We start from the raw sequence: 131,029 nt of genomic DNA on the forward strand, positions 1-131,029 counted from the left end.
TTACTGCCCTCATTTTTCTATCAGTCAGAAAATTTTTCATCCATGATAGAAGCTTACCTGTCACCCCTCCAATATTTTCCAGTTTCCAGAACAACCTCTTATGTGGAACTCTGTCAAAAGCCTTTTTTAGGTCCAGATAGATGCAGTCAACCCAACCATCTCTTTCCTGTAATATCTCTGTGGCTCGATCATAGAAACTGAGTAAATTCGATACACAGGATCTTCCAGATCGAAAACCATACTGTCTGTCTGATATTATATCATTTCTCTCTAGGTGTTCTACCCATTTAGTTTTGATTAGTTTTTCCAATACTTTTACTATTACACTTGTCAATGATACAGGTCTATAATTGAGGGGGTCTTCCCTGCTGTGACTTTTGTAGATTGGAACTATGTTAGCCTGTTTCCACACGTCTGCTACGATTCCTGTACACAGGGATGCCTGAAAGATCAGGTGAAGTGGAATGCTGAGCTCAGATGCACGTTCTCTCAGAACCCATGGTGAAACGCCATCTGGGCCAGCTGCTTTGTTCTTACCGACCTCCTTGAGCATTTTTTCCACTTCGTCTCTAGACACCTCTATGTGCTCTATGTTGTTCTCTGGAATTCTTATTGTATCTGGTTCCCTAAAGATTTCATTTTGTACAAACACACTTTGGAACTTTTCGTTTAGTGTTTCACACATTTCCTTTTCATTTTCCGTGAATCTATTTCCCATTTTCAACCTCTGAATATTATCCTTTACCTGCAATTTGTTGTTTATGAATTTATAGAATAGACCTGGTTCTGTTTTACATTTGTCTGCAATCCCTTTTTCAAAATTTCTTTCTGCCTCTCTCCTCACTGCCGTGTAGTTGTTTCTCGCATCTTTGTATCGCTGGTATGTTTGGGGGTTCGGCCTCTTCCTATACTGATTCCATTTTTGTGTCTTTTGGTCTCTAGCCCTCTCGCAATTTCTATTGAACCAATCCTGTTTCCTAGTTCTGCATCTCTGTTTTGGTATAAATTTTTTTGTGCCTTTATCATATATTTCACAAAACTTGACATACATCTCATTCACTTCCTTGCCTAGCATCAAGTCTGTCCAATTATACTCACAAAAATTTTTTTTAAGGTCACCATAATGTCCTCTCCTGAAGTCTGGTTTTTCAACTGCTTCAACCTCCTTATTTTCTTCCAGCTTATAACGCATTGCATACTTTATTCCCAAAAAGACATGGTCACTTTTACCCAAGGGAGGAAGGTACTGATTGTCAAATATCTCTTCCTCCTTCCTGGTAAATATCAAATCTAGCATGGAGGGAACGTCCCCTTCCCTCATCCTCGTAGCTTGTTTAACATGTTGATACAAGAATGTTTCCAGGATGAGGTCTACAAATTTACAGGTCCAAAAATCTTCTGTTTTAGCTTCATATGCTTCCCAGTGTCACGTGGGGGTGGGCGGTCCGGGGCTCTGCTAACACTCGGCTGCTAGGGGCTCAAAGGCCCAAATACTCAGCCCCTCCGACTCCCTGGATTCACCGGAGTCTCCTTGGTCACACAAGAGAGGACCAACAATGCCCACCTCCGCAGGTCTTTGCTTCCACCACAAAGGGGTGCCACTGATTCACCCTGGAAGCCCTTCAGTCAAACACGGGGAAACTGCTGTTAACAGTTCCGGCCTAGACCCGTGGGGGAGTGAAGGAAGACTCAGGCTTACCTATAACCATAACCTCCCTGAGTCTTGCCTGCCAGACAAAAAAAGGTTGCAAGAACTCCTTTCCCGCCTGTCTTCTCTATCTTCCTCTTAGCAAGGTCGCCAGCTGGGTTATTATATCTGCACCCCAGCAATGCAGTTCAGTGGGTGTATTATATATTGTTTGTAGCCAGAAATGTATGCTCATAGAGAAATACCATAAATGGAGGCACACTCAAACACAGTAATAAAATGTGTGTGGATTTACTGATGCAAATTACATGAACACACACACACAATCACAAGTAATACATGAATATGGAATATGGATAATGAGTCTGGAGATCGTCAGCCTCTTCTTCCACGACCTCCAACACTCCTTCAACTGGGCAGGAAGATAGGAGTCTCACACTCTCACAGGAGGGCCTCTTCACCACGTCGGCGCCTCTTCTTCACTGTCCTGCCATCCACACACTGTCCTCTCTGACAGTCCTGGACTCAAGTTGCCTTGCAGCCTACTCTACTATTAAAGTAATATAGTCTTGCTGCCACATACACAAGCAAATATTGTGGCCTAACTAGCCTACTCATACAAGGGGTAATGGGAGGGAAAATGATCTACCTTACACTCCTGGCTCACGACGCCTGTCCCTCGATGGTGTGAGGTTCCCACGCTTCCTTGGGTCGATCCTTGACGATCCAGGACGTTCCACAGGTCCTCAGGTGTCGTGAAGCCTTCGCATCGTCGCCGTTCCAATCCCTGAGATTCAGCTGCCCCAATCCTGGTTCATCGATGGGCGCTGAGCTAATCACTATTTTTCCCCACACTCGCCTCTCCCACAGGGCGTTGCTCCGTGTCCTAGGCACAGTGTCGTCCTTCCAAGATTCTCAGTGGATGTGACCCCAGTCACAGCTAGGCCTGCCCGCCCACTTTCCAGACCTCAACGTCCAGCCAGCGGCGCCGCCCAGCGTCGTCGCCGACTATTTTCCAAGTTTGGCACTGCTCTGCTCACTGAACTTGGTTCCTCTTTTGCTTCCCAGAAGCGCAGGGTCTCCAATAACTATGACGGGCTGCGATGGCCAGCTCAATCCACTGAACAAGGCTTGCAGAGCCTCCAATCCTTGAGAGCAGACCGAGGGGCGTCCTGTCGCTTCCAAGGTCAGAACAACTCTGACGTTGGCGCCGCCCGGGGCACTCGGTGACGTCATGGCGGGCCCTGATTTGTCGCCCGCGACCTACGTCGGCCAATCCGCGATCGGCAATGTCCCTTCCAAAAGGTCATATCTGCCGTAGGGGATACTGTTTCATTTTATATCAGGGCGCCAATTTCTCCTTATTTACAACTTATAATGTAACCTCCTTCCATTAACTGGCAGCCGGTCTGGTCGCCACATATATCAATAGATTCCCTGAACCTCAGAGAATCAGTAGGGAGAGCTGATATGACTCTTTAAGCCGGCAAACGAAAGAAATAGGAGAGGGCACCGTAACATACCCCTCCCCTTAAAATAAAGAGTCATATCGGAAGAGCAGCACTCAAGAGGGCAACCTATACTCTTGCTCCCTCCGTTCCTGAAGTGTCACTCCTCCAGTTGGCGATGTGGCTCGTTCCACCTTGCCAGTCACTTGTCTCATTATATCTCCACCTCGCATAGGACCGGGTGTGATGGGTGTTCCCTGAACACCTACAAGAAATCCTCTCTCCGTGGCTACGAGTGTACTCCCACGGCTCGTTACCACTGTAAGATTCAGTGCATGCAGCGCCTCCACCGCGTCGTGCACTCCGAGATAGTCTTGCACTTCCACTGCGTCCTACAGGTACTCCATGTTTCCTCTCATAATCTCCTCTCCGCCAATCTTCTCTCTTCTCGGTTCCTCTTCTCCCATAGGTGCGTTGTCTCCTCACAGTGGCACTTGTAACCTGTACTCCATCCAGCAGCTTCCTCTCTTCCACACTAGGCTTTTGCGATGGTCCAATGCCCCTCTGGTTAGGCTGGCGCCTACCCTGGGTGTACCTATTCCCTGCTTTCTTCGTATTGCCTTTCCTATACCACTCGCTCCTTCGTTCCCGACGAACATCTTCACTCCTCCACGAGATTCTCTTCCCTGCAGACGTCTTCTTCGGTTCGTGGTTGGGCTCATCCACCTCCATGTGGCTCACCTCACCACGGTGGTTCATCTTGCACCTACCACTATTCATCTGGCCGGCATAAGGTGCACTGCGTCGTGGCTCCTCCACTCTGCCCCTCACTGCCGTTCGCTCATCCACTGAGCTTACTTTATTTACAGTTTCTGTATGGAGGGAGTGCGGTCTGCAGCCTCTTCACCGCCCCAGGCGTTTGTACAGCTGCTCCTCGCCACTCCTCCACACGCATCATCAGGCTTAGTCGGAGGTCCCCGTCGGGGTTTTCCACAACCTCCGACGACCTCTCTGCACTCTCGCCCTCGTTGTCGTCGTCTCTGGCGACGTTTTCCCTGGCGAAGTCGGCTTCCTCACCACCATCTGGAACGACCGATACCTCACCTGGCAGGGTTGTACCGCTGCTTGCAACATAGGCACTCCTGGCCCAATCGGGTTGTATCCTACCTCCTCCGAGGTCATTACCCAGCACCATCTGTACATGCTCTAGGGGTAACTTAGGGGCTACAGCTACTATAGCTTTCTCGACTCCGCAGTCGGCAATCAGCTGTACTTCGTGAAGTGGCAACCTGTATTCCTCCCCCACACTGCGTATCCTCACCACTCCCACAGGTGAATCATTAAATTCCTTGGGGAGAATACTCCTGGTCACCATACTTATGTCAGCACCCGTATCTCGAAGCACGGCAACCTCCACTGGGTCTGACTTTCCAAACTTCACGTTGGCCTCGAAAACGAAGGGATGTTCACCCAACTTCATTTCCCAACCATTCACGTTGGGTCCACTATAATATGGGGTGTGAACAAACACTCTCTCCTCTTCCAACATTAATCCTACATTCCTTTGGTGCTCCTCACACTCGCGGGCATAATGTCCTCTCACACCACAGTTGTAGCATCGGCCACCTCCCCTTGGCGGCCACTCGCCAGTCACTCTGGCGGTACCACTTGCAGACGTCCCCTGGGTCCTCCTTGGACTCCCTGTCGTCGTATCCGGGACTGCAGCACTTGCTCCCGAGTTAGGTCCACTGCTCACAGCTTGGGGCTTCCTCCCCGCGTCCCTTGAGCTCTTGAACCACGTTACTTCATCGGGCACACTACTCTTGGGAGAGTCCCCACCCGTCCTCGCTCCTCCTGAACTCCTAAGGTTCCCTCCCGACCTGGGGTAAGGCGAGTGTCTGGGCGGCCCCTCCCTCCTGATATGTAGTGCCTCCTCCAGCATGTCGGCTCGGTCCGCTGCAGCCTTCAGGTCCTTAATACCTGCTTCTCTCAACCTTACTCGCAACTCAGGATGGAGCACCGACATGAACTTCTCCATCACTATCAGTCGTTTGATATCATCCACCGACTCCGCTTCCTCCGCCTTCAACCATCGTAGGAATTTCCGTTCCATATCCCTGGCGGTCTCGGCGTAAGTCTTTCCCGACGCTCTTGTACACTCTCTGAACCGCTTCCGGTACATCTCCGGAGTCAGCCGGAATGAGTGGAGAACCGCATTCTTAATCGCGTCATAACTAGTACACTCCTCTAGATCCAGCATGTTATAGGCTTCCCGGGCCTCACCAGTCAACCTGCCCTGGACCAGAGCAGCCCAATCATCTTCCGGCCACTCCTTCAGAGTTGCTATCCGTTCAAAGTGTTCGAAGAACGCCTCAGCTTCTTGTGGTTCGAACGTAGGTAAGTCACGTTCCCTTACCTTGAGGTCATCCCGCCGTGCAGGTAGTGAGGGCAGACCACGTTCAACGCGACGCAATTCGACTTCTTTCTTTGCCATTATCTCCTCCAGTCGCAGTTGTCTCTCTCCTTCTTCCCGCTGCAGCCGAGCTTCTCGCTCCTCTCGCTGCAGCTCAGCCGCACGTTCCTCTCGCTGCAGCTCAGCCGCACGTTCCTCTCGCTGCATTTGCGCTTCTCTCTCCTCTCGTCGCAGCTGGGCTTCCAGTTGCAGGCTCCTCTTACTACAGCTGGACCTTCCACTGCTCCCATGTTCACTGTGAATTCTCTCCACACTGGTAGGCGCTTGGGGAGGCCCTAGTCGGGACGGTTCACCTTGCGACGGCTCTCCTCGGGACGGCTCCTCTTGAGATGGCTCCTCTCCCGTCGCTTCCTCTCGAGCTGTGAGCTGTGCCATGATCTCTATCCTTCGCTCCGCTACCTTAGTCGTCCTCAACCTGATCCCAAAGTGGTTTGCCACTTGTTGGAGCTGGGCCTTGGTACACTCTTCCAAAATTCTCTCGTCCCTTGTGTCAATAAATTTCTTTACTTTGTCTTCCTCCATCTCTATATCATCAAGCATACACGACAGCACAGACAAGTTAGTAGGCACTAATTTCACCGTTTCAGTCCCTTAGCTGGTTGAGTAACAGTACCACCGAATTCACTGGCCACACTGTATTAGTACCCTGGCAACACTTGTCTTGAAATTTGGTCCACACTGTAGCTTGATCCACGCTTCCTGGCGAAGTTCCCAGATCTTGGCTACTGGGGTTCGAATCCTGGCGAGGTCGCCAGTTCTCTTGTCACGTGGGGGTGGGCGGTCCGGGGCTCTGCTAACACTCGGCTGCTAGGGGCTCAAAGGCCCAAATACTCAGCCCCTCCGACTCCCTGGATTCACCGGAGTCTCCTTGGTCACACAAGAGAGGACCAACAATGCCCACCTCTGCAGGTCTTTGCTTCCACCACAAAGGGGTGCCACTGATTCACCCTGGAAGCCCTTCAGTCAAACACGGGGAAACTGCTGTTAACAGTTCCGGCCTAGACCCGTGGGGGAGTGAAGGAAGACTCAGGCTTACCTATAACCATAACCTCCCTGAGTCTTGCCTGCCAGACAAAAAAAGGTTGCAAGAACTCCTTTCCCGCCTGTCTTCTCTATCTTCCTCTTAGCAAGGTCGCCAGCTGGGTTATTATATCTGCACCCCAGCAATGCAGTTCAGTGGGTGTATTATATATTGTTTGTAGCCAGAAATGTATGCTCATAGAGAAATACCATAAATGGAGGCACACTCAAACACAGTAATAAAATGTGTGTGGATTTACTGATGCAAATTACATGAACACACACACACAATCACAAGTAATACATGAATATGGAATATGGATAATGAGTCTGGAGATCGTCAGCCTCTTCTTCCACGACCTCCAACACTCCTTCAACTGGGCAGGAAGATAGGAGTCTCACACTCTCACAGGAGGGCCTCTTCACCACGTCGGTGCCTCTTCTTCACTGTCCTGCCATCCACACACACTGTCCTCTCTGACAGTCCTGGACTCAAGTTGCCTTGCAGCCTACTCTACTATTAAAGTAATATAGTCTTGCTGCCACATACACAAGCAAATATTGTGGCCTAACTAGCCTACTCATACAAGGGGTAATGGGAGGGAAAATGATCTGTCTTACACTCCTGGCTCACGACGCCTGTCCCTCGATGGTGTGAGGTTCCCACGCTTCCTTGGGTCGATCCTTGACGATCCAGGACGTTCCACAGGTCCTCAGGTGTCGTGAAGCCTTCGCATCGTCGCCGTTCCAATCCCTGAGATTCAGCTGCCCCAATCCTGGTTCATCGATGGGCGCTGAGCTAATCACTATTTTTCCCCACACTCGCCTCTCCCACAGGGCGTTGCTCCGTGTCCTAGGCACGGTGTCGTCCTTCCAAGATTCTCAGTGGATGTGACCCCAGTCACAGCTAGGCCTGCCCGCCCACTTTCCAGACCTCAACGTCCAGCCAGCGGCGCCGCCCAGCGTCGTCGCCGACTATTTTCCAAGTTTGGCACTTCTCTGCTCACTGAACTTGGTTCCTCTTTTGCTTCCCAGAAGCGCAGGGTCTCCAATAACTATGACGGGCTGCGATGGCCAGCTCAATCCACTGAACAAGGCTTGCAGAGCCTCCAATCCTTGAGAGCAGACCGAGGGGCGTCCTGTCGCTTCCAAGGTCAGAACAACTCTGACGTTGGCGCCGCCCGGGGCACTTGGTGACGTCATGACGGGCCCTGATTTGTCGCCCGCGACCTACGTCGGCCAATCCGCGATCGGCAATGTCCCTTCCAAAAGGTCATATCTGCCGTAGGGGATACTGTTTCATTTTATATCAGGGCGCCAATTTCTCCTTATTTACAACTTATAATGTAACCTCCTTCCATTAACTGGCAGCCGGTCTGGTCGCCACATATATCAATAGATTCCCTGAACCTCAGAGAATCAGTAGGGAGAGCTGATATGACTCTTTAAGCCGGCAAACGAAAGAAATAGGAGAGGGCACCGTAACACCAGTCTATGGATTTCAAGTTGAAGTCACCGACTATCAACAGTCGTGATCTATCGTTATCCGCTCTCGCTATAATCTCTCTCATTATTGTTATAAGACCTTCACGTTTACTATCTAGCTCCTCCTTTGACCATGTGCTGCTTGGCGGTGGACTATATGCATTTATTATCATTAGTTTATCATCCTCATGGCAGATCTCTAGTGCTATTATGTCAACTTCTTGTGGATTGGCAGTCATTATTTCGTTCACCTTTAGGTGTTCTTTTACCAGCACAGCAACGCCACCGCCTTTCCTAATTTTTCTGTCCCGTCTCCAAATTGAGTAGCCCCTTGGGAATATGACCTCATTTAAAATTACATCTTCAAGTTTTGTCTCCGTGAGTGCAACAATGTCTGGTGTCTGCAGCTGTATTACATCACTTAACTCCAGTACCTTCGATCTCATACAAAAAAGGAGAAACAAAACTACATCTGAAAGGTTAGAAAAAGGATAATATAATCAACACATACATAAAACACAATAAACTACATCTGGAAGGTTAGGTTAAAGGGTTGGGAAACAAGAACATATGATAATCAACATAATGAATACACTAAGATTACAAGAGGATAGGTAATGGGGTAAACCTAACAATAGGAACAGGAACAATTATAACAAACATAATAAATATAACTTATGAGCAACTTGATGAACTTTAACAAATAACCCTTGATCTGCAAAAAAATGACCATTTGAGAAATTAACCCTTGAAATGAGTAAATGCCCATATATAACAAAAATCCTTTGAAATGCTTAAATATCCAATCTTTAACAAATAGCACTTGAAATGCATAAGTGACAATTTGAGAAGTTAACTATTGAAACGAACAAATGAATATGAGACAATGATTGACGAAACACAAAAGACAAGCAGGAATAATTATGTAAGTTAGGTCATGTTGGTCATGTTAGGTCATTAGGTCATACTTGGCCCTCTCCTCTTTCTCATCTACATTAATGACCTTCCAAATGCCTCCCAACACCTCAAACCAATTCTATTTGCTGACGACACAACCTTCATTTACTCCAGTCCTGATCCCCTTGCTCTAAATGCCACAGTAAATACTGAGCTAAATAAAGTCCATCTGTGGCTAACTGCCAACAAACTCACCCTTAACATTGACAAAACCTTTTATATTCTGTTTGGCAATAAATCCTCTAATCAAATAAATCTCAAAATAAACAATACCCAAATTTGTAACAAATTAGATGGCAAATTCCTTGGCATTCTCATTGACCACAAGCTTAATTTCCAGGGACACATTCTAAACATATCAAAAAAAGTTTCAAAAACTGTGGGCATTCTTTCTAAGATCAGATATTATGTACCACGCCCTGCCCTGGTGACTCTCTATTACTCCCTTATCTATCCATATCTCAACTATGGTATTTGTGCTTGGGGCTCTACTACCCAAAATCACTTACGTCCTCTAATTACTCAACACAAAGCTGCTATTAGGACAATATCCAATTCTGGCCCCAGACATCACTCGGTACCCCTACTTAAATCTCTGAATATGTTAGACATTAAGTCACTGCACATTCTCTCATGTGTATTATACATATATAAAACGCTAAACTATAATGCCAATCCTGATCTCAAAAGCTTCATAGAAGGTTGTATCAGAACCCATGAGCATCACACCAGAAATAAATACAGTTTTGATATTCCTAGAGTACGACTTAATCAAACTAGAAATGCTCTACAAATCAAGGGGCCCAGAATGTGGAATGACCTTCCCAACCATGTTAAAGACTGTACCTCTCTCAACCAGTTTAAGTTAAAAGCGAAGCTATACCTAATAAATTCCCTGTAACCTACCTTACCCTTCTATTGTCAACCAATGTCTGTTTTTTTCTTTAAAGAGCGCTGTTTGTCGACATAATTGTATTTGTGCTGCTTTTTCATCTATGTTTTCATTTCTTGTTTTCATTCTACTCATTATGCTCAATTAGTATTAAGCTTGTCATTTAAGTTTATCATGCCCGAAACGCTTTGCGTAATAGTGGCTTTAGGCATTGTATGTACTAGCTATACCTATAAGTTAAACAATCCTTGTAAATATTTATTGTATGTATGTACCTTACCTAAATAAAATTGTATTGTATTGTATTGTATTGTATGTCTGGTTGGACTAGATAAGTTAGGATACATCAGTTTGGGAATGTAAGGTCAAGTTGGTAATTTACTTTAAGTTAGGTTAGGTTAGGATAGGTAAGATAAGTTACATAAGTTAGGTTAAGCAGGTTAAGTTAGGTAAGGTAAGGTAAGTTAGGTTAATCAGGATAAGTTTGGTTAAGTTTGGTAAGTTAGGTAAGGAAACGTAAGTTAGGTTAGGTTAGTTTAGGTAAGTTAGGATTGGTTAGGTAAGTTAGGTTAGGTTAGGTTAGGTTAGGTAAGTTAGGTTAGGATATGCAAGTTAAGTTAGGATAGGTATGTTAGGTTAGGTAAATTAGGCTAAGTTAAGTAAGGTTAGGATATTTTAGGCTAAGTTAGGTTAGGTAAGTTAGGTTAAGCAGGTTAAGTTAGGTTAGGTAAGTTAGGTTAAGTAGGTTAAATTAGGTAAGTTAAGTTCGGTTAGGTTAGGTTATTTAAGTTAGGTTAGGTAAGTTAGGTAGGGTAAGGAAAGTTAAGTTAGGATAGGTAAAGTTAGGTTTAGGAACGTTACGTTAGGTAAGTAACATTGGGTGGGGAGGATAGGTTAGGTACGTTTATGCAGTGTAGTTCAGAGAACAGTTTTAAGGTAAAGTGACTAAGAAAATATATTTTAACAGAAGTGCAGGTTTGGTATGAAAAGGTGAACTACAGTAGTTACATTTTGGAGAGAAATTTTATGATTGAAGATGTCTTAAAAAATAACTTGATGGAAGAAGGAGAGTTTCTTTGATGAATGAAGGTGTCTTAGAGAACAACTTTGATGAACGAAGGTGACTTAGAGATCACCTTTGATGACTCTGAGAATAACTTTGATCAACGAAGATGTTTTGGAAAGTTTCTCTAATGAACGAAGGTGGCTTAGAGATTAACTTTTATGATTTAGAGAACATCTTTGATGTCTTAGAGAACAACATTGATGTCTTAGAGAACAACTTTGATGAACAAAGATGTCTTAGAAAGCTTCTCTGATGAACGAAAAGTTACTTAGAAAATAACTTTGATGACTGTATTTAACTTTTTTGATGGCTCTGAGGACAGTTTTGTTGAACGAGGATGTCTCAGAAGGCTTCTTTGAATAACGAAGGTGACTCTGAGAATGATTTTGATGTCTTAGAGAATAACTTTGATGACTTAGAGAATTACTATGTTGAACGAAGATGTTTGGAAAGTTTCTCTGATGAACGAAGGCGACTCTGAGAATACCTTTGATGACTCTAAGATTAACTTTGATGACTTTGAGAACGAGTTTGATGACTGAGATTAATTTTTTTAATGTTTCTTGGAATACCTTTGGTGACTCTGAGAAAATCTTTGATGACTATGAGAATGACTTCTGAGAACATGAGTAGTATTTTGAATGCGTCGTTGATGTATTGAAGAGTAACTTTGATGTCTCGAAGATATCTTACAGAACAACTTTGATGACCGAGATTAACTTTTGAGTACTTTTTGATGACTTCGAGAATAATTTGGTAGCTCTGAGAATAACTTTTATGTCTTAGATAATAACTTTAGATGCCTCTGAGAATAACTTTAATGAACAAAGAGGTCTTAGAAAGTTTCTCTGATAAATGAAAGGTTACTTAGAGAATAACATTTGATGACTGAGATTAACTTTTGATTACTCTGAGAATAACTTTGAGGATGTGAGTAAATTTTTGGAGTGTTTGATAGTGTCGTTGATATCTCGAAGAGTGTCCTTGACTATATTTCTTACTTAACAACGCATAATTTTAGTTAGGAACAATGATGAATAAAACTATTTTAGCGATGTGAAAAGGTTACTTTAGTTAAGAACAGTGTTGGAAAGAGGCTAAACTTGACTATTTTCAGTTGAGAGAAGTGATATTTCAGTAAAGAAATGACAGGGAAATATGCTGAAAGTAACTATTTTTTAGTTGACTGACGAATACTTTTAGTTAAAACAAAAAGACAAAAACATGTTGAACATGACTTTTCTGTTGATTGGCGGATAATTTAGATAAGAAATGACAATGAAACATGATGAACACGGTTATTTTCTGTTGACTATGGAATAAGTTTAGTTAAGAAATGATGAAAGTGATTATTTATTAGTTGATTGACGATGGATAAAAAGCTAGTTATGAACAGTGTTGGAAAGTTTCCTTTGACAATTTTTAGCTAAGAGAAAGGTTGTTTTGTTAAGAACAGTGTTGAACGAGATTAATCATGACTATTTTCTGTTGATTTACAATTAATTTTTAGTTAAGAAGTTACAAGAAAAGTTTGTCTTTGTAAATTTGGTACTGAATAAAGGGTAGATTTGTTTAAGAACAGGGTTGGTAGAACTATTAAGTTGACTACGAGAATTAATTTGACATAGTTTTGTAAATAAAACTGGGTGACTAAATTTGTTGAGGGAACTGTATTGCCGATGATAATATTTGACAAAGAACTAGTTAGTGAATGGAAGAAACAAATTGGTTTAAAGAAACAAAGAACATAAAAAATTGAGACTAAGTAAGGGAATGAACACAGTGAACATATGGGGAACACAGAAAACATGTAAGAAAAGTTGATGAACACAGTGAACATGCAGGGAATATGAACTTACAGAGAATATGATGACATGATAAGGAACATAAGGAATACAAAGAATGAACACTGAAAATGTGAAGAACAAGCTAAGAACATTGAGAACATGAATATTGAGTGTAAAAGTTGTACAGAGAACATATGATGTACATGAAAACATAACAAAGAACATAGTGAACATACGGGGAAAATGGTAGAAAACAGAGAAAAATTGAGAAAAAACAGGTGAAAAAATATGAACTGAATGGGCTGTGAACATTTGAAGCATATGGAGTGAACACGGAAAACATGGAAAAGAATGTGAAGAACACAGCTGAATATAGAGAAAATATGCAAATACAGTAGGATTATTGAAGGTTTGGATACGTTGGGGATGAGAAGGTCAGGGTAAGGCGAGATTTTTGACCGTGTGATTATTGCTTACTTGGATAAACAAAAGGTATTGAAGGTAAGGTGTTATATGACCATGTGAATATTACATAGCTGAGTACAAAAAGGGTATTAAAGGAAATGATGTTTACTTTGATAGACTGGAGAGAGGCTTGATCTGAAATAATTTGATGAACATTGAACTAAGTGAAGAACATGAGTTGGAACTCGATAATTTCAGTTTGATTTCTTTGCAGGGAGTCTGAAAATGTAGTTGGGTGTTTAAATCTCTGGGGGATTTGGACTGATAGTAATGAATTTACAGGAGTGAACTTGGACAGACGACAAGAGCTAGAGTTTTATAATTGTTTAAATCATATTTACTATGTCTGAAATACAAAGGGTAAAAATTTCAGGGAAATTGATGGGTTATTTACAAAGATACGAGAGAGAACTAAGGTGGGGGACAAGAGCTGGAGCTCGTTAACTGTTTTGATCTTATTTACGGTGTCTAAAATACAGAGGGTAAAAATTTCAGGGGAATTGATTTGAAATTAACAAAGACTTGAGGGGGAAGTAGGGTGGGGGACGAGAGCTGGAGCTCAGTAACTGACTTAATCTTATTTACTACGTCTGAAATATGACTGTTTAAAATTTCAGGGGGATTGGACTGCTAGTAGCGAAAATGTGGTCTTTGTCAAATTTGGGTCTTCAATTGGACTCTGATTAATTTCGATCATGAACTGGACTCTGAATATTTTTGGCACAAAGAGGACTCTGGCGAATTTCGGTATAAACTGGACTCTGATGAAAATTGGGTAGAAAATGGACTCTCAAATTTTGTAGATTACAGGACTCTGAATATTTTTGGCCACAAACTGGACTCTGACGAATTTCTGTTGTTAATTGGACTCTGATTATTTTTGGGTATAAAATGGACTCTGACGAATTTTGCTCACAAAGTGGACTCTTAATTTTCAGGGTAAAACTTGACTCTGATTATTTCAGGCATAAACAGAACTCTGATGAAATTTGAGCTTTAAATTGTCTCTGATTAATTTTGCTAACAAAGTGGACTCTGAAGAATTTGAGCTTAAACTAATTTTCTGTCTTAAATGCTTGTAAACTAAATGTTATGGCTAAGATGTCTGTTTTCCTTAACAAAACGTCTAAGACAATATTCTCTGAAAATGGTCTTTTTACAAAATTCGGTCATAAACATATAAATAAACTTCAATGATTATTTGAAACTCTGAAATATTTTCATAAAACTGAACTCTGAAAAAAAATTGAATTTCCCCCTTAAGAACGGTTAACAAACTTCAATGAAATTATTCTCAGAAAATGGTCTTTGAAAAATCAGCAGTTTTGAAAACTGGTAAAATATGTCCGTAGAGTTTATCTAAAAAAAACCTGGGTAATAAACACGATATTTCTAAATTTTTTCTATACGATTTTCCTACTTATTTTCCTCATAAGAACGCTTAACAAACTTCTAAAATCTCAGAAATTATTTTCCTCATAAGAATTCCTTAATTCCAAATCACTGACTGCCCAAATTCACCTGAAAAACCCTGGGTAATAAACACGGATTTCTAAATTTACCTGAAAACCTTGGGTAATAAACACGAATTTCCCCAGCGACAAAAATTCCTCTGTACGCCGCCATCCCTACTACTAACGCGTAATATATTGTAACAACATAACACATTAAAGGATATTGCTTTGCGTCTGAGTAGGACAAGTTTTGAAATGTGAGTTTTGAAATTATGAAAGAAATTTAGAACAATACATACAAGTATGGTACTAGAAAAGGTTATAAATATATACATATATAAAATTAACATTTTATTCTAAATTACATACTCTGATATTACCTAAACAAAACATTTGTAACATAATTTACTTTAACAATCCAAAACTGATGTTATAAAAACAATAATAATGAAGTACATTATCATGTTCAACATATAATTTATTACTTTATTCCCAGGTGTGTAAAGGCAATATTTCTCTTGATGAAGTCTTCCTTAAAGTTTCTCTTGATGTCCTCGATGATGGCAGTGTTATTCTGAAAAAATATATGCTTTTTATTATCGAGCTTTTTTGTATATCCTTTTTGCAGTTTTGAGAAATAATTATAATGTTAATTGTTATAAAATTACTCAAAAACTTCATCAGATTCAGAGTTTAACAAAGATTTATTTTTAACTAAGCTATGTAAATCTTGATTAGTCTTTTCCAGGTGCTAAAAGAAATTCCAGAATCAATCTTTTTAAACACCACTGGTCCTCCTGTATGTAATCAGATGTGATGTGGCTGCAAAATGTGTATTAATGCTATGTAAACTTAAATTTTTCAGAGAAAAAAGTAGAGTTAAATTCTAGATATCTTCAAGCCTTCTCCAAACTCGGAAGTTGCACTTTCTAAAGCAAAGGCAACAATTGCAGGATGACTCTTGAGCTCCTTTTGTAAAACAGTGCTAGGTGAAGGTAGTGAAGCTTCCCTACAATTCTCGGTATCATGCAATCGTATACAAGAGTAGAGTACACTTGTTCTACACTAGGCTGTTTACAGCAGCGGCTTTACACGTCCTCACACTAGGCTGTTAACTTCTTACTGAATTGACAAGCTGTCCAACTTTTGCCTTATTCAAAAACAAAAACAAAAAGTACCTAATTTCATTTTCATAGTTTCCTACCTAGTGCTTGAAATTTGCACTGTATTGGTACCCAATCCCCCCAATATTTATGTATTTAAGCCATACAACTTTACCATTGTGATCATTGCTGTCATCTTATATCTGCTATCAATATGCTTCATTGTGCCTATTATTCTTTGTCAAATTATCAATCAAGCTATCACTGCTATCAATCCAAGCTATCAATGTGCTTTAATATACCTTCTAATCTCTCTCTCTCAATTTTTTCTCACAATGTACCTTTTAACATTTTATAAATTTTGCTAGAATTTACCTAATTAATATTATCTGTTAGATTAAAGACCTGCCCGAAACGCTGCGCATACTAGTGGCTTTACAAGAATGTAAACACCATGCTATATACTTTCACAAACCCAATGTACCTTCTTGTATATATACATATAAATAAATAAATAAATACTGAACATTAACAATTGGTTTGTTCTCATATATAAATAAATATTGTTATACATAACAGTTCTATATATAGTTAGGCATAAGTTAGGTTAGGTTAGGTGTTTGGGTTCTGCTAGCGATTATTTGTATTTGAAGTAAGTGGGTGAATCATTTATAGAATTATGGTTCGATCACAGGATGTGAGCGAAGCACCTGTTCCGGAAGTGTACGGACACCATCAGTTGTCAGTCGTGTGTAAACTGCTTTCTATTCATAAACAGGTGGCTTGGAGGGCGGATTAACGAGCTTACATCTTTGAATGGGAGAACAGCTGTGTTCTAGGTCCTGTATCTTATCTAGAAGAAGTGGTTCATGAGCCATCTTCAATTGTCCTCTGGAATAGCGGAGCATGCAAACATCTCCATCACGACAAGCTAAATGTGGCTGTTGGGAGGGAAATTTATTTCTATTTGTCAGAACATTGTAAGACATTGCGCTTGGGACTCCTCGTAGTGAAATGCTTGGTATACTGCAGTTAGTGGGGATATACTGTGTTGTTGATATTGTTAAAATTCAAGAGCCTACTAGTATTACAAAGTAATTAATACAGCCAATCCTTCAAAAATGCCAGTGATTATAGCAAATATATTTCGTCAAATGTAGAAAAAACCTAGTGTTTGCCCACCCGTTTTTCTTAATTTGTAAAACAAATTCTTATTATTGTAAACCGAAAAAAGAAAAAAATAAGATTTTCTTTCTTGTTTTACAATAATACAAAACTTTAACAAAAGTTCACATTTAGCATTGTTGTATTATTTATTTATTTATTTATTTATTTATTTATATACAAGAAGGTACATTGGGTTAGAGAGAATACATAGCATAGTATTTACAATCTTGTAAAGCCACTAGTACGCGCAGCTTTTCGGGCAGGTCCTTAACATGCTCGGGGTTTAATATCCTGTCATCCCCACAGGCGCATGTCATTTTGAAAAAAAAAAAAAATTATTTTTTCTTCCTAACCTGTTAATTTGTGTTCACTGATCACGGGAAAAATAACAAAAAAATCGTAAGTGGCATATATTGCCCGCTATAGGGCGGGGAAGTCTGGCAAATTATAGGCGCTGACTCAGCGTGCGTCCCAGGTGGTCTGTTGCTCGCCAGCTGTCAGGCTGGAGTTGCCACAAGGAGATAATTACCTAATTATTTCAATGTCTCTGATTGATTTTTCATAGTTTTTTTGCTGTAATATTATTCAATAGTGTGTAGTTTGATATATTTATATAATAAAATGAGTGAATCATCGCTGTACTCAAAAATATGGTGTGCATATTGTTGATTCAATTATGTTCATCAGTGAACAAATACTTTGTCGGTTATTACACTATAAGCACTGGTTATATATAAGTATCTGCATGTTTTGTAGAACCACTATAACGAACCACTAAGTAGCTATTATGAGTCAAAAAGTAATGAGGAGTGACTGCCGTGTACCAGCCAGCCACTCCCGCCCTTCCTCCAGTCATCTGATTCACCCACATTCTCCTCCCACAATAATGTTTTTTCTATAATTCACTATATACAGATGTTATATATAAGTATCTACGTGTTTTGTTCACCATAACTGTACATCTAAGCTTGTATGGTGAGTAAAGGCACAAAGACGTAGGACCTCACACAGTCAGCTGATGGCTGCCTCCCTCAAGGCCAGACGCACTAATATTTCTCCTCCAACAATACTGTGTGGTGTTATTACGCTATATATCTTATATACAGACGTTATATATAAGTATTTACATGTTTTGTTCCCCATAACTGTACATCTAAGCTTGTATGGTGAGTAAAGGCACAAAGACGTAGGACCTCACACAGTCAGCTGATTTCTGCCGCCCTCAAGGCCAGACACACTAATATTTCTCCAACAATACTGTTTGGTGTTATTACGCTGTATACACACATTATATATAAATATCTACCTGTTTTATTCACCATACTTGTACAAATAAACTGGTATGGTGCCCAAAGACCATCGTGGTAAGCAGTAAACAACACCGTCGTCTGCACGGTGGCGTCGTCCAGACGACGCCACCGCCCTCACCAAAATGGCGGCTCCAAACCTTCTCTTGCTGTTTATACCCTCTATACACACGTTATATATAAGTATCCACATTTGTGTTCATCATAGCGAACCACTAAGCTGGTATGCTGAGTGCAGTCAATAAAAGGTGGCCACACACAGTCAGAAGACATCGCCACCATCCTCCCTCCCACAGCATTACTCCTTCCTCCATGGCGCACAGCACTAAATATTACCACAATCCTGCTATTATCAGAACCCTGGTCAGTTTTATCACAGTCAGGGGTCTTCTGTAATAATATCATCGCTACATAATAGCATGAACAGGTATATTTTGGCATTTTTAGGCGATGATGTGGTCACAAGCTGAACAGCAGTGCTGTTAGCTCATGCTGCGTGCATCAGGCTTGGTTGCTCACTCAATACTGAAGTCAATAACACCCAGGAGTTTGGCCCACGATTTAAAAAAAAAAATGGCGTCTGTTTACAAGAGCCCTGATGAAGGTGTGGTGAACCCCGTGTATCCGCGGGCCGTTTAAATCTTGCGTAGTACTCCAACACATCATATGACGTGATGCGCAGTTGACTGGAACAACGTCCAACACGTCATATGACGTGATGCGCACTTTAAGGTCTAACAGATAATTTTAAGTAGGTAAATTCTAGCAGAATTAATAAAATGATAACAGATACATTGCAAGAAAAAAAATAAGATGAGAGAGAATAGTAAGTATATTAAAGGACATTGGTATATTAAAGCTCTGATTGATTACATTAACAACTTGATTGGTAATTTAAACAAGATTAACAGACACCATTCAGTAGATTGATAGCACATATAAAAAGACAGCAATGATCACAATGGTAAAGATGTTCGGATTGGGTACATAAAGATTGGGAGATTGGGTAGCACTAGATACAGTGCAATTTTAAAGCAAACGGTAAAAAACTATGCAAATGAAATTAGGTACTTTTTAGTTTTATTTTTGAATGTCGCAAAAGTTGGACAGCTTTTCAATTCATTAGGGAGTGAGTTCCATAGACTGAGTCCCTTTATTTGCATAGAGTGTTTACACAAATTAAGTTTGACTCTGGGGATATCAAAGAGATATTTATTTCTGGTGTGGTGATAATGGGTCCTATTACATCTGTCCAGGGAGAGTTTCAGAGCAGGATTTGCATTTAAGAACAGGGTTTTGTAAATGTAATTGACACAAGAGAATTTGTGGAGTGAGATTATGTTTAGCATGCTTAGGGAGTTAAACAAGGGGGCTGAGTGTTGTCTGAAAGCAGAATTTGATATTATTCTGATAGCAGATTTTTGCTGGGTGATGATGGACTTGAGGTGGTTTGCAGTGGTTGAACCCCATGCACAGATACCATAGTTGAGATAGGGATAGATTAGTGCATAATATAGAGAGATGAGAGCAGAGTTAGGTACATAATATCTGATTTTGGAGAGTATCCCAACTGTTTTAGAGACTTTCTTAATTATGTGTTGTATGTGGGTACTGAAGTTGAGTCTCTTGTCTAGGAATAGGCCAAGAAACTTTCCATCACTTTTATTGCTAATGTTTACATTATCTAACTGAAGCTGAATTGCATTTGTAGATTTGCTTCCAAATAAGATGTAGTAGGTCTTTTCTATGTTAAGTGTTAGTTTGGTTGACATCCATAAGCGGACTTTTTTTTAGTTCATTATTAACAACATTATTTAGTGTATGTGGGTTGGGGTTAGAGTAGATGAGGGTAGTATCATCAGCAAACAAAATAGGTTTCAGAATGTTAGAGACATTAGGCAGATCATTGATGTATATAAGAAATACGAGAGGTCCCAAGATGCTGCCCTGTGGCACTCCAACGGTTATTGGTAGAGTGGGAGAGGTTATATTATTGATGGTTACACATTGGTGTCTATCACTAAGATAAGATTGGATATAGTCCAGTGTATGGCCTTATGATTCCATAATGATGGAGTTTACGTAAGAGGTAATTGTGATTAACAGTATCAAAGGCCTTTCTCAGTTCACTGAAGAGTCCAATCGGAAACTCATTTTTGTCAAGGGCTGAGTAAATTTTATCAAGGAGACTAATAATTCCATCGTTGGTACTCTTTTGGGAGCGGAAGCCATACTGACCGGGGCTAAGAATGTCGAATTTTACGAGATAGGAGAAGAGCTGTTTGTAGATAATTTTTTCAAATATTTTTGATATTTTTGATAGAATGGGTAGATTTGATATTGGTCTGTAGTTGTTTATGTCTTCCGGATTACCTCCTTTATGAATTGGCGTTACTCTTGCTTTTTTAAGAATATCAGGGAAAGTACGACACTCAAGGGATTTGTTGAACAGCAGAGCTATAGGTGGCGCAAGGGCATGGGAGGCGCTCTTGTATACAATGGATGGGATATCACTGATGTTCCCAGCTTTGGTTTTTAGTGAGTGTATGATGGACACAACATCTGTCGGGCTGACTGGTGAAAGAAGAAGAGAGTTTGGATAGCTGCCTGAGAGGCAGCTATTAATTAATATTAAATTCTAAACAAATCTAACCTAACTTGTACAAGCAATCGAAGGCCTAAAAACGATTTGAGGCCTGAGATATTAACTATATGTTATACTACACCTGGGAATGTTTACTTTTGGGTCCCGGTTTGACTTTTTCCCGCCTCTCTACAACATTTATGATACTTTTGTGAACACTGTTGGATGCAACACTCCACTCTTGTGAACACTGCTGGATGCAACACTCCACTCTTGTGAACACTGCTGGATGCAACACTCCACTCTTGTGAACACTGTTGGATGCAACACTCCACTCTTGTGAACACTGTTGGATGCAACACTCTACTCTTGTGAACACTGCTGGATGCAACACTCCACTCTTGTGAACACTGCTGGATGCAACACTCCACTCTTGTGAACACTGTTGGATGCAACACTCCACTCTTGTGAACACTGTTGGATGCAACACTCCACTCTTGTGAACACTGCTGGATGCAACACTCCACTCTTGTGAACACTGCTGGATGCAACACTCCACTCTTGTGAACACTGCTGGATGCAACACTCCACTCTTGTGAACACTGTTGGATGCAACACTCTACTCTTGTGAACACTGTTGGATGCAACACTCCACTCTTGTGAACACTGCTGGATGCAACACTCCACTCTTGTGAACACTGTTAGATGCAACACTCCACTCTTGTGAACACTGCTGGATGCAACACTCCTGAACGTTCCACCCACATAGTTGCTATAAGTTATTATTTTTTTTATTTTCATTTTTACATGCGTGCATGCATATAAATACAATAAAACAAGAACAAAACAAACAGAACACAAACACAAATTACAAAATCACAAAATCACAAAGTACAAAAGCACATAAAATACCAGCCTGAAGGGCCGACAACAAAAACCAAACAGCGCAAGATAGTATATAAAGAACAGTGCAATACATATCGTTCATTTTTAAGTGTACAGGCAAGCATGCGTACAAGTACAATACAACGAGAACAGACAAACAGATCACAAAAGCACAAATTATAAAGTCACAAAAGTACAAATTATCTAATACACAAAACACCGGCCTGAAGGGCCGACAACAATAAGCACATCAGTACAAGTACAAAGAACCCAAACCCACACTCAACAACCCAACCATTGAAACACCACTCAAAACAAGCCTACTGGCCCCAGAAATCACACGAAGAGGCACAAATACATAACTACAATAAAAATAAATAAAACACAAAAACACAGAAACAAAGGGAAAATCACAGCGGCAATACATGACAATGAGAACAAAAACAAGCAGGGCCACACAAACAGCTCGAAGGGCTCAACAACAAGCACAGATCATGCAAGAACCGGGAAAACAAATCTGGCTCACCCACACTCCCACACATGCACGCACACACACACAAGCAACCGCACCCCACATCCATACACACAAACGGACACAACACCACAACACAGCACACAAAAAAATATCACTTAAAGGGGGGGAAACACCTCAATGGGAGGCGAATATTTCTCAGGAAACTCATGCAGAGGATACTTCTGCTTATAGGCCTCCCATATTAAACACTCCCTGTCGGTAGGACAACGATCCCCTCTGCCTCAGGGGGGCGTGCATAAACTCAGGAATCGCCAGATCAGGCAAAAGCAGCAGCTTCTGGAGCTGGGCGGCAGTAGTCGCATAACGAGGTAAGGTAGAACGAACCACCCCCTTCCTGGAAGCAGAAGACACGGAAGAAGCGGATGTAGGCCACCGAGACGGCCCCGCCGCCAGATGCACAGGAGAAAACGACGAAGGCCGCCGAGCCGGCAACACCACACCCGACACCGCAGGAGATGCAGAAAAGACGGTCGGAGAAGGGAGAAGCGGCAAAACCGCCGCCGCTGAAACAAGGGACGAAGCTGGGGGCACGGAACCCCCAGAGCGAGCAGTCTTCTTCAACACCACCACACTCACCAGCAGGAGGAACCACCCCCCACGCAGAACCGAAACCATTCGACGCAGGCGATGTGTCGGATGACAAAGCAAGCTCCACAGGCACCACACCAGAAAAAAACACCGACACTAGCAGCCGCAGGCACATGGACCTCCGCCACCACCTAAGAATGCGACACAACCAGAACCTCACGGCCATCGCCGGGTGATCCAGAGTCGTCGAAATCTCCGACATCAGCCCAGGCAGAAGAAGAACGCCAGGAACGCTTGGGCTCTGCCCGCACATCATCAGATCAAGAGGGCAACCCAGAGACATAGGCATCACAAGCCGTCCGAACCGACACTCTCCGCAGGACGGCAGCATCCTCAACCACATGGGGTACCAGGCCGAGCACAGTAGGAGACCCTGTATCCACCCCAGCACCCAGCACAGCCGAGACACATGGCGAGGGCGCAGGAACATGCACAGCAGGTGGAGAAGATGGAGACAACGTACAGAGATCCACCGGATGACCCACGGAACCATCAGGGACACAAACGGGAGCAGGCTGAACTTCCAAAGGCACTACAACCCCTGGAAGAGGGGCCTCCACAGCAGGAGACGAGTCGGGCGCCACCGGGGGTGGGGGGGGCCCAGCAGCCAACGGGATGGACAAATCCCCACCCACCGAATCAACCTCCACAGGGAGTGGCGGAAAAATCTCCTCACGGAAGAGGTTCGTGGGGGGCGACGGCAGCCTCAGAACACACGGCAGCCTGATGTCCCAGCAGGCCACACCGAAAACATGTCCGCGGTTGATGGGAATAATGCACCCGAGCATAATATCCGAGGAGCTGGACGGAGGACGGAATGTCCGCCCTCAGGCGCATCCCCAGGGTCCAAATGTTCGTATGCAAATCCTGGAACTTCCTTGAGGAAAGCTTGTGCAGCCTCACACTGACGACAGCTCCAAACCTTGCGAAGTAACGCCGCAGGAGGTCCTCGGGAAACTCCAAGGGCGCCACATGAACACTCACGTGCGTCAATGCACCACTCTGATCGGAAATCTCCACAGTGCCGGCACCATCCGGCAGGAACAAGGATTACCCATCGAAGTGCTGGAGAAACGCCCGGTACTCCACGTTCCCCATAAATTTAACAATCACTCGATGAGCGGTAACTAGTTCAGTACCGTAAATCACATCAACAGAGACAAGGAGCATGTCACACATTATAAGTTCAACCTCCGGATACTTCAGCATGACCAGAAAATTCCAGGCCTACAGAGTGCACACGTGCAACAGGGGGAAGAGGTCCCCCCATCATGGAGAGTCACCGACGATCACCCAAGCACCGCTTGACGGTGAATGCAGGGAGGGCAGAAACACCCACACCCCCTGGCGATGAAAGCGGCAAGCCACCACCAACCGCCGGAGAGGTCAGGCGACACGTCCTCACTCCACAGTGGCTAGTGGTCCACTCCCTAGTTGCTATAAGTACTATCATTTTAAGAGGATTGGTTGTAGGATTTGTAGTGGTTATATATTTTTAATTACAGTAAATAAACTATAGTTAGTAAAAATGCATTTATATTACTAAGTAATGCCCATGATTTCAGGCATTCTTTCAGCCACAGACTGTAACTGCCGCCATCCAGGGGTACGATGCTGCACAATCCATAAGTAACCACCATCAGCCAAGTCCTTATACAGAGGATTAATCTCAGGCACTGTCCGGATGCAAGGTGACTTGAGAGGAGACATCTGGTAGAGAGAGCCCCCAACCCCTCAGAGCAGGTATCCTTCCAAACTTGACGCAAGGAAAGTTACCCTTGCCATGACTGGGGTGAAATTAAATGTTCGAGACCCTCGAAATGATTGAAGCTTAAGCACAATCGTGAAGCACCAAAACATAGCAATGGGCCCCAGCAGAACGTAATCTTCTAGGGAAAGCAAACACCGCATGCAGATGCAAGGGGAGAGTTGATCTCCCTTCTGAGAGGGGAGAGAGGCTCAGAAGATACAGGTGTTGGACGGTCTACACTATATAGAGGAGTGCAGCCCGTCCTCCAAAAATGGGGTGGTAAATGTAAGAAGACAAATAGGTTGAGGAGTGAGTGGACGGGCTGGCTGAGGCCTCGGGTGAGCTGCACTACCCATCTGGTGTCGGCCAGGTGCATCAGTCAGGGTATTTACTCGCAACAACGATCGTTTACCTTGTTCATTTTAAGGTGCCTAATTTCCATCGTTTTGTCTTGTTCGTTTATTTTGTTGCACAAATACTTCTGGTGGGAGCTGCCAGTCTTGTAGTTGGCCACTGTTCCCGGCGCCTTTCCCCCTCATAGCGTCAGCTAGATTCTGGTTCTGGAGCCAGATTCACGAAGCAGTTACGCAAGTACTTACGAACGTGTACATCTTTCCTCAATCTTTGACGGTTTTGTTTACATTTATTAAACAGTTTACAAGCATGAAATCTTCATAATCAACTGTTGTTATTGTCTTATTGTTATAAACAGCCTCCTGGTGCTTCGGAGTTCATTACCTGTTTAATAATCGTAAACAAAGCCGCCTAAAATTGAGAAAAGATGTACAGGTTCGTAAGTGCTTGCGTAACTGCTTCGTGAATCTGGCCCCTGCTCCTAGTAGGCGTCGGATGGTTCCAGGGCGCGTATTCCAGCTAAAGCTTGGTGGTACCAGAGCTGAGCTCGGACAACTATTAAAAGATCCCAGCCAAAAATGCTTTTTTTGTGCTACATTACTCAATTATATTCGTCATCTGAAGAGTGGTTCTCTTTAGTCTTAGTCCACAATTACAGCAAGTTTTAGATACAATACGTACCTATTGCATATCTAGAGAGTAATACAAATTACCCACTAACTATGAATAAATAATTTTTTAATAAATAAAGATTAGAAAAATATTCACAGTTTGGTAAAGTGTCTGTCACTAATAAGTGGATACACAACTTGCTTACCTGCATTACCGTTTTCTTTCCTTTCTCGACAGGGAGAGAAAAGACGGGAGTGGTGGAGCACGCGCGACACATCAGCACTGTTCTTATGTCTTCACTAATACAGTGGCACTCCTGGCACTCGGGGGCGGAGCTTGATAATGCTATACGCTGACCTACCACACTCAGGAATTTCTTTTCTTGTACCTGTAACAATAGGTATAATACATTTATATAGTAGTCGTATTATATATATATATATATATATATATATATATATATATATATATACATATATATATATATATATATATATATATATATATATATATATATATGTCGTACCTAGTAGCCAGAACGCACTTCTCGGCCAACTATGCAAGGCCCGATTTGCCTAATAAGCCAAGTTTTCATTAATTAATTGTTTTTCGGCTACCTAACCTAACCTAACCTATAGAGATAGGTTAGGTTAGGTTAGGTAGGGTTGGTTAGGTTCGGTCATATATCTACGTTAATTTTAACTCCAATAAAAAAATTGACCTCATACATAATGAAATGGGTAGCTTTATCATTTCATAAGAAAAAAATTAGAGAAAATATATTAATTCAGGAAAACTTGGCTTATTAGGCAAATCCGGCCTTGCATAGCAGGCCGAGTACGACGTTCTGGCTACTAGGTACAACATATATATATATATATATATATATATATATATATATATATATATATATATATATATATATATATATATATATATATATATATACATATATATATACAACCTTAGAACACTTTCCCACCAGGAGATTCGAACCCTAGCCAGCACAGAAGCCTTACAGCAACTGGCATAACTGGTACGCCTTTAACCCACTGCACCACAGCTCAGACCCTTAAAAGAGATGGTAATTTTGGAGTATTTCACCTCCAAAGATCACCACCTCCCAAGGGCAACTAGAGCATAGTGAGGGGCTACTCACGTTCTTTCATCAAAGTCCTGTTAATATGGGAGAATTCTGTGCCTATGCTTAATGCACAACTTGCCAAAACACACAATATATATATATATATATATATATATATATATATATATATATATATATATATATATATATATATATATATATATATATATATATGTATATATATATATATATATATGCGAACAAGCCTGAATGGTCCCCAGGACTATATGCGAATGAAAACTCACACCCCAGAAGTGACTCGAACCCATACTCCCAGAAGCAACGCAACTGGTAACTACAGGGCGCCTTAATCCGCTTGACCATCACGGCCGTCAAAAGGAAGTGATAGCCGAGGCTATTTGAGCCACTTCCCCGACGGCAACTCGGATGGTAATCTTGGGCATAGCATTTCACCAAATCACCTCATTCTTTGGGGCACACGTGAGGAACACAAATGCGAACAAGCCTGAATGGTCCCCAGGACTATATGCGAATGAAAACTCACACCCCAGAAGTGACTCGAACCCATACTCCCAGAAGCAGCCTCGGCTATCACTTCCTTTTGACGGCCGTGATGGTCAAGCGGATTAAGGCGCCCTGTAGTTACCAGTTGCGTTGCTTCTGGGAGTATGGGTTCGAGTCACTTCTGGGGTGTGAGTCTTCATATATATATATATATATATATATATATATATATATATATATATATATATATATATATTATATATATGTATATATATATATATATATATATATATATATATATATATATATATACATAAATATATATATATATATATATATATATATATATATATATATATATATATATATATATATATATTGTGACGATAATCTCCTTCAAGAGATTGAGCCTGCTCTTCCCTCCAAAAATACGTCGATACATCTATATAAAACTACTATGGAAGAAATGTCCAACAACGACAACAACATCTCCAAGGTTTGCCAGAGAGCAAAACGTATGCAGCCAGGAACACCTGCTTCACCTCAAACCGCCAAACTACCTGTCTTGTTGCGCACACCCTCCGTCACTATGTGATGGAGTGCGAAAAGATACGTGAATTTAGAGACAATTCTATAACCAATGTTCCAGCGATGTGTCAATATTTCATTCAAAATGATCTGCTACCAGAAATTTTAGCCAAATATCCCCAGTTTGCTAACTGTAGGTAGTAACTAAGTGATTGTAACCTATCCACCGCTGCCCACTGGATGGGGGGCGGTGTGCAGGACAAACATATAAATTTTGACACTAGCTCTCCACATATGTCAGTTGCTTAATTTAGAACCTGTACTTGAGGTCGATCTCGAACCCATTGTTGATGTGATGACTTATATTGAATTTTGTAACTAGCTCATCAAGATTGTAACTTGCTTAGCTAAATGAATTGTGGGGTTCAGTCCCTGAGCCCATTATGTGCCTCTGTAACCCTTTCCACTACCGCCCACAAGATGGGTATGGGGTGCATAATAAATGAACTAAACTAACTAACTAACTTGTTGCCGGCTCCTCGCTGATTGGCCGCCGGTCTGGCTGCAACTGCACTCCACCCACCATACTACTTGATGTCTGGGGCCGCCACGACCTCAGTCTTCAGAATATTCAGTGCTTTCATACGGTTAACACTTCTTCCTGGTAGACTAAGCTTTGGCTTACGTGTACTGAGAGAGGTGATAGCTTAAAGCCAATATTCCTGCACCTCTCATTTTATTGTATATTGCACAGCTTGTTATTGCTCACTTGTCTTAACGTAACTTTTCATTGTGTCATTTAATTATTCTTATTATTTTGATTGATTGATTTTATTATACGAATTTGTATGTCCATTTTATTCATGTTTTGTTTATTTAACGTAATTAAAATTTCATTGTTAAAATTTACTTGTGTTTTGTGTGTCTTCTCCTTACCTTACCACAGACGAAGTTCCAGATTTTCTATTTTTTTTTAATTCTATGTGACGAGGCCATACCCCTAGCTTTGAACAGCCGAACACCAACGCGTTACCTTCACAATATATATATATATATATATATATATATATATATATATATATATATATATATATATATATATATATATATATATATATATATATATATATATATATATATTAGCAGTCTTTCCTGTAGACATATATTATTAAATATAACCGAACCGAAAAAGTAAGATTAATAATTCTAACACGAATTTTCTCGATCTTTCTTATGTTTCTTTTCACTGTTGATGGTAATTGAAAAATCAATTCTCCAAAATTCATTTTTATTTCTAGTCTAACGCGACACTTGAACGCGTTTCGTAATAACTTATTACATTTTCAAAGACTTTTAGTTTACACACACACAACTATTACCTGCAAACACTAAACAGAGTTCTTACTTATGCTATGATTTAAGCAGCTTTCATTTTTCATTTTATACCTGCATTTTGGGTGAGGTGATATGTTACAACAGTTTTGGATGAGGTGAACAAAACTTTCAACACAGGATAGAACACGAAACAATGGGTATTGAAGGTAAGAATGGAAGTAATTGCAGAGGGCCTATTGGCCCATATTTCTTGATGCATCTATATTGGAGCGAAGTCTTGAAGTGGGTATAATATAGTTGTGCATTAATTGGCTGTTGATTGCTGGTGTTGACTTCTTGATGTGTAGTGCCTCGCAGATGTCAGGCCGCCTGCTATCGCTGTATCTATCGATGATTTCTGTGTTGTTTGCTAAGATTTCTCTGGTGATGGTTTGGTTGTGAGAAGAGATTATATGTTCCTTAATGGAGCCCTGTTGCTTATGCATCGTTAATCGCCTGGAAAGAGATGTTGTTGTCTTGCCTATATACGGAGTTTTTTGAGGCTTACAGTCCCCAAGAGGGCATTTGAAGGCATAGACGACGTTGGTCTCTTTTAAAGTGTTCTGCTTTGTGTCTGGAGAGTTTCTCATGAGTAGGCTGGCCGTTTTTTTGGTTTTATAGTAAATCGTCAGTTGTATCTTCTGATTTTTGTCTGTAGGGATAACGTTTCTATTAACAATATCTTTCAGGACCCTTTCCTCCGTTTTATGAGCTGTGAAAAGAAGTTCCTGTAAAATAGTTTAATAGGGGGGTATAGGTGTTGTGTTAGTTGTCTCTTCAGAGGTTGCATGGCGTTTCACTTTCCTTCTTATAATGTCTTCAACGAAACCATTGGAGAAGCCGTTGTTGACTAGGATCTGCCTTACCCTACAGAGTTCTTTGTCGACTTGCTTCCATCCTGAGCTGTGGCTGAGAGCACGGTCGACACAAGTGTTAACAACACTCCTCTTGTACCTGTCTGGGCAGTCACTGTTGGCATTGAGGCACATTCCTATGTTTGTTTCCTTAGTGTATCTTGAGGTTATCTTGAGATGATTTCGGGGCTTTTAGTGTCCCCGCGGCCCGGTCCTCGACCAGGCCTCCACCCCCAGGAAGCAGCCCGTGACAGCTGACTAACACCCAGGTACCTATTTTACTGCTAGGTAACAGGGGCATAGGGTGAAAGAAACTCTGCCCATTGTTTCTCGCCAGCGCCTGGGATCGAACCCAGGACCACAGGATCACAAGCCCAGCATGCTGTCCGCTCGGCCGACCGGCTCCCAGGTGTAGACTGCAGTGTGGAAACCTCCGTTCCTTTCCATGACTGTTACATCCAGAAAGGGCAGCTTCCCATCCTTCTCCATCTCGTAAGTGAAACACAACACAGAATTCTGCTCAAATGCCTCCTTCAGCTCCTGCAGATGTCTGACATCAGGTACCTGTGTAAAAATGTCGTCAACATACCTGCAGTATATGGCCGGTTTCAAGTTCATGTCGACTAAGACTTTTTGCTCGATGGTACCCATGTAGAAGTTTGCAAACAGGACACCTAGGGGAGAACCCATGGCGACCCCATCTACTTGCTTATACATGTGCCCATCTGGGCTCAAGAAGGGTGCCTCTTTAGTACAAGCTTGGAGTAGTTTCCACAGAATGTTTTCTGGTATGTCAAGAGGAGTACAAGCCGGATCACGCTACACTCTGTCCGCTATCATCCCGATTGTTTCATCCACAGGTACGTTGGTAAACAGTGATTCTACGTCCAATGAGGCTCTTATCCCTGTGGCCCGTGTTCCCTGCAGTAAGTCAACAAATTCCTTTGGAGACTTCAGGCTGAAGGCGCAAGGGACATAAGGAGTCAGCAAGCCGTTGAGTTGTTTTGGCCAGTCTATACGTGGGTGTGGGTATCTGGCTGATGATTGACCGAAGTGGGTTTCCAGGCTTATGTGTCTTGACATTTCCATACGCTTATCCAGGTTTATATTCCCCAATAATCTTTGGCAGGTGGAGTCCGGATTTCTTGGCGTTCACAGTTTCGATCAATTTGTTGACATTTGCTCTCAATTCGGCTGTAGTGTCCTTCGTTACCTTTGGAATTTAGTTTGGTCAGAGAGTATGAGATTCATTTTCGCCAGATATTCGTCTTTTTTTAAGAATGACGTATATTGGCGACTTGTCACCTCTCCTGACGACTATCTCTTTGTTCTCACGAAGGCTCTTAGCTGCCGCTTTGAGCTCGGGGGACAGTATGGTGCTTCTGTAGTTGCCTCAATTCTTTCCTCCTTCCGCAATAAGTTCTGCTTGTAAGGTGTCTTTGGTGGTGACCTTCTTTTGTGTCTCGAGGTCGAATATGTCGTCCAACAGGATCTCCAACTCCATTTTCCGGGCCATCTCACTTGGTCTGGACATAACGTGACAGTTTATACCCAGATTTAGGTGACTTGGTCCTCAGTGAGGTTGATTCCTGCAAGGTTCAGGAAGCCGTCACTTGGTCGTGGAATTGCCATAGGTCCTCCATATAACGTTGTTAGTTTCTTGATTATCCTGGTTTAGGTGCTGAGGTGATGTCGATCTGTGAGGATGTCGAGGTGTTGCTCGATGCGAGTACGGAGACTTTCGTCGATGTTGTTGTTTCTCCATTCGTTTGTGGCATGAAGTAGTTGCGTTTTGTTGTCTTTGATTTCATTTTCTGCCTTGAATATCTGATTACGAATCAGATCTTGGCGATATTTTATCGTGAAGGCTTGATTCCTTGCTGCTGGGTCGTGCGTTTTAATATTAGTATATTTTGGTAGCAGTCAAGAAGTCAACACCAGCAATCAACAGCCAATTAATGCACAACAATATTCTACCCACTTCAAGACTCCGCTCCAATATAGATGCATCAAGAAATATGGGCCAATAGGCCCTCTGCAATTACTTCCATTCTTACCTTCAATACTCATTGTTTTGTGTTCTATCCTGTGTTGAAAGTTTTGTTCACCTCATCCAAAACTGTTGTAACATATCACCTCACCCAAAATGCGGGTATAAAATGAAAAATGAAAGCTGTTTAAATCATAGCATAAGTAAGAACTCTGTTTAGTGTTTGCAGGTAATAGTTGTGTGTGTGTAAACTAAAAGTCTTTGAAAATGTAATAAGTTATTACGAAACGCGTTCAAGTGTCGCGTCAGACTAGAAATAAAAATGAATTGTGGAGAATTGATTTTTCAATTACCATCAACAGTGAAAAGAAACATAAGAAAGATCGAGAAAATTCGTGTTAGAATTATTAATCTTACTTTTTCAGTCATATTTAATAATATATATATATTGGTGTATACTGGCAGCAGGTTTTCTTTCAAACATGTCTCATTGAATATGACCGCATATTCTGTATTTACTATCTTCTGATTTAGGGCTTCTATCCCTCTAACTATTTTCTTAGCATCAGGGCTTAGCTGAAATAGGAGGTCTCCAAAACTCATTTTCGTAATTTCAAGCTGAATAAAAGAAGTGAATTACTATAGAATGTATTACACTTATTTATACAATTTGCACAACGTTTCGAACCTCCATGGTTCATTCTCAAGTGAAAAGAACTTTCAGGTTTGGTTGATTTTATACGCGCACAAAAATAGTTAGAGGGATAGAAGCCCTAAATCAGAAGATAGTAAATACAGAATATGCCGTCATATATATATATATATATATATATATATATATATATATATATATATATATATATATATATATATATATATATATATATATATATATGTTGTACCTTGTAGCCAGAACGCAGTACTCAGCCTACTATGCAAGACCCATTTTGCCTAATAAGCCAAGTTTTCCTGAATTTATATATTTTTCTATTTTTTTTCTTATGAAATGATAAAGCTATCCATTTCATTATGGATGAGTTCATTTTGTTTATTTTGAGTTAAAACTAACGTAGATATATGACCAAACCTAATCAACCCTACCTATCCTAACCAAACCTATCTTAACGTAATCTAAACTAACACAACTAAGACATTAATTTGTATTCTTAATATAATATAATAATAATAATTCAAATAAACTAATTGAAATCATTTTATTGAAAATAAAGAAAATCTCTCGGCTCATTGAAAGGGTAAGATTAATTATTCTAACACAAATCTTCTCAACTATATCTTATGTTTTTCTTCACTTTCGAGGGAAGTTGAAAAACTACAACCCGTTCTCACCAGGCTGTTTAAAGCAGCGTCCGTCCGCCCCAGACGCATTCATCAATTTTATCATAAAGTGAATTAAAAATTGGTTTGTTCTCATATATAAATTAATATTCTGATACATAAAAAAATTATATATAGTTTGGCATAGGTGAGGTTAGGTTAGGTGTTTAGGTTCTGTTGGTAATTATTTGTATTTGAAATATGTGGGTGAAGCATTTATAGAATTGTGATTCGAACAAAAGTCGTCAGCGAAGCACTTGTTCCGGAAGTGTTCGGACGTCATCAGTTGTGAGTCATCAGCCCGTCCTCCAAACAAAGATTCAAAAGTGATTCCATGCACCCGCCAAACCCCCTGTTTATGAATGAAAAGCGGTTTACACACGACTCACAACTGCTGACGTTCGAACATATCCTGAACAAGTGCTTCACTGACGAATTTTGTTCGAATCACAACGCTATAAATGCTTCACCCACGTACTACAAATACAAATAATCGCCAACAGAACCTAAACACCTAACCTAACCTAACCTATGCCTATATATGCACAATATGCTAATATATTATAATATTAATTTATACTTGAGAAAATTCCCGTTTTGAATGAACAGTATATTAAAATTTATGAATGCGTCTGTGGGGTCGATCGCTGGATGTAATGGACTTGAGTCGAGGACGGGTTGTGTAAATGCTTCACCCACGTACTACAAATACAAATAATCGCCAACAGAACCAAAACACCTAACTTAGCCAATGCCTATATATGCACAATATTTGAGAAAATTCCTGTTGCGAATTGACAGCAGGTTAAAATTGATGAATGGGTTTTTGGGGTCGACCGCTGGATGGAATGAACTTGGTCTGAGGACGAGTTGTGTGCAACTCGTAAATGGGAATTTTTTCAAATATAAATTAATATTATAATATGTTAGCATATTGTACATATATAAATATATAGTCATAGTTTAGGTTAGGTTAGATGTTTAGGTTCGCGATTATTTTTGTAGTACGTGGGTGAATACTATATACCTGTAGGACAAATGTGTACTACACGTATTTGTAGTACGTGGGTGAAGCATTTACAGCGTTGTGGTTCGATCAAAATTCCTCAGTGAAGCACTTGTTCCCGAAGTGTTCAAACGAAATCAGTTGCAACCCGTCCTCGACTCAAGTCCATTACATTCAGCGGTCGACCCCACAGACGCATTCATAAATTTTAACATGCTGTTCATTCAAAACGGGAATTTTCTCAAGTATAAATTAATATTATAATATATGGGCATATTGTGTATATATAGGCATAGGATAGGTTAGGTCAGGTGTTTAGGTTCTGTTGGCGATTATTTGTATTTGTAGTACGTGGGTGAAGCATTTATAGCGTTGTGATTCGAACAAAATTCGTCAGTGAAGCACTTGTTCAGGATATGTTCGAACGTCAGCAGTTGTGAGTCGTGTGTAAACCGTTTTTCATTCATAAACGGGGTTTAGCGGGTGCATGGAATCACTTTTGGGTCCTTGTTTGGAGGACGGGCTGTTGTGTGAACAGTCCGTCGTAGCGTCTGTTTGAACCACAACGCTGTAAAACAACCCCTCGTGCCTCACTCAACGCCAATTGAGTGGTAGGCTTATCACCGATGACTGTCGCTTCCCGTCGCCAAGGTGACGCTGAGAAGTTGTCTCCACAAACAACACATAAACACACTCTCATCACAAGCGGGGAGAAAACGAACAGCAAATTAATGGTGAAACACTTGAGTAGGTTAACCACTATCAGCACCTTGAAATCATTGATGGCTCTAACAAGAGAAAGAAAGAGGAGCTCAGGGCCCTGAAAGCCATGACCTGGAATGGGAATGGGGGCTTCTATTGCCGTGCTTAAAATGATGTACACAATCTATGTGCGCTCCGTCATGGACTATGCCGCACCAGTCTTGTGCACTTACTTCAAAAGCGAAATGAAAAGACTTGAAAGGATACAAAATGAAGCTATGACAATCATTCTCGGAGTCTCAAACACTTTCAAAACATGGAATCTACGAGAAGAGCTGTCTCTTCCCAGTATTAAAAAATAGAATTAGGGAATGCTAAGCTTGCAATTAAGATTGCCAGAGACCCCCATTACAATTATATTGGTCTGAAAAAACTGAGTTCTGTGCTACTTACAGGAAGAAACAAGAAAAACAAAAAGGCATCACCAATCAGTCTGCTACCTGGAAGACCTTCACCTGCTTGAGGAAGCCCGTGAGCTTATGCCTGTAGAGAGGTTACCCCCCCTCCCTGGGAGACCCATGTAAGATTATTATAAACCAGATGACGAAAAAGTCCAACATGATAAACAATAATGAGGCATAAGTATCCCGAGGAAATTTATAAAGAGGCTGGAAATGAATTACATCAATTCTGGCCTGATTGTTTATCAACTTCTAATGTCATGGATGGAGGGCCATTCACAGTAATATAATATTTGAGATAATGCCTCTGAAAACGGAAATGAAGAAAAACCACGTATTGAGAACCATGCCACTTCAACGTAAGCAGAGCTAACTGCCATTGTTATGACATTAAGATTCCTTGAAAGAAACACTAACGGTGCAATCATCTGCACCTATTCAAAAGCAGCAGTACAAAGTCTTAGACAAAAAAGGCTGAAAAACAAGTCGCTGAAATCAAGAAAGCTGTGAAAGTACTAACCAATCAGGGAAGGGGTGATCAAGTTCCTGTGGATCCCCTCTCAAACTGGAACCTGTAGAAATGAACGAGCAGATGTGCTGGCTGCTGAGGGCGCTGAAGGAGACCATTTTGAATACTTCATACCCAAGACTCTTCTACAAATTACAGGTATTATCAGGCAACATCACCGTGATAAATTGAGGAAGGGAAGACAGACGGATAAATCAGTGAATCAGTTCGCTGGTACAATGCGGTTGCAGCTGGTATTCACAATAATTATGAACGAAGGGGAGGTGGCCGCAGGAGAGAAGTAGTAATAGCGAGAACTTGTCTTGGATATGAATACCCGTGAAGATTCGGGATGGAACTAACAGGTGAGCGTGGTGCTGCACAGTCTCTGGTGAGAGTGATAGACTCTGCCTTGACCACTACCTGAGAGATTGTGTCTATCTAAGAGAAATTAGAAATATGTGTAGAATAATAAACCCCACATTCTTTGAGTTTTGTAAAAAAACAATTTGACCAATATAGATACTGTTCTTAAAAAGATTCCCCAATTTTGCACCTACCCAGCGGGTTTTCTTCCTATAGAGGGTGTAGCACATGCTGCTATGGAGGTTTCTCCACTCACAAGACGAGTGGCACTGCTCAATACTATCACTATGGCAGTGTGTTCACTCACCGAATGAGTGACGTTGCCCAATACTGTCACTTTGGCGGTGTGTCCACTCACAGGATGAGTGACGCTGCAAAATACTGTCACTATGGCAGTGACATAAGATCAGCGATGAACGATCATTATGATCGAACATGAGACCAGAAGGCGTGGCAGAATGTGCAGTATACCCCGGTAGAAAAGCAGAGGTGCAATAGGTACTCTGAAAGAGAACTCAATCAACATCAGAGGTCCGAGACTGTTCAACACGCTTCCACTACATAAGGGGCATAACTGGCCGACCCCTCACAATGTTCAACAGAGAACTCGAATAGCACCTCCAAAGGATATCTGATCAACCGGGCTGTGACTCACACGTCAAGCTGCGAGCAGCCGCGTCCAGCAGCCTGGTTGACCAGTCCAGCAACGAGGAGGCCTGGTCGACGACCGGGCCGCAGGGACGCTAAGCCCTGGAACACTTCAAGGTAACCTCAAGGTATGGCGATGTGTCCTTTCACAGGATGAGTGACGCTGCTCAATACTATCACTATGGCAGTGTATTCACTCACAGGATGAGTGGCGCTGCCCAATACTGTTACTATGGCGGTGAGTCCACTCACAGCATGAGTGACACTGCCCACTACTGTCATTGTGGTGGTGTGTCCACTCACAAGATGAGTGGCGCTGCCCAATACTGTCACTATGGCTGTGTGTGTCCACTCTCAGGATAAGTGGCGCTGCCCAATACTGTCACTATGGCGGTGTGTCCACTCACAGGATGTGTGGCGCTGCCCAATACTGTCACTATGGCGGTGTGTCCACTCACAGAATGAGTGACGCTGCCCAATACTGTCACTATGGCGGTGTGTGTCCACTCACAGGATGAGTGGTGCTGCCCAATACTGTCACTATGGCGGTGTGTCCACTCACAGGATGAGTGGTGCTGCCCAATACTGTCACTATGGCGGTGTGTCCACTCACAGGATGAGTGACGCTGCCCAATACTGTCACTATGGCGGTGTGTGTCCACTCACAGGATGAGTGGTGCTGCCCAATACTGTCACTATGGCGGTGTGTCCACTCACAGGATGAGTGGTGCTGCCCAATACTGTCACTATGGCGGTGTGTCCACTCACAGGATGAGTGGCGCTGCCCAATACTGTCACTATGGCTGTGTGTGTCCACTCACAGGATGAGTGGCACTGCCCAATACTGTCACTATGGCTGTGTGTGTCCACTCACAGGATGAGTGGCACTGCCAAGTAAACTCGCCCCTCGGGGCAAAAAAAAAAAATCAGGGGTCTCGTCTAAGGGATGAGAGGGGATGGAGAGAAAGTAGTTGGGGGAAAGGTGGAGAGGGAAGGAGAGAGGGAGAGGGAAGGAGAGAGGGAGAGGGAAGGATCGGGAATGAGAGAGGGAGAGGGAGAGGGAGAGGGAAGGAGAGAGGGAGAGGGAAGGAGAGAGGGAGAGGGGAAGGAGAGAGGGAGAGGGAAGGAGAGAGGGAGAGGGAAGGAGAGAGGGAGAGGGAGAGGGAAGGAGAGGGAAGGAGAGAGGGAGAGGGAAGGAGAGAGGGAGAGGGAAGGAGAGAGGGAGAGGAGAGTTGACAAGAGGAAGTTAGAGATTGGAAGAGGGAATTATCAGGAGAAATTACCACTATATAGTACTTAGAAGGGGTCAGGATAAGGATTTGTGAGGGGACAGACGGAAGGAATAGTGCCCAACCACTTGGACAATCGAGTATTGAACGCCGACTTGCATGAAGCGAGGCCGTCGCTCTACCATCCCGCCCAAGTGCAGACGGACCCTCCGTAGTGGGGCAATAAACCCATGGACGCACTTACCCACAGGAGCCTTAAATGCCAGATGAAAACAATACTTCAGTTGAAATGGAGCCGGGGAAAAATCTTCAGGGATATTGAGGGGGACCGCTTGACAAGCCGCCAGCTTCCTGTCCCTATCGAGACCCCCTCGAGTTGGTGTCCCTCGGATAAATTCCGGTAGATTAATATATTATAGGGAGCACTAACGCAAAATTATGAACAACTTACGGCTTTTTTCACATTCCATCTGTGAAGGTTGAAGACAGCGCCACCTGAGGCCTGGGCGGCCTTCACACACACGTCGGTCGGCTCCTGTAACACCAGCCGCATCTTCTCGTTGCCTTTGAACTTCTTAAAGTCTGAAAGAAAAAAGAGAGAAGTACACTAATATAGAACATTATTGACATCAAATTTGAGAAATTAAAATCTATTTTTTTTTTCGAAATTTAAATTGCGTTAAAATATTATTTAACATTTTAATGTTATGTTTGTGTTGAGAACAGCGAATATATAATATCCAGAGATATACTATATACCACTCACTCTTCATATAATTATACTTACACTATATGATCACCATTTCATTTAAATGTGCTCTGAGGCCAACCCACTCATATTAAATAATGTTGTAAACAATGAATTAATTAAAAAAAGTCCACTTATGGATGTCAACCAACAAACTCACACTAAACATAGAAAAGACCTACTACATCTTATTTGGAAACAAATCAACAAATGCAATTCAGTTTCAGACAGACAATGTCTGTCAATGTATATTAACAATATAAATGGTGGAAAGTTCCTTGGCTTATACTTAGACGAGAGACTCAACTTCAGCACCCACATAAAACACATAACTAAAAAGGTTTCTAAAACGGTATACTCTCAAAGATCAGATATTATGTACCCTACTCTGCTCTCCTCTCACTCTATTATGCTCTTATCTATCCCTTTCTTACTTAGAATATCTGTGCTTGGGGTTCAACCTCTGCAAACTACCTCAAGCCCATCATCATCCAGCAAAAATCTGCTATCAGAATAATATCAAATTCTGCTTTCAGACAACACACAGCTCCCTTGTTCAAATCCCTAAACATGCTAAACATAAATTCATTCCATACATTCTCTTGTGTCACTTACATTAATAAAACCCTTTTCTTAAGTGCAAACCCTGTTCTGAAACTCTTCCTGGACAGATGTAATAGAACACATGCCCACCACACCAGACATTATTATCTCTTTGATATCCCCAGAGTCAAACTTAATCTGTGTAAACACTATGCAAATAAAGGGACTTAGTCTGTGGAACTCACTCCCTAATGAATTGAAACACTGTCAAACTGTTGCCTTATTAAAAAATAAAACCAAAAAAGAACCTAATTTCATCATAGCTTCCTACCTAGTGCTTCACCTCACACTGTAGCTGGTGCTACCCAATCCCCTATTATTTGCACCTAAGCATATTACTTTACCATTGTAATCTTAGATATCCTCTGATATCATGGTTGTTATTTTGATTGCATATTATACTGCATTAATCTTTGAAATGATCCTCAAATTGTGCTACAGTGAACCAATGTATAATCCTGAAATATTATCCTAATGTACCTAGTAATCCTTGTATATTATAGTGTATTGTTATTATTGTGTATTGTTCTAATCTTTGTTTTTGTGTCAAAATTTCTTACGAAGTTCCTGTAAACCTTTTTTGTCAATTTTATTGTAATTTATCTACTTATTTTTATCTGTTAGTTTAAGGACTTGACCGAAACGCTATGCGTGCTAGTAGCTTTATAAGAATGTAAAATTAACTTCATTTCTATGTTCTCCTTTAACCCCCAATGTACCATGACAGGGCATGACAATCATTTAAGTTTCTTATCCTTCCTATTATCTTAGCATCATCAGCAAACATGTTCATATAATTCTGTATACCAACTGGTAGATCATTTATGTAGACAATAAACATCACTGGTGCAAGAACTGAACCCTGTGGTACTCCACTTGTGACATTTCTCCAGTCCGATACATTGCCTCTGATCACTGCCCTCATTTTTCTATCAGTCAGAAAATTTTTCATCCATGTTAGAAGCTTACCTGTCACCCCTCCAATATTTTCCAGTTTCCAGAACAACCTCTTATGTGGAACTCTGTCGAAAGCCTTTTTTAGGTCCAAATAGATGCAGTCAACCCAACCATCTCTTTCCTGTAATATCTCTGTGGCTCGATCATAGAAACTGAGTAAATTCGATACACAGGATCTTCCAGATCGAAGACCATACTGTCTGTCTGATATTATATCATTTCTCTCCAGGTGTTCTACCCATTTAGTTTTAATTATTTTTCCAACGTTTTGACTATTACACTTGTCAATGATACCGGTCTATAATTAAGGGGGTCTTCCCCGCTTCCACTTTTGTAGATTGGAACTATGTTAGCCTTTTTCACACATCAGCTACAACTCCTGTAAACAGGGATGCCTGAAAAATCAGTTGAAGTGGAATGCTGAGCTCAGGTGCACATTCTCTCAGAACCCATGGTGAAACTCCATCTGGACCAACTGCTTTGTTCTTATTTAGCTCCTTGAGCATTTTTTCCACTTGCAGTCTGCCCACCCTTCTCTTTCTTGCTTGATTTTTGTTGTCTGGTCGTAGAATTCAAGTAACCCTGTGAAGCAGGACCTGCCATCCCTGAACCCATGTTGATGCTGTGTTACAAAGTTCTTTCGCGGCAGATATTCCACTAGCTTTCTTTGCACAATCTTCTCCATCAGCTTACATGGTATGCAGGTTAGGGACACTGACCTGTAGTTCAGTGCCTCCTGTCTATCCCCTTTCTTGTATATCGGGACTACGTTAGCCGCTTTCCAAATTTCTGGCAGTGATTTGTTGTAAACTATGGAGAGTGGCAGGCACAGTTCTTATGCTCCTTCCTTTAGTATTCAAGGGGAGATTCCATCTGGGCCTATAGCCTTTGTCACATCCAACTCTAATAAACACTTCCTTACTTCCCCGCTGGCAATCTCAAACTCTTCCAGTGGTTCCTGGTTAGCTATTCCCTCTCTTTTCTCTGGGATTTCTCCTTGCTCTAAGGTGAAGACCTCCTGGAATTTCTTATTCAGTTCCTCACAGACTTCCTTGTCGTTTGTAGTGAATCCTTCTTCCCTTATTCCTAATTTCATAACCTGTTCCTTTACTATTGTTTTTCTCCTGATGTGGCTATGCAGCAATTTAGGCTGAGTCTTTGCCTTGCTTGCGATGTCATTTTCGTATTGTCTTTCTGCCTCTCTTCTCATCCTGACATATTCATTCCTGGCATTCTGATATCTTTCTCTGCTCTCAAGTGTCCTGTTATTCCTATAGTTTCTCCATGCCCTTTTACTTTGCTGCTTAGCTAGCCTACATCTATGATTAAACCACGGGTTTCTCATCTTCATTTCACTGTTTTCGTTTTGGACTGGGACAAACTTGTTTGCTGCGTCCTTGCACTTCTGCGTGATGTAGTCCATCATGTCTTGGGCCGTCTTTCCCCTGAGCTCTGTTTCCCATGCTATATCTGTTAGGAATTTTCTTATCTCCTCATAGTTTCCCTTTCGGTATGCTAACCTTTTGTTTCGGTATCCCTCCTCGAGTTCAATAACCCTTCTTCAATCAAGTACTCAAACACCAGTACACTGTAGTCCCTCATTCCTACTGGGGCATCAAAACCGATTTCTCTTATGTCAGAGTCGTTCAGAGTGAAGACTAGGTCGAGTCTCGCTGGTTTGTCATTTCCTCTCATCCTTGTGGGTTCTCCGACATGCTGGGTTAAAAAGTTTCTAGTCACCACCTCCAATAGTTTGGCTCTCCATGTATCCTCGCCTCAATGCGGTTCCTTGTTCTCCCAGTCAATCCTTCCGTGATTGAAGTCCCCCATGATGAGCAGGTGGGATCTATTTCTACAGGCAGCAGAGGCTGCCCTCTCATTTATAGTGTTAACTGCCATGTTGTTGTTTTCATACTCTTGACTGGGTATATTACTGCTACTACTATTCTTGGTCCTCCCATTGTCATGGTGCCTGCTATGTAGTCTTTGAAACCCCTCACAGACCGGTATAGCCATCTCCTTAACACTCCATTCCTTTCGCATGAGTAGGGCCACTCCACCTCCTCCCCTACCTTCCCTCTCTTTCCTTATTACTGTGTACAGGAGTACACAGTAATAAGGAAAAATAAATAAATAAATAACTCTAAAAAACTCTAAAAATAAATAACTAAAAAATAAATAGCTCTCTCTAAATAACACTTTTTATTATAATAATAATAATAAAAAAATAACTCTCTGGAATCAAAATGACATTCGTTATATTTCCAGAGAGTTTTGTTTCAGTGAGTCCGATTACATCTGGGTTCACTTCTTGTGCCCTTTCCCTTAGTTCACTTGCCTTGCTTATGATCCCATTTATGTTTGAGTACATTACCCTGAAACTGACTCTTTTCTGCTTCTCCTCTGGGGGGGGGGGGAACTGTGGGATCTGGGGTGAGCGGGAGCTGGAAGGATCTGGTACGGGGAGACTGGTGGAGGAGGAAGGGCATGGGGGGGGGGGGGGGTAGGAGTGGAGGGGGAGGGTAAGGGGGGTGGGTGAGAGGGGGGGAGAGTAAGGGGGTGGGTGAGAGGGGGAGGGTAAGAGGGGGAGGGTTGGGGGAACATGGGGGAGAAGAGGCTTGGGGGGGGGCAGAAAAGTGGGGAGGGCTTGGAGGGCATGGGGGGAGAGGGAAGGCTGAGGTGGGTGAGGAAGAGGGAAGGGTTTAGGGGAGTGATGGAGAGGGGAAGACTTAGGTGGGGTGGGGGAGAGTGGGGGGCTTAGAGGGGCGGGGGAGAACGGAGGGCTTGGGGGTGGGAGAGACGGGAGGGCATGTGGGAGAAGGGAGGGCTTGGGGGATGGGGGAGAAGGGATGTCCTGGGGGGAGGGGTGAGTGGGAGGAGGGGTGGTTGGGGGTAGGGTGCCTTAGGGGGGTACTTAGTGGGGGGGCTGACAGGGGATGGGGCAGGTAGGGTGTCTGTTGGGTAGAATGTGGGGGTGGTGCCCCACTCCCTGTGGCTGTTGCACTGTTTGAGGAGGGTTCCCCACTCCCCTCTGGGATTGTAGGGTTCAGGGTTGTGGCTCCTCGATTCCTTTCTCTCTCCCTGTGCTCCTTCCTCACGTCTGCTGCCTGCTTTCTCTCTTCCCTTGTCATATCCCTCTGCAGGAATACTTTTTTGAACTTTTCTACATTTGCTAGACCGCTCTTCCTTGCTAACAGTTCCTCTTTCGTGATTTCGCTCCTGAATACCACCTATATCATCCAGTCTCTGTCCTTGTTGTACTTTCCAAGCCTGAAAACCTTTTTAACATTTTGTTCATTTCCCTCCATCCTTACCTTTTTAAGGATCTCGGTAACTATGCTTTTGTCCTTGTCTCTCCGCTCCTTTGGGCTGACCCCTGTTTGCTCTTTAATGCCTGCTACTACTACTACTGCTCTTTTTCTCTCTATCAGCCGGCTAATACATCTAGCTGCTTCCTGAGAGGAAGCCACTTCCATGGCAACTTCCCTAACTGCAGACCTAGCTTCAGGGCTCTTTTTAAGCCTTGTAGCAAATGAGAGCTGAGGTGTGGAGGTCTCCTCCACAGTAGCATTCCCATCTCCCTGAGGCACGGTTTGTGTTTGGTATTGCAGAGGAGTCTCCTTCAGGCATCTTATCTCCTCCTTTGCTGCCCTTAGTTCATCCTGCAGGTTGGCAACTGTCTCCCTCATTACCCTCAGTCCTTCACTGAATTCATCCCACATTTGCTAGAATACTCCCTTCATCCCGGCTTCCTGTTCCACCCCTTCCTCTGAATTTGTTCCAGCCGCGATTGTGTGTGTGTGTGTGTGTGTGTGTGTGTGTGTGTGTGTGTGTGTGTGTGTGTGTGTGTGTGTGTGTGTATGTGTGTGTGTGTGTGTGTGTGTGTGTGTGTGTGTGTGTGTGTGTGTGTGTGCTCACCTATTTGTACTCACCTATTTGTGCTTGCAGGATCGAGCATTAGCTCTTAAATCCCGCCTTTCCAGCCATCGGCTGTTTACAGCAATGACTCCTGTCCCATTTCCCTATCATACCTAATTTTAAAATTATGAATAGAGTTTGCTTCCACAACCTGTTCCCCAAGTGCATTCCATTTTTCCACTACTTTCACGCTAAAAGAAAACTTCCTAACATCTCTATGATTCAACTGAGTTTCCAGCCTCCATCCATGTCCCCTCGTTCTGTTACTATTCCGTGTGAACATTTCGTCTAGGTCCACTCTGCCAATCCCCCTGAGTATTTTATACGTTCCTATCATATCCCCCCTCTTGCTTCTTCATTCTAGTGTCGTAAGGCACAGTTCCTTCAGGCGCTCCTCATACCCCATCCCTCGTAGCTCTGGGACGAGTCTCGTTGCAAACTTCTGAACCTTTTCCAGTTTCCTTATGTGCTTCTTCAGATGGGGACTCCATGATGAGGCGGAATACTCGAAGACTGGCCTCACGTAGGCAGTGTATAGCGCCTTAAATGCCTCCTTACTTAGGTTTCTGAATGATGTTCTAACTTTTGCCAGTTTAGAGTACGCTGCTGTCGTTATCCAATTTACATGTGCCTCAGGAGATAGATTAGGTGTTACGTCCACGCCCAGGTCTCTTTCTCGCGTCGTCACAGGTAGGCAGTTCCCTTTCTTTGTGTACTGTCCCTTTGGTCTCCAATCTCCTAGTACCATTTCCATAACTTTACATTTGCTTGTGTTGAACTCCAGTAGACATTTCTCTAACCATCTCTGCAACCTGTTCAAGTCCTCTTGGAGGATCCTACAATCCTCATCTGTCACAACTCTTCTCATCAACTTGGCGTGATCCGCAAACATTGACATGTAGGACTCTACTCCTGTAAACATGTCGTTAACAGATATATTAGAAATAGAATTGGTCCCAGCACCGATCCTTGAGGTACTCCACTCGTTACTGTTCGCCAGTCCGACTTCTCGCCCCTTATTGTAACTCTTTGGTTCCTTCCTGATAGGTAGTTCCTTATCCATGCTAGGGCCTTTCCCCCCCACCCCCGCCTGCCTCTCGAGTTTGAACAGCAGTCTCATGTGCGGTACAGTATCAAAGGCTTTTTGGCAGTCCAGAAATATGCAGTCTGCCCAACCATCTCTGTCCTGTCTTATCCTCGTTATTTTATTATAAAATTCTAAAAGGTTTGTTAGGCAAGATTTTCCTTTCCAGAACCCATGTTGATGTTTGTTCACAAACCTAATGTTCTCCAGGTGTGCAACTAGTCGTAGCCTAATTATTCTCTCAAGTATTTTACAGGGGATGCTTGTCAGTGATACAGGTCTATAGTTAAGTGCCTCCTCCCTATCACCTTTCTTGAAAATCGGCGCAACATTTGCCCTCTTCCAGCAATAAAGTAATTCTCCCGACATAAGTGATTCATTAAAGATCCTTGCCATTGTGCGCTGTGTGTGTACTCACCTAATTGTGCTTGCGGGGGTTGAGCTCTGGCTCTTTGGTCCCGCCTCTCAACTGTCAATCAACTGGTATACAGATTCCTGAGCCTGCTGGGCTCTATCATATCTACACTTAAAGCTGTGTATAGAGTCAGCCTCCACCACATCACTTTCTAATGCATTCCATTTGTCAACCACTCTGACACTAAAAAAATTCTTTCTAACGTCTCTATGGCTCATTTGGGCACTCAATATCCACCAGTGTCCCCAAGTGCGTGTGCCCCTTGTGTTAAATAGTCTGTCCTTATCTACCCTATGAATTCCTCTGAGAATCTTGAATGTGGTGATCATGTCCCCTCTAACTCTTCTGTTTCCCAGTGACGAAAGGTTTAATTCCCGTAGTCTCTCCTCGTAGCTCATACCCCCTCATTTCGGGTACTAGTCTGGTGGCAAACCTTTGAACCTTTTCCAGTTTAGTCTTATGCTTGACTAGATATGAACTCCATGCTGGAGTCGCATACTCCAGGATTGGTCTGACATATGTGGTATATAATGTTCTGAAAGATTCCTTACACAGGTTTCTAAAGGCCATTCTAATGTTAGCCAACCTGGCATATGCCGCTGATGTTATCCTCCTGATATGAGCTTCAGGGGACAGATTCCTTACACAGGTTTCTAAAGGCTGTTCTTATGTTAGCCAACCTGGCATATGCCACTGATGTTATCCTCTTGATATGAGCTTCAGGGGACAGGTCTGGCGTGATATCAATCCCAGGTCTCTCTCTCTCTCTCTCTCTCTGACTCTTGAATTATTTCATATCCCAAATGATATCTTGTATCTGGTCCCCTGCTCCCTACACCTATCTTCATTACATTACATTTGCTGGGGTTAAACTCTAACAACCCCTTGTTCGACCATTCCTGCAGCTTGTGCAGGTCTTCTTGAAGCCTCAAGCTGTCCTCCTCTGTTTTAATGCTTCTCATAATCTTGGCATCGTCAACAAACATTGAGAGAAATGAATCTATACCCTCCGGGAGATCATTTACGTATATCAGAAACAGGATTGGTCCGAGTACAGAGCCCTGTGGGACTCCACTGGTGTCTTCACGCCAATCTGAGGTCTCACCCCTCACTGTAACTCTCTGCTTCCTATTGCTTAGGTATTCCCTTATCCACTGGCGCGCCCTACCAGTTACTCCTGCCTGTCTCTCCAGCTTATGCATCAACCTTTTATTGGGTACTGTATCAAAGGCTTTCCGACAGTCCAAAAAATGCAGTCCGCCCATCCTTCTCTTTCTTGCTTAATCTTTGTCACCTGATCGTAGAATTCTATTAAGCCTGTAAGGCAAGATTTACCCTCCCTGAACCCATGTTGATGGGTTGTCACGAAGTCACTTCTCTCCAGATGTGTTACTAGTTTTTTCTCACAATCTTCTCCATCACCTTGCATGATATACAAGTTAAGGACACTGGCCTTAACTTGGGGGTTCAGTGCCTCTTGTCTGTCACCCTTTTTGTATATTGGGACTACATTAGCCGTCTTCAATGTTTCTGGTAGGTCTCCTGTTTCCAGTGACCTACTATACACTATGGAGAGTGGCAAACAAAGTGCTACTGCACGCTCTTTCAATACCCATGGTGAGATTCCGTCTGGCCCAACAGCTTTTCTCACATCCAGCTCCAATAGGTGCCTCTTGACCTCTTAAGGCTCACACACACACACTGTGTACTCACCTATTTGTACTCACCTATTTGTGCTTGCGGGGGTTGAGGTTTGGCTCTTTGGTCCCGCCTCTCAACTGTCAATCAACTGGTGTACAGATTCCTGAGCCTACTGGGCTCTATCAAATCTACATTTAAAACTGTGTATGGAGTCAGCCTCCACCACATCACTGCCTAGTGCATTCCATCCGTTAACTACTCTGACACTGAAAAAGTTCCTTCTAACGTCTCTGTGGCTCATGTGGGTACTCAGTTTCCACCTGTGTCCCCTTGTTCGCGTCCCACCAGTGTTGAATAGTTTATCCTTGTTTACCCGGTCGATTCCTCTGAGGATTTTGTAGGTTGTGATCATGTCTCCCCTTACTCTTCTGTCTTCCAGTGTCGTAAGATGCATTTCCCGCAGCCTTTCCTCGTAACTCATGCCTCTTAGTTCTGGGACTAGTCAGTTCTAGTCAGGACTAGTCAGAACTAGACTTAGTTCTAGGGACTGTGTGTGTGTGTGTGTGTGTGTGTGTGTGTGTGTGTGTGTGTGTGTGTGTGTGTGTGTGTGTGTGTGTGTGTGTGTGTGTGTGTGTGTGTGTGTGTGCGCAAAAAAAAAAATAACAACACAATTTCAAGACTGTAAAGATGAGCACATTTGAAAGATCTAAAATTTATAAAGAGTATGGTAATGCTTAATGGTTTGTGAGATATTGCTCGAGGACTTATCCACCATAAAAAAGGTGCAAAACGGTTCTAAAATATACCACCAGGGGCCTATATTACAAATTACAAAAGCCTTTTGTGTATTTAGTCATCAATCTTATGGGAACATTATTGGAGCCGACGAGGGAAAATTATGGGAACCCCTATCTTGTACACAGGCGAGATAGTGCTTATCAGTATTACCTCCTGTGAGAAACACAAGTCTCTCATCGAATCCATACACCTTGTGAGCCATGTCTAGTGACTCTTTCTCACTGGGTGCTGCCATGATGATGTTGAGCTTGGTGATGAGATGGTAGGTCACGTCGTGAGCCTTGAGGGCCTCCACTATAGTCTCTCCTTCCCTACACTCTTGACACGTTATGTGAACTATCGTGCGTGACACTCCTGGACGCCATCTGTAACAAACAAAACAAAATGTCATTACCAAACGGTGCTTGCAAAACTAATATCACTTAAATGTAAAAAGTTTAAAAAATCGTGAAAATGTTGATTCCATCACTATTTATTAGAAATGTTATATATTAGTTAAACTGATATTTCAAGATATTTCAAACGCATCTCAGCATCAAGATATATCAAACTGTGAAATGATCTTCGGCGAGTTAATTTTCAACTTCCGTCACAAGTGAAGAACATAGGAAATAAAGAGATGATTCGTGCTTGAATCATCGATATCACCTTTTCTGTCACATTGAATATAAATCAATAAACGATAAAAGGTTAAAGGAAAAGAGAAGGTCTGTCTGTCCAAAGTTGAAGGCCAGACTCTTGGGGTCTGGCCTCATCCAACTTTGCCGGGTGAAGTGTCTGGGGTACAGGACAGACATAGGCTGGTCGGGATCGTCAAAACTCCAGATGGAACAACGCGCCAGGGATCACATTCTGACCCATCCACAACAATTTGTGTCATTGCCTGCTAGCTACTCCTAGCGAAATATTAAAAGCTAATTAAAAAACATATGTTTTTGTTTGTTATATATACCATTATTTACTGATCTAATGAAAATTAAAATAAATTGGCTGCTATTCATACTTTCGCAATATTAGCATCAAACAAACAATCATCAAAGAGCTTTAAGAGCTCTCACAAGCCCTGCTCCTGTCTCAAAGTAAACAGGTGTATATTACAGTGTGTAATATTCCACACCACAAGGCTCCTCCCACTGGCACACAACCTACATGCCAATGGTGGCTTGATATATAATTGTTATAAGAGAGAGAGAGAGAGAGAGAGAGAGAGAGAGAGAGAGAGAGAGAGAGAGAGAGAGAGAGAGAGAGAGAGAGAGAGAGAGAGAGAGAGAGAGAGAGAGAGAGAGAGAGAGAGAGAGAGAGAGAGAGAGAGAGAGAGAGAGAGAAGAGAGAGAGAGAGAGAGAGAGAGAGAGAGAGAGAGAGAGAGAGAGAGAGAGAGAGAGAGAGAGAGAGAGAGAGAGAGAGAGAGAGAGAGAGAGAGAGAGAGAGAGAGAGAGAGAGAGAGAGAGAGAGAGAGAGAGAGAGAGAGAGAGAGAGAGAGAGAGAGAGAGAGAGAGAGAGAGAGAGAGAGAGAGAGAGAAAGAGAGAGAGAGAGAGAGAGAGAGAGAGAGGGAGAGAGAGAGAGAGAGAGAGAGAGAGAGAGAGAGAGAGAGAGAGAGAGAGAGAGAGAATGAGCAAGAGACAGAAGGAGAGAGAGAATGAGCAAGAGACAGAAGGAGAGAGAGACTGACAGGCATACAGAGAACAACACGGGCTAGAGGAGGATGTTTGAAGAAAGGGAAGGAGAGAAAGGGAAGACAGGTGGAGAGAGGGGAGGAGATATGAGAGAAGGGCGAGAAGTGCGAAAAAAAGGGAGATTGGAGACTGGGGGAATGAGGTGGGAGAGGGGGGGGGGGGTGTGGGAGAGAGGGAAGGAGAGGTCGGAAAGGAGATTGGTGATAGGGAAAAAAAGTTGAAGAGAGGGACCTGGGAAGAGAGAGAGAGAGACAATAGGGGGTGGGGAAGCTGGGCAACCCGTTCTCGCACTTTCGTATAGTCAATATTGACTTATTAAATACGTGCATATGTGACATACTAGTTTACCTTGAAAAGCTTCATAGAAAACACCGACCTTACCTAACCTTCTTAGTATGTTAAGATAAGCATCTTATTGCTTCGTAATTACAATTATTACTTAACCTATTATAGGTATAGGTTAAGTAATAATTGTAATTACGAAGCAATAAGATGCTATTATAGGTATAGGTTAAGTAATAATTGTAATTACGAAGCAATAAGATGCTATTATAGGTATAGGTATTAAAAAATTTGAATGGTAAACTATTGCATTCTGTGTGACGGTCATTTACTATTATAATGAAATGGTAAACCCTGCTGTAATCCTATTATGCTATTGGTAACATTGTAGGACATACAAGGATAATGAAGCGTGAGTGGGAGGGGGGGGGAGATGGGGTTACAAGAGGAGGGGGAGTGGGGGGGGGATAGGAGAAGACGGATGGGAGGACCAAGGTGAGTGAGAAGGGGAAAATAAGGTAAGGGGAAAGTTGGAGGTTGTGGAAGGGAGAGAGAGAGGGAGAAAGAGGGAAGGAAGGAAGGGAAAATATGGGAGGAAGGGAGAAAGAGATGAGGAAGGAAGACGGCTTCCTGCCCGGCGTCGGAGGAGTTGGAGGAAATCTACCGTCTCTAGGAAGCAAACTTCCTTTTATTTCCTCTTACTGTTCAATTTTTGCATCCAAATTTTGTTTGTATCATTTTGTATCTCTACATTCCGTACATTCAATGTAATTCAAGGAGCATTTTGATATATATAAAGAGTAGTCAAGGTTATCATGTGGAGTAAATTTGCAATTTTCGTTTTGGGCTTGAAAGAGGTTTACGCCCTTTAGGATTGCAATATGGCGACAAGGAGACCGAGTTCCTGCCAAGGGGCGAGGGCGCCAGCCGCCTGGCGATTGGTCAGGACAGGTCACGTGAAGGAGTTGACCAATGGGGGCAGCACCCCAGGGCGTGAGGTCACAGGGCAGAGGACGGCTGCCGCCCCGAGCGCCAGCAGAGCTGAGAGCTTCACCTCAGAGTGCTCCTTGGCAATCTCTTTGAAGGAGCTAGAAGGGTTTTGAGTATAGATGAATGAACCTTCCTTAGGTTATAACACTGGCGCCAAATGTTAACCTTCCTTGACATTGAACAGCCTTATCTCTGGGAACAGCATGACCTTGCTTAAGGAAGCAAGTGAATGGCACAGCTCTCAAACCATATTATTTATATATAAAAGAACAAATTGGTTCTTCGGAAAATGAGAAATAACTTTAGGTAGAGTATAATCACATGGAAAATAATTCTGATTATGTTTGAAGTATATTTAGTCAAATGTTCCGAACTAAGATTATGATACAATGTTGATGGTTTAATATGATATATTTGTTACTTTAATAAATAAATTTGCATTGATATAGACTTATTGTGACCATAATATTGCAAATTATTGTTCAAACAACACAATTAAAATGAATTATTATTAATAAAAACCAAGGTGAAGGAAAGATCAAAACCAGATTTTAGGATGTAACTTACATCCTTTCTCAAGGTACTATATGCAATATACAATTTGTAAATATTGTATATACAATACAATATTCTGTCTGTCCAGGACGACCTGAACAAAATGGAGGAATAGTCTAGAAAATGGTTACTAAAATTTAATTCAGGTAAGTGTAAAGTAATGAAATTAGATGAAGGGAGCAGGAGGCTGAACACAAGGTACCATCTGGGAGGGGAATTCCTGCAGGAGTCAATGAGAGAGAAATATCTGAGGGTTGATATCACACCAAACCTGTCCCCCAGAAGGCCATATCAAAAGGATATCATCAGCGGCATATGCTGGATTGGGCACCATAAGAAATAACTTTAGAAACTTGCATAAAAAGTCATTCAGAACCTTGTATACAACATATGTCAGACCAGTCCTGGAGTCGGCAACTCCAGCTTGGAGTCCATACCTAGTTAAACATAATACAAAGTTAGAGAAGATTCAAAGGTATGCCACTAGACAAGTCCAAGAACTAAGAGGTATGACATACGAGGAAAGGCTACGGGAACTAAACCTCACGTCCCTGGAAGACAGAAGAGTAAGGGGAGACATGATCACCACCTACAAACTTCTTAGAGGAATTGACAGGGTGGACAAAGGCAATCTATTATAAATGGGTGGAACACAGGTGGAACTTTAGTACTCAAATGAGCCACAAAGACATTAGAAATATTTTTTTCCGTTCAGGCTGAGGAACATGTACACCAGTTGATGTAGAGACGGGAGGAAAGAGCGAAAGCTCCCACCCCACAACTAGGTGAGTACAGTGTTGTGACAGCCACAACGCTGTATACAGCACCTTCGGGTGTTGGTTAACTAAGAGAATGTTGTTTTTAATATACCTGAACATAAATTAGGTCTTTCCTTCACCTTCAGTCAAGCACTACGGAATTGTAGTAAGTTCTTCTGCTAATCAAAATGTTCTATGTTTATGGCGAGTTATAAAAATGTACCAAATAACAGCTTGGAACTTACTCGACATTTTCAGCAGTAGAGACGATAGCTTGAGTGTTAAGGGAAGCGTTGGTGGGAGCGTGAGGCGTGGCGGCGCTCACACTCAGTACCGCCTCTCTCTCCGTCATGAACCTTGGCCATGATACTGTCTCTCCGGTTATGGCCACCACCACGTACCGCACGTCACCTTAACATATATTAATGTTTTAATGAAAATGTTATAATAGTATATATATATATATATATATATATATATATATTAGTATATTTTGGTAGCAGTCTTTCCTGTAAAAATATATTATTAAATATGACCGAAAAAGTAAGATTAATAATTCTAACACGAATTTTCTCAATATTTCTTATGTTTCTTTTCACTGTCGATAGTAATTGAAAAATCAATTCTCCAAAATTCATTATTATTTTTAGTCTGACACGACACTTGAACGCGTTTCATAATAACTTATTACATTTTTCAAAGACTTTAATTTACACACACACAACTATAACCTGCAAACACTAAACAGAGTTCTTACTATGCTATAATTCAAACGGCTTTTCATTTTATATACCTGCATTTGGGTGAAGTGATATGTTACAACAGTTTTGGATGAGGTGAAAACAAACTTTCAACACAAGACAGAACACGAAAAATTGGGTAATATTGGGTAAATTTAAAGGGGAAGAATGGAAGTAAATGCAAAGGGCCTATTGGCCCATATTTCTTGATGCTTCTATATTGGTGCGGAGTCTTGAAGTGGGTAGGTAGTGGGTTCTACCCGCTATTTTACACTATTTTACAGGAACTTCTTTTCCACAGCTCATAAAACGGAGGAAAGGGTCCTGAAAGATATTGTTAATAGGAACGTTATCCCTACAGACAAAAATTAGAAGATACAATTGACGATTTACTATAAAACCAAAAAAACGGCCAACCTACTCATGAGAAACTCTCCAGACACAAAGCAGAACGCTTTAAAAGAGACCAACGTCGTCTATGCCTTCAAATGCCCACTTGGGGACTGTAAGCCTCAAAGAACTCAGTATACAGGCAAGACAACAACATCTCTTTCCAGGCGATTAACGATGCATAAGCAACAGGGCTCCATTAAGGAACATATAGTCTCTTCCCACAACCAGACCATCACCAGAGAAGTTTTAACAAACAACACATAAATCATCGATAGATACAGCGATAGCAGACGGCTTGACATCTGCGAGGCACTACACAACAAGAAGTCAATACCAGCAATCAACAGCCAATTAATGCACAACTATATTCTACCCACTTCAAGACTCCGCTCCAATATAGAAGCATCAAGAAAAATGGGCCAATAGGCCCTTTGCAGTTACTTCCATTCGTCCCTTTAATTTATCCAATTTATACCCAATGCACCGTGTTCTGTCTTGTATTGAAAGTTTGCTCTATCTTGTGTTGAAAGTTTTGTTCACCTCATTCGAAACTGTTGTAACATATCACCTCATCCAAATGCGGGTATATAAAATAAAAGCTGTTTAAATGATAGCATAGTAAAACTTTGTTTAGTATTTGCAGGTTATAGTTGTGTGTGTGTAAACTAAAGTCTTTGAAAATATAATAAGTTATTACGAAACCCGTTCAAGTGTCGCGTCAGACTAAAAGAAAAAAGGAATTTTGGAGAATTGATTTTTCAATTACCACCGACAGTGAAAAGAAATATTGAGAAAATTCGTGTTAGAATTATTAATCTTACTTTTTCGGTTATATTTAATAACATATGTGTACAAGAAAGACTGCTATCAAAATAAACTAATATATATATATATATATATATTAGTTTATATATATATATATATATATATATATATATATATATATATATATATATATATATATATATATATATATATATATATATATATATATATATTATACAAAATTCATTTTGTATAAAATCAGATGTTACTGTATAACCTTGCATAATAAAGTGTACACCATAATAAAAAAAAAGAGGGGTGGTAGGAGAAGCGAACACTCTTTCGTATTCAGAGTTAAATGGCAAGTTTTTCCCTGAATGCTCTGTGTTCCCTTCTCTCAGGCTGTGGGTCCCTATAATTGCACCAGAGGTGGTATCCCCCTATATATATATATATATATATATATATATATATATATATATATATATATATATATATATATATATATATATATATATATATATATATATATATATATATACATATGTCGTACCTAGTAGCCAGAACGCACTTCTCGGCCTACTATGCAAGGCCCGATTTGCCTAATAAGCCAAGTTTTCCTAAAATAATATATTTTCTCAAATTTTTTTCTTATGAAATGATAAAGCTACCCATTTCATTATGTATGAGGTCAATTTTATTTTATTGTAGTTAAAATAAACATAGATATATGACCGAACCTAACCAACCCTACCTAAGCTAACCTAACCTATCTTTATAGGTTAGGTTAGGTTAGGTTGCCAAAAAAGTTAGGTTAGGCTAGGTTATGTAGGTTAGGTAGTCGAAAAACAATTAATTCAAGAAAACTTGGCTTATTAGACAAATTGGGCCTTGCATAGTAGGCTGAGAAGTGCGTTCTGGCTACTAGGTACGACATATATATATATATATATATATATATATATATATATATATATATATATGTCGTACCTAGTAGCCAGAACTCACTTCTCAGCCTACTATTCAAGGCCCGATTTGCCTAATAAGCCAAGTTTTCCTGAATTAATATATTTACTATAATTTTTTTCTTATGAAATGATAAAGCAACCCTTTTCTCTATGTATGAGGTCAATTTTTTTTTATTGTTGTTAAAATTAACGTAAATATATGACCGAACCTAACCAACCCTACCTAACCTAACCTAACCTATATTTATAGGTAAGGTTAGGTTAGGTAGCCAAAAAAAGCTAGGTTAGGTTAGGTTAGGTAGGTTAGGTAGACGAAAAAACATTAATTCATGAAAACTTGGCTTATTAGGCAAATCGGGCCTTGAATAGTAGGCTGAGAAGTGCGTTCTGGCTATTAGGTACGACATATATATATATATATATATATATATATATATATATATATATATATATATATATATATATATATATATATATATTGGTGTATACTGGCAGCAGGTTTTCTTTGAAACATGTTTCATTGAATATGACCGCATATTCTGTATTTATTATTTTCTGGTTTAGGGCTTCTATCCCTCTAACTATTTTCTTAGCATCAGGGCTTAATTGAAATAGGAGTTCTCCAAAACTCATTTTCGTACTTTAAGGTGAAGAAAAGAAGTGATTTACTATAGAGTGTATTACACTTATTTGTATAATTTGCACGACGTTTCGAACCTCCATGGTTCATTCTCAAGTGAACAGATCTTACAATACTAGTTGATTTTATACCCGCATTAGGTCAGGTGATAATACAATGAAGGTGAAAACATGGGGGGATACATAAGGGATAAACATAGGGGCTGCAGAAGGCTTATTGGCCCATACGAGGCATCTCCTATCTAAACACAAAGATTAATCCAGTGTAATTGGCCTGTTATGTTGGACATTGTCTTCTGTGTTGGCATCGATATGTTCTTGTCTTGTCCTTACTCTCATGGTGAGTAGAGTAAATAGTTCCGTGATTTGGGTGTTCATGGTAGGTCGCTCTATTCTTATGTGAATTGCCTCAAGAATTTGTAATCTTCTTGAATCTTGGGTTTTGTCTATTATGCAAGTATTCTTGTTCAACATTTCTCTTGTTAGAGTAATGTCATGGGCTTGTCTCATGTGATTCCTAGGGGCACCAGATTGAAGATGGCATGTCAAACGCCTCGTCAGCTTGGTCGACGTCATACCTATGTACTTACATTGAAGGTTACATCCTTCGTGGGGGCAAGTGTACATGTATACAACGCTTGACTGCTGTAGAGGGTTCTCCGTCGGCTTCGGGCTGTTTTTGATAAGGAGTTCGGAAGTCTTCTTGGTTTTGTAGAATATTATCAGGTTTATGTTTTGGTTAGGAGTAGTGCTTTTTACTCCTTTACGGATTATTTCTTTCATTATTCTTTCCTCTTTTATATGTTCACTGTGCATGGTTGATTTGTAATATAATTTTATTGGGGGTGTTGTGGTTTCTGTTCTAGGTTCTGAATTATACCAACGGTCCAAGTGTCTTCTTATAGCAGCGTTTATTTCCGCGTTGCTATATCCGTTGTTCACCAATACCTGAGTTACTCTTTCAAACTCTCTACTCACGTTGCTCCATTCAGAGCAGTGGGTAAGCGCTCGACGAATATAAGCATTGAGAACACTGGCTTTGTATCTTTGGGGGCACTCACTTCTACCGTTCAGGCATAATCCTATGTTGGTGGGCTTGGTATATACGTTGGTGCTTAAAGAGGTTCCTGTTTTTGTTATTAGTACATCCAAGAATGGCAGACTGTTATTTTCACTATTTTCATGTGTAAATCGGAGTACTGACTCTCTCTCTAGGTGTCTTTTTAGGTCAATTAGTTCATCTGAGTCTTTTACTATTACGAATATGTCATCTACATAACGGCAGTATACAGTTGGTTTTTGTCTGCTACTGAAGACCCTATCTTCGATGGTTCCCATATAAAAATTAGCAAATAAAACTCCTAAGGGGGAGCCCATTGCTACTCCGTCTATTTGTAAATACATGTCTCCTTGTGGACTGATGAAAGGGGCTTCCTTTGTACATGCTTCGAGAAGACTTTTCAAGTGTGGCTCAGGTATGTCTAATTTGGGGGTGCTCTCGTCTCTGTATACTCTGTCCAGTATCATTCCTATGGTTGTGTCGACTGGGACGTTGGTAAAAAGGGATTCAACGTCCAGGGAAGCGATGATTCCATCGGGCTGGGTAGATTTGATCAATTCTAGGAAATCTGCTGATGATTGTAGACTAAACTTACTTGGAGTGTATGGAGTTAGGAGTTCATTGAGTTTCTTTGCCAGGTGATAAGTTGGGGTTGGTATTTGGCTGATTATAGGGCGTAGTGGGTTACCTGGTTTATGCGTCTTAACATTGCCGTAGGCATATCCTAAGCCATAGTCGCTTTGAAGTTTATTGAAATGCACACTACCTTTCTTTGCGTTGATTGCTGTAATTGTTTTGTTTACTTTCCGCTTAAGGTCTTCTACTGGGTTCCTCGTGATTCGTTGAAATTTGGAGTCGTCACTTAGGATGTCGCTAATTTTGTTCATGTATTCATGGGTAGGAATCAATACATATGCTGCTGTTTTGTCGGCTTTTCTTATTGTTACGTCTTTCAGATTTTTTAGTTGTTTCGCTGCTTCTTTGAGTCGTGGGGTTAAGATTGTAGATGAATATGTTCCTCGTTTTTTCCCTGCTTCTGCAAGTAGTTCAGCTTGAAGTGTGTCAGTGGTGATGACTTTTTTGTTGTCTTCTAGCTTATGGATATCGTCCAGAAGCATTTCGATTTCCAGGCGTTTTTGATGCATCTTTGGTTTAGATAAGAATTGACAATTTAGACCAAGATTTAAGAGGTCTCGTTGGTCCTGGGTAAGATCATAAGAAGTCAGGTTAAAGTAGCCATCTTTAGGACGAGGGATTTTTAGCTGTCCACCGTTCAGGGATGTTAACTTACGGAGTGTCTTTGTTTCTACAAGAGTTTTATGTTGTTGTTTCAGGTTAAATAGTTCACTGTTGATGGTTTGTTTGAGTTGGATAGGGATGTCGTACTGGGTCCATTTGTTTAACAGATGCTCCGCCTGCTCTATAAAGGTTTGGAGGGCTTCCTTCTTCTTGTTTAGTTGATGCCGAATGAGCTCTTGCCTATACCTATAGGTAAACTCTGTATTGCGGACTGCTGGGTCATGTGGGTTTATATTGGTGTATACTGGCAGCAGGTTTTCTTTCAAACATGTTTCATTGAATATGACCGCATATTCTGTATTTAATGCGGTCATATTCAATGAAACATGTTTGAAAGAAAACCTGCTGCCAGTATACACCAATATAAACCCACATGACCCAGCAGTCCGCAATACAGAGTTTACCTATAGGTATAGGCAAGAGCTCATTCGGCATCAACTAAACAAGAAGAAGGAAGCCCTCCAAACCTTTATAGAGCAGGCGGAGCATCTGTTAAACAAATGGACCCAGTACGACATCCCTATCCAACTCAAACAAACCATCAACAGTGAACTATTTAACCTGAAACAACAACATAAAACTCTTGTAGAAACAAAGACACTCCGTAAGTTAACATCCCTGAACGGTGGACAGCTAAAAATCCCTCGTCCTAAAGATGGCTACTTTAACCTGACTTCTTATGATCTTACCCAGGACCAACGAGACCTCTTAAATCTTGGTCTAAATTGTCAATTCTTATCTAAACCAAAGATGCATCAAAAACGCCTGGAAATCGAAATGCTTCTGGACGATATCCATAAGCTAGAAGACAACAAAAAAGTCATCACCACTGACACACTTCAAGCTGAACTACTTGCAGAAGCAGGGAAAAAACGAGGAACATATTCATCTACAATCTTAACCCCACGACTCAAAGAAGCAGCGAAACAACTAAAAAATCTGAAAGACGTAACAATAAGAAAAGCCGACAAAACAGCAGCATATGTATTGATTCCTACCCATGAATACATGAACAAAATTAGCGACATCCTAAGTGACGACTCCAAATTTCAACGAATCACGAGGAACCCCGTAGAAGACCTTAAGCGGAAAGTAAACAAAACAATTACAGCAATCAACGCAAAGAAAGGTAGTGTGCATTTCAATAAACTTCAAGGCGACTATGGCTTAGGATATGCCTACGGCAATGTTAAGACGCATAAACCAGGTAACCCACTACGCCCTATAATCAGCCAAATACCAACCCCAACTTATCACCTGGCAAAGAAACTCAATGAACTCCTAACTCCATACACTCCAAGTAAGTTTAGTCTACAATCATCAGCAGATTTCCTAGAATTGATCAAATCTACCCAGCCCGATGGAATCATCGCTTCCCTGGACGTTGAATCCCTTTTTACCAACGTCCCAGTCGACACAACCATAGGAATGATACTGGACAGAGTATACAGAGACGAGAGCACCCCCAAATTAGACATACCTGAGCCACACTTGAAAAGTCTTCTCGAAGCATGTACAAAGGAAGCCCCTTTCATCAGTCCACAAGGAGACATGTATTTACAAATAGACGGAGTAGCAATGGGCTCCCCCTTAGGAGTTTTATTTGCTAATTTTTATATGGGAACCATCGAAGATAGGGTCTTCAGTAGCAGACAAAAACCAACTGTATACTGCCGTTATGTAGATGACATATTCGTAATAGTAAAAGACTCAGATGAACTAATTGACCTAAAAAGACACCTAGAGAGAGAGTCAGTACTCCGATTTACACATGAAAATAGTGAAAATAACAGTCTGCCATTCTTGGATGTACTAATAACAAAAACAGGAACCTCTTTAAGCACCAACGTATATACCAAGCCCACCAACATAGGATTATGCCTGAACGGTAGAAGTGAGTGCCCCCAAAGATACAAAGCCAGTGTTCTCAATGCTTATATTCGTCGAGCGCTTACCCACTGCTCTGAATGGAGCAACGTGAGTAGAGAGTTTGAAAGAGTAACTCAGGTATTGGTGAACAACGGATATAGCAACGCGGAAATAAACGCTGCTATAAGAAGACACTTGGACCGTTGGTATAATTCAGAACCTAGAACAGAAACCACAACACCCCCAATAAAATTATATTACAAATCAACCATGCACAGTGAACATATAAAAGAGGAAAGAATAATGAAAGAAATAATCCGTAAAGGAGTAAAAAGCACTACTCCTAACCAAAACATAAACCTGATAATATTCTACAAAACCAAGAAGACTTCCGAACTCCTTATCAAAAACAGCCCGAAGCCGACGGAGAACCCTCTACAGCAGTCAAGCGTTGTATACATGTACACTTGCCCCCACGAAGGATGTAACCTTCAATGTAAGTACATAGGTATGACGTCGACCAAGCTGACGAGGCGTTTGACATGCCATCTTCAATCTGGTGCCCCTAGGAATCACATGAGACAAGCCCATGACATTACTCTAACAAGAGAAATGTTGAACAAGAATACTTGCATAATAGACAAAACCCAAGATTCAAGAAGATTACAAATTCTTGAGGCAATTCACATAAGAATAGAGCGACCTACCATGAACATCCAAATCACGGAACTATTTACTCTACCCACCATGAGAGTAAGGACAAGACAAGAACATATCGATGCCAACACAGAAGACAATGTCCAACATAACAGGCCAATTACACTGGATTAATCTTTGTGTTTAGATAGGAGATGCCTCGTATGGGCCAATAAGCCTTCTGCAGCCTCTATGTTTATCCCTTATGTATCCCCCCATGTTTTCACCTTCATTGTATTATCACCTGACCTAATGCGGGTATAAAATCAACTAGTATTGTAAGATCTGCTCACTTGAGAATGAACCATGGAGGTTCGAAACGTCGTGCAAATTATACAAATAAGTGTAATACACTCTATAGTAAATCACTTCTTTTCTTCACCTTAAAGTACGAAAATGAGTTTTGGAGAACTCCTATTTCAATTAAGCCCTGATGCTAAGAAAATAGTTAGAGGGATAGAAGCCCTAAACCAGAAAATAATAAATACAGAATATGCGGTCATATTCAATGAAACATATATATATATATATATATATATATATATATATATATATATATATATATATATATATATATATATATATATATATGCGAACAAGCCTGAATGGTCCCCAGGACAATATGCAACTGAAAACTCACACCCCAGAAGTGACTCGAACCCATACTCCCAGAAGCAACGCAACTGGTATGTACAAGACGCCTTAATCCACTTGACCATCACGACCGGACAAAATGAGGTGATAGCCGAGGCTATTTGAACCACCCCACCGCCGGCACTCGGATAGTAATCTTGGGCATAGCATTTTACCAAATCACCTCATTCTTTGGGGCACACGTGAGGAACACAAATGCGAACAAGCCTGAATGGTCCCCAGGACAATATGCAACTGAAAACTCACACCCCAGAAGTGACTCGAACCCATACTCCCAGAAGCAACGCAACTGGTATGTACAAGACGCCTTAATCCACTTGACCATCACGACCGGACAAAATGAGGTGATAGCCGAGGCTATTTGAACCACCCCACCGCCGGCACTCGGATAGTAATCTTGGGCATAGCATTTTACCAAATCACCTCATTCTTTGGGGCACACGAGAGGAACACAAATGCGAACAAGCCTGAATGGTCCCCAGGACAATATGCAACTGAAAACTCACACCCCAGAAGTGACTCGAACCCATACTCCCAGAAGCAACGCAACTGGTATGTACAAGACGCCTTAATCCACTTGACCATCACGACCGGACAAAATGAGGTGATAGCCGAGGCTATTTGAACCACCCCACCGCCGGCACTCGGATAGTAATCTTGGGCATAGCATTTTACCAAATCACCTCATTCTTTGGGGCACATGTGAGGAACACAAATGCGAACAAGCCTGAATGGTCCCCAGGACAATATGCAACTGAAAACTCACACCCCAGAAGTGACTCGAACCCATACTCCCAGAAGCAACGCAACTGGTATGTACAAGACGCCTTAATCCACTTGACCATCACGACCGGACAAAATGAGGTGATAGCCGAGGCTATTTGAACCACCCCACCGCCGGCACTCGGATAGTAATCTTGGGCATAGCATTTTACCAAATCACCTCATTCTTTGGGGCACACGTGAGGAACACAAATGCGAACAAGCCTGAATGGTCCCCAGGACAATATGCAACTGAAAACTCACACCCCAGAAGTGACTCGAACCCATACTCCCAGAAGCAACGCAACTGGTATGTACAAGACGCCTTAATCCACTTGACCATCACGACCGGACAAAATGAGGTGATAGCCGAGGCTATTTGAACCACCCCACCGCCGGCACTCGGATAGTAATCTTGGGCATAGCATTTTACCAAATCACCTCATTCTTTGGGGCACACGTGAGGAACACGTGTTTTGTCCGGTCGTGATGGTCAAGTGGATTAAGGCGTCTTGTACATACCAGTTGCGTTGCTTCTGGGAGTATGGGTTCGAGTCACTTCTGGGGTGTGAGTTTTCAGTTGCATATTGTCCTGGGGACCATTCAGGCTTGTTCGCATTTGTGTTCCTCACGTGTGCCCCAAAGAATGAGGTGATTTGGTAAAATGCTATGCCCAAGATTACTATCCGAGTGCCGGCGGTGGGGTGGTTCAAATAGCCTCGGCTATCACCTCATTTTGTCCGGTCGTGATGGTCAAGTGGATTAAGGCGTCTTGTACATACCAGTTGCGTTGCTTCTGGGAGTATGGGTTCGAGTCACTTCTGGGGTGTGAGTTTTCAGTTGCATATTGTCCTGGGGACCATTCAGGCTTGTTCGCATTTGTGTTCCTCACGTGTGCCCCAAAGAATGAGGTGATTTGGTAAAATGCTATGCCCAAGATTACTATCCGAGTGCCGGCGGTGGGGTGGTTCAAATAGCCTCGGCTATCACCTCATTTTGTCCGGTCGTGATGGTCAAGTGGATTAAGGCGTCTTGTACATACCAGTTGCGTTGCTTCTGGGAGTATGGGTTCGAGTCACTTCTGGGGTGTGAGTTTTCAGTTATATATATATATATATATATATATATATATATATATATATATATATATATATATATATATATATATATATATATATATATATATATATATATATATATATAGGGGGATACCACCTCTGGTGCAATTATAGGGACCCACAGCCTGAGAGAAGGGAACACAGAGCATTCAGGGAAAAACTTGCCATTTAACTCTGAATACGAAAGAGTGTTCGCTTCTCCTACCACCCCTCTTTTTTTTTTTATTATGGTGTACACTTTATTATGCAAGGTTATACAGTAACATCTGATTTTATACAAAATGAATTTTGTATAATATATATATGTATATATATATATATATATATATATATATATATATATATATATATATATATATATATATATATATATATATATATATATATATATATATATATATATATATATATATAAACTCCGGCTTGTGTCTCGATTGTTTGTGTCTGAGGCAGACCAAGCCTCAGACACACCTCATGCGGACTCCTGCAACAATCACCTCACCCTAGCTTTCACAGTCTCGTCATAGGCAGCGTAGGCAATGGACGTGTTTGTGGGTCCTCCCCTGCGTTTGAATTCCATGTCGATGGAGTAATTGGACCTACTGCAGTTACGAAGCTTGGTAGCCGATCTGGGTCAGACATACACAACAGGTACTCACTTAGTTGTACTCACCTAGTTGTGTTTGCGGGGGTTGAGCTCTGGCTCTTTGGTCCCGTCTCTCAACTGTCAATCAACTGGTGTACAGATTCCTGAGCCTACTGGGCTCTATCATATCTACACAGTTTCAAATGTATATATGATAGAGCCTAATAAGCCAAGTTTTCCTGAATTTATATATGTTTTAATTTTTTTTCTTATGAAATGACAAAGCTATCCATTTCACTATGTATGAGTTAATTTTTTTAAATTGAGTCAAAACTAACGTAGATGTAGGCTGAGAAGTGCGTTCTGGCTACTAGGTACGACATATATATATATATATATATATATATATATATATATATATATATATATATATATATGTATATATATATATAATACTTATATATATATAAGTAAATTTTGGGAATATTTTTTCTCTAATACACACGACATTAAACAACAGCATTTTGACTATTATTAATTTTCTTTTTAATATTTTCCATTGTAGACAAATACGGTGTTCCATGTGGAGGATGAAGACACTCTGGACCACTTTATCTCTCCAGTTTTATTGTTCGACGTTCGTCAACAATGTGACGTGTTCATGAGTACACTTTGTACAACTGACACAGCTAACCTCAGCTTTCAAGGAGAAATCTAGAAATTTATAAGTTTGGGTAAACCTCACTCTACGATTCATCTAAGCACCATATTAGTGGGGCAGCGGTGAGGGTTAGTCAATTCAATTTCTTTCTTTATTATGCACCCCATACCCATCCCGTCGGCGGTGGTGGAAAGGGTTACAGAGGCACATAATCGGTTCAGGAAAGGAACCCTCTAGTTCGTTTTGGTAAGAAAATGACAATTTTTTTAAACATGTTACACAATTGTTAACGTTACATACACACGTAGATATGTAGACATCAATGCACACAAAACATATCAATAATCTTTTTATATCACAAGGGATTCAGCAAGAGGCTCACAACTTCACTTTACATCTATGGTGAGTCACACAGTTACTAGTCTTGCTCCACACCCACCCAACTGAGCGGCAGCTTTACAGTCATGTGCAGGCTGCACCTACAGTAAGCTAATTTTGCCTGACTTACCTGAGAGCCACTAATACTAGTGGCCTCGATGAGGACAGGAAACCGGCGGTTGGTCAAAGGTTCCCTCCATTTTCCCTCATGATCTTTTCCAGCTGTTTATTTAAACCCAGCAGAGTTTTGCGTTTACGGCTTCGGCGGGTAGGCTGTTCCACGGGTTTATAACCCTATGAATGAAAAGTATCTCCTGTTCTCAGTCCTGCATTGTGTCTTGTTGAGCTTGAACCCGTTGCTCCTCGTTCGCGTTACATCTGACCTTTTGAAGGAATGGTCCAGATCGACATTCCCCAAACTGTTCAGTATTTTAAAGGTTTCGATGAAATCCGGCCTGTCATTCCTGGTATGCAGTGTTGTTATCCCTGTGGCCCACATCTTCAACTGTTCCTGATACTAGAGAGGACTAAACTTTGTTATGATATATGTGGCCCGGTGTCGCACCTCTCCAGAGCAGTTATGTCTTTCTGAAGATGAGGTCTCCATGTCTGGATGTAATAATCCAGGCGGGGGGGAGGGGGTGGGGGCACACCAAAGACATAACATTGAACGACTACTTTCTTTTCCTTGAAGGTAAAGGTACGCTTGATTATTCTCATGGTTTGGTTTTCTTTTTTTACTGCTGCTCCCACTTGTGGTGCAACTTTTAGTGAAGGATGGATTCTGACTCAATGTCCTCTTCTTCATTTATTTGTTGTAAGGAAGTGCTGTTAATTTGGTAGTTGTGACGTGGACTGTTATGCCCCACATGTAAGGTCTTGCATTTATCGACAATAAAAAACATTTGTCATCTGACTATTTGTGGAACTCATGTAGATCTCTTTGTAAGGTCTCAATATGACTTTCACTTCCCACTTTATCATAGATCTTAGTGTCATCTGCAAATTTGATGATATGGTTTGTAATGTTCTTATTTATTTCACTGATATATATTACAAAGAGGGATGGCCCCAAAATGGACCCCTGTGGCACCCACTTAGCGCATTTCCCCAGTCAGATTCATTCCAATTTAGCACAACCCTTTGTTTTCTATGTTTTTACCATTGTTTTATCCATACCAGTATTCTCCCATTTATTCCATGTGCCAGTCTCTCATGTGGTACCTTGCCAAAAGTTTTAGCAAATTCCATGTAAGCTACATCTACCAGAAGTCTTTTGTCTGAATAGCCGGTTACCGTTTCGAGAATTGTGACCAGCTTAGTAAGGCAGGATCTATTTTTAACAAACCCATGTTGCGTTACACACATAAATCACACTAGCGTGATATATCATATGAATAAATCCACCAGGACCGTGATGAGGGTTTGAACTTGCGTCCAGGATGATCCCAGATGCGCCTTAGTCGACTGTGTCACGACATGGTATAAGAATTGCAACCGGGATTGCTACTGTTTTCACACGGATTTCGCAGTCTCTCCGAGACACAAACCGGGGTATTGAAGTAAGGGCAAAGAGGTAGAACAGCTTGTTGACAGCCTGAGTGCTTGGGGGGAATTGTGTAAAACTCCGGCTTGTGTCTCGTTTGTTTGTCTGAGGCAGACCAAGCCTCAGACACACCTCATGCGGACTCCTGCAACAATCACCTCACCCTAGCTTTCACAGTCTCGTCATAGGCAGCGTAGGCAATGGACGTGTTTGTGAGTCCTCCCCTGCGTTTGAATTCCATGTCGATGGTGTAATTGGACTAGTGTGGAGGAAGAGCTTGGACACGGGGGAGATACCAGATGCACTTAAAGTAGCAGACATAGCCCCTCTACACAAGGGAGGGAGCAAAGCATTGGCAAAAAATTATAGACCAGTTGCACTAACATCGCACATCATAAAAGTATTTGAGAAAGTGATTAGGAGTCAGGTCACCAATTTCATGGAGACCAATGACCTTCACAACCCAGGCCAACATGGATTTCGAGCGGGAAGATCGTGCCTCTCACAGCTACTTGAGCACTACGACAAAGTCACTGAGGCATTAGAAGAGAAACAGAATGCTGATGTGATATACACGGACTTCGCAAAGGCTTTCGATAAATGTGACCATGGCGTGATAGCACACAAAATGAAGTCAATGGGAATAACCGGTAAAGTAGGACGCTGGATACTCAGTTTTCTGTCAAACAGGACTCAGCGAGTAACTGTCAACCATATAAAATCTAGTCCAAGTGCAGTGAAAAGCTCTGTACCTCAGGGTACAGTCCTTGCACCGCTGCTTTTCCTTATTCTCATATCAGATATAGACAAAAATACAAGTCACAGCTTCGTATCATCCTTTGCAGATGACACAAAAATCAGTATGAAAATTACCTCGGCTGAGGACATTGAAAAACTTCAAGCTGATATTAATAAAGTTTTCGACTGGGCATCAGAAAATAACATGATGTTTAACAGTGATAAATTCCAGGTACTCAGGTACGGTAAAAATGAGGACTTTAAACATAATACAGAGTACAAAACACAATCAAATGTGCCCATAGTAGGAAAACAGCATGTAAAGGATTTGGGAATAATAATGTCTGACGACCTAACGTTTAAGGAGCATAACCAAGCAAATATTGCGACAGCCAGAAAAATGATAGGATGGATTACGAGAACTTTCAAATCCAGGGATCCCATCACAATGGTTTTACTCTTCAAGTCACTTGTGTTGTCCCGTCTTGAGTACTGCTCAGTACTCACTTCCCCCTTCAGAGCAGGAGAGATTTCTGAAATAGAGGGAATACAGAGAACATATACGGCACGCATAGACGCAATAAAGCACCTAAATTATTGGGATCGTCTCAAAGCCCTCCAAATGTACTCACTAGAAAGAAGACGAGAGAGATATCAAATAATATACACCTGGAAGATACTGGAGGGCCAAGTACCAAATCTACACAGTAAAATAACAACGTACTGGAGTGAACGATATGGAAGAAAATGTAGAATAGAACCAGTGAAGAGCAGAGGTGCCATAGGCACAATCAGAGAACACTGTATAAACATCAGAGGTCCGCGGTTGTTCAACGTCCTCCCAGCAAGCATAAGAAATATTGCCGGAACAACCGTGGACATTTTCAAGAGGAAACTAGATTTATTCCTCCAAGGAGTGCCGGACCAACCGGGCTGTGGTGGGTATGTGGGCCTGCGGGCCGCTCCAAGCAACAGCCTGGTGGACCAAACTCTCACAAGTCGAGCCTGGCCTCGGGCCGGGCATGGGGAGTAGAAGAACTCCCAGAACCCCATCAACCAGGTATCAACCAGGACCTACTGCAGTTACGAAGCTTGGTAGCCGATCTGGGTCAGATATACACAACAGGTACTCACTTAGTTGTACTCACCTAGTTGTGTTTGCGGGGGTTGAGCTCTGGCTCTTTGGTCCCGTCTCTCAACTGTCAATCAACTGGTGTACAGATTCCTGAGCCTACTGGGCTCTATCATATCTACACAGTTTCAAATGTATATATGATAGAGCCTAATAAGCCAAGTTTTCCTGAATTTATATATTTTTAAATTTTTTTTCTAATGAAATGACAAAGCTATCCATTTCACTATGTATGAGTTAATTTTTTTTAAATTGAGTCAAAACTAACGTAGATATATGACGGAACCTAACCAACCCTACCTAACCTAGCCAAGTTTTCCTGAATTAATATATTTTCTCTAATTTTTTTCGTATGAAATGATAAAGCAACCCATTTCATTATGTATGAGGTCAATTTCTTTTTATTGGAGTTGAAATTAACGTAGATATATGACCGAACCTAACCAACCCTACCTAACCTAACCTAACCTATCTTTATAGGTTAAGTTAGGTTAGGTAGCCGAAAAAGTTAGGCTAGGTTAGGTTACGTAGGTTAGGTAGCCGAAAAACAATTAATTCATGAAAACTTGGCTTATTAGGCAAATCGGGCCTTGCATGGTAGGCTGAGAAGTGCGTTCTGGCTACTAGGTACGTCATATATATATATATATATATATATATATATATATATATATATATATATATATATATATTACCCATTACCAATAAGGGCCCATAAGCCTCAAAGAAGACGATATGCAGCACCCGGGATAGCCTTGTCGGACTCTCTCGTGCACTGACACATATCGTCCTCTCCTACCACCCCATTATATGCATAAGTTTGTAACATATATAAAATCTTTGTGTAAATCACGAAGAAATTAACATGTGATGAACATTGTGACAATGTCAACTACGAAGGAACGATTAAGATTGGAATTTCATTAAGTACTTCGTATGTCGGAAAATCCGACACCATTTAATAATCATACAGATAATAACTGTATTACCAACAAGTTACCCATAGAAAACGTAACTTGTAGTGGAATTACCGTCTAAAGAAAACGGGATATCATCACCACATACTATTATAATTCACCAGCTATTCTGCTGGGAATTATTCTTAAATACATTAGTCTTTGGACTTTACCATCATAAAAACATCTTATATAAATTAACTTAATTATCAATATTAAAGTAGAGTAAATGTGACCCTTCTATCACTTTCTGAAATCTGGACAAAGTAGGCCAGGCGTGAGGGAGGAAGGAGGGCAGCCATTGTTGTGTCACCTCCGAGACGTGTGGAGCAAATTTGGCTCCTATCATTCTGGACAATGTCGGCCAGACGTCAATAGAATGGAGTGTTAGATGCAGCCATTGTTTATACGAGACCAGAGGCTCACACGGGAGCAAATTCGGCTCCTGTTAATTTTACTTGGACGTAGTGTTATGGATACCAAAGGTGTACCATCTGTCAACACGCTGTCAACAAATCAAGTTAAGTGTTCTTTCCGAAACCCATTATTTATCATTAGTGGCCATTAATGTCATTATATAGGGTGACCCGTTTAGATCACATGGAAGCCTCAAACTAAAGGTAATTAAGCCAGGTCTTCATGTTCCATGTACTGTTTTCTCTGATATACTTGTCATATATAGGTATCTGGCTTCACAGCTAGCGCACTTTTGACAGGTCAAGACGAGGATGCAAGATTTTGTGCACCAGTTACTGGGTGATATGGAAGCTACCTCAAAGAGGATAATTTGGTGTCTACACCCTAGTTATACCTGGTGGACTAACCTGCTGTACTATAAGATAAGGAACCTCATCAATGTATGTAGCTATTACTGTAGTTTGATTGGCTGCATATATATAAACTAATAAACCCCCCCTAATGTGTAGAGGATCGATTTGTGAGATTATGAGATTATTGCAGAAATACAGTCCACTTAACATTATACAAATTGCTATCGAAGTATATAAATTAACGTAAATATAAATTCATATAAATTAAATAAATATAAATCTCACACTTCGAAACCCACATTATTTGGACCTTCGGAACCGGAATATTCGGTCCTTTGAACCCACATTTGGTCATCTTAGTACCGGATGAACCAGTTAACCAGTGGATTCATTAAATATACTAGTGCAGTGTTATTTAAACAAAGGCCAGCCAGTCAAAGACAGCGGCGAAGCCTCGTGGGAGCTCAGGAGCCTCCCTCAGCCCAGTTCAGCTTCGTCAGCGGTTTCATGCACACCCACAGATATTTGGTGGCGTGTTATTTCGTGAAATGACAGCGCTAATATTGAAGCCAGCCTAATTAGTGACTGTGTGTCGCGTGATTGTTCACGGATTTCGTGGTGTTACATTTCGCGAGAGATTATCTACGAATTTTGTGGACTTTATTTCGCGAGGTCACTAATAATATTTAATACTTCTAGATAATATTAGAAGTTTCATAGAGGCTAATTAAGAGGCTATTATCAATAATTGTGTATATTATTTCTCCAAAATAGAGAATTATTTAATATAAATTGCACTAGTGATCACAGTATAATATTTACTAATTGCCAACCCACAACAGGGTAGGATATGACTAGTTGAACTATTATTGTTCATCCTAGTCCCATTATTACAATAGTCAGTTGTACTATATTGAACAACCTAACACCATTAATGAATGGTCCAGACCCTATTTTGGGTGTAATTTTTATCAACTCGAGTTGAGTTGTATATATAATAAATTACTTATGATCATTACACCTTTGAGTGATTAATTAGTGTCTCTACCATCCTAGGGTGATATAGAAGAGCTAACCTAAAGGTACTTCCAATGACACTGGTTTATCACTCAAATCATTAGTGTGGATGATTGTATATATATAATGTGTATTAATTTTAAGTGCTAACCTCTAGTAGAGGTAGGATTATTGCCTAGTGAGTGCAGAATTTACCCTAGGCTACCATTAGAGCTTGTTCAGTATTATGAGCAGCCCAAGTACAAGCCCCACAAGGCTTCACCAACTAGCCAGGATGGATAATGCAGGGAGAATGAAAAGAACCCTTGCAGGTCTTAAAGGCCACTTAACAAGACAGATCAAGAAATGTGAAGATTTGTCACAACAATCTCAAGTTGATTATGCTGACCTGGAAAGCTATTATCAAGCAGCTGCAGGTAAATTTGAGCAAATCAAATGTCAAATAGCAACATATGTGGCTGAACTTGCCAACACTAATTTATCAGAAACAGAAATAGACGACATTATGGTTGATCTAGCGAATTATGAAGATCACACTCAGGCCACGTTACAGCCTTATGTCAAATTAATTGCCCAGAACAAGGCAACAGCAACAACAACAACAGTTGCATCTAATACGAGTCAAGCAGAAGCTCGACTCCCTCCAATTAATTTACCCACTTTCTCAGGAAAAGATGAGGAAGATTGGGACGAATTTTGGAACAAATTCGTTGACCTTGTAGACTCAAAACAATCTTTACCAAAGAGTAGTAAATTCTCTTATTTGCAAGGCCAATTATCAGGTGAGGCTAAAACAGTAGTATCCCATCTGAGATTAACTAATGACGGCTATGATCTGGCAGTAAAACTCCTCAAGGATAATTATGCTGATCCAGAAGTAAGAACATCACATTTAGTTCATGAGCTGTTGCATTTACCCCCACCGGAGGCTTCAGCTGATTCACTCCAAGTCTTCAAGCTGGAGGTAGAATCATTGATCAATGCCCTCAGCCTGACAGCAGATACAAACGGGGCTGAGTGGGTCTTGAAAATAATTGTCCAGGAGAAAATACCTAGGGACATATTGAGACAAATGAGTGCTCATTACAATAAAAGCATCTTATCCATGAATGAAATATCTGAAGGTTTAAAGTCAGTAGTTCATCAATTACGAACACATGACAAATTAAAACCACCAAGTAAACCCTCAGAAACTAATAATAGTAAACCACAGAGTACCAAAGGTACTCCAAATCAATCTAGACAATATAATTCAACACCAAAGTGGAACAGTAGCAGTGTGGGCGTATAGGCAGTGGGACCCTCCAAGCCTATAGTTACTGTGTCACCCAAGAACATGACACCAAAGGGTACAGGAAGCTATGGAACATGTTTGTTCTGCAATGAGAAACATTCAATGTACCACTGCTCTAATTTTCCTGATAGTGACGCCCGTGTTGAGCGACTCAAAGATTTGCAACATTGCACGAGGTGCCTCAGGAAACATAACATCAAGGACTGTGATACCCAATTACACACCTGTAATAGGTGTAACAAAGGTCAGCACCATGCAGCATTGTGCAGAGACACCAAAACAACGTCTCCAAACCCCAAGGTGGAAGATAGCATTCCCACCACAGTACAGTACTGCAAGGTGCAACCAACAAAGAGTGTCCAATCGGCAAAGTCTAAAGGTAATACGACTTTGCCTACTGCCCAAATTACCATCCTGAATAAGAGGGCCAAGGTCCATACCCGTGGGTTGTTTGACCAAGGATCCCAGAGAACATATGTCACTAAAAAGCTGGCAGATGAATTACAATTAAGGCCTGTAGCCCAGATGTCATTCAACATCTCAGGGTTTGTAACAGATGCAGGACCTCAAGTCTACCAGGTGGTACAACCATCAGTACGTTTAGGCAGGTACGTCTGTCGAGTACAAGCCATTGTGGTGGACAAAATACCAGTAGACCTACAAGTTCAAGGTCTGAGAGCAACAGCCAAATTCCTGAGAAATAGAGGAATAAAATTGGCAGATAATATTAAGTCTGATCACCTCAACGACTTCGGTCTCCTTGTAGGGACAGACTATTGTCATCGATTCATCGGTAGCCCTACTAAATATCAGGGTATAACCATGTTAAACTCTGCAGGAGGTAAATTACTCTCAGGCCCAGTATCAAGCCTGAGGAGACCTATGCCTGCAGATAAACAATACCAGTAGAAATCTAAATTTGTCAGCTGATTATATTTCTCCAGTAGCATTATACTAAGGAGATTACAGCTGACTATACCAACAGAAGTTGATGTTAGTATCATCATTTAAAGCTGGAGATGAGTTCATGAGGCCTCAGTGGCAAATCAGTGAACAGTAGCCTAAAACAGCTACAAGTCACTGCGACCAATGTCACTGAACCCACTGCAGTCTCAGAACCATACTTTACTTTAATGATGAGCTATTCAATCTTCTGAATCAATTAACTAAATTAAACCCTAATAAATCTGATGACTGATTTGATACATTTATTATTTAATCAAGATGTATTCCATGGGCCTCAGTGTTTATATATCAGTGACCAGTTACCTGAAGAAACTTCAAGTTATATCTAATGTCACTGATCTCACTGCAGTCCCTGAATCATACTTGACTGTAGTACTTGATCACATCCAGTCTTCTGGGTTAAATAATATGTAATAAGGCTTGAATATTAGCCTTTCAAGAGTTGACAGGGAAATGAAATCGCATTAGACTTCTAACCCTTGCAACTCTAGTACGGGACATCCGTCCTGTACGAACAGACGCACAAATGTGTGCTTACTAACTACTAACATCAAATTAATCTAATAATTCGAAGGAGGAGTATCGGTGTTCGTCTGTTCTAAACAGGACTTCGACCCGTGAGCAGCCCCCTGGGGAATTATGTCGGAAAATCCGACACCATTTAATAATCATACAGATAATAACTGTATTACCAACAAGTTACCCATAGAAAACGTAACTTGTAGTGGAATTACCGTCTAAAGAAAACGGGATATCATCACCACATACTATTATAATTCACCAGCTATTCTGCTGGGAATTATTCTTAAATACATTAGTCTTTGGACTTTACCATCATAAAAACATCTTATATAAATTAACTTAATTATCAATATTAAAGTAGAGTAAATGTGACCCTTCTATCACTTTCTGAAATCTGGACAAAGTAGGCCAGGCGTGAGGGAGGAAGGAGGGCAGCCATTGTTGTGTCACCTCCGAGACGTGTGGAGCAAATTTGGCTCCTATCATTCTGGACAATGTCGGCCAGACGTCAATAGAATGGAGTGTTAGATGCAGCCATTGTTTATACGAGACCAGAGGCTCACACGGGAGCAAATTCGGCTCCTGTTAATTTTACTTGGACGTAGTGTTATGGATACCAAAGGTGTACCATCTGTCAACACGCTGTCAACAAATCAAGTTAAGTGTTCTTTCCGAAACCCATTATTTATCATTAGTGGCCATTAATGTCATTATATAGGGTGACCCGTTTAGATCACATGGAAGCCTCAAACTAAAGGTAATTAAGCCAGGTCTTCATGTTCCATGTACTGTTTTCTCTGATATACTTGTCATATATAGGTATCTGGCTTCACAGCTAGCGCACTTTTGACAGGTCAAGACGAGGATGCAAGATTTTGTGCACCAGTTACTGGGTGATATGGAAGCTACCTCAAAGAGGATAATTTGGTGTCTACACCCTAGTTATACCTGGTGGACTAACCTGCTGTACTATAAGATAAGGAACCTCATCAATGTATGTAGCTATTACTGTAGTTTGATTGGCTGCATATATATAAACTAATAAACCCCCCCTAATGTGTAGAGGATCGATTTGTGAGATTATGAGATTATTGCAGAAATACAGTCCACTTAACATTATACAAATTGCTATCGAAGTATATAAATTAACGTAAATATAAATTCATATAAATTAAATAAATATAAATCTCACACTTCGAAACCCACATCGTATTTAATAATTCATCTTCAGAAGTAAAATAAAATAAAATGATTCACTTTAGGATTCAAACTAAACCTGAGTTCAACAACATATAACTGAGAAATATTTTACTTACGAATTCCCCTCTTCTTCAGCTGGTCAGTAAGAGCTTTAAATAGTTTTGTAATATTGATTTCCTCAGGACATCCTGACAGCTCTACTATAATAGCAATATCTGCAGATCCCTCAGTTTCTTTCTGATATGTGTGCAACCATCCACTAGGCCTTGCTTCCCCTGAGACGTTGCACATGCCAGTGACCTCTGCAAGACAGTAGGAGTTATGTTTATGTATCAAAATAAATATGAATATTTTACATGGTGTTACAAAATTTCTTGTACATGATTTATTATTCCTATAATTTCACATCTTGTTCTGCTTTCTAGAAGCGACACAGGAGTCCCTACCGCAGGTGAAGCAAGGAACCCTTTGTACAGGTGGAGCAGGAATCCTTGTATGAGTGAGCCAGGGACACCCTAATTGTACAACTCGTCCTCAGACCAAGTCCATTCCATCCAATGGTCGACCCCAAAGACGCATTCATCAACTTTAACATGCTGTTCATTCAAAATAAGAATTTTCTCAAATGTAAATTAATATTACTACATATTAGCATACTGTACATATTTAGGTATTGGTTAGGTTCGGTGTTTAGGTTTTGTTGGCAAATATTTGTATTTGTAGTACGTGGGTAAAGCATTTACAGCGTTGTGGTTTGAAGAAAAGTCGTCAGCGAACCACTTGATCCGGAAGTGTTCGGACGTCATCAGTTGTGAGTCATTTGTAAACCGTTTTTCATTCATAAACAGCTGGGGTTTGGCCGGTGTATGGAATGGGCTTTGGGTCTTTGTTTATCAGGACGGAGTGAATTGTAAAGGTTTAGTAAGACCCCGTCTTGAAAGTGAAACATGAGCCCATGGTAGATAGGAAGCAGGAGCTGATGTAGAAATGTCTTGACAATAAAAATAATCAGTCAATATTGCTTATAGGCCTCCCTCCCAGAGGAGGAGGGAGGAGCCAACTCAGAGAACAATCGTTCACGAGAGCGCCCGAGGACAGTTCCAAGTGTTTGTAAACAGTGTAATCATGTGTGTGGTGCTTGAGACATTATGCAAGCAAGACTTTGTGCACTAACTAATCTTATATCACCAGTGATATCTTCCTAGACACTCGGAGAGTTCCTCGGCTATATACATACATGTAATCTAGAAAATGAATCATGATTTTTGACCAGACCACACTAGAAGGTGAAGGGACGACGACGTTTCAATCCGTCCTGGACCATTCTCAAGTCAATCGACTTTAGTATGGTCCAGGACGGACCGAAACGTCGTCGTCCCTTCAACTTCTAGTGTGTGGTCTGGTTAACATACTTTAGCCACGTTATTGTGACTCATCGCCTGAATCATGATTTTTATTTTATTTTAATTATTTATATACATATACAAGAGTTCTTACATTCTTGTACAGCCACTAGCACGCGTAGCGTTTCGGGCAAGTCCTTAATCCAGCCCGTCCTCCAATTAAAGATCCAAAAGTGATTCCATGCACCCGCCAAACCCCCCGTTTATGAATGAAAAACGGTTTACACACACGACTGACAACTGATGTCGTTCGAACACTTCGGGAACAAGTGCTTCACTGACGAATTTTGTTCGAACCACAACGCTGTAAATGCTTCATCTGTGTTCTACAAATACAAATAATCGCCAGCAGAGCCTAAACACCTAACCTAATCTAACCTATGCCTATATATGCACAATATGATAATATATATAATATATTATAATATTAATTTATATATGAGAAAATTCCACTTTTGAATGAATTGCATGTTAAAATTCATGAATGCGTCTGTGGGGTCAACCACTGGATGTAATGGACTTGAGTCGAGGACGGGTTGCTTAATCCTATGTTCCCCGGAATACGACCCCGTCAACTCGTTTAACAACCAGGTACCCTTTTTACTGTTAGGTGAACAGAGGCTACAGTTAAGGACTGAAGCCCAGTAAATCCTCCCCGACCAGGATACGAACTCAGGACAAAGCGCTTGTGAAACGACCAGCGAGTGTCTTAACCACTACACCACGAAGACTAATAAACAACATATGTCCATAATAATATTAAATAACATAATAACATATCCAGATTAGTGAGGCCAAGTTCATGCACTAAGGAACTCGCCACGCTGCCACCACCACCACATCAACCAAGATAAACACAACAGTGTGTATCTGTCCTGCAGCAAAGCTGTGATATAACAAAATACAGAGCCTATCTCCTCAAGAGAAATCATTCAGTCTGGCAACTAGTCAGATAAGGCTTCGGTTCTCATTTTTTTGGATGAGATATTTTAAGAGTATTGTTGAGTGTAAATTGGCCAATTGCATGCTTCATAACATTACCTTAATATTTCCAATATATAAATTGAGAGTTGTTAGGTTGTGGGGCAACACTCTAATTTTCAGTAAGTTTAATTTAATCTTGCAGTTACTGAATTTTTTATTTCATGCTTGAATTTACGCAATGCCTGAATCTCTTTCATATAAATTTGAATATATCTGTATATATAAATTTATATTAATCAAATAATTCATTGCTATAACAATTAACATTAATTTTTCATAGTAGTATATCATATTGTATATAATATCTAGTTTGCATATATATATATCATACTTGTATAATACAACTTGTTCTGTTTATTAATATCTGTTTATTGACTGTTGAAAGAATTTTAGAGCTAGGCTAGACTGCATATTGTTTAGATCCTTGATCTAGAACAGAATCAGTGTTCAGTCACAAAACTGAGTTTTATAATCTTATCCTTGTATAAAATACAAGCTGATGTGTTGAAATGCCTGCAGGTAGATTGTGGGTCTCCAATCAACAACTCCATTCACTCTTAAAGACCTACCTGCCCCCTACAGCCCACTGTCCTTCCTGTCATGATATGTGCAGATCATGGCTCTCCCCTCCCCCAGTCCCCCTTCCCCCTTCCCATACTCCCTTCCCCTTCCCCTTTCTCCTTTCCCTTACCACTCTCCCTTCCCCTTCCCTTTCCTTGTTCGCCTCCCCCTTCCCCTTCCTTCATTCGCCTTTCCTTCCCTTGTTCCCCCTCCCCTCCCTTTTTGACCACCTTCGGTCATAAATTCGTCTTCTGTAGGCAAGGGACAATTGTCCAACTGTCTCAGGCCAGGCCTCTTACAATCTCCTATTCCCTAATTCCTCCCTCTATCCTATTCCTAATCCCTCCCAATCCATCCGTCCCAACCATTTCCTCTCCTTCTCGGTCCTCTCTATAACCAGTCACGAATTAAGGGGTTCCCTAGGTGCCATAAACTCAGAGTCAGCCAGGGTCTGGGACCTCTGGCGCAAAGTCCGGGCATGTGAGCGTGTGAGAACTCTGTCAAGGGGAATAGACCCTTATGGTCAAGCCTGGATCTGATTGGTTGAAAATCAGGGAGGCCTAGTGTGTGGAGTCCCCCAGGGTAGTGACAGACGTCCCATTGGCTGGTCCCTCAGGCCTAGAGCAACGCTTCAAATCCATTGGCTATAGGCTTGGAAAGACGGGGTTAATTGGGCCTAAGAAACTTAGAAATGGGTAGAGCTTGGTTCCACTGGTAGCTTGTTAAGTAAAATAAAGTTAGTGTGTCTTGGGGATTCAACTGGGGTACTGTAGGGCAAGCCATTCAACATCGTTGGCGGATTGCAGCATTTAAGGTAAAGTGTGCTGTAGTATTATGTCCATCGTAATAGTATTACGTCCACCATACTATTGCCTCGTAGGAGATTTCATTAGAGTAGGATTTATTTTCAGTTTTGAATTCAATATCTGTGATTTGAATAAATAATAAACTGTATTAAGGTTAATTTGTGTTTACTTATCTGTTCCCTTTGATTAATGCGGTGTTATTCATTCTTATTTGTGGTTTTTATGTGCTGTGCTAGAAATTCCCCTGTGTTCTTCTCCATATCATGGATATTAGAGTTACCCTTAAATCCTCAATAAGTAAAGTAAAAATAGACTTCAACCTCCAAGCATTAAGCATTATTACCCATATTCCTATACCTCTTGAGTTCATGAGTATTGAGTTCTTTCCTTCCTGAGAGGTCAATAAGTTAGACACATTCAGGTATATTAGCGGGAAGGTGGTGGCAGTGTTTAATGAGTTTTTGTTTATTTAGTTTTTATTCAGATTAATAATCCCTTCTCTTGTTACTTCCCCCTCATTTAATATTCCAGACTCAATATTAACTGGCCCGATCATTGAGGGTCACAGTGATCTGCAAGTAGTGTTAAGCTGGGGTATAGAGTGGAGAGTAAGGGCAGAGCAGTTCGGGTTATTACATTCCTAGGACTAGAGGAGTAGGATTTACAACCCTATCTTAGGACGTTCAGTCGTATTATTTTTACATACAGTAATTTTTAATCTAGTGAAGTACAAGTCCTAAGTAGTTCTCATAAATCAATCACAGCATTTTTCCCACACCTTATATATCCCACACCTAACACCTTATATATCCCTTCCTGGGTGCTAGACACATATTCTGTGGTGCTGGTGCTTCGAATTCATGGTCCAGGTTAACAGACACAAAGGGTTTTACCTTTATGGGCAAATAAATGTGATAGTTCAGAAAATTTGGGAAATCGAATACAATGATACCTAAACAAAAAATGCCCAATTTTAAAGAATTTAATTTTAAACAAAATCTTAATAAATATTTACGCCATTTTTCTTAAATTTACAAAAGATTATTATAAAATTATGCAATTGATAAAAGAGGAAGTGTGGCAATAAGATGATGAGCCGTGAACCTTGTAACAACTTACCAGGAAGGCACACCTCCGGTTCTGGCAGCTGGACTCCTTGGGTCCAACACTGGGTCCGATAAGAAGATAAAACACTACAAGGAGAGTTCAAGTCATTATCACTGAATGCTGGGTGACTCTGGCCATTAATACAGTGTGTAAAGTAAGGTCGGGGATCAACAGCATGGAAGCAGTCACTCAGTGGACTACTGCTGTGGAGGAACAGCTGGGCGCATTCCGTCAAGTCTTCTGCCTCACTAATGTCATCCAACTGTCTTGCCTGGTTTGCCTGATGAAAAGAACATACCATTCAATTAAAATTACAATTCATATTATTTATTTGTGCATTAGAAGAGTCTTTAGGAATAACATATTGAAAAAGTACAGTACATATTATTAGTAATGGCAATGTCTTCTCACAGACATAATAACACAGGATAACAACCCACACTTGTGTATTTGTGAAATTTATGTAAGGAATTTACACCAAGACTTTCGCACTCTCCTGAGTGCTTTACCAAGGTCCGAGTGTGTGATTACGATGGGACTTACATCACAACGTCTAATCAGTTAGACGGATTAGATGTTGATATGTAAGTCTCGTCCTAATCACACACTCAGACCTTGACAAAGCACTCAGGAGAGTGCGAAAGACTTGTAAATTCCTTACATAAATTTCACAAATACACAATTGTGGGTTTTTATCTTATATTTATATGTTTCATTAATGTATCTGCTTGTGTGTATTCTGTGTACAGAACGTAAACCATAATAACTGCATGCTGAAAACTACGGGCATAGCAATACATATCTTCAGCATAAGGATATGACTAAGTATTCTTGGCAATATGTTATTAATGCAGGGTTGAAAAATAAAACGTGCTGCGCAACCTGTCCTCTTAAAAAGAACGTCGCTTTTGGCCGTTTGTCCGTATGGCCGAATATGGACGTAATTTGAAAATAAAAAAAACGAAAATAAATTTGAGATTTTTTTTTTCAACAACAGTAAGTTAAGGGTCCTCTGATAGGTTAGGTGGGCAGGAAATTCTCATAAAGTTTCAAAACGTTATGAAAAACGTTAATTGAAAGTTCCTCTTCTAAGGTGTCCAAGGAGGGCCGGACGACTCAAACAGAAAACGGAACAGTACGTCACTTTTGTGAGTCAATTTCATTTCAAATTACGTCCAAATTTGGCCATAGTGCGCATACCAGCCAAAAGTGACGTTATATTTAAGAGGACGGGTTGCACATACTCCTTCGAGCTGTGAAGTTAAAACAATAATAATAATAGAAAAATATATATATTTTTTTGTTTTTTAATTTAGTAATATATAATATGGTACATGTAACCTAAAACTAGAGTAAATGTTTTTAAAACCTAAAATATAAATCTCAAAAAATGTTTTTTTTTATTTAAGATGTTATTTTTTATTTTGTCTTAATTCCTTGAGGGCCGACTCATTTTCTCACCATGGATAGGGCTGCCAAACCCTGAAGAACTGCAGTAGGCCTTACAGTACAGAATCTGGCTCTTTATAAAGCAGCCCGTCCCGTCCTCAGACCAGATCCATTACCATGAGCACTCCCCCCCCCCTCAAACCACCTGGATAGTTATCTAGATATTTGTACTGGTCTGAAAGCATATTGCAGTTCCAGTAATAGGCTACATTTAAACTGGCAAATGAATCTTTGTCGTAAACAGAGATTATTCTCAAGTTATAACTTTAATGTTATAGAAATCGTTGGTTTAAGGTATAAAAAGTGTATGCTGAAAACGTTTTCTTTGAAGAATTTGGTTTTCTGTAAATGTAATTTGCAGGCACACTGAAACATTTGTCGAATTCCATTTTTTTTTATGAGATATATACAAGAGTTGTTACATTCTTGTACAACCACTAGTACACGTAGCGTTTCGGGCAGGTCCCTGGAATACGATCCCCGCCGCGAAGAATCGTTTTTACAACCAAGTACTCATTTTACTGTTGAGTTAAACAGAGGCTACAGTTAAAGATTCGTGCCCAGTAAATCCTCCCCGGCCAGGATACGAACCCATGACAAAGCGCTCGCAGAACGCTAGGCGAGTGTCTTACCACTGCACCACGGAGACGTAATTAACATTATCGTCACTAATACATCGTATTAACATAACCAAATGTAATGAAACCTAACCTAACCATGGATAGAGAGTACATAATAGCACAAATTATATAGTCATTCCTAATCCATTCCCTTAAGGGGATCTCCTCCCTGAGGACAGGTTGCTATGAAGGGAAGGAAGATTGGGGATCAGAGATCAACACAAAACTGAACCAAAAAAATCTGAAAATATAAGCCGTGAAAACTTGCTATTCTTTAAAGGAAATTAGTTACCCCGTTATTAGTTAGTTAATTAGTTTTTTTGGTTCCAAGGGGTTGTCATAGCCAGGGGGTGGTAATGGGGGACGAGCTCCCATGACCTATAAAAAACTCCTGTATGGCGCGCGTCTCAAATAGCCTCTGACAACCAAGTCCAACTCCTGGCCTGCACGGGTGGCTAGTCTTTAAGTCCGGCAGAACCGCTTTTACTGACAGAAGAAGCGCCGAGGGCATGCCTCTGGCGCCTTAAAACCAGTTGCTCCAGGTAGATGGGACTCGATAGCCTGGGAAAGTAGCTCATGTAGGGGAAGGACAACCCTGATTTTGAACCTCTGCTGCCTTGCGGCCATACCCCTCTTTTGGGAAAGGCTTCAGGAGTCAACCTCGATGAAAAATCCGGAGTTGGAGCCCCTAAGGCAGTTCATTGTTGACTTCGACCTCGTTCTGGCAGCTCCTGCGACGGTGCTGGAATCATGTTTATTGGCCTTCGCCTTTCCATTGGATAATTTCAGCAACGTGAAGAGGGGGACCTGCTGCATGGGTAACAGCTTCTCCTCCATATCTACCTACACAGGCTTTGCGTCCTGGAGAGAAAACTCTAACCTCGCCTCACTGCATCGAAGCAACACGGGAAGCAACAGTATCGGTTTTAAGTCTTCTGCTCGATTGGCAAAGAGTGTGACGCCAGGGGTTGCTTCTGACGGTGGGAGGGGTCATGGCGCCTGCTGGTAGCCAGGAAGACAGACCATAATCAGACTTCGTTTCTGCTCAGTGTGGGATGCACTGCCATTCTGGGATTGACCTCATCAGTCACACCAGACGCTGCTCCAGGATTGACAACCAGAGCACAACTCCATAGTCTCCCGAGACTGAAGGATGTCTACCATTTACCAAACAATCGTTGCTAATTGGTAAAAAAAAAAATTGTGATGCATCTGACTGCCTCTGCTGGGCGCCTGACAGTGGACAGCACTTCGGATTCGTAGTCTTGAGGTTCCGGGATCGATCCCCGGTAGAGGCGGAAACAAATGGGCAAAATGTTTCTTTCACCATGATGCCCCTGTTATATTGCAGTAAATAGGTACCTGGGAGTTAGACAGCTGCTACGGGCTGCTTCCTGGGGGTGTGTAACAAAAAGGAGGCCTGGTCGAGGACCTGGCCGCGGGGACGCTAAGCCCCAAAATCTTCTCAAGATAACCTCAAGATAACCACTAGGTGGTAGCTCAGATCACCTGAGCTCAAGTCAGCTGCCACCTCATTCACTCGTCAGGTGCAGCTGAGGTCGCAGGTGTCTGCTGGGCTTGTATTGTGCTCCAATGTGTCAGTTATCTTACATTGTTGCTGTCTTGCGTCTTCCATTCCTCCACCAGAGTTATCTTCTCTGAAGGGTCAAAGTTGCCCTCCTCTAGAGTCATCTTGCTTCTGAGTAGAGCATGGGTTTGCTGCCCACTGCAAGGCCTGTTGATGGGGAATGATAGTAGTTAGGTCACGATGTAGGCTTGTGTGGCTGTCGCGCCTGGCTTTGCGTCCTCTGTGGTTGAGACCTGCACCCTAGTAGAGGGTGCGCTTGGCTCATATAAGTGACTGCTCTTTTCTGCCTGCATTCGTCGTCGTTCACTGGGTGGTTTACGGTAGGAGTTTGTGTTCAGTAGACATGGTTCCTTTGCCTCTGGCCGAACTACTCGTCTGCAGACGGTCCAAGCAGTCAGTATGTCTCGCCGCCGCTTTCGTTTGAGCTGGTGTTCTGGGCCCCTGATAGTCACTTGCTGCTTGTCACTACACTTTTTGGGTTCAGGAGTCATTTTACCCTCAGGTGGGCCGTTTACCAGAGTTCAATTTCAGTGCTGATCGAGCCGCCCTCTTGGACGGTGGCTTATTAGGCTGTGACTGTCTTGCTTGATTGTGCTCTATAGTTCTACCTCCTGCAGCTCCTGGGCGAGCCGAGTGGCACGGCAGAATATCTCTCATACCTTTATAAGGAAGATGTTGAATGTCTCTGAAATGCTTTTTGCGTTACTACTCACAGGATGAGTATGGGGTGCACAATAAACTAGCCGCCTTCGGCGGCAACAATCAATCAAAGATGGACCTCAATTCTTGTGAATACAGGTCGTCTTCCTCTTCTTGGCAGACGAATAAGGTCCCGTCTTCCTTTTGGCTGGTGAAAACTCCTTGGCATTTTCCCTGTACTAGTGGCAGAACGTTTAGTCATACTCACGTACTAGACGAAGCAGGTGGCCTTCCTTTTTTCAGGTTTATCTCGTGCGCTCCTCTTTCGAGGTGGTGAATTGTACCTTGTATGGGCCTGCCTTTCCCAACAATATCGGGTCTTGGCACATTCCCATCCAGACACCCAAGTTGCTTTTAGCTGGGTTGGCGAAAGGCAATAGAATGTTTTACTGGTTAGTGGAGGTTCTTAATTTCTGTGAGGTGTAGCAATTCCTCTCTGATGCAGTTGCAAGTCGATATCTGCTCTTTGGTGTCGGACACCTCATATTTTCGTTTGTGATTTACTGGTGCAACTTACTGATGCTTTCTTGCTGTTTGCTTTAGAGTATTTCCATGAGTCCCTTTGGTTTCTTTCCTTGTTGTTTATTACACCAACTTCTCCTTTTCCGTTGGAAAAGGTTTCGCTGGTTTTAGCGGCCACGGACAGGTTCGGTTCCATCTTCTCAGCGGTCCAGTATACGTGCTTCTCGGGCTCCTGGCCGAAGTAGAGGTTCTGGTGCGCCAGTTGTTAAGGCAGGCGCAGTTCTGCCTTTTGCGCTTTTGGTCTTCGTTCAAAAACTTTGCAGTGTTGTTAACATTGTGGCCCTCAACCGTTCCTGGTATGAGAGTCGTCTTAGTTCTGGAATAATTCTTGCTGCCCGGTTTTGAGCTTTTCTCAAAGCAGCAATGAGTTTTTGGAGATGAGGTCTCCATGCTTGTCTACAATAATACAAGTGAGAGCGCTCCAGAGATTTATACAGTTGAATAACTACCTTCTTTTCCTCGAAGTTATAGGTTTGCTTGACTATTCTTAGGGTTTGGTTACCTTTTTCTACTGCAGCTCCTGTTTGGTGTGCAACTTTAAGCAAATTTATATTTATTTATATATACAAGAGTTCTTACATTCTTGTACAGCCACTAGCACGCATAGCGTTTCGGAAAATTCCTTAATCCAAATTTTCACACCCACACACCACCAGGAAGCAGCCTGTAGCAGCTGTCTAACTCCCAGATACCCATTTACTGCTAGGTGAACAGTGGCATCACGGTGAAAGAAATTCTGCTTATTTGTTTCTGCCTCCGCAGGGATCGAACCCGGACCACTACGAACGCCGAGCGCTGTGCACACAGCCGGCAGGCCCCAAATGATGGATTCTGAATCCAAGGTTCCTTTCTTCATCAATCTACTGCAAAGTAATGCTGTTAATTTGGTAGTTGTTGCGAAGGATTTGAATCTCATCAAAATGGGTATTAATTGCGGGGCAAGAATTCAGACGGTCCTGAATTTAGGTGACATGCGTTCCTCTGATCACGGAACGTGACATGCGTTCCTCTGGCCAGGGAACGTGACGGGCGTTCCTCTGACCAGGGAACGTACCGGGCGTTCCTCTGGCCAGGGAACGTGACGGGCGTTCCTCTGACCATGGAACGTACCGGGCGTTCCTCTGGACATGGAACGTGACGGGCGTTCCTCTGGCCAGGGAACGTGACGGGCGTTCCTCTGACCATGGAACGTAACGGGCGTTCCTCTGACCATGGAACGTGACGGGCGTTCCTCTGACCATGAAAGACCAACATATGGTGCGCGGTATGGTGCCTTAACCAAAATAGTCAATGTTTAGTGTATAATCGGTGTATGGCAGCCCTGACTCCTACCTTATTCCATAGTGTGCATATGGTATAGGTAGGAGCCTGGGCCGTTATACACAGTTTAATGTTATACATAACATTGTAACACTGTTTATGTTATTCATACATCAATAAAGAATCCCTTATGTTGTTGACATAGTTTATTATCTGCATGATATGCAAATAATAAACTGACACACAATGTCTCAGATTTAATCAAACTTGGCAGAACTCAAGTTTGGATTTTTAGAACATCCTTAAAAACTGTATATACATTAACCAATACGATTTAAGGTATACTTTCCTTAATATTATCAGATTCAAACACTGACTCTATAATTTAATGTGATTAAAGTTAATTTTATATATATATATATATATATATATATATATATATATATATATATATATATATATATATATATATATACGACACTACAGCCGAATTGAAAGCAAAGGTCAACAGACTAATCGAAACTGTGAACGCCAAGAAATCAGGACTCCACCTGCCAAAGATTATTGGGGAATATAAACCTGGATATGCGTATGGAAATGTCAAGACACACAAGCCTGGAAACCCACTTCGGCCAATCATTAGCCAGATACCCACACCCACGTACAGACTAGCGAAGCGACTCAACGGCCTGCTGACTCCTTATGTCCCTTGTGCCTTCAGCCTGAAGTCGCCAAAGGAATTTGCTGACTTACTGCGGGCCGCACGGGCCACAGGAATAAGAGCCTCGATGGACGTAGAATCGCTGTTCACTAACGTACCAGTGGACGAAACAATCGGGATGATAGCCGACAGAGTGTATCGTGATCCAGCCTATACTCCTCTTGACATACCAGAAAATATCCTAAGGAAAGCTACTCCAAGCTTGTACTAAAGAGGCACCCTTCTTGAGCCCGGATGGGCACATGTATAAGCAAGTAGATGGGGTCGCCATGGGTTCTCCCCTAGGTGTCCTGTTTGCAAACTTCTACATGGGTACCATCGAGCAAAAAGTCTTAGTCGACATGAACATGAAACCGGCCATATACTGCAGGTATGTTGACGACATTTTTACACAAGTACCTGATGTCAGACATCTGCAGGAGTTGAAGGAGGCACGGAGCGGAGTTCCGTGCTGCGTTTCACTTACGAGATGGAAAAGGATGGGAAGCTGCCCTTTCTAGATGTAACAGTCATGGAAAAGAGCGGAGGTTTCCACACTGCAGTCTACACTAAGGAAACGAACATAGGAATGTGCCTAAATGCCAAAAGCGACTGCCCAGATAGGTACAAGAGGAGTGTTGTTAACGCATATGTCAACCGTGCTCTCAGCCACAGCTCAGAATGGAAGCAAGTCGACGAAGAACTCTGTAGGGTAAGGCAGGTCCTAGTCAACAACGGCTTTTCCAATGGTTTCGTCGAAGACATCATAAGAAGGAAAGTGAAACGCCATGCAACCTCTGAAGAGACAACCAACACAACACCTATACCCCCTATTAGACTATTTTACAGGAACTTCTTTTTAACAGCTCATAAAACGGAGGAAAGGGTCCTGAAAGATATTGTTAATAGAAACGTTTATTGTTAATATTGTTAATTAGAAGTTTGGGCAGTTCTAATGCATTGTATCTACATACGAGTTTAAGCGATCACAATATTAACTGGAATGGGGCAAAAAGCATTACCAATTGTGGGGATTTCGTGGAACGGAATTTGATTGAGTCTGCTCTAATCAGTCAGTGTCCAAATCTTCTTAATGTTAGTACTGGTATGTACAAACTTGATCCATTTTTAAGTTATAATATTGCACAACAGTTTAAGAAACAACTCTGATAGAGAGGCTTACAATGTCTCATTATAATTGTATATTCATATAATGTGTGTTCATGAGGCTTTTCTTTAATCTTTCATCCTTATTCTCTGACCGCTTAATCCTCTTTGACCATTCTAAGCTAAGCTATACCTGTTTTTGGTTAATTATTTCCCTAGGGATGGGTTGGTCAGGTGTCGGCCTATATATCCTCCCCCTTCCCTTCTCCTTAGTCAGTCTGGTGTTGACAAAGGCTTTAACAAGCCGAAACGTTCACCTCATTTCATATTTCTCTGTGGATTTTCCGCATATATATATATATATATATATATATATATATATATATATATATATATATATATATATATATATATATATATATATATATATATATATATATTGATAGCAGTCTTTCCTGTAGACATATATTATTAAATATGACTGAAAAGTAAGATTAATAATTCTAACACGAATTTTCTCATTATTTCTTATGTTTCTTTTCACTGTTGATGGTAATTGAAAAATCAATTCTCCAAAATTCATTTTTATTTCTAGTCTGACGCGACACTTGAACGCATTTCGTAAAAACTTATTACATTTTCAAAGACTTTTAGTTTACACACACACAACTATTACCTGCAAACACTAAACAGAGTTCTTACTATGCTTTGATTTAAACAGCTTTCATTTTATTTTATACCCTCATTTTGGGAGAGGTGATATGTTACAACAGTTTTGGATGAGGTGAACAAAACTTTCAACAGAGGACAGAACACGAAACAATGGGTATTGAAGGTAAGAATGGAAGTAATTGCAGAGGGCCTATTGGCCCATATTTCTTGATGCTTCTATATTGGAGCGGAGTCTTGAAGTGGATAGAATATAGTTGTGCATTAATTGGCTATTGATTGCTGGTGTTGACTTCTTGATGTGTAGTGCCTCGCAGACGTCAAGCCGCCTGCTATCGCTGTATCTATCGATGATTTCTGTGTTGTTTGCTAAGATTTCTCTGGTGATGGTCTGGTTGTGGGAAGAGATTATATGTTCCTTAATGGAGCCCTGTTGCTTATGCATCGTTAATCGCCTGGAAAGAGATGTTGTTGTCTTGCCTATATACTGAGTTCTTTGAGGCTTACAGTCCCCAAGTGGGCATTTGAAGGAATAGACGACGTTGGTCTCTTTTAAAGCGTTCTGCTTTGTGTCTGGAGAGTTTCTCATGAGTAGGCTGGCCGTTTTTTTGGTTTTATAGTAAATCGTCAGTTGTATCTTCTGAATTTTGTCTGTAGGGATAACGTTTCTACTGACAATATCTTTCAGGATCCTTTCCTCCGTTTTATGAGCTGTGGAAAAGAAGTTCCTGTAAAATAGTCTAATAGGGGGTATAGGTGTTGTGTTAGTTGTCTCTTCAGAGGTTGCATGGCGTTTCACCTTCCTTCTTATGATGTCTTCAACGAAACCATTGGAGAAGCCGTTGTTGACTAGGACCTGCCTTACCTTACAGAGTTCTTCATCGACTTGCTTCCATCCTGAGCTGTGGCTGAGAGCACGGTCGACATAAACTCTAACAACACTCCTCTTGTAACTGTCTGGGCAGTCACTGTTGGCATTTAGGCACATTCCCATGTTTGTTTCCTTAGTGTAGACTGCAGTGTGGAAACCTCCACTCCTTTCCATGACTGTTACATCTAGAAAGGGCAGCTTCCCATCCTTCCCCATCTTCCCATTGTTTGCAGGTTATAGTTGTGTGTGTGTAAACGTAAAGTCTTTGAAAATGTAATAAGTTATTACGAAACGCGTTCAAGTGTCGCGTCAGACTAGAAATAAAAATGAATTTTGGAGAATTGATTTTTCAATTACCATCAACAATGAAAAGAAACATAAGAAATATTGAGAAAATTCGTGTTATAACAGAAACAGAATATATTATTTATAACATATATAATATTTTATATATAACAGAAATCTCACACCCCAGAAGTGACTCGAACCCATACTCCCAGGAGCAACGCAACTGGTATGTACAAGACGCCTTAATCCACTTGACCATCACGACCGGACATAATGAGGTGATAGCCGAAGCTATTTGAACCACCCCACCGCCGGCACTCGGATGGTAATCTTGGGCATAGCATTTTACCAAATCACCTCATTCTTTGGGGCACACGTGAGGAACACAAATGCGAACAAGCCTGAATGGTCCCCAGGACAATATGCAACTGAAAACTCACACCCCAGAAGTGACTCGAACCCATACTCCCAGGAGCAACGCAACTGGTATGTACAAGACGCCTTAATCCACTTGACCATCACGACCGGACATAATGAGGTGATAGCCGAAGCTATTTGAACCACCCCACCGCCGGCACTCGGATGGTAATCTTGGGCATAGCATTTTACCAAATCACCTCATTCTTTGGGGCACACGTGAGGAACACAAATGCGAACAAGCCTGAATGGTCCCCAGGACAATATGCAACTGAAAACTCACACCCCAGAAGTGACTCGAACCCATACTCCCAGGAGCAACGCAACTGGTATGTACAAGACGCCTTAATCCACTTGACCATCACGACCGGACATAATGAGGTGATAGCCGAAGCTATTTGAACCACCCCACCGCCGGCACTCGGATGGTAATCTTGGGCATAGCATTTTACCAAATCACCTCATTCTTTGGGGCACACGTGAGGAACACAAATGCGAACAAGCCTGAATGGTCCCCAGGACAATATGCAACTGAAAACTCACACCCCGGAAGTGACTCGAACCCATACTCCCAGGAGCAACGCAACTGGTATGTACAAGACGCCTTAATCGTCAATCGAAGACGTCACTTCTGGGGTGACGCATATATATATATATATATATATATATATATATATATATATATATATATATATATATATATATATATATATATATATATATATATACATATATACAAGAGTTCTTTTACATTCTTGTACAGCCACTAGCACGCAGTGTTTCGGGCAGGTCCTTAATCTTAATTTTCCCCTGGAATACGGCCCGCCAAATCGCTGAACAATCAGGTGACGTTGAACAACCGGCATTCACTGCTGGGTTAACAGAGTCTACAATTAAGTATTGGCGCCCAGTCAATCCTACCCGGTGAAAATATGAACCCAGGCCAAAGTGCTGGTGAAGGGCCTAGCGAGTGTTTTACCACTGCGCCAAGGAGACTGCGTGACATTAAAATTTCTATACTGCCTACCTGGTAACAAGGATTCGGGGACACGGCCCACATCCTGGCCAGATCAGCAACATCGAGGGCTCGTTCTCCGCTTGGACCCAGAGAGTCGTCTGATGGTTCGTAGTTGTAATTTCCTAAAAGACCACTCAACCTGATGGAAAAAATGCAATTTTAATAGAAACAAATATATTTAATCGATAAAATTCATTTCATATTAAATGATGACTAACAAAGGCCTGTCAAGCATATAATCTAGAATTATAACATTTCCAGAATAGTGCGAGTTGTTGTATGTGATGACCACATTCAGTGTTGTATGTGATGCCCACACTCAGTGTTGTATGTGATGCCCACACTCAGTGTTGTATGTGATGCCCACACTCAGTGTTGAATGTGATGACCACACTCAGTGTTGTATGTGATGACCACACTCAGTGTTGTATGTGATGCCCGCACTCAGTGTTGTATGTGATGACCACACTCAGTGTTGTATGTGATGACCACACTCAGTGTTGTATGTGATGCCCGCACTCAGTGTTGTATGTGATGACCACACTCAGTGTTGTATGTGATGCCCACACTCAGTGTTGTATGTGATGCCCACACTCAGTGTTGTATGTGATGACCACACTCAGTGTTGTATGTGATGACCACACTCAGTGTTGTATGTGATGACCACACTCAGTGTTGTATGTGATGACCACATTCAGTGTTGTATGTGATGACCACACTCAGTGTTGTATGTGATGACCACACTCAGTGTTGTATGTGATGCCCGCACTCAGTGTTGTATGTGATGACCACACTCAGTGTTGTATGTGATGCCCACACTCAGTGTTGTATGTGATGACCACACTCAGTGTTGCATGTGATGACCACATTCAGTGTTGTATGTGATGCCCACACTCAGTGTTGTATGTGATGCCCACACTCAGTGTTGTATGTGATGACCACATTCAGTGTTGTATGTGATGACCACACTCAGTGTTGTATGTGATGCCCACACTCAGTGTTGTATGTGATGACCACACTCAGTGTTGTATGTGATGCCCACACTCAGTGTTGTATGTGATGACCACACTCAGTGTTGTATGTGATGCCCACACTCAGTGTTGTATGTGATGCCCACACTCAGTGTTGTATGTGATGACCACATTCAGTGTTGTATGTGATGCCCACACTCAGTGTTGTATGTGATGCCCACATTCAGTGTTGTATGTGATGACCACATTCAGTGTTGTATGTGATGCCCACACTCAGTGTTGTATGTGATGACCACACTCAGTGTTGTATGTGATGACCACACTCAGTGTTGAATGTGATGACCACACTCAGTGTTGAATGTGATGACCACACTCAGTGTTGTATGTGATGCCCACACTCAGTGTTGAATGTGATGACCACACTCAGTGTTGTATGTGATGACCACATTCAGTGTTGTATGTGATGCCCACACTCAGTGTTGTATGTGATGCCCACACTCAGTGTTGTATGTGATGACCACACTCAGTGTTGTATGTGATGCCCACACTCAGTGTTGTATGTGATGACCACATTCAGTGTTGTATGTGATGACCACACTCAGTGTTGTATGTGATGACCACACTCAGTGTTGTATGTGATGACCACACTCAGTGTTGAATGTGATGACCACACTCAGTGTTGAATGTGATGACCACACTCAGTGTTGTATGTGATGCCCACACTCAGTGTTGTATGTGATGCCCACACTCAGTGTTGAATGTGATGACCACACTCAGTGTTGTATGTGATGCCCACACTCAGTGTTGTATGTGATGCCCACACTCAGTGTTGTATGTGATGCCCACACTCAGTGTTGTATGTGATGCCCACACTCAGTGTTGTATGTGATGCCCACACTCAGTGTTGAATGTGATGACCACACTCAGTGTTGTATGTGATGCCCACACTCAGTGTTGAATGTGATGACCACACTCAGTGTTGTATGTGATGCCCACACTCAGTGTTGTATGTGATGACCACACTCAGTGTTGAATGTGATGCCCACACTCAGTGTTGTATGTGATGACCACACTCAGTGTTGTATGTGATGCCCACACTCAGTGTTGTATGTGATGACCACACTCAGTGTTGAATGTGATGACCACACTCAGTGTTGAATGTGATGACCACACTCAGTGTTGTATGTGATGCCCACACTCAGTGTTGAATGTGATGACCACACTCAATGTTGTATGTGATGCCCACACTCAGTGTTGTATGTGATGACCACACTCAGTGTTGAATGTGATGCCCACACTCAGTGTTGAATGTGATGACCACACTCAGTGTTGTATGTGATGCCCACACTCAGTGTTGTATGTGATGACCACACTCAGTGTTGAATGTGATGACCACACTCAGTGTTGAATGTGATGACCACACTCAGTGTTGTATGTGATGCCCACACTCAGTGTTGTATGTGATGACCACACTCAGTGTTGTATGTGATGACCACACTCAGTGTTGTATGTGATGCCCACACTCAGTGTTGTATGTGATGACCACACTCAGTGTTGTATGTGATGCCCACACTCAGTGTTGTATGTGATGACCACACTCAGTGTTGAATGTGATGACCACACTCAGTGTTGTATGTGATGCCCACACTCAGTGTTGTATGTGATGACCACACTCAGTGTTGTATGTGATGACCACACTCAGTGTTGTATGTGATGCCCACACTCAGTGTTGTATGTGATGACCACACTCAGTGTTGTATGTGATGCCCACACTCAGTGTTGTATGTGATGACCACACTCAGTGTTGTATGTGATGCCCACACTCAGTGTTGTATGTGATGCCCGCACTCAGTGTTGTATGTGATGACCACATTCAGTGTTGTATGTGATGCCCACACTCAGTGTTGTATGTGATGCCCACATTCAGTGTTGTATGTGATGACCACACTCAGTGTTGTATGTGATGCCCACACTCAGTGTTGTATGTGATGCCCACACTCAGTGTTGTATGTGATGACCACACTCAGTGTTGTATGTGATGCCCACACTCAGTGTTGTATGTGATGACCACACTCTGTGTTGTATGTGATGACCACACTCAGTGTTGTATGTGATGCCCACACTCAGTGTTGTATGTGATGACCACACTCAGTGTTGTATGTGATGCCCACACTCAGTGTTGTATGTGATGCCCACACTCAGTGTTGTATGTGATGCCCACACTCAGTGTTGTATGTGATGCCCACACTCAGTGTTGTATGTGATGCCCACACTCAGTGTTGTATGTGAAGACCACACTCAGTGTTGTATGTGATGCCCACACTCAGTGTTGTATGTGATGACCACACTCAGTGTTGTATGTGATGACCACACTCAGTGTTGTATGTGATGACCACACTCAGTGTTGTATGTGATGCCCACACTCAGTGTTGTATGTGATGACCACACTCAGTGTTGTATATGATGCCCACACTCAGTGTTGTATGTGATGCCCACACTCAGTGTTGTATGTGATGACCACACTCAGTGTTGTATGTGATGACCACACTCAGTGTTGTATGTGATGCCCACACTCAGTGTTGTATGTGATGGCCACACTCAGTGTTGTATGTGATGACCACACTCAGTGTTGAATGTGATGACCACACTCAGTGTTGAATGTGATGACCACACTCAGTGTTGTATGTGATGACCACACTCAGTGTTGAATGTGATGACCACACTCAGTGTTGAAATGTGATGCCCACACTCAGTGTTTGTATGTGATGACCACACTCAGTGTTGTATGTGATGACCACACTCAGTGTTTGTATGTGATGACCACACTCAGTGTTGAATTGTGATGACCACACTCAGTGTTGTATGTGATGAACCACACTCAGTGTTGTATGTGATAACCACACTCAGTGTTGTATGTGATGACCACACTCAGTGTTGTATGTGATGCCCACACTCTGTGTTGTATGTGATGACCACACTCAGTGTTGTATGTGATGCCCACACTCAGTGTTGTATGTGATGACCACACTCAGTGTTGTATGTGATGCCCACACTCAGTGTTGTATGTGATGACCACACTCAGTGTTGAATGTGATGACCACACTCAGTGTTGAATGTGATGCCCACACTCAGTGTTGTATGTGATGACCACACTCAGTGTTGTATGTGATGCCCACACTCAGTGTTGTATGTGATGCCCACACTCTGTGTTGTATGTGATGACCACACTCTGTGTTGTATGTGATGACCACACTCAGTGTTGTATGTGATGACCACACTCAGTGTTGAATGTGATGACCACACTCAGTGTTGAATGTGATGACCACACTCAGTGTTGTATGTGATGACCACACTCAGTGTTGAATGTGATGACCACACTCAGTGTTGTATGTGATGACCACACTCAGTGTTGAATGTGATGACCACACTCAGTGTTGTATGTGATGCCCACACTCAGTGTTGTATGTGATGCCCACACTCAGTGTTGTATGTGATGCCACACTCAGTGTTGTATGTGATGCCACACTCAGTGTTGATGTGATGACCACACTCAGTGTTGTATGTGATGACCACACTCAGTGTTGTATGTGATGCCCACTCAGTGTTGTATGTGATGACCACACTCAGTGTTGTATGTGATGCCACACTCAGTGTTGTATGTGATGCCCACACTCAGTGTTGTAATGTGATGACCACACTCAGTGTTTTATGTGATGACCACACTCAGTGTTGTATGTGATGACCACACTCAGTGTTGTATGTGATGACCACACTCAGTGTTGAATGTGATGACCACACTCAGTGTTGTATGTGATGACCACACTCAGTGTTGTATGTGATGCCCACACTCAGTGTTGAATGTGATGACCACACTCAGTGTTGTATGTGATGCCCACACTCAGTGTTGAATGTGATGACCACACTCAGTGTTGTATGTGATGCCCACACTCAGTGTTGTATGTGATGCCCACACTCAGTGTTGTGTGATGCCCACACTCAGTGTTGTATGTGATGCCCACACTCAGTGTTGAATGTGATGACCACACTCAGTGTTGTATGTGATGCCCACTCAGTGTTGTATGTGATGCCCACACTCAGTGTTGTATGTGATGCCCACACTCAGTGTTGTATGTGATGCCCACACTCAAGTGTTGAATGTGATGACCACACTCAGTGTTGTATGTGATGACCACACTCAGTGTTGTATGTGATGCCCACACTCAGTGTTGTATGTGATGACCACACTCAGTGTTGTATGTGATGCCCACACTCAAGTGTTGATGTGATGACCACACTCAGTGTTGTATGTGATGCCCACACTCAAGTGTTGTATGTGATGACCACACTCAGTGTTGTATGTGATGACCACACTCAGTGTTGTATGTGATGACCACACTCAGTGTTGTATGTGATGACCACACTCAGTGTTGAATGTGATGACCACACTCAGTGTTGTATGTGATGACCACACTCAGTGTTGAATGTGATGACCACACTCAGTGTTGTATGTGATGCCCACACTCAAGTGTTGAATGTGATGACCACACTCAGTGTTGTATGTGATGCCCACACTCAAGTGTTGTATGTGATGACCACACTCAGTGTTGTATGTGATGACCACACTCAGTGTTGTATGTGATGACCACACTCAGTGTTGATGTGATGCCACACTCAGTGTTGAATGTGATGCCCACACTCAGTGTTGAATGTGATGACCACACTCAGTGTTGAATGTGATGCCCACACTCAGTGTTGTATGTGATGACCACACTCAGTGTTGAATGTGATGACCACACTCAGTGTTGTATGTGATGACCACACTCAGTGTTGAATGTGATGACCACACTCAGTGTTGTATGTGATGACCACACTCAGTGTTGAATGTGATGACCACACTCATGACCACACTCAGTGTGTTATGTGATGACCACACTCAGTGTTTGTATGTGATGACCACACTCAGTGTTGTATGTGATTCCCTCACACTCAGTGTTGTATGTGATGCCCACACTCAGTTTGTATGTTGATGCCCACCTCGTGTTGTATGGGTTGGATGCCCCGACACACAAGTGTTGAATGTGATGACCACAACTCCAGTGTTGTATGTGATGACCACACTCAGTGTTGTGTATGTGATGCCCACACTCAGTTGTTGTAATGATGATGACCACACTCACGTGTGTATGTGATGCCCACACTCAATTGTTGAGTTGATGACCAAAACCTGTGTTGTATGTGATGCCCCCACACTCAAGTTGTTGTATGTGATGACCACACTCAGTGTGTATGTGATTGACCACACTCAGTGTTGTATGTGATGACCACACTCAGTGATATGTATTGTAGATGACCCCACTCAGTGCTGATTTAGCATGACCACACCTTCAGTGTTGTATGTGATGACCACACTCAGTGTTGTATGTGATGCCCACACTCAGTGTTGTATGTGATGACCAACTCAGTGTTGTATGTGATGCCCACACTCAGTGTTGAATGTGATGACCACACTCAGTGTTGTATGTGATGCCCACACTCAGTGTTGTATGTGATGCCCACACTCAGTGTTGTATGTGATGCCCACACTCAGTGTTGTATGTGATGCCCACACTCAAGTGTTGAATGTGATGACCACACTCAGTGTTGTATGTGATGCCCACACTCAGTGTTGTATGTGATGCCCACACTCAGTGTTGTATGTGATGCCCACACTCAGTGTTGTATGTGATGCCCACACTCAAGTGTTGAATGTGATGACCACACTCAGTGTTGTATGTGATGACCACACTCAGTGTTGTATGTGATGCCCACACTCAGTGTTGTATGTGATGACCACACTCAGTGTTGTATGTGATGCCCACACTCAAGTGTTGAATGTGATGACCACACTCAGTGTTGTATGTGATGCCCACACTCAAGTGTTGTATGTGATGACCACACTCAGTGTTGTATGTGATGACCACACTCAGTGTTGTATGTGATGACCACACTCAGTGTTGTATGTGATGACCACACTCAGTGTTGAATGTGATGACCACACTCAGTGTTGTATGTGATGACCACACTCAGTGTTGAATGTGATGACCACACTCAGTGTTGAATGTGATGACCACACTCAGTGTTGTATGTGTTGACCACACTCAGTGTTGTATGTGATGACCACACTCAGTGTTGTATGTGATGACCACACTCAGTGTTGAATGTGATGACCACACTCAGTGTTGTATGTGATGACCACACTCAGTGTTGTATGTGATGACCACACTCAGTGTTGTATGTGATGCCCACACTCAGTGTTGTATGTGATGCCCACACTCAGTGTTGTATGTGATGACCACACTCAGTGTTGAATGTGATGACCACACTCAGTGTTGTATGTGATGCCCACACTCAGTGTTGTATGTGATGCCCACACTCAGTGTTGAATGTGATGCCCACACTCAGTGTTGAATGTGATGACCACACTCAGTGTTGAATGTGATGACCACACTCAGTGTTGTATGTGATGCCCACACTCAGTGTTGTATGTGATGCCCACACTCAGTGTTGAATGTGATGCCCACTCAGTGTTGAATGGATGACCACACTCAGTGTTGAATGTGATGCCCACACTCAGTGTTGTATGTGATGACCACATTCAGTGTTGAATGTGATGACCACACTCAGTGTTGAATGTGATGACCACACTCAGTGTTGAATGTGATGACCACACTCAGTGTTGTATGTGATGACCACACTCAGTGTTGAATGTGATGACCACACTCAGTGTTGTATGTGATGCCCACACTCAGTGTTGTATGTGATGCCCACACTCAGTGTTGTATGTGATGCCCACACTCAGTGTTGTATGTGATGCCCACACACAAGTGTTGAATGTGATGACCACACTCAGTGTTGTATGTGATGACCACACTCAGTGTTGTATGTGATGCCCACACTCAGTGTTGTATGTGATGACCACACTCAGTGTTGTATGTGATGCCCACACTCAAGTGTTGAATGTGATGACCAAACTCTGTGTTGTATGTGATGCCCACACTCAAGTGTTGTATGTGATGACCACACTCAGTGTTGTATGTGATGACCACACTCAGTGTTGTATGTGATGACCACACTCAGTGTTGTATGTGATGACCACACTCAGTGTTGAATGTGATGACCACACTCAGTGTTGTATGTGATGACCACACTCAGTGTTGTATGTGATGCCCACACTCAGTGTTGTATGTGATGACCACACTCAGTGTTGTATGTGATGCCCACACTCAGTGTTGAATGTGATGACCACACTCAGTGTTGTATGTGATGCCCACACTCAGTGTTGTATGTGATGCCCACACTCAGTGTTGTATGTGATGCCCACACTCAGTGTTGTATGTGATGCCCACACTCAAGTGTTGAATGTGATGACCACACTCAGTGTTGTATGTGATGCCCACACTCAGTGTTGTATGTGATGCCCACACTCAGTGTTGTATGTGATGCCCACACTCAGTGTTGTATGTGATGCCCACACTCAAGTGTTGAATGTGATGACCACACTCAGTGTTGTATGTGATGACCACACTCAGTGTTGTATGTGATGCCCTACACTCAGTGTTGTATGTGATGACCACACTCAGTGTTGTATGTGATGACCACACTCAAGTGTTGAATGTGATGACCACACTCAGTGTTGTATGTGATGCCCACACTCAGTGTTGTATGTGATGACCACACTCAGTGTTGTATGTGATGACCCACACTCAGTGTTGTATGTGATGACCACACTCAGTGTTGTATGTGATGACCAGACTCAGTGTTGAATGTGATGACCACACTCAGTGTTGTATGTGATGACCACACTCAGTGTTGAATGTGATGACCACACTCAGTGTTGTATGTGATGCCCACACTCAAGTGTTGAATGTGATGACCACACTCAGTGTTGTATGTGATGCCCACACTCAAGTGTTGTATGTGATGACCACACTCAGTGTTGTATGTGATGACCACACTCAGTGTTGTATGTGATGACCACACTCAGTGTTGAATGTGATGACCACACTCAGTGTTGTATGTGATGACCACACTCAGTGTTGAATGTGATGACCACACTCAGTGTTGTATGTGATGACCACACTCAGTGTTGAATGTGATGACCACACTCAGTGTTGAATGTGATGACCACACTCAGTGTTGTATGTGATGACCACACTCAGTGTTGTATGTGATGACCACACTCAGTGTTGTATGTGATGACCACACGCAGTGTTGAATGTGATGACCACACTCAGTGTTGTATGTGATGACCACACTCAGTGTTGTATGTGATGACCACACTCAGTGTTGTATGTGATGCCCACACTCTGTGTTGTATGTGATGCCCACACTCAGTGTTGTATGTGATGACCACACTCAGTGTTGTATGTGATGACCACACTCAGTGTTGTATGTGATGACCACACTCAGTGTTGTATGTGATGACCACACTCAGTGTTGTATGTGATGACCACACTCAGTGTTGTATGTGATGACCACACTCAGTGTTGTATGTGATGCCCACACTCAGTGTTGTATGTGATGACCACACTCGTGTTGTATGTGATGAACCACACTCAGTGTTGTATGTGATGACCACACTCAGTGTTGTATGTGATGACCACACTCAGTGTTGTATGTGATGACCACACTCAGTGTTGTATGTGATGACCACACTCAGTGTTGTATGTGATGACCACACTCAGTGTTGTATGTGATGACCACACTCAGTGTTGAATGTGATGACCACACTCAGTGTTGTATGTGATGACCACACTCAGTGTTGAATGGTGATGACCACACTCAGTGTTGAATGTGATGACCACACTCAGTGTTGTATGTGATGCCCACACTCAGTGTTGAATGTGATGACCACACTCAGTGTTGTATGTGATGACCACACTCAGTGTTGAATGTGATGACCACACTCAGTGTTGAATGTGATGACCACACTCAGTGTTGTATGTGATGCCCACACTCAGTGTTGAATGTGATGACCACACTCTGTGTTGTATGTGATGCCCACACTCAGTGTTGTATGTGATGACCACACTCAGTGTTGAATGTGATGACCACACTCAGTGTTGTATGTGATGCCCACACTCAGTGTTGTATGTGATGCCCACACTCAGTGTTGAATGTGATGCCCACACTCAGTGTTGAATGTGATGACCACACTCAGTGTTGAATGTGATGACCACACTCAGTGTTGTATGTGATGCCCACACTCAGTGTTGTATGTGATGCCCACACTCAGTGTTGAATGTGATGCCCACACTCAGTGTTGAATGGGATGACCACACTCAGTGTTGAATGTGATGCCCACACTCAGTGTTGTATGTGATGACCACATTCAGTGTTGAATGTGATGACCACACTCAGTGTTGTATGTGATGACCACACTCAGTGTTGAATGTGATGGACCACACTCAGTGTTGTATGTGATGACCACACTCAGTGTTGATGTGATGACCACACTCAGTGTTGTATGTGATGCCCACACTCAGTGTTGTATGTGATGCCCACACTCAGTGTTGTATGTGATGCCCACACTCAGTGTTGTATGTGATGCCCACACTCAGTGTTGAATGTGATGACCACACTCAGTGTTGTATGTGATGACCACACTCAGTGTTGTATGTGATGCCCACACTCAGTGTTGTATGTGATGACCACACTCAGTGTTGTATGTGATGCCCACACTCAAGTGTTGAATGTGATGACCAAACTCTGTGTTGTATGTGATGCCCACACTCAAGTGTTGTATGTGATGACCACACTCAGTGTTGTATGTGATGACCACACTCAGTGTTGTATGTGATGACCACACTCAGTGTTGTATGTGATGACCACACTCAGTGTTGAATGTGATGACCACACTCAGTGTTGTATGTGATGACCACACTCAGTGTTGTATGTGATGCCCACACTCAGTGTTGTATGTGATGACCACACTCAGTGTTGTATGTGATGCCCACACTCAGTGTTGAATGTGATGACCACACTCAGTGTTGTATGTGATGCCCACACTCAGTGTTGTATGTGATGCCACACTCAGTGTTGTATGTGATGCCACACTCAGTGTTGTATTGATGCCCACACTCATAGTGTGAATGTGATGACCACACTCAGTGTTGTATGTGATGCCCACACTCAGTGTTGTATGTGATGCCACACTCAGTGTTGTATGTGATAGCCCACACTCAGTGTTGTATGTGATGCCCACACTCAAGTGTTGAATGTGATGACCACACTCAGTGTTGTATGTGATGACCACACCTCAGTGTTGTATGTGATGCCTACACTCAGTGTTGTATGTGATGACCACACTCAGTGTGTATGTGATGCCACCACTCAAGTGTTGAATGTGATGACCACACTCAGTGTTGTATGTGATGCCCACACTCAAGTGTTGTATGTGATGACCACACTCAGTGTTGTATGTGATGACCACACTCAGTGTTGTATGTTGATGACCACACTCAGTGTTGTATGTGATGACCAGGACTCAGTGTTTGAATGTGATGACCACCACTCAGTGTTGTATGTGATGACCACACTCAGTGTTGAATGTGATGACCAACACTCAGTGTTGTATGTGATGCCCCACACTCAAGTGTTGAATGTGATGACCACACTCAGTGTTGTATGTGATGACCCACCTCAAGTGTTGTATGTGATGACCACACTCAGTGTTGTATGTGATGACCACACTCAGTGTTGTATGTGATGACCACACTCAGTGTTGAATGTGATGACCACACTCAGTGTTGTATGGTGATGACCACACTCAGTGTTGAATGTGATGAACCACACTCAGTGTTGTATGTGATGACCACACTCAGTGTTGAATGTGATGACCACACTCAGTGTTGAATGTGATGACCACACTCAGTGTTGTATGTGATGACCACACTCAGGTGTTGTATGTGATGACCACACTCAGTGTTGTATGTGATGACCCACACTCAGTGTTGAATGTGATGACCACACTCAGTGTTGTATGTGATGACCACGACTCAGTGTTGTAATGTGATGACCCACACTCAGTGTTGAATGTGATGACCACACTCAGTGTTGTATGTGATGCCCACACTCAGTGTTGAATGTGATGACCACACTCAGTGTTGTATGTGATGACCACACTCAGTGTTGAATGTGATGACCACACTCAGTGTTGAATGTGATGACCACACTCAGTGTTGTATGTGATGCCCACACTCAGTGTTGAATGTGATGACCACACTCAGTGTTGAATGTGATGACCACACTCAGTGTTGAATGTGATGACCACACTCTGTGTTGTATGTGATGACCACACTCAGTGTTGTATGTGATGACCACACTCAGTGTTGAATGTGATGACCACACTCAGTGTTGAATGTGATGACCACACTCAGTGTTGTATGTGATGCCCACACTCAGTGTTGAATGTGATGACCACACTCAGTGTTGAATGTGATGACCACACTCAGTGTTGAATGTGATGACCACACTCAGTGTTGAATGTGATGACCACACTCAGTGTTGAATGTGATGACCACACTCAGTGTTGTATGTGATGCCCACACTCAGTGTTGTATGTGATGCCCACACTCAGTGTTGTATGTGATGACCACACTCAGTGTTGAATGTGATGACCACACTCAGTGTTGAATGTGATGACCACACTCAGTGTTGAATGTGATGACCACACTCAGTGTTGAATGTGATGACCACACTCAGTGTTGAATGTGATGACCACACTCAGTGTTGAATGTGATGACCACACTCAGTGTTGAATGTGATGACCACACTCAGTGTTGAATGTGATGACCACACTCAGTGTTGTATGTGATGCCCACACTCAGTGTTGTATGTGATGACCACACTCAGTGTTGAATGTGATGACCACACTCAGTGTTGTATGTGATGACCACACTCAGTGTTGTATGTGATGACCACACTCAGTGTTGAATGTGATGACCACACTCAGTGTTGTATGTGATGACCACACTCAGTGTTGTATGTGATGACCACACTCAGTGTTGTATGTGATGACCACACTCAGTGTTGTATGTGATGACCACACTCAGTGTTGTATGTGATGACCACACTCAGTGTTGTATGTGATGACCACACTCAGTGTTGTATGTGATGACCACACTCAGTGTTGTATGTGATGACCACACTCAGTGTTGTATGTGATGACCACACTCAGTGTTGTATGTGATGACCACACTCAGTGTTGTATGTGATGCCCACACTCAGTGTTGTATGTGATGCCCACACTCAGTGTTGTATGTGATGACCACACTCAGTGTTGTATGTGATGACCACACTCAGTGTTGTATGTGATGACCACACTCAGTGTTGTATGTGATGCCCACACTCAGTGTTGAATGTGATGACCACACTCAGTGTTGTATGTGATGACCACACTCAGTGTTGAATGTGATGACCACACTCAGTGTTGTATGTGATGACCACACTCAGTGTTGTATGTGATGACCACACTCAGTGTTGAATGTGATGACCACACTCAGTGTTGAATGTGATGACCACACTCAGTGATGTGAATGTGAGGATGACCACACTCAGTGTTGATGTGATGACCACACTCAGTGTTGAATGTGATGACCACACTCAGTGTTGAATGTGATGACCACACTCAGTGTTGTAAGTGTGATGACCACACTTCAGTGTTGTATGGTGATGACCACAACTCATTGTTGTATGTGCGATGCACCACACTCAGTGGTTGTATGTGTAGGAAGCCACACTCAGTGTTGGAATGTGATGACCACACTCAGTGTTGAATGTTGATGACCACACGCAGTGTTGAGATGTGTAGGGACCACACTCAGTGTTGTAATGTGATGACCACCTCAGTGTTGAATGTGAATGACGCAGCACTCCGTGTTGTATGTGATGACCACACTCAGTGTTGAATGTGATGACCACACTCATGGTTGGAATGTGATGACCACACTCAGTGTTGTATGTGAGGCCCACACTCAAGTGTTGTAATGTGATGACCAGCACTCAGTGTTGAATGTGATGACCACACGTCAGTGTTGTAATGTGATTGACCACACTCTAGTGTTGTATGTGATGACCGACACTCAGTGTTGTAATGTGATTGACCCACACTCAGTGTTGAATGTGATGACCACACTCATTGTTGTATGTGATGACCACACTCAGTGTTGATGTGATGACCACACTCAGTGTTGTATGTGATGACCACACTCAGTGTTGTATGTGATGACCACACTCAGTGTTGTATGTGATGACCACACTCAGTGTTGTATGTGATGACCACACTCAGTGTTGTATGTGATGACCACACTCAGTGTTGTATGTGATGACCACACTCAGTGTTGTATGTGATGACCACACTCAGTGTTGTATGTGATGACCACACTCAGTGTTGTATGTGATGCCCACACTCAGTGTTGTATGTGATGACCACACTCAGTGTTGTATGTGATGACCACACTCAGTGTTGTATGTGATGACCACACTCAGTGTTGTATGTGATGCCCACACTCAGTGTTGAATGTGATGACCACACTCAGTGTTGTATGTGATGACCACACTCAGTGTTGAATGTGATGACCACACTCAGTGTTGTATGTGATGACCACACTCAGTGTTGTATGTGATGACCACACTCAGTGTTGAATGTGATGACCACACTCAGTGTTGAATGTGATGACCACACTCAGTGTTGAATGTGATGACCACACTCAGTGTTGTATGTGATGACCACACTCAGTGTTGAATGTGATGACCACACTCAGTGTTGTATGTGATGACCACACTCAGTGTTGAATGTGATGACCACACTCAGTGTTGAATGTGATGACCACACTCAGTGTTGTATGTGATGCCCACACTCAGTGTTGTATGTGATGACCACACTTAGTGTTGTATGTGATGACCACACTCAGTGTTGTATGTGATGACCACACTCAGTGTTGAAAGTGATGACCACACTCAGTGTTGTATGTGATGACCACACTCAGTGTTGTATGTGATGACCACACTCAGTGTTGTATGTGATGACCACACTCAGTGTTGAATGTGATGACCACACTCAGTGTTGTATGTGATGACCACACTCAGTGTTGTATGTGATGACCACACTCAGTGTTGAATGTGATGACCACACTCAGTGTTGTATGTGATGACCACACTCAGTGTTGAATGTGATGACCACACTCAGTAGTTGTAATGTGATGACCACACTCAGTGTTGTATGTGATGACCACACTCAGTGTTGTATGTGATGACCACACTCAGCTGTGTGTATGTGATGACCACACTCAGTGTTGTATGTGATGACCACACTCAGTGTTGTATGTGATGACCACACTCAGTGTTGTATGTGATGACCACACTCAGTGTTGTATGTGATGACCACACTCAGTGTTGTATGTGATGACCACACTCAGTGTTGTATGTGATGCCCACACTCAGTGTTGTATGTGATGCCCACACTCAGTGTTGTATGTGATGACCACACTCAGTGTTGTATGTGATGACCACACTCTGTGAACATGTAACAATTATTCAAGCCACATTTCAGATTGTTCATTTGAGCATCATTAACTTTTAATGTGTTATTTTCATCACACACACACACACACACACACACACACACACACACACACACACACACACACACAACACACACACACACACACACACACACACACCTCCCCCCCCTCTCTCTCTCCCTCACCCCCTCTCTCCCTCTCCGTCTCTCTCCCTCTCCTCTCTCTTCCCTCTCTCTCTCCTTCCCTCCTCTCTCTCCATCTCCTCCCCTCTCCCCCCTCTACTGTTTTCTCACTTCAGTGAGAGGGTCGGATCGCCCCCACCCATCCATCACACACACACACACACACACACACACACACACACACACACACACACACACGTGCGTGCGGACACGCAAACACACGCACGCCCGTGTGTTTGTCTCTCTCTCATCCCTCTCTCTCACCCCTCTCTCTCACCCCACTCTTACCCCTCTCTCCCACAAACTCTCTCTCTCTCTCTCTCTCTCTCTCTCTCTCTCTCTCTCTCTCTCTCTCTCTCTCTCTCTCTCTCTCTCTTCCTCCCCCATCCCGCTCTGCCCTCCTGACAAATCCTATCACGGCACAACTATAGGAACAGGGGGCAAGCATGACAGGCAGAGGTACCAGGGGAACAGGGAAAAGTCAAAATGACGAAATGAAGGAAATGTTCACCCAGTTTCTGGAGGACGTCAAGAGTGAGATGCAAGAAATGATGCAGGAAATGAAGACCGAAATAAGCAACCTGAAAAGAGAGCTGACAGCAGCAAAGGAGGAGATTAGAGCCCTCAAAGAGAATGGTATCGATGCTGAGACTCAGAAAATCATCCAGGGAGAAGGTGGTAATAGTATTTTGGAAGAGAATGCCACAATAAAAGCAACATTTGCAGAAATGCTAACAAAAAAATAACCCTGAAGTAATGTCTGCAGTGATGGAGGTGGCCATGAAAGCAGCCACTTCACAGGAAGCGGCACGCTCTACTAGCCAGCTGCTCAATAACTATCTACGGGCTCACCATAGCCCGTGTTACTTGGAACTTATTGTTCCATGTTGCGAATCTTTAACAGCAACAACAACAGCCAGCTGCTGGAAAGGAAAAGATCAGTGGTTGCTGTGGGTATTAAAGAGCAGGAAGGCTCCAATAGGACAGAGTAGAATGATAAGGACAAAGAGGCAGTGAATGAAATACTGAAGGCACTAGACATGGAAGGGGCTGAGCATAGCACTGAGAAGGTTTTCAGGCTAGGCTGGTACAACAAAGACCGAGACCGAGTGATAAAGATAGTGTTTGCAAACGAGAACACAAAGGAGAAGATTCTATCAAGGAAGAGCTACCTGCAAAATGTGGGAGAATTCAAAAATGTATTCCTCCAGAGAGACATGACGAGGGAGGAGAGAGTCATAGCAGCAGAAGCAAGGTAGAGGCGCAGGGCGAGAGGGGAAAACCAGGAAGTCACAGCTTCCAACACAACACCCACAGAGGTGAGGGGGAACCCACAACCAGCTACCCAGTAACACCAGCGGGGAGGAAAACCCCGCCACCCTCCTCTGCATTGAAAACCCCCTACCCCAAACCCTCCCTGCCCCCACTCAAATGTTCAGCCAAATCTCCGTCTCCCCACCCTTCTACCTCTCCCCTCCTCCCGCTAAGTCCCCCCTCCCCCCTTTCCTTCCTGTCCTCTCTCCGCTTTCACCCCATACCCTCCCTGTCCCTCCCATTTCACTGGAGCCCCCGCCCCTCATCTCAGTATCCTCTGAGACCCTGTTATCCACCTCACAGATCCTCACACCCATGGAACAGCTTCCCCCACCAGCAGAACACTCACTAAGGAGGCGATTTGAGAAGGGACAGAAGAAAGTGAGCCTCAAAGCAATGTACACTAATATATATGGAATTACAAATAAAGCAAATGAGCTTGGAGAATGGGTACTAGAGGAAAACCCAGACATAATAGCCCTCACAGAAACAAAGATCACGAAAACGATAACAAATGCAGTGTTCCCACAGGACTATTATGTCAAGAGGAAAGAGAGGGAAGGAAGAGGTGGGGGTGGTGTAGCTCTGCTGGTAAGAAATAGCTGGGATTTTGAGGAGATGGTTATTCAGGGCTGTGAAGGTTTCAGTGACTACATAGCAGGTACCATAACAACTGGAGGGCAAAAAAATATAGTCGTAGTCATATATAATCCACCACCAAATGACAGAAAACCTAGACAGGAATATGATAGAAACAAAATGGCCACCATTAACATAATAGAGAGAGCAGCTTCTGTTGCTAGCAGGAATTGATCTTGACTACTAATAATGGGAGACTTAAACCATGGGAAGATAGATTGGGAGAACAGAGACCCGCATGGAGGACCAGAAACATGGAGCGCTAAGCTGCTGGACGCGGCAACAAGAAACTTTCTAAGCCAGCACATCAAGGAACCAACAAGAATGAGAGGAGAAGATGAACCAGCAATGCTTGATTTGATATTTACCCTAAATGAGTGGGATATAAGGGAAGTTAAGATGGAAGCGCCCTTGGGAATGAGTGATCACAGTGTATTGAACTTTGAGTACCTGGTAGAGCTAGGAATTATCTCCCCCCAAAAAGAACTAGGAAACAAAAGGCTGGCATACCGAAAGGGGAATTATGAAGAGATGAGAAGTTTCCTAAGGGAAATACCTTGGGACACAGACCTCAGAGATAAGTCTGTACAAGATATGATGGACTATGTTACCCAAAAGTGTCAGGAGGCAGTAAACAGGTTCATCCCCGGCCCAAAGGGAAAAATCCGAGAAGCAACAGAAGAATCCATGGTATAATAGGGCATGTATGGAAGCGAAGAAACTGAACAAAAGGGCGTGGAGGAACTTCCGGAATAACAGAACACCAGAAAGCAGAGAGAGATACCAGAGAACCAGGAATGAGTATGTCAGGGTGAGAAGAGAAGCAGAGAAAAGTTATGAAAATGATATAGCAAACAAAGCCAAGACCGAACCAAAGCTACTCCACAGTCACATCAGAAGGAAAACAACAGTGAAAGAACAGGTATTGAAACTTAGCTCAGGCGAGGACAGGTATTCAGAGAATGACAAAGAGGTGTGTGAAGAACTCAACAACAGGTTCCAGGAGATCTTCACAATAGAACAAGGTGAGGTCACTGTTCTATGAGAAAGGGAGGTAAACCAGGCGGCCTTGGAAGAGTTCGAAATTACGAGAGAGGAGGTCAAGAGAAACCTGCTGGATCTGGATGTTAGAAAGGTTGTTGGTCCAGACGGGATCTCGCCATGGGTACTGAAAGAGTGTGCAGAGGCACTTTGCTTGCCACTCTCCATAGTGTATAGAAAGTCACTGGAGACGGGAGACCTACCAGAAATATGGAAGACGGCGAATGTGGTCCCATTATACAAAAAGGGCGACAGGCAAGAGGCACTGAACTACAGGCCAGTGTCCTTGACTTGTATACCATGCAAGGTGATGGAGAAGATCGTGAGAAAAAACCTGGTAACACATCTGGAGAGAAGGGACTTCATGACAAATCGCCAACATGGATTCAGGGAGGGTAAATCTTGCCTGACTGGCTTAATAAAATTCTACGACCAGGTGACAAAGATTAAGCAAGAAAGAGAAGGCTGGGCGGACTGCATTTTCTTGGATTGTCGGAAAGCCTTTGACACAGTACTGCATAAGAGGCTGGTACATAAGCTGGAGAGACAGGCAGGTGTAGCTGGGAAGGTGCTCCAGTGGATAAGGGAGTACCTGAGGAATAAGAAGCAGAGAGTTACGGTGAAGGGTGAGACCTCAGATTAGCGTGAAGTCACCAATGGAGTCCCACAGGGCTCTGTACTCGGTCCTATCTTGTTTCTGATATATGTAAATGATCTCCCGGAGGGTATAGATTCATTTCTCTCAATGTTTGTGGACGATGCCAAAATTATGAGAAGGATTAAGACAGAGGAGTACTGCTTGAGGCTTCAAGAAGACCTAGACAAGCTGAAGGAATGGTCAAACAAATGGTTGTTAGAGATGTATACCCAAGCAAATGTAATGTAATGAAGATAGGTATAGGGAGCAGGAGGCCAGATACAAGGTATCATCTGGGAGAGGAAATCTTCAGGAGTCAGAGAAAGAAAAAGACTTGGGGGTTGATATCACGCCAGACCTGTCCCCCTGCAGCCCATATTAAGAGGATAACATCAGCGGCATATGCCAGGCTGGCCAACATAAGAACGGCATTCAGAAACTTGTGTAAAGAATCATTCAGAACTTTGTATACCACATATGTCAGGCCAATCCTGGAGTATGCAGCCCCAGCATGGAGTCCATATCTAGTCATGGATAAGACTAAACTGGAAAAGGTTCAAAGGTTTGCCACCAGACTAGTACTCGAGCTGAGAGGTATGAGCTACGAGGAAAGACTACGGGAATTAAACCTCACTTCGCTGGAAGACAGAAGAGTTAGGGGGGACATGATCATCACATTCAAGATTCTCAAGGGAATTGATAGGGTAGATAAAGACAGTCTATTTAACACAAGGGGCACACGCACTAGGGGACACAGGTTGAAACTGAGTGCCCAAATGAGCCACAGAGATATTAGAAAGAACTTTTTTAGTGTCAGAGTGGTTGACAAATGGAATGCATTAGAAAGTGATGTGGTGGAGGCTGACTCCATACTCAGTTTCAAATGTAGATATGATAGAGCCCAATAGACTCAGGAACCTGTACACCTGTTGATTGACGGTTGAGAGGCGGGACCAAAGAGCTAAAGCTCAACCCCCGCAACCATAACTAGGTGAGTACAACTAGGTGAGTACATACACTCACACACACACACACACACACACACACACACACACACACACACACACACACACACACACACACACACACACACATGTAACACAGCATCAACATGGGTTCAGGGATGGCAGGTCCTGCCTCACAGGGTTACTTGAATTCTACGACCAGGCAACAAAAATAAGGCAAGAAAGAGAAGGGTGGGCAGACTGCATATTTTTGGATTGTCAGAAAGCCTTTGATACAGTGCCACACAAGAGGCTAGTGCGAAAGTTGGAGATGCAGGCTGGAGTGAGAGGGAAGGTACGCCGGTGGATAGAGGAGTACCTAAGCAACAGGAGACAACGAGTCTGTGTGAGGGGTGAGGTCTCAGATTGGCGAGACGTCACAAGTGGAGTCCCGCAGGGGTCAGTCCTTGGACCTATACTGTTTCTGGTATATGTAAATGATCTCCCAGAGGGTATAGATTCGTTCCTCTCAATGTTTGCCGACGATGCAAAAATTATGAGGAGGATTGAAACAGAGGATGATAGTAGGAGGCTACAAGATGACCTGGATAGACTGAGTGAATGGTCCAACAAATGGCTGTTGAAGTTCAACCCGAGTAAATGCAAAGTAATGAAACTAGGCAGTGGAAACAGGAGGCCAGGCACAGGATACAGAATAGGAGATGAAGTACTTAATGAAACAGACAGAGAGAAAGATCTAGGAGTTGATATCACACCAAACCTGTCTCCTGAAGCCCACATAAAGAGAATAACGTCTGCGGCATATGCGAGGCTGGCTAACATCAGAACGGCGTTCAGGAACCTGTGTAAGGAATCATTCAGAATCTTGTACACCACATATGTAAGACCAATCCTGGAGTATGCGGCCCCAGCGTGGAGCCCGTACCTTGTCAAGCACAAGACGAAGATGGAAAAAGTCCAAAGGTATGCTACTAGACTAGTCCCAGAACTAAGAGGCATGAGTTATGAGGAAAGGCTGCGGGAAATGCACCTTACGACACTGGAAGACAGAAGAGTAAGGGGGGACATGATCACAACCTACAAAATCCTCAGGGGAATCGACCGGGTAAACAAGGATGAACTATTCAACACTGGTGGTACGCGAACAAGGGGACACAGGTGGAAACTGAGTGCCCAAATGAGCCACAGAGATATTAGAAAAATATTTTTAGTGTCAGAGTGGTTGACAAATGGAATGCACTAGGAAGTGATGTGGTGGAGGCTGACTCCATACACAGTTTCAAATGTAGATATGATAGAGCCCAATAGGCTCAGGAATCTGTACACCAGTTGATTGACGGTTGAGAGGCGGGACCAAAGAGCCAGAGCTCAACCCCCGCAAGCACAATTAGGTGAGTACAATTAGGTGAGTACACACACACACACACGCGCGCGCACGCTCACACACACACAGTAGTTTCAAAGCGTTATATGACACAGAGTGTTGGGAAGACGGGACACCACGAGCGTAGCTCTCATCCTGTAACTACACTGAGGTAATTACACATCTCACCCCCCCCCGCCCCCCCCCATGCTGTCATCTAGCTCTCTACCTATCATATTCTTCCCGGTCTGGACCTTCCTTCCTCCAGTCTCAACGTTAATGGTTCAAAATATTCCTTATCATTTACAAGGTCCAGGTATTGACCTTATCAAACAGTATCAGGACCACTCCGCTTATCACTATATCACTCTCCTCCACTCTCTCCCCCACTCTCCCATACGCTCTCCTCCACTCTCTTCTCTCCAGCTCCTCCACTCTCCTCCACTCTCTCCCCCACTCTCCCCTCACTCTCTCCCCAACCCTCTCCCCTACTCTCCCCAACTCTCAACAACTCTCCCCCCACTCTCTCCCCCACTCTCCCCCACTCTCTCCCCCACTCTTTCCTCCACTCTCTCCCCAACCCTCTCCCCTACTCTCTCCCCCACTCTCCCCAACTCTCTCCCCCACTCTCTCTCAACAGTCTCTCATATGCTCTCGTCCACTCTCTCCTCCACTCTCTCCCCAACTCTCTCCACAACTCTCTCCTCCACTCTCTCCCCAACTCTCTCCAAAACTCTCTCCTCCACTCTCTCCCAAACTCTCTCCTCCACTCTCTCCCCAACTCTCTCCACAACTCTCTCCTCCACTCTCTCCCCAACTCTCTCCAAAACTCTCTCCTCCACTCTCTCCCCAACTCTCTCCACAACTCTCTCCCCCACTCTCTCCTCCAACACTACTTTTGTTTGATAATTGTAAAAACAATATTGGGAATGAGTTTCCACTAACCTGTTGAAGTACTTCCCACCAACTGTGATAGAGCATCCCTGGGAGTGCCTGCTGCAGGTCACCAACAGGTCTGGCATCTTCAAGGCAGAGTAACCATTTTCACTGTGAACCTGATGTAAATAATATTATAGCATTAGATTTTCAATAACTATACAAACATATACATTATTGTATGACTTGAAAGAGCCCAAGAGGACCCCTATTTACTTTATTTACTAAATTAGTATTTATTGCAGATACTTGTTCTGAAATTTTAAAAGAGAAAGCACATGAAAACATTTGTACAATATTATTAGTATTCTAAATATATCATCAAAATAAAAAATAACTTTATTCATACTGCAGAAGAGAAATAATAACTTGCAGATGTTTTCTGCAAGTTATTTGTTTACTCTGGACTAGACGCACTGCATGATATACGGGACTAGAGAAGCAAGCACACACCAACCCACATATGTGACATGCCAGAAATATAAATTATCTGTTTATTGGGCAGCGCCACTTATCCTGTGAGTGGACATACTGCCGTAGCAGCATGTTATTTTGAGGTTATCTTGAGATGATTTCGGGGCTTTTTAGTGTCCCCGCGGCCCGGTCCTCGACCAGGCCTCCACCCCCAGGAAGCAGTCCGTGACAGCTGACTAACACCCAGGTACCTATTTTACTGCTAGGTAACAGGGGCATAAGGTGAAAGAAACTCTGCCCATTGTTTCTCGCCGGTGTCTGGGATCGAACCCAGGACCACAGGATCACAAGTCCAGCGTGCTGTTCGCTCGGCTGACCGGCTCCTTGTACATCACTCCCCCAATAGGAAGAAAATCCGTTGGGTTGTTCATCCTGTCACTTGTATCCAGGCACAGATGGGACTTGCTTAACTATCTCAAGTGAACAGCTTATCAAACAAGAAGATTAACAGTCGTTAATTATTAAAATCTTACGTTATCTTGCTGGTGCAAAATTGGGGAATCTTTCAAGAACAGTATCAATATTTGACAAATAGTGTTTTCCTAACTCAAACAATGTGAGGTTTATTATTCTACACATACTTCTCATGTCTCTCAGGTGTTCACATTCTCTCAGGTAATAGTCAAGGTGGTGTTCATCACTCTCACCGCAGATTCTGCAACTCCTCTGCTCAACTGTTGTTTCCATTCCGAATCTCCATGGATATTTGTATCCAAGACGAATCATTGCTATTACTGATTCTCTCCCGCGGCCACCTCCTCTTCGGCCATAATGATTGGGATTGCCAGCGGCAACCACATTGTACCATCGTACAGTTTTACTGTTTTGTTCTTCTGTCCTCATTTCCTCAGTAACCTTATCACGGTGATATTGCCTGATGATACCTCTAATTTATAGAGGAGTCTTGGGTATGAAGGGCGCCTGACAGCTGGGTGAACAGCGCTTCGAATTCGTAGTTCTGAGGTTCCGGGTTCGATACCTAGTGGAGGCAGAGACAAATGGGCAAAACGTTTTTTTCACCCTGATGCCCCTGTTACCTAGCATTAAATAGGTACCTGGGAGTTAGACAGCTGCTACGGGCTACTTCCGGGGTGTGTGTAACAAAACGGAGGCCTGGTCGAGGACCGGGCCGCGGGGACGCTAAGCCCCGAAATCATTTCAAGATAACCTCAAGATAACCTGAAGGACACCAAGTATTCAACATGGTGTCCTTCAGCAGCCAGCACACCTCCTCCCACACACTCCAACATGGGACGGAGCCACAGGAATTCGACGAGTCTTCCTTAATTGGTAAGTACTCTCACCGCTGTTGATGTTGTTATAGATTCAGCTACGGGGTTCGGTCAGTCGAGCGGACAGCACGCTGGACTTGTGATCCTGTGGTTCTGGGTTCGATCCCAGGCGCCGGCGAGAAACATTGGGCAGAGTTTCTTTCACCCTATGCTCCTGTTACCTAGCAGTAAAATAGGTACCTGGGTGTTAGTCAGCTGTCACGGGCTGCTTCCTGGGGGTGGAGGCCTGGTCGAGGACCGGGCCGCGGGGACACTAAAAGGCCCCGAAATCATCTCAAGATAACCTCAAGATAACTTCAAGATAACCTCAAGATAACCTCAAGATAACGGGCTCAACCTGTCCTCACGCTTGGTTGTCATGAGTCAGTACAGTCCGGTTCGTTCTCGGCGAATCGAGAATTCCGGGTTCGAATCCCGGGCGGGACAGAAATGGTTGGGCACATTTCCTTTCACCTAATGCCTCTGTTTACCTAGCAGCAAATAGGTACTCAGGAGTTATTCAGATCGTTGTGGGATTGCATCCTGGGCGGGGTCAGTAATTCTACCTTAGGGGGGGGGGGGGGCGGGAGGACCTCGATAAGCCTAACGTGTATGAATATACTCTGGCTTCCTGTCCCCCAACACAATAAATTATTATTATACTTTGCAGCAAATTGGCGCCTGGCTGCCAGTCGGTGAGACTGGGGTTGACCCGCGGGGGTCAAGGGGTTGAAGGTATGGAACACTCCACACAGTAACGTTGTGGAAGAGAACGGACAGCAGTGACATGACTCCTTCATTGTGGTAATAGACTTTAGTCTGTCTTTCTTGCTTCCTTCTTGAGTGCGTCCCAGCGACTCGGTGCCTCACCTAGTGTGTCAAGCACCTCACCAACTCACCACTATAATATTTTGGTGACTCACCAACTCACCACTAAATATTTTGGTGACTCACCAAGTCACCACTATGCACTGTATATGCTTTAATGTTGGGATAATTTATTTTTGGCTAGGATATGTCTAAGTTTGATAAGGAATGCTGTGTTGTGCATAAATTTATGGCACCTATAGCCGCTGGATATTATTTTCCCAAGTCGTCGCGTCGATGGAAAATTTGGCGACGAGGTGTGCAGTTGCGACAAGTGATTGATGGCACGTCGTAGACCCCCCTCAGGTCACTGACCCCCCTCAGGTCACTGACCCCCTCGGGTCACTGACCCCCTCGGGTCACTGACCCCCTCGGGTCACTGACCCCCTCGGGTCACTGACCCCCTCGGGTCTCTGACCCTCCTCGGGTCACTGACCCCCTCGGGTCACTGACCACCTCGGGTCACTGACCACCTCGGGTCACTGACCACCTCGGGTCACAGACCCCCTCGGGTCACTGACCCCCTCGGGTCACTGACCCCCTCGGGTCACTGACCACCTCGGGTCACTGACCCCCCTCGGGTCACTGACCCCCCTCGGGTCACTGAACCCCCTCGGGTCACTGACCCCCCTCGGGTCACTGACCCCCTCGGGTCACTGACCCCCTCGGGTCACTGACCCCCCTCGGGTCACTGACCCCCCTCGGGTCACTGAACCCCCTCGGGTCACTGACCCCCCTCGGGTCACTGACCCCCTCGGGTCACTGACCCCCTCGGGTCTCTGACCCCCCTCGGGTCACTGACCCCCTCGGGTCACTGACCACCTCGGGTCTCTGACCCCCCTCGGGTCACTGACCCCCTCGGGTCACTGACCCCCTCGGGTCTCTGACCCCCCTCGGGTCACTGACCACCTCGGGTCACTGACCACCTCGGGTCACTGACCTAACGTCATCAGTAGCGGCATGACCTCCAAGCAACTGCCAAGTTTGCATAATATCCAAGAATGGCTTTGGTTCGACGTTGCATCAACGGTAATTTAAGTTGACCAGACCACACACTAGAAGGTGAAGGGACGACGACGTTTCGGTCCGTCCTGGACCATTCTCAAGTCATAATCGACTTGAGAATGGTCCAGGACGGACCGAAACGTCGTCGTCCCTTCACCTTCTAGTGTGTGGTCTGGTCAACATACTTTAGCCACGTTATTGTGACTCATCGCCTGCAACGGTAATTTAACGTTGAATTAACATAGATGACGTTGATCCTGCGTTTAATTTGCGTGGAACGCAAATTAATTGATGCAAATTCAATTTACATCTCTTTAGAGTGAACCTTTTCCGATTTTATCTCTATTTAAGGTGCATCACAGAGCTTTGACTTCAGCAAAGGTCAACGTTCTCGAGTCACCGTCAATATAGCCGGATGTAATCCCCATGCGGGACAGAAACGGTTGAACACGTTTCCTTCCACCTGATAACTCTGATCGTCTAGCAGTAAATACGTTCCAGGGAGTTAAGGAACAGTTATGGGTTGTATCCTGAGGCAGGTCAGTAGTTTGTCCCAGGGGGTGGGACCTTGATGCTAACCTAACACACACAGGTTTCTTGTCTCCGACAAGGGAAATAGTTATTAATAAGATATTTTTGATGAGTATGTGTCGAGAACGCTAGGTAGAGGGCGTGATTATCAGGACTTGGGGGAAGGACATCTGTGCCTCAGCCTCTGCCACTATAAATGAACATATAGCGAAACTCGTTCCATTTGTAACAGCTTATTTTCTTTTTGATCAACATACTAATATATTTTCTATTTATTTTCAGTCATTTTTAATATAAAGTACAGTATTATATTAGTGCACAGATTTGTACTATTTCAATTCATGGTTTTGTACTAATGTGCACTCCTGTATTAATGAACAGAACCGAGTTTTTCCCTGTATAATAGAGTAATGTGCACAGTTAGGTACATAATTATGTAAACTCCTTGAAACATCACATTATTTGGCCATTCGAGGGTCACTATTCATCTCAGTCAAAGTAAGTAAAAAAATCCAGCGTTGAATTCCGTGTGAACTGAACCCGGGACCTTCCGGCTGTGGATGTTTCTGGTTCCTGGCTGCTCTGAAGACGAGTTCTTTCGAATTCCTAGCGAAAAAAGGTCTTCTGTGGAAGACTCTTTGCCATCCATGTCATGTGTCTGCAGCCAAAATACTCTCTCCACATGTAATTGGACTGCTCTCCAACCTGCTTCTTCCAGATGAGGTGGCAACCTTCTCTCCGGTTAGTGATGTCTTTCGACTTCCTGTCTTAAGTTCTTTCTAGGAGAACATTTTGTCTGTCACCCTCATGCTGGATTTTCCTTTCTGTCCTCCCTTCTTTCTGGTGAAGTTGTAATCCACATTATGTCGGCTGAGTGTGCCATTCCAAACACCCTTTTTTCTACGTCTGCAATGTGTTCAGCCAGCTCCTACCCTGGGACAACCCTGTGCAGGAAGTTCTCAGGTTGTGGCAGGAGTTGTAATGCTAATCTATGTAGCTGTGGTTACCGATTTTTCAGTTTATTTGAGCCAGAAGATTCAACGGCCGCCAGAAGTGGGTGGAACTCGCCAGACCTGTCACAGATAGCTTCCAGCCGACCTTTCGTGGTGTGCACCAGTAGCAGCGGGAGGTGACCGTCTAGGCACGTTTTTGCTGGCTTGGATCCAGGTTGGTTTGGCTCTACAGCTTATCTATTGGGGATTTCTCTGGGCTTGGTTTCCTGTTCATCCTATTATGATCCAGGCTCTGCCCAGCCGTCTCCTCCATTATTTCATTTCCCTTTTTGCTATGCATGGGATAGGGTTACCATTGTGCTTACTTTGACTTACCTCCTGTGCGATATCTTGCTCCTAGTCCCAGGGGTTCACCAGGTGGCGGTATCCTGGTTTCAATTTCAATCCTGGTTTGTGGACTCTATAGTCTTCTTTCCTGTTGCGACTCTGGGAGAGGGACATTACGGGGCTTTCTGTGATTCAAACGTTTCTGTAATCGTCTTGTAGCTGAGCTAAATGTAGGCCCTGGGTGACACTCTCCGTTCTTTGTGTTGGGTGCGGCCTCCCTGTTCTCTTTTGGTATTACGTGCTGCCCCAAGTTTTCTACCCTAAACCCCGCTCTTGCACTACTGATAGTGTGACACTGGCTGCGTTCCCTGGCACTGAACATTTTATCCTAGCACTGGGCGCTAGTCCCTGGGCTGTATGTCCTTGATCGCATGGTTGTGTCTACTGGTATCTACGATTCTTGTTCTGGTACCTGGGCGGCGTACCTTGGTGTTAGCTGCTTGCAGTGGAACGGAGCTGTTTTTCCTGATGTTGATAATAATCTCGTGCATATCATGGTTTGCAATATGGCAGACTTTGTGGTGACGGCCCACATGAGACTACCCAAACTGCAACGGAAACAGGCAGGCATGCCAGGAAGAAGGCAAGTCTTACACTTATCCACGAATATTGTCCGAGAGAGATAGCAACAATCACAGATAAGGAAGAATCAGTATGACCCAATGTCACACCTAGGAAAGACCTCAGGCACTGAAACACATGAATCAGAAATTTGTAAACGCACACTAGCACAAAGCTAGTGAACTCCTCATCGAAAGGCCTCTCAATGGTGAAAAAGTCGTACTCGATACCCAGAAGCTAGGCGACTCAAGAGGAGCCGACTCACAGAGGAGGAAACCCGAACCCTTTAGAGAAGGTATTGCTGTTGGGACAAGTGAGATTAGGAATTAGGAAGCTATGAAGAACTCTGCAGAGCGGGTAGGTCAGGATAGGTCTCACAACCAAATGTGATTCTGAAAGCTCCAGGAAAATACCGAGGGAATCCTTCAAGAAGGATATACCTTAATAGATACTTCCTTTAAGAGGTTGCCCAAGGGAAATCATTTATAATTTTGAAGATGCCTGTAGCTTATTGATATTCCACTGAGGAAGGAAAAACTGCATCCATGTGGTAACCCTTTTATTTAACAATTAAGAATTCGTTGTGTTGGGGGACAGGTAGTCAGTTTATATATACAGTATATGCCAAGCATAAATCGAAGTACCCCCCATCCCAGGGTCAACTTACTGACCCTCCCCTGGATGCAACCCCACAACAAGTTAACTCCTGTGTGTCTGTTTACTGCTTGGTAAACAGCGGCATTAGGTGATAGGAAACGTGCCCAATTATTTCTGTCCCGCCAAGGATTCTCGATTGTGAGTCGAGAACGAACCCTACTGTACTACCAGGACCCTAAACGGACTCCACTACCGGGACCCAAACCAAGCAATGCAAACATTACTTATAATGTCTCCGTGGTGTAGTGGTAAGACACTCGCCTGGCGTTCCGCGAGCGCTATGTCATGGGTTCGTATCCAGGCCGGGGAGGATTTACTGGGCGCAATTCCTTAACTGTAGCCTCTGTTTAACGCAACAGTAAAATGTGTACTTGGATGAAAAAACGATTCTTCGCGGCGGGGATCGTATTCCAGGGACCTGCCCGAAACGCTACGCGTACTAGTGGCTGTACAAGAATGTAACAACTCTTGTATATATCTAAAAAAAAAAAAAAAAAAAAAAATGTCGAAACGTTTCGTAAATCGTATTGGAAATTGAGGAGGAAAAAATATTTGCGTGTGCATAATAATGTAACTCAGACTAATAGAGTAATAGTATTGAGCTATGGAAGAAACAATAGTGTTCATGACTAACAACACGGAACGCTGACCTGAGCTCCAGCTTGAGAGGTCTCGACGGTGCCGTCCACGTGTAGGGTGACATCTATGCGTTGGCCGTGAACAACAATGGCGTCTAGACTTGCAGCACCATCTTTGGCCTTGTATATGCCAACAACCTCAAAGTCGTCAGTCACAAAGTCCTTAGTTAGCAGGTATGAGCAGGAACCCAGGAACTCGTAGTGGCGAAGGTCAAACGTTGTCACATGTTGACCTGCAGTGAAAAGAATGTAATGTTGAAGAATGTTGCATGCAAGAAATAATTAGTGAAACAATCCAAGATTAAATGGTAATAGTGAACAGAACAGTGACTCATTTACAAACAAATATTATTTGTTTATTAGTCACTTACATTTTCCGGACAGTTTGTAACACGAGGAGCAATAATTACGTGGCCTCTTATTCCAATTTTGCACATGCTTATTTCTGCAGTAAAATGAAACACATTCGTACTATGACACAACTAGAGTTCTCCATCACAGTTCTCATCACAACACACATATCTGTAACATGAAGCCTATATCTCGGTCCGGTCTCAAATTATCTCCTTTTGCAGCTTCTGTACTTCGTGGCTTCCTTTAAACTTTCTCTTCATTACAGAGCTGGTCGGTGAGTGACTGGATTAACCAAGGCCCGGAGATCTGATGTCTTAACACGTCATTGTTGAGAAGGACGCCTTGAGAGTCCCAGAAATTTTGAAGAAAATGACCACTTGACCACTAACAAGCAACTGAGAAATATATGTTGCTTAAAAATTAGGTCCTGGAAATAGGGTGGTAAAGCAGCTCCCTGGCAAAGTGCACGATGTTCCAAAGGACTGACAAACCACACACAAACAAAGACAGGCCCTGAAGAGAGAAAGTTAAATTTCTCACCAAATACTTTAAATTAATCACAAAAATTGAGTCGCAACCAAACGGGATAAAACAAAGTCTCCTAATAACCTCGCTTATGACAGTCTCTGGGAGTTGTATTATATGGCGATGTAGACGTTACCAAATGTAAATCTCTGGTGATGCCAATGAGCCTAGAACCCAATTCTTTTGAGAAATCCCAAGGCACTCCTACCCCAGGGGCCATGCGCCTCAGACGCTATGGGAACAAGGGGGGAATTGACCTTCCAATCGCCTGTATTTGACTGATTTTGCTATTTTTCTGTGGTTGGCCGTCCCACCCGCTTGATAAGCACCGAAGTGTATGTAGGTGTCAGCCAGGGTGGACACACACACGCACACACATATACATACATACATACATATATATATATATATATATATATATATATATATATATATATATATATATATATATATATATATATATATATATATATATATATATATATAACTGAAAACTCACACCCCAGAAGTGACTCGAACCCATACTCCCAGAAGCAACGCATCTGGTATGTACAAGACGCCTTAATCCACTTGACCATCACGACCGGACATAATGAGGTGATAGCCGAGGCTATTTGAACCACCCCACCGCCGGCACTCGGATAGTTATCTTGGGCATAGCATTTTACCAAATCACCTCATTCTTTGGGGCAACACGTGAGGAACACAAATGCGAACAAGCCTGAATGGTCCCCAGGACATATGCAACTGAAAACTCACACCCCAGAAGTGACTCGAACCCATACTCCCAGAAGCAACGCATCTGGTATGTACAAGACGCCTTAATCCACTTGACCATCACGACCGGACATAATGAGGTGATAGCCGAGGCTATTTGAACCACCCCACCGCCGGCACTCGGATAGTTATCTTGGGCATAGCATTTTACCAAATCACCTCATTCTTTGGGGCAACACGTGAGGAACACAAATGCGAACAAGCCTGAATGGTCCCCAGGACATATGCAACTGAAAACTCACACCCCAGAAGTGACTCGAACCCATACTCCCAGAAGCAACGCATCTGGTATGTACAAGACGCCTTAATCCACTTGACCATCACGACCGGACATAATGAGGTGATAGCCGAGGCTATTTGAACCACCCCACCGCCGGCACTCGGATAGTTATCTTGGGCATAGCATTTTACCAAATCACCTCATTCTTTGGGGCAACACGTGAGGAACACAAATGCGAACAAGCCTGAATGGTCCCCAGGACATATGCAACTGAAAACTCACACCCCAGAAGTGACTCGAACCCATACTCCCAGAAGCAACGCATCTGGTATGTACAAGACGCCTTAATCCACTTGACCATCACGACCGGACATAATGAGGTGATAGCCGAGGCTATTTGAACCACCCCACCGCCAGCACTCGGATAGTTATCTTGGGCATAGCATTTTACCAAATCACCTCATTCTTTGGGGCAACACGTGAGGAACACAAATGCGAACAAGCCTGAATGGTCCCCAGGACATATGCAACTGAAAACTCACACCCCAGAAGTGACTCGAACCCATACTCCCAGAAGCAACGCATCTGGTATGTACAAGACGCCTTAATCCACTTGACCATCACGACCGGACATAATGAGGTGATAGCCGAGGCTATTTGAACCACCCCACCGCCGGCACTCGGATAGTTATCTTGGGCATAGCATTTTACCAAATCACCTCATTCTTTGGGGCAACACGTGAGGAACACAAATGCGAACAAGCCTGAATGGTCCCCAGGACATATGCAACTGAAAACTCACACCCCAGAAGTGACTCGAACCCATACTCCCAGAAGCAACGCATCTGGTATGTACAAGACGCCTTAATCCACTTGACCATCACGACCGGACATAATGAGGTGATAGCCGAGGCTATTTGAACCACCCCACCGCCGGCACTCGGATAGTTATCTTGGGCATAGCATTTTACCAAATCACCTCATTCTTTGGGGCAACACGTGAGGAACACAAATGCGAACAAGCCTGAATGGTCCCCAGGACATATGCAACTGAAAACTCACACCCCAGAAGTGACTCGAACCCATACTCCCAGAAGCAACGCATCTGGTATGTACAAGACGCCTTAATCCACTTGACCATCACGACCGGACATAATGAGGTGATAGCCGAGGCTATTTGAACCACCCCACCGCCGGCACTCGGATAGTTATCTTGGGCATAGCATTTTACCAAATCACCTCATTCTTTGGGGCAACACGTGAGGAACACAAATGCGAACAAGCCTGAATGGTCCCCAGGACATATGCAACTGAAAACTCACACCCCAGAAGTGACTCGAACCCATACTCCCAGAAGCAACGCATCTGGTATGTACAAGACGCCTTAATCCACTTGACCATCACGACCGGACATAATGAGGTGATAGCCGAGGCTATTTGAACCACCCCACCGCCGGCACTCGGATAGTTATCTTGGGCATAGCATTTTACCAAATCACCTCATTCTTTGGGGCAACACGTGAGGAACACAAATGCGAACAAGCCTGAATGGTCCCCAGGACATATGCAACTGAAAACTCACACCCCAGAAGTGACTCGAACCCATACTCCCAGAAGCAACGCATCTGGTATGTACAAGACGCCTTAATCCACTTGACCATCACGACCGGACATAATGAGGTGATAGCCGAGGCTATTTGAACCACCCCACCGCCGGCACTCGGATAGTTATCTTGGGCATAGCATTTTACCAAATCACCTCATTCTTTGGGGCAACACGTGAGGAACACAAATGCGAACAAGCCTGAATGGTCCCCAGGACATATGCAACTGAAAACTCACACCCCAGAAGTGACTCGAACCCATACTCCCAGAAGCAACGCATCTGGTATGTACAAGACGCCTTAATTCACTTGACCATCACGACCGGACATAATGAGGTGATAGCCGAGGCTATTTGAACCACCCCACCGCCGGCACTCGGATAGTTATCTTGGGCATAGCATTTTACCAAATCACCTCATTCTTTGGGGCAACACGTGAGGAACACAAATGCGAACAAGCCTGAATGGTCCCCAGGACATATGCAACTGAAAACTCACACCCCAGAAGTGACTCGAACCCATACTCCCAGAAGCAACGCATCTGGTATGTACAAGACGCCTTAATCCACTTGACCATCACGACCGGACATAATGAGGTGATAGCCGAGGCTATTTGAACCACCCCACCGCCGGCACTCGGATAGTTATCTTGGGCATAGCATTTTACCAAATCACCTCATTCTTTGGGGCAACACGTGAGGAACACAAATGCGAACAAGCCTGAATGGTCCCCAGGACATATGCAACTGAAAACTCACACCCCAGAAGTGACTCGAACCCATACTCCCAGAAGCAACGCATCTGGTATGTACAAGACGCCTTAATCCACTTGACCATCACGACCGGACATAATGAGGTGATAGCCGAGGCTATTTGAACCACCCCACCGCCGGCACTCGGATAGTTATCTTGGGCATAGCATTTTACCAAATCACCTCATTCTTTGGGGCAACACGTGAGGAACACAAATGCGAACAAGCCTGAATGGTCCCCAGGACATATGCAACTGAAAACTCACACCCCAGAAGTGACTCGAACCCATACTCCCAGAAGCAACGCATCTGGTATGTACAAGACGCCTTAATCCACTTGACCATCACGACCGGACATAATGAGGTGATAGCCGAGGCTATTTGAACCACCCCACCGCCGGCACTCGGATAGTTATCTTGGGCATAGCATTTTACCAAATCACCTCATTCTTTGGGGCAACACGTGAGGAACACAAATGCGAACAAGCCTGAATGGTCCCCAGGACATATGCAACTGAAAACTCACACCCCAGAAGTGACTCGAACCCATACTCCCAGAAGCAACGCATCTGGTATGTACAAGACGCCTTAATCCACTTGACCATCACGACCGGACATAATGAGGTGATAGCCGAGGCTATTTGAACCACCCCACCGCCGGCACTCGGATAGTTATCTTGGGCATAGCATTTTACCAAATCACCTCATTCTTTGGGGCAACACGTGAGGAACACAAATGCGAACAAGCCTGAATGGTCCCCAGGACATATGCAACTGAAAACTCACACCCCAGAAGTGACTCGAACCCATACTCCCAGAAGCAACGCATCTGGTATGTACAAGACGCCTTAATCCACTTGACCATCACGACCGGACATAATGAGGTGATAGCCGAGGCTATTTGAACCACCCCACCGCCGGCACTCGGATAGTTATCTTGGGCATAGCATTTTACCAAATCACCTCATTCTTTGGGGCAACACGTGAGGAACACAAATGCGAACAAGCCTGAATGGTCCCCAGGACATATGCAACTGAAAACTCACACCCCAGAAGTGACTCGAACCCATACTCCCAGAAGCAACGCATCTGGTATGTACAAGACGCCTTAATCCACTTGACCATCACGACCGGACATAATGAGGTGATAGCCGAGGCTATTTGAACCACCCCACCGCCGGCACTCGGATAGTTATCTATGAGGTGATTTGGTAAAATGGAATGCCCAAGATAACTATCCGAGTGCCGGCGGTGGGGTGGTTCAAATAGCCTCGGCTATCACCTCATTATGTCCGGTCGTGATGGTCAAGTGGATTAAGGCGTCTTGTACATACCAGATGCGTTGCTTCTGGGAGTATGGGTTCGAGTCACTTCTGGGGTGTGAGTTTTCAGTTGCATATGTCCTGGGGACCATTCAGGCTTGTTCGCATTTGTGTTCCTCACGTGTTGCCCCAAAGAATGAGGTGATTTGGTAAAATGCTATGCCCAAGATAACTATCCGAGTGCCGGCGGTGGGGTGGTTCAAATAGCCTCGGCTATCACCTCATTATGTCCGGTCGTGATGGTCAAGTGGATTAAGGCGTCTTGTACATACCAGATGCGTTGCTTCTGGGAGTATGGGTTCGAGTCACTTCTGGGGTGTGAGTTTTCAGTTGCATATGTCCTGGGGACCATTCAGGCTTGTTCGCATTTGTGTTCCTCACGTGTTGCCCCAAAGAATGAGGTGATTTGGTAAAATGCTATGCCCAAGATAACTATCCGAGTGCCGGCGGTGGGGTGGTTCAAATAGCCTCGGCTATCACCTCATTATGTCCGGTCGTGATGGTCAAGTGGATTAAGGCGTCTTGTACATACCAGATGCGTTGCTTCTGGGAGTATGGGTTCGAGTCACTTCTGGGGTGTGAGTTTTCAGTTGCATATGTCCTGGGGACCATTCAGGCTTGTTCGCATTTGTGTTCCTCACGTGTTGCCCCAAAGAATGAGGTGATTTGGTAAAATGCTATGCCCAAGATAACTATCCGAGTGCCGGCGGTGGGGTGGTTCAAATAGCCTCGGCTATCACCTCATTATGTCCGGTCGTGATGGTCAAGTGGATTAAGGCGTCTTGTACATACCAGATGCGTTGCTTCTGGGAGTATGGGTTCGAGTCACTTCTGGGGTGTGAGTTTTCAGTTGCATATGTCCTGGGGACCATTCAGGCTTGTTCGCATTTGTGTTCCTCACGTGTTGCCCCAAAGAATGAGGTGATTTGGTAAAATGCTATGCCCAAGATAACTATCCGAGTGCCGGCGGTGGGGTGGTTCAAATAGCCTCGGCTATCACCTCATTATGTCCGGTCGTGATGGTCAAGTGGATTAAGGCGTCTTGTACATACCAGATGCGTTGCTTCTGGGAGTATGGGTTCGAGTCACTTCTGGGGTGTGAGTTTTCAGTTGCATATGTCCTGGGGACCATTCAGGCTTGTTCGCATTTGTGTTCCTCACGTGTTGCCCCAAAGAATGAGGTGATTTGGTAAAATGCTATGCCCAAGATAACTATCCGAGTGCCGGCGGTGGGGTGGTTCAAATAGCCTCGGCTATCACCTCATTATGTCCGGTCGTGATGGTCAAGTGGATTAAGGCGTCTTGTACATACCAGATGCGTTGCTTCTGGGAGTATGGGTTCGAGTCACTTCTGGGGTGTGAGTTTTCAGTTGCATATGTCCTGGGGACCATTCAGGCTTGTTCGCATTTGTGTTCCTCACGTGTTGCCCCAAAGAATGAGGTGATTTGGTAAAATGCTATGCCCAAGATAACTATCCGAGTGCCGGCGGTGGGGTGGTTCAAATAGCCTCGGCTATCACCTCATTATGTCCGGTCGTGATGGTCAAGTGGATTAAGGCGTCTTGTACATACCAGATGCGTTGCTTCTGGGAGTATGGGTTCGAGTCACTTCTGGGGTGTGAGTTTTCAGTTGCATATGTCCTGGGGACCATTCAGGCTTGTTCGCATTTGTGTTCCTCACGTGTTGCCCCAAAGAATGAGGTGATTTGGTAAAATGCTATGCCCAAGATAACTATCCGAGTGCCGGCGGTGGGGTGGTTCAAATAGCCTCGGCTATCACCTCATTATGTCCGGTCGTGATGGTCAAGTGGATTAAGGCGTCTTGTACATACCAGATGCGTTGCTTCTGGGAGTATGGGTTCGAGTCACTTCTGGGGTGTGAGTTTTCAGTTGCATATGTCCTGGGGACCATTCAGGCTTGTTCGCATTTGTGTTCCTCACGTGTTGCCCCAAAGAATGAGGTGATTTGGTAAAATGCTATGCCCAAGATAACTATCCGAGTGCCGGCGGTGGGGTGGTTCAAATAGCCTCGGCTATCACCTCATTATGTCCGGTCGTGATGGTCAAGTGGATTAAGGCGTCTTGTACATACCAGATGCGTTGCTTCTGGGAGTATGGGTTCGAGTCACTTCTGGGGTGTGAGTTTTCAGTTGCATATGTCCTGGGGACCATTCAGGCTTGTTCGCATTTGTGTTCCTCACGTGTTGCCCCAAAGAATGAGGTGATTTGGTAAAATGCTATGCCCAAGATAACTATCCGAGTGCCGGCGGTGGGGTGGTTCAAATAGCCTCGGCTATCACCTCATTATGTCCGGTCGTGATGGTCAAGTGGATTAAGGCGTCTTGTACATACCAGATGCGTTGCTTCTGGGAGTATGGGTTCGAGTCACTTCTGGGGTGTGAGTTTTCAGTTGCATATGTCCTGGGGACCATTCAGGCTTGTTCGCATTTGTGTTCCTCACGTGTTGCCCCAAAGAATGAGGTGATTTGGTAAAATGCTATGCCCAAGATAACTATCCGAGTGCCGGCGGTGGGGTGGTTCAAATAGCCTCGGCTATCACCTCATTATGTCCGGTCGTGATGGTCAAGTGGATTAAGGCGTCTTGTACATACCAGATGCGTTGCTTCTGGGAGTATGGGTTCGAGTCACTTCTGGGGTGTGAGTTTTCAGTTGCATATGTCCTGGGGACCATTCAGGCTTGTTCGCATTTGTGTTCCTCACGTGTTGCCCCAAAGAATGAGGTGATTTGGTAAAATGCTATGCCCAAGATAACTATCCGAGTGCCGGCGGTGGGGTGGTTCAAATAGCCTCGGCTATCACCTCATTATGTCCGGTCGTGATGGTCAAGTGGATTAAGGCGTCTTGTACATACCAGATGCGTTGCTTCTGGGAGTATGGGTTCGAGTCACTTCTGGGGTGTGAGTTTTCAGTTGCATATGTCCTGGGGACCATTCAGGCTTGTTCGCATTTGTGTTCCTCACGTGTTGCCCCAAAGAATGAGGTGATTTGGTAAAATGCTATGCCCAAGATAACTATCCGAGTGCCGGCGGTGGGGTGGTTCAAATAGCCTCGGCTATCACCTCATTATGTCCGGTCGTGATGGTCAAGTGGATTAAGGCGTCTTGTACATACCAGATGCGTTGCTTCTGGGAGTATGGGTTCGAGTCACTTCTGGGGTGTGAGTTTTCAGTTGCATATGTCCTGGGGACCATTCAGGCTTGTTCGCATTTGTGTTCCTCACGTGTTGCCCCAAAGAATGAGGTGATTTGGTAAAATGCTATGCCCAAGATAACTATCCGAGTGCCGGCGGTGGGGTGGTTCAAATAGCCTCGGCTATCACCTCATTATGTCCGGTCGTGATGGTCAAGTGGATTAAGGCGTCTTGTACATACCAGATGCGTTGCTTCTGGGAGTATGGGTTCGAGTCACTTCTGGGGTGTGAGTTTTCAGTTGCATATGTCCTGGGGACCATTCAGGCTTGTTCGCATTTGTGTTCCTCACGTGTTGCCCCAAAGAATGAGGTGATTTGGTAAAATGCTATGCCCAAGATAACTATCCGAGTGCCGGCGGTGGGGTGGTTCAAATAGCCTCGGCTATCACCTCATTATGTCCGGTCGTGATGGTCAAGTGGATTAAGGCGTCTTGTACATACCAGATGCGTTGCTTCTGGGAGTATGGGTTCGAGTCACTTCTGGGGTGTGAGTTTTCAGTTGCATATGTCCTGGGGACCATTCAGGCTTGTTCGCATTTGTGTTCCTCACGTGTTGCCCCAAAGAATGAGGTGATTTGGTAAAATGCTATGCCCAAGATAACTATCCGAGTGCCGGCGGTGGGGTGGTTCAAATAGCCTCGGCTATCACCTCATTATGTCCGGTCGTGATGGTCAAGTGGATTAAGGCGTCTTGTACATACCAGATGCGTTGCTTCTGGGAGTATGGGTTCGAGTCACTTCTGGGGTGTGAGTTTTCAGTTGCATATGTCCTGGGGACCATTCAGGCTTGTTCGCATATATATATATATATGAGAACAAGCCTGAATGGTCCCCAGGACAATATGCAACTGAAAACTCACACCCCAGAAGTGACTCGAACCCATACTCCCAGGAGCAAC

At 43.1% G+C, this 131,029-nt stretch overlaps 1 protein-coding gene across 1 annotated transcript; it reads right to left on the bottom strand.

The window, feature by feature from the left end:
- Window positions 1-15,033: 15,033 nt before the first annotated feature.
- On the bottom strand, window positions 15,034-121,596 carry LOC138373609 (apolipophorins-like). The gene is made up of 10 exons (XM_069339926.1): window positions 121,378-121,596; window positions 114,031-114,140; window positions 91,422-91,551; window positions 80,217-80,484; window positions 75,460-75,645; window positions 52,860-53,025; window positions 48,505-48,719; window positions 38,642-38,772; window positions 25,786-25,968; window positions 15,034-15,269 (listed from the first exon to the last, which is right to left on the bottom strand). The coding sequence occupies exons 2-10, from the start codon at window positions 114,105-114,107 to the stop codon at window positions 15,177-15,179; spliced, it is 1,449 nt and encodes a 482-aa protein (XP_069196027.1). The 5' UTR covers window positions 114,108-114,140; window positions 121,378-121,596; the 3' UTR covers window positions 15,034-15,176.
- Between the last annotated feature and the right edge of the window lie 9,433 nt (window positions 121,597-131,029).

The sequence above is a fragment of the Procambarus clarkii genome, chromosome 42 (assembly GCF_040958095.1).
Source record: "Procambarus clarkii isolate CNS0578487 chromosome 42, FALCON_Pclarkii_2.0, whole genome shotgun sequence".
Classification (NCBI taxonomy): Eukaryota; Metazoa; Arthropoda; class Malacostraca; order Decapoda; family Cambaridae; genus Procambarus; species Procambarus clarkii.

Excerpts from the sequence above, each read along its gene's own strand:
- LOC138373609 (XM_069339926.1), bottom strand. The coding sequence starts at position 114,107 with ATGCCAGACCTGTTGGTGACCTGCAGCAGGCACTCCCAGGGATGCTCT. Across the intron at positions 91,552-114,030 it reads GGTGGGAAGTACTTCAACAG|GTTGAGTGGTCTTTTAGGAA; the intron begins GTTAGTGGAAAC and ends TTTTTCCATCAG. Across the intron at positions 80,485-91,421 it reads CCCCGAATCCTTGTTACCAG|GCAAACCAGGCAAGACAGTT; the intron begins GTAGGCAGTATA and ends TCTTTTCATCAG.